This window comes from Rhipicephalus microplus, chromosome 1 (genome assembly GCF_043290135.1).
Source record: "Rhipicephalus microplus isolate Deutch F79 chromosome 1, USDA_Rmic, whole genome shotgun sequence".
NCBI classification, from domain to species: Eukaryota; Metazoa; Arthropoda; class Arachnida; order Ixodida; family Ixodidae; genus Rhipicephalus; species Rhipicephalus microplus.
This window is the reverse complement of record NC_134700.1, coordinates 200,926,952-201,068,115: the sequence shown is the minus strand read 5'-3', so window position 1 is coordinate 201,068,115 and position 141,164 is coordinate 200,926,952. Positions and strand designations below refer to the sequence as shown.

At 44.9% G+C, this 141,164-nt stretch overlaps 5 protein-coding genes across 8 annotated transcripts; 3 read left to right on the top strand and 2 right to left on the bottom strand.

The window, feature by feature from the left end:
• Window positions 1-75,571: 75,571 nt before the first annotated feature.
• Window positions 75,572-103,429, top strand: LOC119167248 (multiple C2 and transmembrane domain-containing protein 1). Of its 4 annotated transcripts, none has more exons than XM_075890383.1 (17): window positions 75,572-76,222; window positions 80,597-80,934; window positions 82,295-82,615; window positions 83,775-83,905; window positions 85,647-85,839; window positions 86,556-86,610; window positions 87,665-87,806; window positions 88,710-88,806; window positions 89,879-89,980; window positions 90,581-90,658; window positions 91,894-92,013; window positions 92,713-92,829; window positions 95,190-95,225; window positions 96,509-96,612; window positions 97,813-97,922; window positions 98,847-98,953; window positions 103,124-103,429. In XM_075890383.1, the coding sequence occupies exons 2-17, from the start codon at window positions 80,716-80,718 to the stop codon at window positions 103,226-103,228; spliced, it is 2,037 nt and encodes a 678-aa protein (XP_075746498.1). In that variant the 5' UTR covers window positions 75,572-76,222; window positions 80,597-80,715; the 3' UTR covers window positions 103,229-103,429. The 4 variants fall into 4 exon arrangements, with proteins under 4 accessions (XP_075746498.1, XP_075746506.1, XP_075746512.1 ...); XM_075890391.1 differs by lacking the exon at window positions 103,124-103,429 and adding an exon at window positions 100,147-100,347; XM_075890397.1 differs by lacking the exon at window positions 92,713-92,829.
• Window positions 103,430-106,446: 3,017 nt separating this feature from the next.
• On the bottom strand, window positions 106,447-111,294 carry RpL36 (ribosomal protein L36). Its single transcript, XM_037412590.2, has 4 exons — window positions 111,263-111,294; window positions 110,942-111,036; window positions 110,726-110,860; window positions 106,447-106,590 (listed from the first exon to the last, which is right to left on the bottom strand). The coding sequence occupies exons 2-4, from the start codon at window positions 111,032-111,034 to the stop codon at window positions 106,486-106,488; spliced, it is 333 nt and encodes a 110-aa protein (XP_037268487.1). The 5' UTR covers window positions 111,035-111,036; window positions 111,263-111,294; the 3' UTR covers window positions 106,447-106,485.
• Window positions 111,295-111,498: 204 nt separating this feature from the next.
• On the top strand, window positions 111,499-125,064 carry LOC119159743 (pentatricopeptide repeat-containing protein 2, mitochondrial). The gene is made up of 10 exons (XM_037412589.2): window positions 111,499-111,611; window positions 111,875-111,967; window positions 112,331-112,469; window positions 113,994-114,111; window positions 114,850-115,029; window positions 115,878-115,991; window positions 116,526-116,600; window positions 117,639-117,755; window positions 121,207-121,390; window positions 124,115-125,064. The coding sequence occupies exons 1-10, from the start codon at window positions 111,524-111,526 to the stop codon at window positions 124,225-124,227; spliced, it is 1,221 nt and encodes a 406-aa protein (XP_037268486.1). The 5' UTR covers window positions 111,499-111,523; the 3' UTR covers window positions 124,228-125,064.
• A 3,679-nt stretch (window positions 125,065-128,743) lies between these two features.
• On the bottom strand, window positions 128,744-131,659 carry LOC119159742 (peptidyl-prolyl cis-trans isomerase 6). Its single transcript, XM_037412588.2, has 5 exons — window positions 131,231-131,659; window positions 130,981-131,103; window positions 130,804-130,912; window positions 129,518-129,702; window positions 128,744-129,093 (listed from the first exon to the last, which is right to left on the bottom strand). Exons 1-5 carry the CDS (start codon window positions 131,450-131,452, stop codon window positions 128,959-128,961), a joined length of 774 nt encoding a protein of 257 aa, XP_037268485.2. The 5' UTR covers window positions 131,453-131,659; the 3' UTR covers window positions 128,744-128,958.
• Window positions 131,660-132,101: 442 nt separating this feature from the next.
• Window positions 132,102-136,773, top strand: LOC119159741 (uncharacterized). The gene is made up of 7 exons (XM_037412587.2): window positions 132,102-132,865; window positions 133,184-133,250; window positions 133,355-133,440; window positions 133,554-133,696; window positions 133,802-133,910; window positions 134,268-134,384; window positions 134,931-136,773. Exons 1-7 carry the CDS (start codon window positions 132,419-132,421, stop codon window positions 135,123-135,125), a joined length of 1,164 nt encoding a protein of 387 aa, XP_037268484.2. The 5' UTR covers window positions 132,102-132,418; the 3' UTR covers window positions 135,126-136,773.
• The last annotated feature ends 4,391 nt before the right edge of the window (window positions 136,774-141,164 follow it).

Sequence of the window (141,164 nt, the reverse complement as noted above, 5' to 3'; positions counted from 1 at the left end):
GGAACAAAAAAATCAACCGGATGTAACGCAATAGCTGGTAATCAAGTGACGTCATTTTGTGCGCACTAGCGCAAAATTTTATTTCGAATTACTTTTCATATGCCCCTGATCGCTAACGACTCGCGCTAAGGCGATAGCCGGCGAGTCATCCACGAGTGCGCTTCAAGTCAACGCCAACTGATCTAATGTGGACTCATTACTGACTAGTGATGTTTAAGTGTGCTACCATTCATATTGCCTTGAGTTTACAAAAAAACTTATTCTTGAAACTTTTATTCACCGTTCGTGGCCTGTTCCACCAATGAATTAAGGCAACCGACCACGTAGCAGCGTATACAAGTGATATCTGCAGCATGGCTTATTTGTTTCACACATACGCAGGTTCTTTAGCATGCACAATAGTTGTGATTTTCTGTTTTAACAGGAAGAAATGAGGCCTAGTCACGCCAAAATGTTGACATTTTGATTTTATTCAATGGTCACAATAACTTAAATTTATTACACTGCACAAAATGGTAATAAGGACAGAAACATCGGCGGACACTTCCTGCGTTATGTATTTCTTTTTTTTCGTTATCCTCCGATAAATTACCCGTACGTATGCGAATGAAGACATGCTAATTGTACCGTGATGGATAACTTGGCAATCCGCTAACCGATAACACTAATAGTAGACACTGCGTGCTCAAGAAGGAAACTGGGCTGCAGGATTATTGATGGACGAAAATCCAGCGAGCAGCGCATTCCGAACTATTGTCTTTGTTTCTTATCTAGAAGATGATGGGTCTCCAGGCATACGTTTGTTGCTACTGCATCCTTACACAGCACATCTTTTGCGCAGCTAGCGACGAAAGCACTTGGCATTAAATGTAATTCGCATCGTTCCGCTGCCCGTAGGACACTACACTGAAGACGTTCGGCTAGGATTAAACGCACCTAACAATTTCTCGCACAACAGAGTACGCAAGCAGGCGCAGAACACTAAAACACGTGGGGAGGTGTGTTTTCGCAGACGAATGTTACGAGCATGCCTTGTCATGTGTTCCCATGTAGTACAAGGGCTGCACTGAGTAATAATAGCATGGGCAGAGGGCTCTAGAAAAAAAAAGATTTTTCATAACATTAAAACAATCATAAATCCTTTGTTCATTACAACAATGTAATATTGTTGGGAAAAAGCAATCTCATCTGTGAAAAGCATTGATTGCTTCGACTTTGAATGAAACTTGGTTTTTCACTAGTAGTGTTCGTTCCCTCCACACATAGTCACGCTTCAATCACAGCTCCCATAACTCCCCATGCTGATGTCACGGGCGACGGATTCTGAACTGCTTTTTACCCGAGATAGAGTGTACTAGAAATGTTCCCGAGCCTTCGCAACTATTTAAATAGACCTTGATGGCGCGCTCAATAGTTAGTGGGGCCGCCGCAGAAACCCGCGGCTTGTCCACGCGTGCGCGGGCGATTGCACTGATAAAGCCGCACACTCCAACAAACAAAACAGATAAATAGTACTTAAGATTACGAGGCGCGAGTGACGTATTTTCTTTCCCCGTGTCATCTCTCTCTGCTTAACGCTTTAGACGGCACGAGAAAAAAGTAGAAGCAATAGCAGAGGGCGACAAACTTTAGTTGGCTCAGCTCGTTCTGGAAGGATTCTAAAAAAGTTACGGCGGTCTATTGGTGAGGAAATAATCTCTTTCAATGAAATAATTCCGTCGCTATTGAAAAAGTGTTGCAGGGCCCCTTTAAGGCGGAGGCCTCAGAGGCTTCATCAAATGCGAAAATTTACCATTGGTGGCGTCCACACGAGGGTTTCTAAAAATCATTACGTGATGACATTGCCACTCAGACGTGCAATATCAACGAAATTAATGACGTCATTATGCGACTTCGCGTGATGTAATCGCACGAAATCGTCGCTTCGTCTAGTGGGCCGGAGGCACTGCTAAACCAAGCCAGGCGCGAAAAGTCTGCAATGCCTCCGATCCTCAAGGCAGTGCAAAACCATGTTCACTGCAGAAAACACCTAACACGGGGGCGGGCGAGGATCCAATATATACAGTGACTCATATGGAGATGTCTTTCTCCTTCGACACATCTTACGCGAATATATAAGGTAGCCTTTTATTTTCATTCTTGTTTATTAAAGACGATAATTTTTATTGGTAACCATCGACGCAAACTTTTGGTCTGTCTGTCTGTCTGTCTGTCTGTCTGTCTGTCTGTCTGTCTGTCTGTCTGTCTGTCTGTCTGTCTGTCTGTCTGTCTGTCTGTTTGTCCACGGTAACGATCTCCCTAATGGTACCAAACGATTTTTCAAATGACCAACCCCAACCGCAGCGCCCACCAATATTGCTCAAGATTCAGCGTTCATACTCGTGTGATTGTCAATTAAAAAGCAATTATTGCGCTTATCTGAGGCACCATAACAACACTTCAATGTTTTGTATATGTGCCTTTTTACTAGAGAAGGCACGCACGAGTAATTCTGAGGACCGTAGCGTTTATCACGCTGCGTTGACAGTGCGACGCGAGGCTCAAAAAAGGCAAGTGTTTCCAACGCCTTGCTAAGACGACACGGAGGTGGCACCTGTCGGTCGCTTTGCGTTCTACTCTTTATCGCCTCCGGGACAGGCGCGCATCTTTCTCCGCGGGCTCGCACGCCTTCCTTCGTTTTCGAAGATAACTGCCAGATGGCGCTCGTGTCTAACGTGCCTCGATGCGCTCGTTCGTCTTCGCTGCACGGGTCGAGACTCCCTAACGCAGCGCTTCCAGAATACAACTCACCGATTTTATCATGCAGAACATCAAATAAACGTTTTATTAACTTTCTGCACACGCAAGACTATCGTCTTTCGTCGACATTTGCAGTGAAACATGCAGATACGGGGTCAATTTCTTAGGGGCGAAGCTCATCAAGGCGTGAGTCTGTCCATCCCTTTCATGTAGTAGTACGTAGGCACCGGTGGCACAACCCGCTCTAGAGGGTGTATGCGCCACAGGGGATCTGAGATGGCGGTACTTGGAGGGTTTCAGTAGATTAACGCACGGACGGACGGACAGACATACTAGCAGATGAACGGACAAATGAATAGACGCACAGACGTATTGACGGATGAATGCACGAACAGACAGACAGACAGACAGACAGACAGACAGACAGACAGACAGACAGACAGACAGACAGACAGACAGACAGACAGACAGACAGACAGACAGATGTATGCATGGACGGACTCACGAATAGACGCATGGACAGACGGACGGACGCATGGATGGGTGCACGGAGGGTCGCACTGACGCACGGAAGCAAGAATGAACGACGGACGGAAGCACGGACGGGTAGACTGACGCTTCACCCCACTCATCATCATTCACTCCGTGTATATGCTGTAATTTTTTTCTAGATTTTTTTTCTTTTTCTCTCTTTTTTTGGTGGGCCTCGGACCGGCTCGGGGCAAAATCTCTGGGCTTCGACTCGGACCGGGTATTGGGACTACGGTATTGTGTCAGGTCGCGGTTGGTTTTAGCCTCATTTTTATGGTATAAATGTATGTGTTACGCGCACCAAACTCTGCTATGAACAGCTCAGCCAGGTTTCGTCCGAGCGCGGTTTTCAACTTATGAAAGTGAAGTTACCACCCTCGCAGCAAGCCCGTTTTTATTTTCTTCAGGCCTGCTCGTGACTGCTCTATTTATAGGGGCGTAGACAGAATTTTTTAGGGGCGAAGCTCCTTATAGCGACACCCGTTCGTCCCCCGTAGTATGTAACAAGTATAAAATTTTGACCTCCAAGGTGGTGCCGGTGAGAGAGTTCTTCTGTGCGTTGTTGAACAATAAAAAGTAATGCTCAATGTGCATGCCAATGGCTGCTAATGAGGAATGAAAGACAGGAGCAATCGGCTTTTAGTTAACGCGCAGGCTGCGATCACCACTAGCAGCCATTGGCATGTACATTGAGCACTATCTGACAAGAAAGGGTTGCTACGTTATACTCGCTGGGTGTAACCTCCTTAGCTTTAGAAAGGTTTAGCGAGCGTTGAGCCGCAGTGCCATGAATACAATGAACTTGTATATACCATGAATAAACTCGAGGTGGTTAAAAATAGGAAGTAGATACGAAGCGCAAGCCGTAAGAAAGTAAAAGCCGAATTCTCCGCCTCTCATTTTCCATTAGCAGCCATTGGCATGTACATTGAGCACTATCTGACTGAAAAAGTTTGCTACGTCATACTCACTGGGCGTAACCTCCTTGGTTTTCGAAAGGTTTAGCGAGCGTTCGGCCGCAGTGCCATGAATACAGTGAGCTAGTATATACCATGAACTCGAGGTGGTTAAAGGTGGGAAGTGGACCCGAAGCGCAAGCCGTAAGAAAGTGTGCGTGTGCCACCTCTCGTTTAGTCCTTGGAATGTCCGCTGGATGGCGGTGCTTCTATATGAAGAATATATGATGAAAAGATGCGAGATGGTGGTACTTGGAGTGTTAAATAGATGGACGAACAGACTCAGACAGATGAATGGATGGACGCATGGACGGACGCAGGGGCGGCTGCATGGACGAACGCAGGGACGGACGCACAAACAGACGCATGCACGGACGGGCTGATGGACGCATGGACGGTCACACTGACGGACGCATGGACGGACGGAAGCAAGAACGAATGGACGGACGAATTCTTCGCCCCACTCTCCATCATTCACTCCGTGGATATGCTGCCATTTTTTTTCCAGGGGATTCAACCATACTTTAGGTATGTTTGTGCATGCGTTTATGTGTGGGCCTGTGCGTATACGCACGCAAAAGGAAAAAATTTCGAAGAAATTTCAACCCCCCCCCCCTCAACTCAATTATCTAAATATTTATTAGCATACTAGGGCTAATTAAATATAGCTGACACAAATGAAACGCACTGTGTGGATTGAGTACGAATCGTACCCCTGGGTGCAGCGACATGTGACACGAGAGGGGCACGTGCAGCCTATTTTGTGTGTGTGTATGTAGCGAGAGCTCCGGTGACGGTCGCAACAGTATTTCAATTTCCTGAAATAGTATAGTTCGACCGAACGAGACATGGCCCAAGGTATATTTTCTCGAGCAAATATTGTCCTTGAAAACACTTGGAAGTTGCGAATTCCGCGTCAAGCGACGTCCCCTTACCTCTACTCGCATGCAGTAAGTGGGTAAGCGTCGAGAATCTTACTCGCGCCACAATCCTCCAGCTGCGTCAAACTCTGAAAATACTTTAAAATCTGTGTGAATAAAAAAAAAAGCTCGCAACAAACTATCGCCCAATACTCACTGCTCTGATTCGCGTGCAGAAGGCCCCATAGAAGAGTTCGATCGATAATTTTTATTAGTCGCCAAACTCTATTGACAGAGAAAGAGAAACGCATGAACTGGACAGCTATATGCCTTTCGCAGACGTGCTCAAAGACGTCCGACTCCTGCCCCAGATAGGGCACCTGAAAAAACCGATCCCCCCCCCCTTACGAAAACTGCGTCGTAATTGGTGTGATGCGGGAATGCTTGGAGGGGAGGGGGAGGGAGGCCTTATAAGACCAGATGGCATTCACGCTTACTAACGCATGCAGTGACAAACTGTACACCGTGCCGCGGAATTCTGGCAAAGCCTATGTATTACCTGGGCGGGATATGAGAATAACGGTATCATATTACTTCTTTATCGTTTTTTTTCTCTTCATTTGTTGTTTCAAAAGCATCTGTAGTGCAGGCGGTTAGCGAGAATTTTTATTGATTTCAGCGTACTTACAAGTGTCGAGAATATCTACGGCATGTCACACGTTCTTCAATACTTAAAAACGAAAGCTTGCTTCTCATTCTCCAATACATTATGTTACACAATCGGGGACCACTTTTGTATCGATACACAACTAGCCGTAGCGCGAGAGACACGCCGTACGTTTGCGGTTTTCTTAACGTTTTCGCTCCGCGGCATTGTTGCAACCTCCTTCCCAACCCCCGCCTCGTTGCTTCCTTCACCTAACATGGCCCACCTTTCACCAAGCAAAGATGCCATCTGCAGTAGGTGGCCATGTCACATGATGACGTCATCATGATGACGTCGCAGAAAAAGAATAGCTGCCACGTCATTACGATGGCATAAGGCGACATCACCGCATGATGTCGTTAGTGGGCGTAAGCTATGGAGGTTCTGGCCGCACTTCATTCACTCCCTGCGTTTCACTCGAGGGGCCGCTCGACAAGAGTTGTGCGTGTCGCCTTAGTACGTACATTCTGACTTAACGCCCTGCACTTCTGTTTTGTTAGGCTTCTGTTCGGAGGAGAGTTATAGTGCAAATCCAGTAAAGTGTATTACTGGGTTTTCTTGTTCAAGCAACATTAAGCTTCAACAGAAAGCGTAATAAAAGCAAAACTAAAAAGAGGAGCGCTGCGTTCTCTGTCATCCCTGTTTTTAGATATATTAATCGAGGCTGCGGATCATTTTGCATTTCACAATACGTGCTACAAAGTGTTCTCTACAATTCCCATAAAAATGGCTATTACAGGCCGCTGCTGTGTAAACGCTCACTGCATCCGTAGCTAAGCTCCACTATTTCCGCCATGCGGCTGTTTAGTACCAAGAGTTATCAAATTCGTGGCAGCAAAGGATACACCAACAAAACCTCGATAGTTGCTGCTTAAGACGCCTTGCTCTTGATTGCATCTATAATGGCCATGGTTGGGCATGACTTGATTGATTGATTTGTGGGGATTAACGTCCCAAAACCACCATATGATTATGAGAGACGCCGTAGTGGAGGGCTCCGGAAATTTCGACCACCTGGGGTTCTTTAACGTGCACCCAAATCTGAGCACACGGGCCAACAACACTTCCGCCTCCATCGGAAATGCAGCCGCCGCAGCCGGGATTTGAACCCGCGACCTGCGGGTCAGCAGCCGAGTACCTTAGCCACTAGACCACCGCGGCGGGGCTGGGCATGACTTGAGGGAGGGCTGGGATGGGCATGAGTCTGCGGTAGTGACAGCCTGTGCAGTGCTCTAGCGAATACATATGTCGTGAGACATCTCGCCAAATTGAGCGGAGCTGCTATATAAACGTCGCGTTCGTGCGTCATTAAAAAGTAGAAGTACCGTTAGCATTCATTCATTCATTCATTCATTCATTCAATCAATCATTCATTCATCAACGTACCTTCTTGTTCACTTTCGACGCCACGCCGAGGGAGTGTCTTCTTGTCGGCAATGGACTCCACGGTGTCCAACAGAAAGAACAGCACTATTGCGAATTCCGTCATTGCCAAAGCGAACAGCAGTCCGTGACATCTGACCTGCACAACCAGGGAGCATGATGGCGGACGAGAAAGGTCCAGGAGAGCGTTTCGAGCAGGCATGTCCTTCGCGATTAAGCTTGGATTTCACATCGCGAAAAGAACGTCGTCACGAAACATGATGATGATGATGATGATGATGATGATGCAACACACCATGCCACGTACCCACAACAATCTAAAGGGCAATAATCATGCTGCTGTCATTTTCAAGTAAAGTTTTGAAATAATGTAATGATAACAAACTACTTGATCCACGCAAATGTGTACGATTGAGAGCGTAGTGACATTGAGCACTGAGAGAAGACGGATGCATAGTCGAGCTTTACAGAAAAAAAAATAGCTACAAGATTGCACAAATTGTGGCGAAGGTATCTGAAGAATACCAGAATAATAGGTTTAAAACTAAGAATAAAATTGTAGCCGCGTAACTGCGTACTTCACTGCAAATGTTGTCGAAAAATGGTAGTTTTCTTCTACATTAGTCCTGATCTCATCCGCGGCCATCCGTGATGCTGTTCTCGTACCATTTCCGTCCTGGCATGGTATATGCAATAGAGGCTCATTTTAACAGATCTCATTTTACCCTATTATCACTGCTGCCATGTGAACCTTTGCGACATGTCAGCGATTTTGTGGTCGCGTGTGGTACTGCAGAGCATGATACTTTGCCATGGAGGACCTTTGCAATGAATGAATGAATGAATGAATGTGTTTTATTGCGTGGAAGCATCAGTGGCTGTACGTACGTACTAGTGGTGCGCCAATGTAGACGTTGCCGAAGTAATATAGTCCGAAGAGGCATTTTTCGGACATTTTTTATGCATGAGTCGCATTTCCAGCGCAGCCAAGGAATCACTATGTTATTTAGAACTACGTATATATGTGTTTTCTAATAAGGGGAAACACCACTGGACACTTACGCATTGATGCAAACATTACGAAAGCGAATATGTAAATCACAGGTGCCATAATATATTCTTTATAGACACATTAGTTGTTACAGCTCAATGCGAAACATTTGCTTTTTATCGACAATGTTCAAAAGTACGAACTCAGCCACCAGTCATATCTGGCTAGACGTTTTACGCAGTGTTTGTAGACGCAGTGTGCTCACTGCGCATGACGAATAAATCTGAATTTTGTTTATCAAAAAAGCTTATGATCTCTTTTTTCCAATGACATCTGATGTTAATGCCTTGTTGGAAGCGTCATCTAATAGTAATGAAATTAGTGTGAGCAACAAAAGGCATTTTCATTGTACAAGCCTCCGATGTACTGCTAGTACGGCGAAACTGTTTAACATAACAAAGCGAAATAACAAAGTGCTATTCAAAAACTCCATGAAGAGGTATTGATTATTAAATAAGTAATAGTTTATTTACGCTCCAATGAAAAATGGGCAAAGTAATGAAAGTTTGCGTGTGAATATCTTTTTTTTTTCCTCTTCAAAGCAGAACCACAATATGTCTCCATTAAATTTTTATTTGTTTAGAGCAGGCTTGACTTCCTCCCAATTTTGTTCTTTTTGAGGAGAAAAGGAAACTGTGGAGCACTTTTGATCTCTTGTAGGAAGTTTTCAATATTATTGTTCTTAATAGAACGGTATCACTAAAAAGACCGTTATGAATCCTTCACTCTAAAAAAATATCGAGTAAAAAGGGTGTCTTTTTGTCCCACAACAATAATCGTCGTAAGGCTTGCGTGCGCTTCCTTTCTTGAAAACTCGGCGCTGGCCACTTTCCTATCGAGAATGCAATGTAACCCTGATAATGGGCATGTCGATCGTGACCGGAATGCACCGGGCCCGGGGCGATAGCACAAGGATGGAACGCAATATAGATGACGATTATTTTTGTGGGGCAAAAAGACACCCTTTTACTCGCTCTTTTTTTTTTTAGAGTGTTGGCTTAGATTTGACAACGTTAGATTTACTATCTCTAGGTGTACATACCTTAGGACACAACAACGGGAAAGTGTGCGAGGCCGTGCAAGGTTTTATTGTACAGTCGAAGAGATGTACTCAATAACCCCAATACCAAAAGGTTCTCAGTTAAGCAATGTAGGCTTTGGAAATTGTTCTTCGATATGAATCATTTATTGCTCATTCAGTAGGAACTAATTCATGTAAATATTTTCTCAAGGATAATTTACAAAAAAAAACAATATTTATGTTACTTTTTTGCCAATATTTAAATATATACATTCCTCTTTTTTTGTTTTTGTTAAGGTACCCGATTCTTGGCCGATCCCCCTGGTGGGTGTGAGCCACAGGTTTGGGATCTATATCTACATCTACATATTTAGTGGTTTTGTAGACTACATTACAATTAGTTTCCATGTGAAAGTTATTTGTGCTGCGAAAAAAAGTTCATCGCTGTACATGGTCACGCATTACCGATGAAGCAACAAAACTATACAAGCTGGTATTTGAACTACATAAAAAACCAGAAGGGCTCTTTCTAGGATTCTATGAGGAGAAAATTCGTTTGTCTTCATTAGGGGAACTAAAAGGCAGCAGTGAATTGAGGTAATATTTCTGCGGCCCCGTTCCATAGAAACTGGCTTTTTAGGGTCGAAGCTCCTTAAAGCGGCACCCATTGGTCCCTTGTCGAAGTGCGTAGCCAGTCTTACATTTTCACCTGCAAGCTGGTGCCGGAGGAAGATTTCTCCTGTGCGTTGTTAAACAATAAAAAAATCGCAGCATGCGCGTTAACTAAAAGCCCAATTCTCCTGTCTCTCATTCCCCATTAGCAGCCATTGGCATGTACATTGAGCACTATCTGACAAGAAAGGCTTGCTACGTTATACTCGCAGGGCGTAACCTCCCTGGTTTTAGAAAGGTTTAGCGAGCGTTGGGCCGCAGTGCCATGAATACAGTGAACTAGTATATACCATGAACTCGAGGTGGTTGGAAGTAGACACGAAGCGCAAGCCGTAAGAAAGTGTGCGTGTGCCTCTTGTCGTTTGGTCCTTGGAATGTCCGCTGGATGGCGGGGCACTTCTATATGCGGAATATATGATGAAAAGATGTGAGCAGGGGTTACTTGGAGTGTTGACTAGATGGACGAACGGACACACAGACAGATGCATGGACGGACGCACGGATGGCTGTACGGACGGATGGACGCATGAACGGACGCAGGGGCACATGCATGGACGAATGCAAGGACGGACGCACAAACAGACGCACGCGCGGACGGGCGGATGGACGCACGGACGGTCACACAGACGGACGCATGAACGGACGGAAGCAAGAAGAAATGGGTGGACGGATGCTTCGCCCCACTCTCCATCATTCACCCCATGGATATGCTGCCATTTTTTTTCTTTCAGACGCTGATTACCATTGACACAATAGTAGGTGAATACTGTGTCTTGAAACTACTTGTACTTACCAACTTGACAAGCCAGTGCTTCAAACAAAATACTTTCAATAGATCATAAATCTCACAGGGTTTTTTTTTTTTGATAGCGCTATATATGAAATAAATGCCCCAGCTTTGCCGCAAAGGCGAAGCAATAAACGCAATAGCAACAAATTGGAAGGTCGCGCGCAGAATGGCCAGCAGATCGACACGTACCCCGCATTTCTCACGCACAAAGGCCGCATGAAACGTACTCTCGGGTACAGATAAACGCGAATAATTGTCCCAGTTGTTACTTTGCTGTGTCCTAAAAGCCTGCTATTTTCGTAAACGTAGAGTGCGCAGCCATTGCAGTGACCTTTATGCGGCCGGTAACCAAAACAGAATCGTTCCGGTAAAAGCCGAATGCCAGCCAAGACGCATGATCCTCCCTAGCACGAGATAAGGACGCGCGAGGAGCGCCGATTTCCTGCTCTTTGCGGGGCAAAGGGCACGTGCGAGATTAGAGCGTGGCCGCTGCGTTGGGACGATGTTGCTACGTGCGCTCATTGCGCCATCTTGCTGGTAAGACTTACAAAACGATAGCCCCGCCCCTTCCCCCCGGGATGCCAGGCAGCAGCGGTAAGTGGTAGATATAGATAGTTTGCTGTTTGAACGGTCAAGGACGTGTTCCTGGGTGGCTTCGTGGTGAACGCCTCACACAAAATTCATAGCACCCAAGTTTGATTCCGCACGCTGGAGTCTTTTTCTGGATTTTTTTCTTTTTTTGCATTTTCATACCTATAGAAACGTATACATATAAGTGAGTGACGACGGCGCCGGCAGCGGCAAAATCCAGCCGAGAGTGTACATATAATTTTATCGCAATAAAGAGTAAAGTTTTTATTATTTAAAAATTTTAAAAATCCGTCCAGCGTGAGTGGAGTTACAAAGGTTTGCCACATGCTGCAATTGCATTCTCTCTTATCTCGTCCCGACGAAAGTGCTGGAAGCTAAGCAGGGAGGGGTGGCAGGGCAAAGAAACTACTACGCCTCGTGACCTTGAGTACTTTTTTTCTTCAAATGCGCGTTTTTTTTTTTTCTGTGTGATCGCGCGCGCGCGCGTGAACAAGTAGCGGCATTCCACGGCTATCTCGGTAACTTTATTTTTCGGTCACAGACGCACAGACTATTTTTCGCTCACAACCAACGGGGCCGACGCCGGCAGCGGGTTTTCTGCGACACGAGCTCTTTAACGCTATAGCGTTAAAAAAAACAGAACTTCATTCACCCTGAGCAAACACACAATTAAACTCTTTCCCGACAAAAAAAAAAGTCTAACGAGGTACTCGTCCTACACTATTGCTATACAATCGATAGATCCTAAAATTATATCAATACTGAGATACAAATACATTTTTCAAATGTATCTCGATAAAGAAAAAATTCGGCACATCCCACATATACCTTATAGAATTGATGAAAGGTGACTGTGCTGTAATTTATTTATTGAACGAAGCTTTAGGAAATAACGCTAAAGAGATGTACAAGTGTTGTGCGTACAGACATACATTAAACATCCCCATATGTTTTATATCACCAGTTGTTTACAGTTGCGTAACGATGCCAACAGCAACATGGGTATTGGCAACAGCAGAAGCAGTAAGCCGATATGAAGCGCTTGTGCTCACGAGGATGGTAGCCCTGGGCACTGCTGCATTAATGAACTTCAGTTGATGGCGCTTAACTGCAGTTGACATTAACCCGACATGACGGCTTTATTATAGGAGCACATATGTAATTTTCATGAAAATTTGGTACCCAGCATTGCTATCATACGTGCAATTTCGCTCACATAACGCCTGCATAGGGTCTTTTTGCAAAGCCGTTTCGAGACTTGGCGTGGCTCCGTGGTGGAGTTCTTGATTGCCACGCAGAATTCCTGCTGAGACCCTGATATTCATTCTCTGCATTCGTCGGGTCAACGCTGCCAATTTCAGGTTTTATTTAATCCTTTCACGTTAAAATCACCGATACCTATATTCGTTGTTCCTAAGTGGACAAAAAGTGGCAATCCCCTACGGCACATAACCGTATACCTGGGGCACATGCTCGCCCGCGAGCATGTGCCACACGTGTTTTGCGGAAAAGGTTAGACGAAGCATGCGGTGGGATCGTCACATCGTTCGTTTCATGGCCAGCCAGTCATAGTCGCCAAACCATCTTACCCTCTCATGCTAATTATGGTTTAGCTCAAGTTGAGGGGATGATCACGAGAGCACCTAGACAACGGCGGACGGACGGACGGACGGACGGACGGACGGACAGACAGACAGACAGACAGACAGACAGACAGACAGACAGACAGACAGACAGACAGACAGACAGACAGACAGACAGACAGACAGACAGACAGACAGACAGACAGACAGACAGATAGATAGATAGATAGATAGATAGATAGATAGATAGATAGATAGATAGATAGATAGATAGATAGATAGATAGATAGATAGATAGATAGATAGATAGATAGATAGATAGATAGATAGATAGATAGATAGATAGATAGATAGATAGATAGATAGATAGATAGATAGATAGATAGATAGATAGATAGATAGATATATAGATAGATAGATAGATAGATAGATAGATAGATAGATAGATAGATAGATAGATAGATAGATAGATAGATAGATAGATAGATAGATAGATAGATAGATAGATAGATAGATAGATAGATAGATAGATAGATAGATAGATAGATAGATAGATAGATAGATAGATAGATAGATAGATAGATAGATAGATAGATAGATAGATAGATAGATAGATAGCCCTGTTCGACAGCTTGCACGACCACCAGTGATAAAGCTGGAAAGTTCTATGCGGGATCTATAAAGAACGGCGCATACCAATAATGATTAGTTTATTGACGGCCAACGCTCCGTTCGCTGCCCTCTTTGTGTATCCCTTGTCTTCTGACTTGGCGTATCTCGGCCTATTTCGCCCAAAGAAAATGTTTCATCTGTTGGCGGCCTTTCCACCGTCATGATCATGTGATAATATTGTGTATTTACTACGCTGAAAATATGATAAAAAGAAAAATGAAAACATTCGAAAGAACGCGCGCAGAAAACTGATGTTTGATTCGGTAGTAACTAAAAAGGGGTCGTCAAAATTTTGGCGTGGGTCAGTGGGCAAGGCGAATTCTTTAGAGCACTTACATAAACGAAGCATCATCGGGGAATCGGTGTTGGTCAGCATATAAAGCTCGAGAGGTGGTGTAGTGTGGCACTGCGTAGAAAAAAAAAAAGAAGAAAACGTTCAGTAAAATGAAAAAACCATAAGAACGTGAAAAGATAGCTTAGAAGGAACGAATGAAGCGGTCGGTGATTAACGACGCTTCGAACTATCTTCGCAGCGATTCCTCAACATCGAAGATAGCCGTTCATCATTAGTCGTTCTCAGAACTGGATAAGAGCTCGAATCGAGTTTCCGGACCCAAGCACGAGAGGCCGCTCGCTTCGCGCGTTGCACCTGCTCTGCCTAGGTGCGGCACCCCTCTGTGGACCGAGGTTGGATCGTGACATATAGTCGGCCGTCACGATCCTGCAAAGTCGTTTTTCAAACGCCGCTTCTGCACTTTCCCGCTCCGCTGAGCTATATGTGATCGACGAGCGCGTACCCGAGATTCGCCCAGGTTTTCTTCGTTGCGTCAGCCCCGACCTGCCTATGTGTTTCTGGGACAGCAAGCCGCTGAAGCGAGAAGGAGAGGGTTTTTTTTTTTCGTCCGAGTGAAAGGGCAAATGAACAATGGAGCGTTAAGTCGAAGTTTAAAGGAAGTTCCAGGGAAGTCGTGAAACAGATGATGCGGGAAACAAAATCGACCTACCCCGGGGGCCCTGCGTAGTGTCAAGAGTGTCCTACGACGAAAGCTTTATTCGTGATAAGAAACTTCAGCCCGCCATGACGCTGCGTATAGCACTAGCGACGCTAAATAAATGTATGCCCAACAGAAATGACCACTTACGAACGCAACTCGCTGTGACGATGATGATGATGATGGCCTATATGGCTCAAACTCACCCCGAGGAATTGGCCAAAAAACGAATAATAAGAAGTAATCACATATGAATTTTTTTTATCTCGTGAATGAAATTGCTAGAAGAAAAATATTGTTACTAATTTAGAAATTCACGATCAAAACCGCCCTAATTCTATTAAAATTCTTCTATGGTGTGCATTCAACTCAGTTTTCTTTTTCTGTGATTGCCTAATTGCGGCGATTGGACAGCGAAATGTCGTTACTAAGACAGCTATAGCTGCCTCGACTGGAATAGGAACACCTCGAAGAGGCGTTGCTCACAATAAAGAGCACAGTGTGCATTGCCCATGGGTTCAGAGCGAGGGCAAGTTTAACGAGCGAATAAAATGGAGAAGCACACCTTTTTTACATCGGCAGAAAGCTCAACAGCAGATCAAAAGGAGGTCCAAGTAGTCTTTTGCATTCTTGGACAGAACAAAGCACCCTCGAAATGCGTGTTCTTTTACACACGTAAGCGCTGCTAAGACGAAGCTGACAAAACACACACGCAGCTTGCGCAATCACGTGCTTTGTTTTGTTTGTTGTTTTTTCACTAAAGTGAACACCGTAAAGACGAAGTGAATCATTCATATTGGACAACACATGCTCTTGAAACAAACCCCCAAGAAATGAAGCTAAGAAATTATTCTTGCAAAGCTATGTTAAAACCGACGTTGCCGCAAGTGCCAATAATAGTGAACAAGGTAGACGAATGGAAATTCCTGCTGTGCTTTGTGCACGAGAAAATTAGACCTACGTCACCAAATGATTTTCAAAACAGGCCGCGCGTCTTCTGTAGCTATTAGGTTGAGGATGGCTTCAACTGATTCAAAACTGGATCATTTGAAGTTTGGTATAAGGGGCCGTATCTAGTGGTGGTATAAGAAAACAATGTTAACTATGATACAATGACGAGAAAGTAAATCGAGTGTATGCAGTGTAAACTCTTCAGAGCTCGCATGCGTGTGGAACAAACGTGCAGATTTTCAAGGTCACATGACAGTTTTTGCATGCAAGAACAAGTCGAGACTGTAGGCGTTTTACTCCACTCCCACTCTGCCAGTAATGAAAAATCAATATATGTGCCCTGGACAGAGAATTGTAGTCTCTGAAAAGCAATCTGGGATGATAGAGCTTTTTTTTTTCATTCATTGTCGTGACGCATTTCATTTTGGGGACATTGTAGCAAGAACTATCATGGTAATACCCCATATGACCTGTTTATGTTGTTGTAACTGTATCCACTATGGAAAAGTCGTATGATTGATAGACACGCCGAGCCACCATGGTCGACGAGATCCGTCTTCCGAGAAGCAGCTGCTCAAGTGCGCAGTGCTGTGGAGACTTTTGACCCCGTTCCGAAGTGGCTTCCCTTATCGACGCTTGTGTGCGTTTGCCTGACTTCTGATCAAGCATGTTGTGCGTAGTTCACAATTACTGGTCATGATTTCATGCAATAAAGAAAAAAAAGACACTACACGCACTGAGTGGCAAGTGAATCATTATTCGTCGGCTTCAAACACATAAGCGCCAAGAAATGTTTTGCGCATCGGGAGGCGTCCAACTGTAGCCGCGCAATGTGCGCGGTGATCGATGAAACGGCTCGCACTGCGAGCAAGGCTGTTAAGCAGCATAGCGTGATAAACGATAGTATACAGCCAAATATACAAAATGTATAATACAACTTGCTCGTCACGAATAAATAAATGCGTTTTGCGATATCGCCTAAAAAGCATGATGTACAAGATCAAAAAACATGTCAGTAGGCAGCACTGTAGTTCTAAACAGGGTCTGGATTTCATTGCACTAACCGTAAAAATGTCACGTTTTCAATCAAAGAAGCTGCACTTGCTTCCCGGGTTCATCCTCGATCCCACCGTGCACTTGAAGGCGTTCGCGAATGCGGCAGAGTTGCGCACGGCTTTGTTGCAGTCTATCGCGAACGGATTCGGAAATCCTTCGGTGGCGCACGTGACGTAGCAAATGGTCATGAAGAAAACCACCGCTTCCGGGAGGTCTTTCCGGATCGACAGCGGAACGCTCTGGTTTTTCAAGGCGCCGACGAGCGAGGAAAGCGCAATCTCCAAAGCCGGCACTTCCGGAAATATGCTGGCGCTACCCTGGCTCCTCAGGCAGCTGTCCTTGAACCGGAACTCGCTTGTCGAGGCTTGCGAGAAGATGGAGTCGACTTGGTGTCCGTCCGGGTGCCACCGCAGGCCGATACTGTCTAGGGCCTTTACCATTTCCTTGGCAAACAGGAAGCCGAGGCCCCCGTAGAACATGGCGTCGGTTCCCATTGCATAATAGATGGGTCTGTCTATGATTCCGATCGGCAAATCCATGCTGTTAAGGATGTAGTCGTATATCAAGTGTGCTGGGAAGTAATTCGTCGGCAAGCTATCGGCGACGCGTGATTCTCCAGCCCTTTTTTGCTTGGATATGAGACGGCGGACGGTTACCCAGTACTCCCTAAATGTCTCGCTTCCGCGTGGGTACTCCTTGTAATACTCCTCCAGAACACCGTTGTCCGTGTACTCCGACGGGGGCCACACTCTAACTCGCAGCGACGACAGCTTGCGCGTTGCGAGAGCCTTGCTTTCGTCGTCCAGCCACTCGGAGTCGCTCACCATGCGAACGGCTGTCGAAACCAAAGTGCTGTATGCATCGTCGATCAACTGCTCATCGTGGCGAGTCAAGCGGGCAACGGTGGTCAGGCTGAGCAAGAGCAGCTTGTACGCCGCCTCGACGTGTAGTCCGCAGAAAATGGGACGGTACGGAGAAGCGCGTGATTTGCCGCCGTACGTGAACCATAGGAGGCCGCTGTCGAACACGGGCGCGTACATTTGGACGAAGAGCCACGCCAGATGCCTCCGCAGTTGGCGCTTATCGTACTTGCTCAGCAGTCCGTCGATTATTTCCAGTAGTTTCGTGTCGCTCACGGAAACGCGATCTTGGAAAGCGAGACTGGGACTTACTGACAAGTACTTCTGAAGCGCGCGCATCCAGTGTTCGCTGGGGACGTTAGCAGTGTAATTGCCGATGTCGCCGAGCGGGAAAGAGGCCGGGTTCTTCATTTTGGAGACGAAGCAACTGTAAAGCTGTTCCAGAATGTCCCCTTCCACTGCTTTCGTCTCCTCGATGAAGAACGTCTCTGCGGGATTCGTATGGTCCTCGCTAAGCGTGCCGTAGAAGCCCTGCAAGTACTTCGCATAGTCGCCGTCCAAGATGACGCGCCGGTGGTGGTTCCGCGCTATGGCTACGTAGTCACCGGGCTTGATCAGCAGGCGACCCCTGGACGAATCTGGCTGCGAGAGAACACGGACCGAGATCCAAAACGGCACCTGCCATTTGAGCGACACTTCCATCAGCTGGTCGAAGAAGGGCGGCGCTTGGTCATCTTCCGATCCTTCCGGCCAACTCAGGTTCAGGAATCTCAAGATGAAGTTCAAGCGCTTGACGTTGGCGCCGCCGTCCTCGAAGTATTGCTCGCACAGTTCGTACATTCGGTGAGCTTTCTCGCCCGCGGGGAGCATTGCGCTGCCGTCGCGCAGCACCGCGCTCAGGTCTTCGAGGTAGGAGAAGATGACGTCGTCCATCACCGACGTGACGTGCTCTCGGTAGTAGCGCCGCGGCGACCAGGCTGAGCAGACGTAGGCGCGGAAGTCGTCGCAAGGGTCCAGGCTCCGGTTCAAGTTGGCCGTCAGGATGTCCGCGTGCACGGTGCAGTCCTCGGTCGAGCACAGCGGGACGAGCTCTTCGGCCTTGTCACGTGCGACGAACGAGTATAGAATCGTCGCTACAGTGAACAGAATGGCCACGAACACAGCAAGGCCGATCGCGGCGGCTGCGATGTAACGTGCTTTAACGTTGGCTGGTTGCGAAGTCCGCTTCGGTGGCGACAGTAGCTGGAAAAGATATATATGTATTTCAATATCTAAGCCTATGCAAGCCGGTGATGAGGTAGAGCGTGCACGTGCACAATACCGTGTTAGTAAAAGCAAATTTTAAATCTACCTCTTTGGAACGAGTGTGAAATGAACACACGCTTAATTATTATCCAAGTGAAGACAGCTTTTTTGGGACTCCTGCAGCCAAATTCCATAACAGGGTACATCCGATTCGCGAGTGTATTCAATTACCGTGGTGTACACTCACGAACTTTCACGGGTGTTCGCTAAAGTTTGGTTATCTTCTATTATTATTGGCGAAACAAAATCTAGGATGTGCCTTCGTTCTAACAACATTCCACTCTTATAAATCAACTTTCCTTCAAAAAGAGAATATAATAAAAATAATTATTAGGAGTCCATGGTACAAAATCTAGCATAGCAAGTGCAAATAAGTCTTAGCAAGCTAACTTGGATTACGACTATCGCACTTCACCTAGCTAGATGAGCGTACACTATAGATACAATTTCAAGCCATGCAAAAGTATGTAACCACTACCACTGCTAACTTCACAGAATGTTTGTATACGCAATATATTTGAGGTCAGCCCGCTATTGTGTATCGGCGGTCACTTGCAGCAATATGTACAGCCTGCAGTTCATAAGACGTTGCTCACAATTTGCTTCGAACATAGGCCTAGACTACGCAAGCCTATGTTTAATGCTTCTGCTTAATGCTCTGCTTAAGCCTAATGCTTCTGTGGTAATCCTTTAGAGGGAGCATACGTAAAAAGGAACTTAAAGGGCAACCCCACTCTACAAGGGTACCAAGGAAAATCTAACCCGCAAAGTTCTTTTTCCAAAAACATGCTCCTGCTGCAATTTTGATCATTCCACCACATCCACTATACCAGAAATGCATTGTGCATTTTAGGAGCCCAAAATTGTTACTCGATACCTCCAGCAGACAGCATTTCAGTTGCTTTAAACATTAATTACCTTTTAAGGGCGAAACCTTTCTAGAAGTTTTCTCATGAAAGAACAAGCACTCACGATGTTCGTGAAGTCAAACGCAGCTTTCGTGTCGCGTTTGGCGTGTACCGGATGGTCCCTGAAACTATGGCGAGACGTCAAAACGCGACTGCTGTCCTCGGGGCCACTGCGCGTGGTATCCGGGGCTGACGAAGTGGCCGGAGAGGTGCCAGCGGGTGGCGACTCGGTGCGATTGTCCATGTTGATTTCGCCAGAGTCCATGCTCAGAAAGGACTTCGAGACGTTCGACTCTCGGCGTGCCGTAGACAGGGATCGCCGCGGCTCCGGATGTGTGGCCGTGGTGGCGCCACTGGCAACGCCGTGGATGTTCCGCGACGGCTCAGCTGTCCCAGATTTCCGTGTCAGCTCATAACCGGCATCTGTGGTTGCGATTCCGCGCCGCGGCACTGTCTCCGCCGTGTCCTCTTGTGACCGGGGCGTGTCAGCGGCGACGGCGAAAGTAACCAAGCGAGGCAACGCATGTCCCTCAGAATCGGAGACAAGCTTAACGACTTCATCGACTGGCGTCATGCTGGAAGGAACCTGTGACGACGCGACGTTGTCCTCCTCAGCGACCACGTTGACATCAGTCTTGAAGCCCGTCATCGAAGTCTGACCTGTTGCGGCCACCTCAGGGACGAGCTTAACTTCCGCCTTGGACACACTCCTCGAAGTCTGACCTGAAGTGGCCTCCTCTGGAACGCCCTTGGCTTCCACCTTCGAGGCCCTCATCGAGGTCTTATCTGACGACGAAACCGGCACGGAGCGCCTTCTCGAAGGCTGATGCCGTCGGAAGCTCGTCTTAGAGCCGGAGGGCGCCGTCGCTTGTCCTCGGACGTCGTCGCTGGCGTGCCGTTCGGCATTGCCGACCGCTGTGGTCTCTGATGGAATGCTGCCGACGCTTGAGCGGCGACTTTGGTGTCTCAATTTATGGCTTCCACGTCCGGGTGTGTCTAGGCCACTTCCAGTCTCAGAATGGGCGGTCGCCTCCCCGAGTTGGCCTGCAGACGTAAACGAGGGCGTTGTCCCGTCGACATCTCTCTTCGTCGAGCGAATCGGTGGCGCTTTGCTGGAGCCAGTGCTGGAACTCTCGCCCTTGGACATGTTGCTGACCGCAAACAAGAAAGAGGGCACGGTGAACGTGAGAGCAACGCGCGGAGACGTCCGTACCCAAGCAAGCACCGTTCTTCTTCTGGTCAGAAAGCACGCGCAGTCGCGAGCTGCGCATGCAGTTGTGATGATAACGATGATGATGTTAATACTCCATTGCTCGTACCACTTAGGGATAGTCCGGGTGAACAAAGTCGAGTGTAGCATGTCGGTCGGTGCGGTACCTCTTTTCTTCACCATCTTTCAGGGAGAAAAAATAAACAAAAAACATGGCTGGTCCCCCTATATAGGACTCGGTACAACACGAAAGTGAAACGTGTCTTTACAGTTGAGCGTTAATTTTGCATTGTTTCAGCAACAGTAACAAATTGCAAAGTCATGTTAGGAATGGCAAGCAACTCGAAACTTGCATCGCACACCTTAAGCCGAAGGCACCCACGAAATTAGAATGCACAGGAGGAGCGTGAACTAACAACTGCTACAGCTCGACGCTTAGATCGCGCTGTTCAAACAGAAAGAATTACTTGGGAGACGAGCGCGCAAGTATACACAGGAGAAGTGCGAATACATTTTACAATTCCTCCTACGTCGTGTGACAGCAGCAGCGCTCCTTTCGTAAACGCGGCCGTAGCAGTATGCGAAGTGACCTTCATCCTCCATCAAATTACGAGTCCGATAAGCGCGCGCAGGAGAGACCACGCTCCGTGGAGGCGGCACTCCATGGAGGCGATTACCTTTAGAGCGCGTCCAACGCGAGCCCGTCGTGACATTTCGTCGCTGGTAACAAAAACACGCTAAAATTACGAAACTCTGAGGACTGCGCAACGGTGTACGGTGTATACAAATGGCTTGCCGTTAGCATTCCAGGCACCGTACGTTTTGTGGAGGAGTGTTTAGCGCACGCACTGAGAATCGAGAGGTTGCTGGTTCGGTTCCATGTGACAGGTGTTTGCATTCTTTTTTCTTGTGATTTTTTAATGTATATTTTTGAACGTCCATTCCGTGACGAAAGTACGTCAGCGAAGCCGTAGTAGACCCCGGCATAAAACACTTTCGTGTTAAAATGAGACTGTACGAGACACAAGGCCAGAAAATAGCAATCTTTTTTTTATTTATGCATCCACTTATAAGAGGATGAGCTACGCCACAATCGGCCATACCAAAATGAGTTCGTCACTGAATAACAAAATATACCAGGGCTGCGCAGAACCCGCAGCCCAGTGATAGCGAAAGCTGTAAGAACTTTTAGAGCTTTTGGCAAGCTCTCTTTGGATAACTACCACAAGAATCACTTAAAAAAACAGCGCCAATAACGAGGGACAAGAGAAACAAGGAGACAGACTGCAAGGGAAATTTTTTGTTAGATACTGTCCAAGTATATATTGTGCGGTTCTGGCAAATAAATCTTGTTGTAAGTCAGTGCCGCTGTCTGTCTCCTTCTTTCGCTTGTCCCTCGTTATTGGCGCTGTTTTTTTAAGTGAATCATGTCGTACCAACTCGCCCAAGCAACCACGTTAGCTACCACAAGAACACTTGCATGGTGCTAACCATCATAATTTTGGTGAAATAGCGAATCACTCACAGCGCCATTACCCGTCATTCTGCAGAAAGAGAGGTAGTCATTACATATCTGCAAGCAATCATGTGCACTTTGCAGATGCTGTGGCTGATGACAATGAAAAATTATGAATGAGCTTTCCGTAACGGGTTGAAAGCATTCAACGACCTACTCGTTAAGTAATTCGCATGTCGCGCTTGATTGTTATTTTACTCTTGAACCCCAAAATATTACATAGGGAAAGGTTTATTTACAGTAAGACCGAGAGGTTGGCCTGAGCAATAGTATGTTCTAGCCTGCAACTCTACAGCGGAGGAGGGGAATGTGGGAAAAAGTGAGGAGGTGATTATATAGTCCCGTCAAGTCAGTAGACTGCTGTAGCTGGGCATCTGATTCAGTTGCATGTAGGAAGGTTATGACTGCTTTATCGACCACAGTTGCACGGTCGGCGTAAGACGAGGGCCGAATTAGGGTTACCAACTGTCCCGGATTTCGCGGGACTGTCCCGACTTTTTATACAGCCTCCTGAGTACCACATTGCCCAGCTATATGTCCCGGATTCATTCTGGACCTCCCTGTTAGAAAGTCTTTGTGATCCAACGGACGCCCGACAGCGCGAAGTTCACGCTAATCACACTCACGAAGCAATGTTGTGGTGGATACAAGAAGGCTGCGATGGGCTTTAATCACTTTAGCTGAACTGGCGCGTGATGTGCGCCAACCTTTACAAGTACATTCTCCGGCAAATAGCTAGTGCTTCGGGCAGCACGAAGTCAGCTGAAGTACCCCATTTAGAGCACGTGACAATAAATAGACATTGGATTTGTCTGGCATATATCCCGCAATGAATTAAACGGAATTCGCGGGCTTCTTATAATGGCGTGCGTAGCGCACTGTGAGTATGCTATATGTTAGGCAGCTACAAAAGGCGTGCGTATGTTGGGCAGCTTCAAAATATGTGCTCAAGTGTCTCCGGCATTTGACAGTGATCACAATTGGGACCGGTGTCACTCACAGCAGCCGATGAGATGTGCGTAACGACTTGTGAACGCCACTCCTAGACGAATTCGGTGAATCACACTTGCGATTTGTCGCTTTATTGGGGGCATGTGGAACCCAATTTTCTCTTCCTATTTATGCCCTTAGCGGTTTCATCGCTCCGGTTCGGCGAAGTGCTCGCTTGTGCGATTGCGCATGACGCAACTAAGCAGGGCGTTCGTGTCTTGTCGTGAAAACGCAATTCGCATTTCAGGGGCACTGCGCTTTTAGCTTCGTCTGCATCTTTATAGCCCATCCTGCCGCAGTGTCTTCATCTTCCAGGAATTCACTGGAAGATGAAGAGGTGGCATTTGCAGGAGCAACGTGAACAAGCTTTGAAATTTCCATAACTAAAATATAGTACTCATCTTGTCTGATGAAGCAATCAAGGGTTAGCACAGTGGGTTTGGCGTCACATAATGTCGAACACGCACGAGGTTGCTTATCGCCTCCCGGATAATAAGAAGCTCTGAGGTAATTCATGTCGTTTTGGGGTTTACATTGAACCGTCGAGCGATACCCCGTAATGTGATGACAACTGCTGTAGCAGAAATATGCAGCGCGGCAGATCCGTCGCTGTTCCGCCATATGTTTTCAAAAATGTGATGTATGGTCGGTTGTTTGACGCCAATTATTTAAACGATGGATTTCGTGGTAATCCCACGAATTATAAGGCTAAGGAGGTGGTTTAGGCAGGACCCACGGAGGTGTTGCAGGAACACGCGGAGGAAAAAAACCTTAATGGTACGACATTCCCACGGCATGACATAGCTTTGGAAAAAATCACAGCGTATCCACGGAGTGAATGATGATGAGCGGGGCGAAGCGTCCGTCAGCCCGTCCGTGCTTCTGTCCGTCCGTTCGTTCTTGCTTCCGTCCGTCCACGCGACCGTTCGTGCGTCAATCTATGCGTCCCTTCGTCTGTCCATGCGTCCGTTCGTGAGTCCGTCCATCCGCCAGTTCGTCTGTTCGTGCATCCATCTGTCCGTACGTCTGTCTGCTAGTCTGTCTGTCCATCCGTCCATGCATTCATCTAGTGAACTCTCCAAGTACCGCCATCTCCCATCTCGCAACCCCTGTGGCTACGTACATACATACATACATACATACATACATACATACATACATACATACATACATACATACATCCATCAATTCATACATACATACATACATACATACATACATACATACATACATACATACATACATACATACATACATACATACATACATACATACATACATACATACATACATACATACATACATACATACATACATACATACATACATACATACATACATACATACATACATACATACATACATACATACATACATACATACATACATACATACATACATACATACATACATACATACATACATACATACATACATACATACATACATACATACATACATACATACATACATACATACATACATACATACATACATACATACGGAGCAGCGACAGACCCACGCCGTAAGGAGCTTCGCTCCCAAAACTGCGGTGTGGGTGGGCGGCAAAGAGTGCTGATAACGGATGCTGCCTGAGCCAGGTGAACAAGCGAAGATGCGCTCGAAGTGACTCGCAGAGAATGCATACGCTGAGAAAAGCCCAGCTTCCGCAGTGGTTCCACTCGTTTGCGTTCAGCGTGGTAGGCCCCATCATTTTCGCAATTATTGAGCTTGGACGCTTTCTAGCGCGTTCACACAGCTTTGTTTTATGGAGAGAGAGAAGCACTTATTCATATCGGGGCTAGCTTAGTATTCTCATGCTTGAGAACAACACCAGCGTGCCGTATCGTATGTAACCTGCGAATGGAGTATTGCACCACTGATGTAACGATTTTGACGGGTCTCATCTTGCCCCTGCCGCAGTACGAAGAACGGGAACAGAGCTCTGCACTATTGATTTGAGTGCTTCGACGTGCCTCGACCACGATAGGTCTCTGTGCCCGAGGAACTTGTAGCGCGTTATAGTGGGTACCACTTTCTAATTAATGAATGTAGGGTATCTTGACATATGTTTCTGCGTGAACGCAATCACTGCGCATTCGTGAATTGAAAGAGTGAGCCCCCGACATCATAGACATACGAAACTGATTGTCACCATTCGATGTAGTCGAGTACGCGATTGCGGGCAAGAAGTTCTAGTTGCCCATATGCTTATGTCATCAGCGTACGCAGCGACCTTCACCGTTATTGGAAGCTCTACTGCTAGTTTGATCATTCAAACTGCTAGTTCGAATGTGCGGCATGTGAAATGAACACCGTGGTAAACCCAAGCCAAACGTGTGTCTAACCTCATTAAGAAGCACAAACATGTAACTAATAATTGTGAGAGGATTCATTGCATAGCTGCGTTGAAGCCACTGCTAAACACCGGGGCCACACGTTTCAGCTTTCGCTGGTTAACCATTTGTACGGAGTGCTTGGGTGGCGATTGTTTTCTATCTCTAGAACTGAAGAACGCAAGTACATCTTTATAGGGTCCCTTAGTTAACACACACTTATGTCACCATTATATGGAATTAGCTGTATTTCGCACTATGTGTCAGAACTTGGCTGTTTCATGTCGTCCTCATCCCTACTTTAGGCACTTGGCTTATACTGTTCCTCCCTCTTAAAAGTGCCTTGTAGTCGCTATCATTAATACGAAGTTATTTGTAATGATTTCTATGGTTCTTGTTATTTATACACACTGAACAGGCATGTTGGCTTTTGTACGGGGCGTCACTTCAAAGTAAACTTGCTTTGGTGATTGAAAACACAGCTGGCTGCTCGCCGGGATAAAAAAAAAAAGCTGAATGCAGCCTCGCACGCCTGAAGAAAGAGCAAAGCCCGGCAGCCTTCTTTGTTTCTTTTTTTATTTCCCTCTTTCTCTTTTTCCCTATTCTGTCTGTCTATCTCTTTGTTGTTTCTGTTTCTTTCTATTTATTTCTCCCTCTATTAAAGACTTTTGTTTCTTTCTATTTCTCTCTTTTTTCTTATTTTCCTTTCTCTGGTTTTATTTCTTTCTTTCATTCCTTCTTTCTTTTTTTCTTCTTGTACTCGTTGTCTCACCCATCCGACGTACTGCATTCCACGCTTGGCAAATAGACGCAGCGGAAGAACACGCGCCGGGCGCAAGTGTTCAAGGGGGTATACGCAGAAGATGGAGAGAAGGACGAACAAAGCGAAAACCGGCCGCAGAGTCTTTCACGCACCTCGAGGCCAAAGCTCGAAAGTAACTGTCGAAAACAAAGGTTAGAGAGTGAACTGTCAATGTTTTATAGCAACGATATTGGAAGCAGGAGGAAATAAGACCTAGAAATATTTGATTTCCAGAATTCACGCAAGATGCAGGAGATAGACCGACAGATAAACAGACATGTTGCTACACTACGCTAGGGAAGGGGTGAGGAATTAGACATTCTTATAGTTCGAGTCATCAGTTGATGTCCGCAGAAGTTGGTGCTGTATTTGAGCCGTGACTGGCTGTTCTCATTGACGCTTCCTGAACAGGCTGCGTTGCCGTCCTGCGGCGTTAGCTTACACTGCTACAGTCATGTGTAGAAACTTTTATTTTTTACCTAACCGGAAGACTGACATGGCAGTAGCCATAGTTATACAAATTACTGCCGGTTAGAGTAAACCGTGAACATAAGCTTCCGTTCGAATACAACGGCAATTCAGGATAGGAATACCTGCCACTCAACGAGAATCTAGACAGACCACAGGAGGTAGACTAGAGACCTCTACTGAACATATTTCGAAATCTAGGGCACATCAATTATATCTGACCCATAGAGTTTCGGACGCTAGCTGTAGCCTCTGCAAACGGGAATAAATCGACTCAGAACACGTCTTCTATAGATGTACACATACAGGCTGTGTTCCAATTCTTAGACAGCACGTAGACAGTCTACGAAGACTGCTTAGAAGACAGCACCGAGCCCATGCTGTTCGAGAATGGAAACACGTCTGCACGGCGATGGATGGATGTATCCGGCTGTGCCCTTTAAATCGGGTGGCGGCTCACGCCACCTAGCCATAAAGTTAAGTACAATGACTGTGTGTTAAAGGATTGAATTTCAATCGCGCCTCGATTGTAGCCACCAATCAGTTAGCCTCCTCCTGGTTATTTCTACTCGTTTAAAGTCTATTTTGCCTTCACTGTCTCTAAACCCAAGGCTTTGAAAAATTCGGCGCCATTATTTTCGACTATAGGGCGGAGCCCTTTACAGAACATTATGAAATGTTCAGCCATTTCTTCGTCATCTCCACACACACTACATACCGTGTCTGTGTTTTCGTATTTTGCTCGGTACGTCTTGGTCCGCAATACTCCCGTTCTAGCCTCGAAGAGCAGAAAACTACCCCGTGAATTATCGTAGATCTTTTCCCCTGCAATTTCCTGCTTAAAATTTCGGTAGGTCTCCAGTGATGATTTCGTAAGAATTCCCATTTTCCGCATGTCTCTCTCTGTTTCCTTCACTTTCTTCTTAACCCATGTTTCCTTTTGGCTTGGTATTCTGCTGTTGTCTAATTAATACTTGCTTGACAGTTTTCAAGTTTGCTTCCTCCATTTAGTATCAACATTTTTCATGTACAAGTAGCTGAAAACTTTCTTAGCCCAACGCTCCTCTCCCATTTTTCTCAATGGCTCCTCAAACTCTATTTTGCTGCTAGCTTCCCTCCACTCAAACGATGTCCATTCCATGTCACACTGTACGCCCTGATTTGGGCTATTCCTGTGTGCTCCCAAAGCAAGTTTACCTATGCCACGTTGTTTATTTTCCAATCTTGCTTGAAAAACAGATCTGTTTCAAGCACAGTACCGCATGGCCGAGCGTTAAACCCGGGACCATGACGTCTTTCCAAATCCCTCTCACAACGTCATACCTATGGTAGTTCCACAGTGCCCTATGTTTCATTAAAGCTGCATTCCTGGTGCCCTTAGTCATTACGTATCTTTCGTGCTCCCTTAGATACCCAGCCCTGTTATTTATCCATATGCCCTAATATTTGCATTTATCCCCAGTTTCTAGCGCGACTTCCTGTATCTTATGCTCACTGCCTTTGTTATCATTGAAAATCATGATTGCCGATTTTTCCCTTTTACGCGACAATGCGCCACCTCGCGTCGAGAAGAAAGCCAAAATGAACAAACGTAACATTTTCTGGCTTATTTTATGTTAAAATCTAAAAACATTAAACGTTACACACATTGAGCGTCTGGCGAAGCGTCAACTTGTGTGCAGACGACCATTCCGGCGAGATTCGATCTATCTAAGCGATTTACTGAGTCGCCATCTTGTTTAGACAGCAAAGTAGCCTGCATCGTATTTCTCTACAATGCAGTCTTCTCGGTGCTGTCTATTTTGCCGGCTACGTGAAAATTGGAATGGGACTTAAGATGGCCGCCGTCCATTTAGCTGTCTATTTAGCCGTCCACGGTGAGTATCGGAACACACCCACAGAGAAGCACTTTGACCATTAAAATTCGGACCTCCTTGAGACTCGATGGTGCATCGCTACGACCAGCTCCGAACTTCAAGAGCAATTTTGGGCCATCCAGTAGCCTCGTGAAATAAAGGTAAGGCTGGGCGCCACCACGAGCATCCGACTGTTCTCGGTCAGGCCGACATCCTGCAGGTTTTCAATAGTCTTATTCCTCCCCCTCCACACCACCACACAGATTTTCTTTTGTGAAAATTGTTAGTATGCTTATCAAAGTGATTTCGAGACTGCTGCATACATTGTGTTGAAATCATATCTGATATCCACCATTCAGTGGCATGCGGTCTTTTTTGGCGCATCGAAAGAGCAAGAAAAATTAAACATTCATAACAATGCAGCCCCCCCCCCCCCCCGGAAACAAATCTACTACTAATATACAGTGAAAACCCCGCAAATATGGGCACGTCAGTCTACGAAGAGCTTCTACCAGAAAGAGGAACTTTCGCGAACTGAGATGCCAACTTGTGCAGCTGTCCAATTATAGGTCCCGCTCGGGTTCCAAGGATTCCAGGACGAATAACGAAGACGCCGCGCCAGGGGATTGAGAGAAGCCCAATAACCGAGATAGTGTATGCGTGATACGAAAAGAAAAGAGTCCAACAATATAAGCGACGGTGGACGACAAATTATAAAGGGCAGTAGGCGTCTTCGTTGACAAAGACGCATCGACTCCAAGCATGAAGTGAATTGATGGACGCGCCAGGGAGCGGATGGAATGAAATAAACTTGCTAACATTTCCTCGCGGGGTTTTTTCTGCCAGGCAGCCCCAAACCTAACTTTCCGCAAACAGCAAACCATCGTAAAAGTTTTTTTTTTTTTTTTTGACAAGGTGAAAGTTATTTTTGGCCAAGTTCTGAAACCCTCTGCCGAGGGGCCTGCCAAGCATCGTGCGCAGCTGCGTCTAATCTTGCCTCTGGACAGAAACTGAGACAGCAAGAGAAAAGTGGGAGAAAAAGAGATCCGCTGTGTGGTCACTGCATGTGAGTTCGAAGCAATGAATATTGTGCTACTACGATTTCTCTGCGCCCTTGCTGCAGTGAACTACATACGTTGCTTAAAAAAAAGCACGCCACGCTAAAGTGGCAACTATAGGCACCGGGTAAAATAGCGTACGCCGCGCAGTTGCCACCGGTAATTGACAGCAGCGAGCGGTTAACGGTACAAGATATTGTAAGTCTTATTTATTTATTTATTTATTTATTTATTTATTTATTTATTTATTTATTTATCATTTTTTAGTTCATAGAAAACACGAAGACAGAGAAAATAGGGAGGCAACACGCTGACAGCTGCCACCTATAGGGGCACAACACCTGTCCGAAAAGCACATGCACGCTGCGACAGAAGCTATCGAGCGAGTCTCGTAAAGCGAAGTATGCATGTAAAGAATATGATTATGCTGAAAAATTGCTTATTGCACGCCCTGTGTTCCATCCTTGCAGGCAGGTTTTAAGCTTTTCCTCCAATTCTCTCTCTCTCTCTCTCTCTCTCTCTCTCTATCTATCTATCTTTTTTTTTGTAGAGATAAGTCGTGCATTCGGTGGGCGAAGGCCCATTATACGGCAGCCTAAAGAGTAGCGGACTTCGACGGCGCCTTCGATGCAACACAACCGCGCCGTCATCTGCTGTGGTTTACACCTACTGCTGGGGCCTCCCAAGAACAAAAATGGGCACCACCCTCCGTGTCACTCGTTGAATCCTAACAGAGCGCTAACGCTGGCTGAGAAAGAGGAGACAGGAGGAATAAGCGTTTAATAATGGTATTTCAATGCAAGACCTGTTTCTACTTTAGGTGGGAAAGAGAAAGAGACAGAAATAACGGTTACTTCCATGCTTCAAATATTATGGTTGAGGGGGCTTTGGCCTCAGCCTTCATTACCGTACCCCAGCTATATCGCAGCCTGTTCTGAACCAGCACGCACACACACCATTAATGAAAGACATACTTTTCAAGCGTGTGTATGTGCGTGCGTGCGTGTGCGTGTGTGTATGTGTGTGTGTGAGTGTGTACGTATGTATGTATGTGTGTGTGTGTGTGTGCGTGCGTGCGTGCGTGTGTGTGTGAGTGAGTGTGTATGTATGTATGTATGTGTGTATGTGTGTGTGTGTGTGCGTGCGTGCGTGTGTGTGTGTGTGAGTGAGTGTGTATGTATGTATGTGTGTGTGTGTGTGTGTGTGTGTGTGTGTGTGTGTGTGTGTGTGTGTGTGTGTGTGTGTGTGTGTGTGTGTGTGTGTGTGTGTGTGTGTGTGTGTGTGTGTGTTTGCGCGCTGAACGATAATTATTCTTCAGGAGGCAGTGATCACCCAAGCAGTGCGATCAACGTGTATCCCCGTTTCACACCACACATCACACACAGGAACACTTGCGCACAAAGGCAATAAACATTTTTCTTTAGCTCTGCAGTTAAGAAGAAGTCACTTAAATATTGCAGTCAGGCAACGGATACAGCTTCCACTACGCTGCATGGAATTGAAGAGTCCTACGAAATCTGGTTGAATCATAACGTGGCCAGTCCACAAGACGGTTGCCTCTATATCATTTCTTCTTTGTTTTTAATTCAATAGGTATCCTTCTTCCCCAGCAGCTAGTCGGATATAGCGAAGTGAACTTACTGAAAAAAAATGAAAAGCGACGAAATAACTAAAGAACAAGAGTAATAAATGATCGCCACAAAACTTGGAACGCAAAACATTTTGCGTCGTGATCCCCTTCCGCTTAACGTTCCTGGATCCCGAATGCGTTGTGAGATAGCGCGGATGGTCTCACGAATGGAATGTGTCAGACTGGAGCCGACAAACAGTTTTCTTCTGTACGCACAGCCTATGGAATGCCGGACGAGCCGTGCGGTCATGTGAGTGTTTTTTTTTTTCCTTCTTTGCAATCCTTCCCGTTCTGTAAAATTGCACTGGCACGAATCCTTCACTTCGCCTCACTCGATAGGCGAAATGAAAGACTTTCTGTAAATCGCAGAATGCGTAACTATACAATGCCACCACGTCATCACTTGGCAAAGTGCTTCCCGGTCTGTATTTTTTTTTTCACCTTCTCTGCATAGAGCGGATAACTAAAGGAGCTGGATTAGAAAATGAAAGTCGTAGCTATTTTTCGTGTGTGTGAGCCAAAACTCATCTTTTGCGGGAAAGTACGTTCTGGCGAACGATTTCACCACATGCGTGTCCTCGAGCAGGAAACTAAGCACGGTCTGATTCAAGGAATATCACGATTGAAATCGCGGTATATTCGAACAAACACTCGTCGTGAATCCGAATCACGCAATAATGAATGCGCAGAGTGAATATAGCGCCCATGGTGAAATTTGATTTCACGCCTTTCACGGAACGAAACTGAAGTTAAGACGTTGCAACAGTGGCTCCGTTGCAGATAACAAAAACTTTGCGAGCACAACAGCCTGATGTTGCAACTCTATTCTAAAGAAGGAAAAGAAAAATACTTATTCCTGCTTTGTTTGTTTTGTTTCTCTGTTTTGTTTGTTCTGTTTGTTTGTTTGTTTCGATACGCACTTGTTCGACTTTCCGGGCGTCGTAACTCTACAGCCTGCGAAGCTGCAACACTAAGCCAGAACTTAAAGCTGATTCCGGCGTCACACTCACGCGTTCGACCGACTGTTCTTTTCGATCGGCTCGTACGCTAGTCTTTCAACGCCTCAACGCAAACATGCGGAAAAGCGTAAGACGGTGGGTACTAATAGAAAAAAAAAGGTCGAATGACGCCTCTGTGAGGCTTGAGGGGCTTCGATGCGTTTTAGTAAAAGTGCTCATCATTACATCTCATATTCACATCATTGCACCAAAAAACTGTGTAAGAAAACGCGCGCGCATTCGGACCACAAGCACGGTAAGCACATCCCTCTTCGAGAAAGTATACAAAGTCGTGCATGCAGGGCATCTTCGAAACATTTCTTTAGTTTTGCAGATATTAAACGCAATATTTGAGTGGTAGGAAACTCTTGGAACCGGTGCGCATACAAATTTGATGTTAACCTAAAACGTGCGCGTAAAAACAATGTCTCTGGGTTGCGGGAATTAATGCGCGTGCCGAGAAGAAATAACAAAACAGCGAAGGCAACAAAAAGAAAGAAAGAAAACGCTCTCCGCAGCTGCGGAATGCTTGCTGATGCGTTTGTTCGGCGAACACGTCCAGCGCTCCCGATAGGCCGCTTGATTGATGAAGTCCAGTCGAGCTGGAATAATTTGTAGAAACGCGAAAGAAGAAAATTGAAAAAAAAGACAGAAAAATTAACGGCATCTTACCAAAGGGAAGCCTGACGGGAGTCACGCGCTATGTCAAGCTATGTTCAACCCTGATGGGATGCGAAGCAGCAGTGTTGCGCACGGACGCGATCCATGTTTTCGACTGGCGCCTCGTCGGTGTCGCGCCTCGACCGTGCAGCCAACCAGCTCTGCCGAAAGATTGATTGATATCTGGTGTTTAACGTCCCAAAACCACCATATGATTATGAGAGACGCAGTAGTGGAGGGATCCAGAAACTTTGACCACTCGGAGTTCTTTAACGTGCACCCAAATTTGAACACACGGGTCTACAAAATTTCCGCCTCCATCGGAAATGCAGCCGCCGCAGCAGGGATTCAATCCCGTGACCTGCGGGTCAGCAGCCGAGTACCTTAGCCACTAGACCACCGCGGCGGGGCGCCCTGCCAAAGGAACCCGTATTATCCTTCCACCAGTACTGCATTATTTCGCCTTTGTCAGTCATATCGCGCACGCTGTACACGCCATTTCTTTCTTTACATGCAGTCCCGAGCAGATAGACGAGTGCGTCACGTAAGTCTATAGATTACAACAGTGTTTAGGTCCAATAGGGTCTAGGTTGTGTACAGTGTCGTTCTTTTTGAAAAGGAACGCGCGCACGCGTGGCCTCTGCTCTGCGGCGGCTGCCTACAGCACCATCAAGCGACAAGTGAAGGAAGCACGTTCTCTTTTGGCGTCATTTATGGCCAAGTACGATAACGAGTCATGGCCGGTAGACAAGTGCTGCTAGATTATGTTCCCGCGGCTAGCGATATCGGACGATTACTGCAGCTTGTGCCGTGGTCGCGCACAACGTTTGATATGTTGGCAGTGGACTACGCACTGCATGCGTGAGCAGAAATGGAGTGCAATCTAGCAGCGCTTGTCTATCGGCCATAACTCGTTATTTATTTATTTTTGGCAGCATATTGTTACGTAAAAATGACACGAGGCGTGTCTATTCAGAATCTATATTCACACTGATGCGTATAGCTTCGACTAAGATGGAGGACAGCACGCACAACCTACAGACCACTTCCTCGTTGATGACCGCTAATATGTCAGCTACGTAGCATTATCCCCCCCCCCTCCCGGCGGTAAAAGCGCCGTCTCGGTGTATATTAATTACGGTCTTCAGTAGGCAGGTGGTAACATTTTAGCCTGCTGACGTGCACAACATCACTGGATGTGGTTGCAGGCATGCTTGTGGTCTCAGATGCAGGAATGATCTCATAGGTGACGTCGGTTACCTGGCCGATGATACGCTAAGCACACATGTAGCGAGACAACAGCTTCTCTGATAAGCCAACTCGACGAACTGGGCACCCCAGGAGAACTAGAGTACCGGGTGAGAAGCGAACGTCAGCATGCCGGCTGTCGTAGATGGCTTTCTGGGTGGCTTGCGAAGCCGAAAGTCAAGATCGGGCGATCTGACGTGCGTGGTCGAGCAACAGCGTCGCGTGCATATTCGGTTGACGCAGTTGTAGTGGTTGAAAGTAGGGTGTTGTTACGAGGGCGAGGCGCCAACACGGTCCCGAAGGCGCCACTGCTCCGAACTCCACCGACGCGGTCACCAGCCGTTTGGTAGCGTGTGTTACTCAGCTTGCGACTGCTTCTGCGCAGAGCTGATAGACGAGCGGACGAGACGACGGTGAGTCAAGGCAAGGTTTAAATACAGCAAAGAAATAGAGGCGTTACAAATTCGGCACTGGGGCCGACAGCTTAGAGACTCAAAGAGCCGAAATCTCTTCTCTGACACATAGGTCTACTGCTGGCGACGCCCCGCAGGGCTTTTTTTTTTATATAGGCTCCGGGTGGATCTTTTGAGTAACCAAATGTCCAACCAGGAGCGCCGCAGGCCGTGATGTCTGCATCCTCCAATGGGGCCCGGCGCTGCGCGTGGTTGCACCAAGGACGAGGGATGTTGCCACGCATTGCGTAAGACTCGCCAGACTCGAAGGCGCCGATTGCTGCGCGTGGTTGCAGCCAAGGACGAGTGACGTTCCCACGCATTGCGTAAGACTCGCCAGACTGGAAGGCGCCGATTGCTTCAACGGGCTCGCGGGCTGAGGGAGCTCGCGGTGCGTTGTGTGACAGACCAGTGCCGCCGCTTGATGACGTCGTTGAGTTGATCGCTTCAGGCGGGCTCGATTGCTGGCATTGACAGATTGCCTTTTGCAGAGGCATTGACGTTCGGCATGGACTCGCAGGCGTAACAGTGTCGAGTGGTAACGTCTGATCACGGCCATAGGGCAAAAAGAAGTGTGAATAACCAGTGATGTCGTGGCGCGAAGAATTGTACGCGAAGGTCACGTGAGGTGGCGCCAGGTCCCACTCATGGTGATCGGAGGACACATACATCGCGAGCATGTCCATGAGGCTGCGATTTAGGTGTTCGGTAAAACCATTTGTTTGGGGATGGTAGGAAGTGGTCAGCTTGTACTGCGTCGAGGAAGAGCGCAGAAGATCGTCTATTACACGGGACAAAAATGCGCGGCCGCGATCCGTGAGTAATTGGCGAGGAGCGCCATGGTGTAGGATGACATCGTGAAGCAAAAAGTCCGCAACGTCAGTGTCGGTGCTGTTGGGGAGCGCTCGAGTGATGGCATACCTAGTCACGTAGCCTATAGCAACGGCGACCCACTTGTTGCCCGGTTTCGACTCAGAAAAAGAACCAAGAAGATCTATACCAACACGGGAGAAGGCTTTGGTTGGGATGGAGATCGGTTGAAGAAGTCCAGCCGGTGGCGCAGTAGGTCGCTTCCTACGTAGGCATCCAGCGCAGGAATACACGTAACAGCGAACAGACCTGGCGAGACCGCGCCAAAAGAAGCGGCGACGCACGCGGTCGTACGTCCTAGATACACCCAAATGAGTTGGTTCACTGACGCCCCTTCATCCGTCGCCGCTACGTCGCCAATCCCACTCTCCACCGCCTCGGCGCTTTTCCTCGCCGAGCTTCTCTGGACGATCGCAACAGGAAAACTAGGTATAGAAGTGAAGCTGCAATACCAATGACGGCCGGAAATCCTCTATCTGACGCTTCCCACGCACCGCAGCCTGCTTGAAGTACAAGTCCACCATGTTCCTGTCACCGCCCTCATTGACACAGGTGCGCACTTGTCTATTATGAGCGCTTCTCTACGCTGCCGCTTGCAAAAGATTATGACGCCGTCTACGACGCAGGCAATACGTGTTGTCGATGCCGGTACTGTACCAGTAATCGGAATGTGCACTGCTCGTGTCAGCATTGCCGGTCGTCACGCCATGGTCCTTTTTGCCATGCTAGCCTGTTGCCCTCATGACTTCATACTTGGCCTTGATTTCCTTTCGACACACTCGGCCTTAATTGACTGTTCGTCTGGTACCCAGCACCTCCACCACAAAGATGTTACGTAAAAATGACATGGGGCGTGTTTATTCAGAATCTATATTCACACAGATGCGTATAGCATCAACTAAGATGGAGGACAGCACGCACAACCCACCGACCACTTCCTCGTTGTTGTCTTCTGACCGATGATGTGTCAGCTACGTAGCATTATGACGCTGAAAGCGAAACTGTTTTCTTTTGCTGTCGGTAGATGGTGCAGGAGGCAGCCACCGCAGCGCGGAGGCCACGCGTTCGCATGTCGCCTTTCATAAAGGACGACAGTGTACATTGTCTTGGACCTGAACCGGCAAGGACTCAACTCTATCCTATGCCCAAAAGCTGGGGTTTCAGCGCCGCACCAGGCCAGCCACAAACTGCGCAAAAAAAGAAGAAAGAAATGGCAGCATATCCACGGAGTGAATGATGGAGAGTGGGGCGAAGCATTCGTCCGTCCATTCGTTCTTGCTTCCGTCCATCCATGCGTCCGTCTGTGTGACCGTCCATGCGTCCATCCGCCCGTCCGTGCGTGCCTCTGTTCGTGCGCCCGTCCCTGCGTTCGTCCATGCATCCGCCCCTGCGTCTGTTCATGCGTCCATCCATGCATCTGTCTGTGCGTCCGTTCGTCCATCCAGTACCACCATCTCACACCTTTTCATCATATATTCCCCATATAGAAGCACCGCCATCCAGCGGACATTCCAAGGACTAAACGAGAGGTGGCACATGCACACTTTCTTACGGCTTCCACTTCGGGTCTACTTCCCAACTTTAAACACCTTGAGTTCATGGTATATACTAGTTCGCTGTATTCATGGCACTGCGGCCCAACGCTCGCTAAACTTTTCTAAAACCAAGGAGGTTACGCCCAGCGAGTATTACGTAGCGACCTTTTCCTGTCAGATAGTGCTCAATGTACATGCCAATGGCTGCTAATGGGAAATGAGAGACAGGAGAATTCGGCTTTTACTTTCTTACGGCTTGCACTTCGTATCTACTTCCCACCTTTAATCACCTCGAGTTCATTCATGGTATATACTAGTTCATTGTATTCATGGCACTGCGGCTCAACGCTCGCTAAACCTTTCTAAAACTAAGGAGGTTACACCGTCACCCCCGGAAAATCTTTTCAGGCCTGCGCCCAGCAATTTGACGTCATTTCCGGCCGGCCGACTCTCGGGGAAGCCGCAGCGGCAGCGAGCGCAGCGCGGGCGGCGGTGGTGACGGTTCGGCGGCGTGGTGTTGACGGTGTTTCACGTTTGTTGCTTTCCGTTGTTGTTTTGCGGCAATTTCGTTTCCGTGCGTGATGCTGGAGTGATGCGACAATGCCGAATAAGTGTTGTGTACCCGGATGCACCGGCAACTACAAAACAGGAAAGAAGATACAAGTGTTTTCCTTCCCTAAAGACGCCGACGCTCTCAAACAATGGCTACGCGCCATTCCTAGGAAGGACTTCGTGCCGACTTCGTGCACTAAGGTAAGAATTTGAGATGCTCCTGTTCTTAGCTTGTCGTTGCTTGTTCGGGTAGAAATCACCTATAATGGGAAATACTTGAGCGTGTGGCCGCCGGGCCTCGCGAAGCGCTGACGCCAGCAGCGTTCGCAGCAAGGATGGTCAGCTGCGCTTTGTTCACTAACAGTGCCGTGGTGTCGTCCATTCTTGCAAGCTCTCGGTGGAAGCGCTTCGTGGAGTGCGGTGACATCACGCTCCCGTGTTTCTTTTCATGTTGCTTGTACCGCTTAGCGCAGCGCTTTTATTTAGATGCTTGCGAAACGTAGGTAGACTTTGTTTTAGCTACACGGACTGTAAACGCGGTCATGCAAACGGGAGCGCATTTTTTTCTTTTGAGAAGTGGCGTCTCAGACGTTCTTGAAACGTTTTTGCAGGTGTGCGCGAATCATTTCGACGCTTCATGCATTGAGAAGACGACATCGTAGACGGATCCAAGGACAGGGAGAGTTATTGAAGTTGCACTCCCAGTACCACGGTTGCGTCCTGGATCTGTCCCAACGGTATTTTCCGGCTGTCCGTCCTACCTATCAGTACGAGACCAGAGCACGAGAGAAACCCCTGACGCCAAGAGGAGCCGACAAGAAGCCTCCCAACTCGCCCGTGCTGTAGAAAAGTCGCTGGCGTCAAAAACGAGACCGGTTTTCGTCCCTCGAAGAACTAAGGGCTCGCCTGCAAGGGGTGTCAGTGTCTCCAAAGTGGACTGTGATTCATAAAGAAGAGTGCTCCATGTTTTTGAACATTATCGACTATCGTGAACCTTGTTTGAATGCGTCATTGACCGTGTTTGCAAACCTTGAAGTCTTTGCCTGCTATCAAGGTTCACCAATCAAGAACCTTGGTAGCGCTGTTGTACCAGACTCAGTTCAAAAAGTAAGTTCCTTGTTGGAAATTTTGAACAACCTGTCGATGCTGTCTGAGGAGCGCTGCACTTATTGCCACCTGGCTCAAGCAATACATTCCCTTGTTTGAGCCTTGTTTCCAGTTTTGTATCTCTTTACAAGTTGTTAGCTTTTAAAGGTGCTGTACTTTTTTCTTTTTTTTTAACTCGAACTGCCTCGGTGCCCACTGTAGCAGTTGTACAGTCCGTTTTGGTACCTAAGCTTTGGTACCTAAGGGTGGGCTCGGCGGCTGTGCCACGGGACAGTTGCCTAAGCTGCTACTTTTCAATATGCAGGTCGTCGCCATCGCAGTGATCTGCGCAGCTCTGCCCGCTACCATACTGGCCATCCCGCACGCACCCTCAACCTGTGTGGAACCATGCATTGGCCGTATATCGGTTGCTTTCTCATATGATAAGCTAACCGCCCCTGACACGGATTTCGTCACCATTGCCACCTGGGATACGCCTACGTCAGCAACATCAATCGCCTCTTCGGCTATAAAGGAGCGACACCCTCGCGCGCCCAACTGTGGGCTCGGCGGCTGTGCCACGGGACAGTTGCCTAAGCTGCTACTTTTCAATATGCAGGTTAGTCGACCTTTGAGTCTTTACGCTAAGAAATCGAGCGACTTGTTTCTGGTACTGCTGCCGAGCCCCCAGTGTTTGTTATCCATTATTGTAGAGTGTATTGATGTCTTGTGTGCCTTGCTATTGCTGTCAGGCGACATTGAAACTAACCCCGGCCCGGAATCTAACGCTATACTAACCGAATTGCAAAAACTGTCAGCAGGGCAATCACAGCTAATAATCGAACTGAAGGGTTTAAAAACCGAACTCGCCGAAAATAGCAGCATAATAGGTGAACTTAGCAGAAGAATCAATATCGTTGAGAGCCACTGTCAACGCATCGAATCCCTGCAACAACAGGTCAAAACCATCACGTCTGCTACTGCCGAGACAACCCAGGCAATCTCAGACATAGAAGCACGAATTGATGACGCCGAAAATCGAGCCCGCCGCAACAATCTAATCTTTTTCGGTATTCCCGACCCTGGCGCATCGGAATCTGCCTCTCAGATAGAAGAAAAAATCATTCGCCTTTGCTCAGATCAGTTGGGCTTAACTGTGAATCCCGACGAGATTGAGCGTGCGCATCGTCTCGGCCGCCACAATACTAGCCGTAACCGCCCCATAATTGCGAAATTTGCTCGCTTTAAAACCAAAGAAAAAATCCTGTCTAATGGACCCAAGCTCAAAGGCAGTAACTGCAGAATTGGTCAGGACTACTCCCGCGCAGTACAAAATGCCCGGAAACACCTTCTTGCTTTTGCAAAGGCGAAAGCTGTCGCCTTTTCTCTACGTTATAAAACCCTGTACATAGGATCCGCGAAGTATATGTACGATGACGCAGCGAAGCGTGTTAAAGAAATCAGATAGCAATTGCCACATCATCGACAGCCATCACAGCGCTCGATAACAATACGCCCAAGCACTGCTATTTCAGCAATTTTTACTAACATACGGAGTTTTCTTCCTAAACGCGACGTCGTATGTAATATTGCCCTATCGTCTGGGTGTAATTTGTTAATACTTACCGAAACATGGCTTACTGCCGACGTATCCGACGCAGAGGTTATGGATGACCTACCGGGCTTTCATGTTTTCCGCAAAGATCGTCAGAACTCCAGAGGTGGTGGTGTGCTCATTGCCGTCAGTGATACCTTGCCTTGCACCATTGTTCATACACCCAGTGATCTTGAAATTCTATGGCTACTTTTCCGTTCCTCTCCTCATACTATCTTACTTGGTGTATGCTACCGCCCGCCGCGAACAGATACGGACTTCATTGAAAAGCTTAGCTGCGTCTTGAACACACTCACGACAAAATACATTAACGCTCAGATACTGTTCTTTGGGGATTTTAACTTCCCTCACATAAATTGGAATAGTAATCCGCCTTCATCACTGAGTAAAGCCGATAATGATTTCCTCGATCTCTGTTTTAACTTCAATTTAAGTCAGCTTGTGTTACAACCAACACGCGTTGCGCATGGCTCAGCCAACGTTTTAGATCTTATACTAACCAATAGTCCAAATAGCCTATCTTCGATGTCTTACCTCCGCGAAATTAGCGACCATAAAATAATCCACGCAGTCTTTAGCTTTACCTTGCTGAAACGAGAATCGTGGAGAAAAACAATACGCTTATACGGCAAAGGCAACTACGATGCCATAAACAACGAACTTATCGCTTTTTACTCGACTTTTTGCACCGATTTTCACAGCCGCACACTTCATGCAAACTGGTCGATCTTCCAACAAAAGTTTACTGAGCTCGCCACCAACCACATTTCAGTTACTTCAGTACAAGCTAACCGCAATAAACCTTGGTTCAATAGGAAATTAAAATCTCTAGAAAATAAGAAAAAACGACTTTACCGATTCGCAAGGCAACAAAATTGTACCACGGCCTGGGAAAAATATTACGTAGCTGAGAAAGTTTACTTATCAGCTATACGTCATGACAAGCACTCCTTCTTTTATGGCACCTTACCCTGTGTACTCAAGAGCAACCCCCAAAAGTTCTGGCAAATTTTAAACCCCAAGCCACCTACTGCTGTTGTCATTACCGACCATAACGACATTGCGATTCCTGAGCAAGAATGTGCTGATGTATTTAACCTTGCTTTTTCATCTGTATTTACCACTGAACCTGATGCTCCTCTACCAGTGCCCCCACCCCCTGTCCAAGGTGTCATGCCAGCAATCCAATTCAGCGAACAAGGAATAATAGCCATAATTGAAAATCTTAAACTTTCATCAACTTGAGGGGCAGATAATATCAATACAAAACTGTTAAAAACACCAAGAACATCTGCGCAGCCTATTTCAGAATTATTTTCGAGCAGTCCTTATCATCCGGTAGCATCCCCCTCTCCTGGAAGGAAGGGCAGGTCGTTCCAATCTTCAAATCAGGCAACAAAAGCTCTCCTCTCAACTATCGACCGATTTCCCTGACTAGTGTACCTTGCAAGATAATGGAGCACGTCATCTACACGCAAATCATGCAGTTTCTTGACAGGCACAACTTTTTTCACGCATCTCAACATGGATTCCGGAAGGGCCTCTCATGCGAAACGCAACTTGCCATGTTCATCCACGACTTGCACATCAACCTCGATACTAACAAACAGGTAGATGCCATTTTTCTTGATTACGCAAAAGCTTTTGATAAGTTACCCCACCAACGGCTGTTACTTAAGCTCTCTCAGTTGAATCTACATCCCGATATTTTCCATTGGATTAAGGAATTTCTTGCTAGCCGATCACAGTCAGTACATATCAATAATTCCATTTCCGCCCCCCTCCCTGTAACATCTGGCGTTCCACAGGGCAGCGTCTTAGGCCCTCTGCTGTTTCTTATTTATATAAATGACCTCCCTCTACATGTTTCCTCTCAAATCCGAATGTTCGCAGATGATTGTGTCATCTACCGTACAATCACTAACAATGCTGACCACGCTGTTCTGCAAGAAGATCTCAACAATATTCAGGATTGGTGCAACGAATGGCTGATGACCCTCAACCCCAACAAATGCAAGGTAGTATGTTTCACTCGCCGTCTTCAGCCATTATACACACCTTACACTATTGCTAACACTTCATTAGAAACAGTGGATACATTCAAGTACCTTGGTGTCACACTCTCACATGACTTAAACTGGTCGCCTCATATAGCATGCATTACCGCCTCGGCCAACCAAACCCTGGGATTTCTAAAACGCCACCTGCGTCATGCACCACGCCACGTAAAACTTCTAGCATATAAGTCACTCGTACTCCCGAAACTAGAATACGCTTCTCCCATATGGTCACCTCATCAAGCATGTCTTATCAATACCCTAGAAGCCATTCAGAATCGCGCAGTAAGGTTTATTCAATCGTCATATTCCTATAACATCAGCATTTCATTACTAAAAACACAGTCTGGTTTAAACACGCTATCATACCGGCGCCGCATTGATTCATTAATCCTTTTTCACAAGTTTTTCTACAGCTCGCTTCATCATGCCCCATATATTTTGGCCCCGCCACCGCGCACATCGCTGCGCACAGGGCACCACTTGCAAGTTTCTCGTCCACGCAGCCGCACTACAACATTTTCTGCATCTTTCTTTTGTCGATCATCAGTTGACTGGAACGGCCTGCCCCGCCATATCGTCGAAACCACCTGCTCATCATCATTTTCGGTAAAACTAAAATCTGCTGTTTTTCAATAAATGTATGTAGCCACTATTTTGTAAAAAAATGTGTGTTAACCCCACCCCTTATGTAATACCTCCAGTGCGGGGTCTTTAAGGAAAATAAAGTGAAGTGAAGTGAAGCTGTGTACACTTTCCTTGTGCACTCTTAGACTTAGATTTTTGTTTGATTTTTTCCCTAGGACATGCACCTACCTGTGGCAGTACAATTACTTTTCTTTCTGTCATTTATCATGCTGTGGACCACAATTTAGTCACCAGTGTTCTTTTGTATTGTATTTTTTGGCAAGTGTTTGAACCTGATACCTTGTGTTGCTACTGCTACTATGATAAACGAATGGTATGTTTTCCTCTAACCTACAATTTAAATGAAAGTGCGCTTTTTCTGTTCCAAAGCTCGGGGATGTTTTTGCTGTTACAATCTGTTTTGTTTTCTGAGTTTTATGTGGCAAGATATTGTGTTTTGTACTTTTGGCATATTTTCAGCATTAAGGGCAACATCTTGTGTTGCCTGTCGTCTGCCTGGACCGAGAACAATGTGCACTGTGATATTTGTACAGACGGCGTCTGGCTGTGATAAATAAATACGCATTATTCCATTCACGATATTCATTATTTCTTGATACCTTGATAAGTTCCCCCGCAACGGTGGCTCAGTGGCTAAGGCGTAGCGCTGCTGAGCACTAGGGCGCAGTTTCGATACCCGGCTGCGGCGGCCGCATTTCTGATGGAGGCGAAAAGCAAAAACGCCCGTGTGTACGAGATTTCGGCACACAATAAAGATTCCCAGGTAGTAAAACTTGATCCTGAGCTCTCCCCTACGGCGCGCTTCATCGCCTGCGTTGCGTCGGCGCGTTAAACCATACAATCAATGGATACCTTGATAAATCGTGCGGACATGGTGTCAAGGAACCTCGCCCGAGTCGGTAGGCGTGAAGGGCGCTCGCGGCTGGCGCAGCCACCCAGCGAAGGGCGGCCGGCCGGCCGGCGCGATGTGACGTCGTCGACGTCACGTCACGTGACGCGCAGGCCTGAAAAGCTTCCGGGGGTGACGGTTACAACCAGCGAGTATAACGTAGCAACCCTTTCTTGTCAGATAGTGCTCAATGTACATGCCAATGGCTGCTAATGTGGATCGCAGCGTGCGCTTTAACTAAATGCCGAATGCTCCTGTCCCTCATTCCCCATTAATAGCCATTGGCATGCACATTGAGCACTATTTTTTATTGTTCAACAACGCACAGAAGAAATCTCTCCCCGGCACCACTCTGGAAGTCAAAATGTTATACGTGCTACACACTACAACGCTTACGAGGGACAAACGGGTGCTTCTACAAAAAGCTTCGCCCCTAAAAAGCTACCGCATCTTTTTGGCGCTGAACTGCTTCGGCTGAACGCTATCTCTACCCCGTTTCCCACGCAACGTATTCTTCATCACCTACGTACTGTTTTATTATTTACGATATGTTTGCTGTCCGGGCAAGCATGAACTTAACTCGCACGAGGTCAGGAAATAGTCTAATTAACCCAATCTCGAGTCCGGCAAACCAACAGCCTAATAAACCAACGTGCGGGGCAGGTAAACACGTGCGACTCGTGAGGCTATATAAACGTTCGTGATGCTGTTAAGCTATAGGTGGAAGTTGTTTTCTTGCATATTAATAAACCTTCCGAACCACTGTAACCTCCTCTCGTTGTAGCCGATGTGCAGAGTTTCGCTAATTACAACCAGCCTAACGAGACCTAATGTGATGTGTAAACATAAACGTACCATTGCTTCAGGATCTGATTACGTGGAACTTAACGCTTTTTCTTGTTGTCTTCTCCGTCTCTTTTCGCGTTAACTTCGCGCTATGGGAGACTTGAGAACAAAGTAATCAAACTACAGAATACTAAAGCAATGTTTTTACGAACCAATCATATCACCCTCGTCTGGTTTCGGATTGGTGCCTCGTGAATTCATTGCATCAGGTTTTTTTTTATGTGAAGCATTTCTTAACAAACTTCGGTGATTTAGGACGTTATCTATCTAGCCGCTTACATTTGGGTGCTCTCGTTGTCACCCCCTTAACTTTGCGTGAACCAAAATTAACATGGGAGGGTAAGATGTTGTGACGAAAATGACGCACTGGTCAGGACATGAATAATGTCAGAATCCCGTCATGTCCCACGGGCGGGTATGTGCCACTGGTATGCGGTTATGTGCCACCGGTAATTCACACTTCGTATCTACCCAGCAACGACAAGAACACACATGGTCAATTTTAACGCGCGAGCGTTAAGAAATACCCGCCATCGGTAGCGTCTACCCGACGAATGCAAAGAGTAAATGTCAGGGTCTCAGCTGGAATCTAACCCAGGCATTCTGCGTGGCGATGAAGCGTTTTACCACAGAGCTACGCCAGGAATCGTAACTACTTTTCGAATAGACGCTAATCTTCGTGAAACATCAATAGTGGTTGCAGTGCTGCATACTCAATTCTATAAACTTTACATATGTATACTCCTTTGATACAGCCGTCACGTCGAGTTAGCGTCAATTGGGGTTAGGTACCATGCGCTGAAGTTGATTTATGTAGCAGTGTCCAGGGCCAGCATCCTCGCGAGCATCAGTGCTTCCTATCAGCTTCTGGTGTTGCTTGCTAATACGCATGTTCCAGTTGGCATCGTTGTGCAAGTGCAAACAACTGGTTATGTAAACATCTGCAAGTTTTCAACATATATCTATGCGTCCAACATTTGTACAGATATTCAGCTTCATTTCATAACGTGTCACTCAATAAAAAAAAGTGCAACACCGGCACCTTCCTCCGCATGTTTCGCATAACGTCGATTTCCAGGTACGTGGGATCTGCCGTCTCTTTATTTTTTCATCCTCGGATACTTGTGCTTCGCTAAACTTTGACTTACCTTATGACTCATCCCAGCTGATTGTAGCTAAGGCCACAGAAAAAATCAAATTTTTCAGAAAGGAAATCTGCTAACTGAACAAAAATTCATCCTGACGCACGTATCGAACCCAAGACCAGCGCCTGCCCGGGACTGTCGCTCTACCAGTTGTCCCACTCATGACCCTCCCACATACCTACAGGTTTCCGCAAAACTCATTTAAAAATTATATTCTGCTCGCCATCCTATACCCATAAAGAAGCTTGATCATTTATTTTATTTGGCGCGGTACCCTTCTCTACAACTGCATTTCGTTTCCACAACAACTACCCACGCGTCCATCTCCTCGCGTCATTCTGAAAAAAAAAAAGAAAGACTATTGCTCGTTCTCTGCGATAAGATGCCACCATGCGCTATGTTAGGGAGAGGTTTGGTTGGATGCCTATTGTTTTTCTTCATCAGGAGCAGATAACAACTACGTGTGTAAAATAATCGGTTACGACTTACGAATAAAGACATACAGCTAGTAGTCCCAATACAGACCATGGCGGTGGTGCTGGTGCTGGTGGTTGGTGGTGGGAATGTTTTGCGTGCGTCGGCACAGACGTTGTGGTTGTTCTTGGACCTAAAAATTAATTTATTGATAATTGGCATTTCCTTTCAGCTCAGTCGACGATTAAAATGCCTTGAGTTGGGTAACGCGATTACATTAAACAGAGCAACTCTGAAAGCACACTGCCATCCTGTTCTGCACGCGGTACACGTTCACTAAGGGACGCTTTAATTGTTACGAAGAATGCGAGTTGCCTGGTCATATACGACAGTGATTTACGAGAGCTGTTTGTTAATTAAATATAGATGTTTCTGGTGCGACACTAAATCGACTGAATGTAGGAAATGGAGAGAACGTTAAGGACTCGTTTTTCTTTGTTAAGCTACACATTAATAAGGACAGTAATTATTTCTCATTACTAAAGCCACTAGCGGCAGTGACTATCACTAATACTAAGATGCAGTCTCGAATATATGAAGCAGTCATCTGAAAAAGCGAATATCGGAGAGACGGAAAGGCGTTACACTGGAGGTCAAATGCCCCACCGCGGTGGTCTAGTGGCAAAGGTACTCGGCTGCCGACCCGCAGGTCACGGGATCGAATCCCGGCGGTGACGGCTGCATTTCCGATGGAGGCGGAAATGTTGTAGGCCCGTGTGCTCAGATTTGGGTACACGTTAAAGAACCCCAGGTGGTCGAAATTTCCGGAGCCCTCCACTACGGCGTCTCTCATAATCATATGGTGGTTTTGGGACGTTTAATCCAACATATCAATCATTGGAGGTCAAATATTATAAGCCCAAGATAGTATGTACTGGGCATACTATCTTGAAGGTATCGCACTTCGTGCTTGTCATGCCTTGCAATTCTATAAGCAGCGGCGGCTCCTGCATACTTACTCACAATGTACGCTTCTGATGCTAATAAAGAAACATTGATTGATTGATTAATTGATTGATTAATTGATTGATTGATTGATTGATTGATTGATTGATTGATTGATTGATTGATTGATTGATTGATTGATTGATTGATTGATTGATTGATCACCTTGGCGTCGATCACATGCGGTATTCAGACTACACTGTACATTCGCTCTTCGAAGGGCAGGATGTTAGCTATAATTCATATGAATTCGCGAGAAAGGAAGGTAGGCATGCAGGCGCGGCCACCAGGTAAGATATCAGTGCTGCATTAATCTCTTCTCTTGAGTGCCTCTCTGCACGCCTACGTCTATTTATTGTGATTTCGTTGTTGATTCCTTCATATAGGCCCCCAACAAGAATGTAAAGGTGTCAAGTTCTTCATTTCCATACGTGCAACCTTGAAACCTATGCAAAACAAGTCATTTCCCCCATTTATTAGCTTTGCATGGGATATCGTGTCACGTATATTCACGGGCAGGCTGGCAAACATACTTTGTCTGCTTTTACCGCGCAACAACCCACGGCTAACCTGGCACCTCCAGCAATCCGTGGTGCTTCCCGGGGGTGCCCCTTATATGCAGGAACCGACCTCTATGAGACCGTGTTACACCAAAATGAGTGAATGAAGGAGACTTATAACAAAAAAAAAAGCGACTTTTGGCCGCTGTAGGGAATGAGGTGAGAAAATGGCATAAAGGATGAAGAGCAGCTTCGTGTCACGCCTTCGCATGGGTCAGGTAACCACTACTCGAAACAGGCCACTCCGACTACCGTAAATCGCGAGAACTTTTGCAGAGAGAGCGAGAGAGCATTAATCGACTTGGGACAAGCAGGCATCGCGTATATCTCGACGATCTGCTGTGGGACCCCCGTCAGTGTATAAGTGTGCGCCGTTCGTATCGCACTTCGTGCTTGTCATGCCTTGCAATTCTATAAGAAGCGGCGGCTCCGGACGGCCCGAGTTTGCTCTAGGCAAACACCTGAATATACGAGCGACGGGAGGAAGTGCACTGTAAAGCGGGGAATCGTTGCTACTGCTACCTGCAAAGCATAGACGAGCACTCACCATCACCAGTGCCACCGCAGCTAAAAGGAGCCGACAACGTCGGGACGGTATAGTAATGCCACTGCGCGAAATATATTGCCTCAACAGCACCACGTTAATTTCGTGCATGAGTGCACCGAGGTGTTTAGATAGGCGGCACGTCAGTCGCAGCATGGGGTTCATACTAATGGCACCGACAAGTTTCGTCGGGGCACACGAGTGGGATTGTATGAAACGGCGCACCAGACCGGATTCTTTGGTGCACACGTGTAAGAACTGCATATATTGGGTGCACTAAAAGAAACGTTTTGGCTCATTCGCGACGCCGTTACTGCGTAGTTAATTCGGCAGTATCGGCTCAATTTGTGCTCCAAGGGTGACATTTATGCAGATAATTAAGAAAATTATTTAAGAAAATTGTTTTATCCTTGCAAGCAGCAAAAGAGCCGCGCAATTAGACATGGATCCACAGTCCATATCATACATGAATATATACAGCATGATTCCATCCACGTTCCACTTCTAACACCAAGTCCAGTGCAGTCTGTTGACCTATCTGATTTCGTTACAGCATGCACTTCTGATTGATATGTAATTTATATGCGGGGCTTGACGTCCCGAAACAACCATTTGATTATGATAGACGCCGTAGTGGAGGGCTCCGGCAATTTCGACCACCTGGGGTTCATTAACGTGCACCCAAGTCTGAGCACACGGGCCTACAACATTTCCTCCTCCATCGGAAATGCATCTGCCGCAGCCGGGATTCGACCCCGCGACCTGCGGGTCAGCAGCCGAGTACCTTAGCCAATAGACCACCGCGGCGGAACAACATTTACTTCTGTTGACACAAAGGGAGGAAAAAAACTTCCCTAACCTATTCAGTCTCGAGAATGAAATTCCAGGTAAATTTATTTTAAACTTCCTCATTCTGCTTTTCAGCTTACAAGAAAACGGGAAAAAATTCTTTCGAATGACTATTGAAGAAAATAAACTGGCAAAATGCAGTTATGTTTTCTCATTAGTTCTTAACATAATTAAACACATTTAATTACGGTAGGCAGCTGTAACCAACAGGTTACAACACGAATTATACATGAAAATTGATTGCAACATTATTGGCGACCCTTCAGTAGTGCTGTCACGCATACCGGTTTAAAAATAGACCGCAGAAAAAATCTGCGAGAACGAAAAGGGTGAAGTTCGATTGGAAAGTGTCATTTTAAATTCTACTGCCGCACGCATTGTGACCGATCCCCCGTGGAGGGTTTTGCCATTCTTTCGGGCAGCATCATCATCAACAAAAGCCGCCGTGTGTCACAGATGCCAAAGATGAGAGCGTTATCTGTTGATCTTAAGTAAAGTAATGCTTTCCATGCGAAAAATTCAAGTCGAAGGTAAAAAATAACTTCTAACCTAGCTGCGCTTTCTCGAAACATACTACAGCAAACGGTTTCACTGGGATGAGAATGATGTATCAATTCTTGCGCCAGTTTTTCGTGTCATTAGCAATGCAAACCCGAATCTCGAAATCTTTTTTCACGATATATATCCAAATCATGCAAAAAAATTGTCTTCACAGTTATTAAATGGCCTTGTGCAACAGCACGTAGAAGAGATAAATATAATAAGTGTCATAGCTACAGATGCCTCACAATCTGGAGATAAATCTGGCACTAGAATTTTCCCTGAGACCTTCAACTCGTCCTTCTCATCAGGACTTCCCAAATTCTTGTCAGTATTTTTGGCAGAATTTTTGGCGGTGATTATGGCATTAAGAAACCTCAGCCTGCCTGCCTAAAGTGTGGCCATAGTTACCGATTTGTTATCTTTGTGTTCGGCGCTCGCTTTTCATAGTTATTCGTATTCATTACGCACATTTCATTCTTTGGTACCAACTCATATAACTTGAATATGGTTGATCTGGGCTCTGGAACACGAGAGGATAAAAATGAATGAAATGGCGGCCACTCTGGCGAAAGCCGCTCTCAGTGGTTCGGTGCTTTCAATTATTCCCACAAGAGCACTCATAATACGCGACAGATTTCGAAGGCATGCCATGATTCAAGACTGTTAAAACATTAATTACTCACCTAAACGAATATCGACACCTCTTATTTCCTTGGCGTGGGAAGTTCCGGTCAAGACGCCAAGAAGTTATTTTCACGAAATTATGCTGTATAGTTCCAAAGCTAAATTACTACCTCCTTCCCTTCTTTGCTCATTGTGTATGAAACAAGCATGAAACCATTGAGCATCATTTTTCATCGTGCAGGCGCTTAATTTACTGAAGAAAAACATTCTTAGAGCGGCTTTAATTCGAATTAGATTGGATTGTTGTTATTTCTAATATTGTTTCCTAGGGAACTTCCTCATTAGGTCGTTGTCACCAGGATGTCTGTCCTGCTGTAGAAAGATTCTTGATCGAATCGAGTTGGTTTTATTGCGAATTCCTCAATTAGTGAAACTTACTTTCTTCTAACAATTTCATAATTGGTTAGATTTACAAGTAATATGCAATTTTCCGGGGTGGGTGCGAGCCATGCATTCAGGTCATCATCATCATCATCATCATCATCATCATCATCATCATCATCATCATCATCATCATCATCATCATCATCATCATCATCATCATCATCATCATCATCAACAACAACAACATCATCATCATCATCATCATCATCATCATCTTTCGTGCGATGCAATGTGCAACACAAATCAAGCACCTCAAACAGGCGCTTCGTTTCGGTGTTCCTGCTCGCCGCTTCCGATATACTTCACACACGTTCACATTATGCCTTTTTCTCGTGGACAAGCGTCTGCGAGCGGACTCTCTGCTGTCCACTAGCCGACCGTATACGAAAAAGAGCACCTTCGCAGGGGTTCGTGTAAACACCAGATGCAGACGCTGTAATTAAAGTCATCTGCACGCCACCGTCGCCGCTTCAGCAAGCAATTTCCCGCGTGGCGTCCTAAATTTTCGTCAAGCCTCGCAGCACTCTGCCGTTTATCCTCGTTTGTCTGTTGCCCGGCGACAGCGTGACTTCGTGACGTGCTAATTTAAGCGGACGACGCCATCGTACTTCGTTAGGGTGCTCCTTTCTTCTCTTTTCGCCCTCAGATCCTAGCTCGCTCCGACAGAGAGGCATCCCTTGGGTCTCCCTCTGGTTCCGAGACTAAACAGTGGCGACATCTCGCCCCGCTCGTGACTCAGGGGGCTACGCCAGTCCAGACATGGCACCTTCGCGAGCCGAAATGTGCCGCCAGCCGTCGCGGTCCATGGGAATTGGAACTTGGTTGACGCGTGTACGCATTGAACGTTCGGGTGACGTTCCGAACGTACGTCGTCAGGTGTGGCAACGTCAGCTATGTCGGAAGCTCTCCCCTTTGAATGTCGGTGTTTTTCCTCAAGCACTTCCTTCCATCTATTTATTTCGCTTTTTTTGTTGTTTTTACGGACAAGCTTGTTTGTTTCTCGATAATGTCAAGGCCGTAGCTTCACCTTGGGACACTCGGCGCCGCCTCACGCCATGTTATAGCCTGTGCAATTCATTAGTCAGCGGCCATCTCATGCAAAGTTCGCGTGCCTTCTGAACATGGGCGTCGGCGTGATTTCGTGTTGTCTTGAAAGCGAGGCGGCTGGGGGCGAGGGGGGTGCAAATTAGTGCTGAATCGCTGCAAGGGAGACGGGTGCGGTGGGACATTGATGTAGCTTGGGCGAAAGTCGAGTGCCTCTTTTATACCCCCCTGCCAGCGCCCATGCATATCACGCCCTCTGGCACAATGAGTACTCCACATCCACCTCCTTGTCTACGAGCGCGCTGGCTATAGCACTCCCAGGTGTTAAGCGTACAGAAATACCGAACAATATGGGCGAGGAAGTGCCTTCCGCTGCATCTCAGTTGCATGGTGGAACATCGCACGCGTAATTCGAAGGTTTCGGGCTCAGATCCCACTAGTGATGAAGGTGTTTTTATGGACTTTAATTTATTTCACTTTACTTACATTTACTACTAACATCCTCCATACTTTTTGGGCATCATTATCTGTTAGTTCTCATTGCATCGAGCAGCAGCTGTACTGTCGACTATAAGATGCCGTTTTGTCTACTACTCCAGTTGCTGAGGATGCTGGCTTCCGCGCCCTGCCAAGTAGCTCAAGTTGGCGGCTTTCACGCACCCTCGAAGGGCTCTTCCAACTGGAATGGCACGGCGATGTACGCTTCATGGTACTTCACGTGACGGGAGCAGGTTGTTCAGGGTGGACCGCCAACGCTTCCGCAGCCTTCTGCTTTGGCTTCAGATCATGCGTGGCCGTGCCATGCATATGAAAGCACAGCCACTGCCTGTTGTCCTTCCGATGATCTCCGGACTCTCATTACCATTGTCTTCACACAGCTTCAAGTTTATAACCAGCCGTCATCACCCACGCGACTTTAGTGGACATGTTTGGGCAGCAGATATGCAGTCGACTAAGAACCGTTTTTTTTTTCTTATTTATTCTAGGTTGGTAAATTTCATTCGTCGCACTTTCAAACGTCAAGTAACCTGTGTCTTCTGCTCGTACCATGCCCAAGTGTCCTTTATTTGTGTATTTGTGAATGTCTTCATTTGTGTAATTGCCTATCATCTTGGGCCAACACATATTTCACGCACTTCGAACGTTTGCAGAGACTTCAGAATCAAGCAGTTAGATAAATGACTTTCAGCCCGTTTTACTTCTCCTGCAGCTCGTTGTTTCCTCAGCTTAACATACTCCCATTGAGACAATTATTTTGTCATAGAATGTCCATTGTCGCCTTCAGACTCATCACGCATGACATTTTTATTGCATGCTTTGATCATCGTCACTTAACTAATGGTAACATCACCCGGTTTTCCCAGTGCTATAATCTTCTTTTGCCGGCCGTAAGGACAAACTACGGCAAGTTCTCAACCTTATTTACTAGCATAGCCATTTGGAATTCATTGCCTTTCGAATTGAAATCATCGCATAACATCCATATTTTCACTTCGCGCCGTAAGAAATATTACGTTCAGGAATTAATCAACTCATCCGATTTGTATAATTAACTGTTAATAGCTCTCCACAGTTCTGTGCTATTTTACTACTTCAATTTACCTTTGTATAATTGATAACACTGATAATGAAACGTGTTGCATTTGTCACGTAGAGTTCATTAATATTGTTTTTTGTCTTCACTTGCCTTTGACAATTTCCTTGTTATTTTTCAATAGTGAGTATTACCATTATGTTGTGTATTGATCGTATTTTTATTGTTAATCAAGATTATTCATTATTACTCACAAGTCCGTATACTATTGCTGTATTTTTTGTAATTACCCCATCCATGTAGCCATAGGAGGTCCCCCTGTCAGTTTCCCTGAAACTTTGGGACCTCCTGCTGTAATAACGCTAACCATGTAACTCAACTGAACTATTTAATAAGCTTGACTTGACTTGTTTTCATGTTGTGAAACTATTGCTCTTGAGTGGTGACGTCGAATCCAATCTAGGTCCCAGTAATTCTCACAGTCTTCCCGACGAACTTGCTAAAGTCGTTAAGGCAATTAATGCGCACATTGATGCACTCCACAATGAATTCAAAAAAAGGTTCTTAATGAGATTAAGTCTAGCCAGGTGATTTTGGGGCAAACTGTCGTGGATATTAACTCAAGATTGGCTGCTGTAAAAGCTCGCGTGAATTCCTTCGACAAGAGACCTGCAGCAAACCATAAGCAATGCAATTCTCAGGGTTAACGCTTAATTACGTTCATGCTTAGATGCTTTTGAGAATAGCATGAAGCGTGGCAACTTGGGTAATTTGGTAGCACATAACTGAATATACAAACAGCGCAACTTAAAAGTAGTTACAGTGTAACTATAGGGAAGCGAAGAAACAAGGATACAAAAGAGCGCTGACTTCCAACAATGAATTAATAGCGGAGTGGTGTACATATATAGGCGAAAAAAGAGATTGGGCATGCGTAGAAGGGTGCAGTTTACAATTACTGTGAAACAATGTCAGCGAAACTCTTGTCTCTTGTTGATTAAACAAAAAAATTGATCATATTTAAGCTATGTATTTGTTCAATCAACAAAATACAAGAGTTTTGCTGGTATTGTTTCGCAGTGGTTGTAAATTGCACACTTCTACGCATGCCCGATCTCTTCTTTTTTTGCCTATATATGTACACCACTCCGCTTATGAATCATTGTTGGAAGTCAGCGCTTTTTTCTATCCTTGTTTCTTCGCTTCCCTAGTTACACTGTAACTATTTATTTATTTATTTATTTATTTATTTATTTATTTATTTATTTATTTATTTACAATACTACTAGCTCTTGCGGGCTGTAGCAGGGGTGGGAGGTGAACAGGTGAACAATACACAAACAATGTTAGGCAAAAAACAAGTCCAGCCGTCAATGAAAATCCTGTGAGGATCTACATCCTGTAAGTACCTCGGGAGGAAGCGCATTCCAGTCGACAATAGATCGCACCAGAAACGAAAAATTAAATACATCCACCCGCGGTACATAAACTTGGACAGAAAATGAGTGATTGGTACGAGCCGACACTCGTCCTGGGGGGCGCAGGTATACACTGGGATCCAGCTTGTAGTTCTTATGATACAGGTCATAAATAAATTTTAAGCGAGCTATTTTTCTAAGTGTAGCTAACGATTGAAGGTCAGCCCTAGCAAGCAAAAGTGATACAGACTGTGTTTTCATGTAATTTGAATAAATAAACCTCGCGGCCAATCTTTGTACTCGTTCAAGTTTGTTAATTTCAGTTTTAGTATGCGGATCCCAGATGATAGCTGCGTACTCTAGCGTTGGTCTAACAATAGTCTTATACGCCAACAATTTAACAGAGGGCGTTGCATTACGGAGTTTCCTTCTCAGAAAACCCAGCTTTCGCTTCGCCAGTCCTGTAATGTTGTCAATATGCTTGTCCCACTTTAAACTGCTGGATATAGTAACACTCAAGTATTTAAACTCATTAGAACTCTTAATTTCTCTATTGTTTATTGTGTATTTATAGTTAAGGGGAGATTTTTTATTTGAAATTGTCATGCAAACAGTTTTATCAAAATTAATTTTCATGTCCCATTTTTCACACCAGTTGTCAATACATCGAAGAGCATCATTGAGGAGCATTTGATCAGAAACACTTTTCACATGACAAAACAAGAGACAATCATCTGCATATAACCTTACATCAACAAAAGGAGGCACAACCGTTGCAATATCATTCACATAAATTAAAAAGAGTAGAGGTCCCAACACGGAGCCTTGTGGCACACCTGAGGATACGCGTAAAAGAGAAGAACGTGCGCCACTTATTTCAACAAACTGCAGCCTATTGCGCAAGTACGCTTCAACCCTTCTTACAATTGCGGGATCAATACCAAGTATTAACATTTTTTGAATAATTTTCTGGTGACATACTCTATCAAAGGCCTTAGAGAAATCAATTGTTATGACATCGACTTGTTCTTTTGAGTTTATCGCTGTAGCGAAAGCATGAACAGATTCAAAAAGCTGAGTGACGGTTGAAAGGCCTTTTCTAAAACCGTGTTGCTTATTATAAAACAGATTATTGTTTTCCATATATTGAAATATATATTTTGAAATTATATGTTCTATTACTTTGCACGCCGTGCATGTGATAGAAATTTGACGGTAATTACAAACATTAAGGCGGTCACCAGCTTTGAAAATGGGCGCAACTCTTGCTAATAACCAATCAATCGGAACAGCGGCAGTACACAAAGATAAATTAAAAATTTTAACTAAGAAACTAGAAACCCAATCAGAGTAGCGCCTCAAAAATTTGTTGGTAATCATATCCGGACCAGGTGATTTTTTATGATCCAATTCAAGCAGTAATGCCATTACGCCCTCTTTAGATACGGTAAGAAGATTGGAACTAGTATCATCGAACGTACAGCCTTTTTTTGAATGATCAATACTTGGAGAAAAAACAGTACTGAAGTAATGATTGAGTGCTTCGGCAATCTGAATCGGTTCGCTATAGGAGGTCCCGTCTATACAAAGCCCAGTTATTTCAGACTGCGAACTAGACAGGTACCGCCAAAATTTCTGGGGAGAGTCGGATATGTATTCAGTCAATATATTAGTTAGAAAATTACTTTTAGATTGCTTGACTTCTCTTCGTACCTGAGCACTAATGTGAGCAATAACAGGCGAGTTTCTTGGTATTTTCTGACGGGCGCGACATAGTCGTCGTTTTAGGTGAATGATGCTTCTGGTAATTCATGGGTTAGCTTTTGCAGTTCTCTTTTCTCTTTGGGGAACAAAACGTGACAAACAGTCGTTTACTACCTTCTTAAAGTATTCCCAGAGGTCATTTACATCATCTGTAGGCGGGATAGCGTCAAAAGCCATTTCTAAGTAATCAAGAATTGAGGTATCATCTGCAGCCTGAAAATTGTACACCTTTACTCTGGTTATTTTTTCTAATTTTTTATTTGGTTTAAGAGTTGCTGCAACCACCTTATGATCCGAGATTCCATCCTCGATACGTATTTTATAATCAAACACTTCCTGTGACAAAAATAGTAAGTCCAACAATGTTTCGGTTTGTCCTTGAACTCGAGTGGGCTTGTCAACTACCTGAACCAAATCGTACTTGATCATGACGTCAAGCAGATTTTCTGCAAGAGGCCTGTTAAGCGGCCCAGCAACTCGTGCATTCCAGTCAACACCTGGTAAATTAAAATCGCCTGTGATTATTACTCTGCTTCGTTTGTTTGTCATTGTTAGCAAGTAGTCATCCAATTTCTCAAAAATATCAACTGAAGTTCCGGGGGGGCCTATAGAGAACCCCTATAAGTAACGTGATATCTCCCATAAATAATTTGCACCACACGTTCTCACAGTCTTTAATGGGCGACAATAATTTGTACCGAAGAGTTTTCTTAATCAGTAAAGCAACGCCTCCGCCTCGGGTTAGTCTGTCATTACGCAGTACATGAAATGAAATGGGAAAAACATCCGTATCTGCAACATCCTCTGTTAGCCAAGTTTCTGTTACAGCCACGAGGTCAGGGTCATAAATTAGTGTCAACGATTCTAGTTCTTCTGTTTTGTTCAAAACGCTTCGTGCATTCACGTTTATCAGCTTTATGTCGCACTGCTTCTTTTGTCAAACCGGGCTGCGTGCTTCGCTTTGAGCGTTCTTAACTTTCACGCGTGTATTGTAACGGGAATCCCACGTATAAGCAGCGTCGTCGATGTAGAGCTTATCTCGAACAAGCCTCACCTTCGCACCATTGCGCCTATCATCAAGAGCAGAGCGCCAAAGGGACTTCCTTTTTTTCTAATGTTTCTTTTGAGTAGTCGTCAGAGACTCCGATATTAGTACCTCTCAATTTTTTTGCAGCTCCTAAATATGGCCATCTTTTCATTGTAGTCATAAAATCTTACAATTACTGGTCTGTCCTGTTTGCTTTTCTTCTGACCAATGCGGTGAATTCTTTCTACTGAGGACACTGTAACACCAAGGCACGTTGAGAATATGTTTTTTAATACTTTCTCTTCAATGTCCTGTCGTGTTTCAAGTTGCGCTGTTCGTATATTCAGCTTTGAGGATGGGTCATGACGAGAAAGCATTTTTCGGAATGCCTGACACTGAAGCCGAAACCTGGTCACCGCCCAAGGAAAAGGTTCGCGATATTTTAGCAACTCTAGGTCTCCAGCTACCGGCTGATGGCTTTTCACGTGAGCACAAATTTTGTTCGCGCGCAAATAAGAAATGCCATCCTGTGATTGCAAAGCTCTCTAGTTTTAGGATGAAGGAAAACATTAGGGAAAACAAGGCGAAATTAAAAGGTGCCGATGTCAGCTTAAGTGAGCATTGTTGCAAAGAAACAATAGGAACACGCGGAAAAAATTGTACGAGTACGAAAAGTTAACCGGTCAACAGTTTGCAGTTCATTACAGCAAATTATTTAAATAATGAACAAAAATTCATCGTTTACTGCAGTCAGACTGACAGCGTTTGTGAACTCACCCGTGAATGTGATTTACTGTCACCTTCAGGTTCCAATATTCCTAGCAGATGTCTACCCTCTTCCTAGCAAGCCTAGCCTACGAAACGTGCCACAAAACTTGAACCAGGTTCAATCTTGTTTACAAACATTAGAAGTGTACTAAATAAACGTGATGAGTTATCCTCTTTAGCTGATGACTGTTCTGCAGACATAGTAGTGCTAACAGAAACTTGGTTATCGAGTAAAATTTGCAATTCTGAAGTTTTACATTGCAAGACCGTCTATAATTTTTACAGATCTGATCGAATAACAAGGACAGGTAGCGACGTTTTTATCGCGTATCAGATAATTTTTCCTCTCATATTATTCCTACATGTTCACCACTTGAACTCGTATGCGCATGCATTCACTTTGTGTATTAGGAAGTGATTTTGTGTGCTTGCTACCGTCCGCCAAACTGCTCTTCCAACTTTTGCGATAACTGCCACGACTGTTTGCAGGCTATTTCTGTCAAATTTCCAAATTCCCAAATTCGCACATATTTGTCATGGGTGACTTTAATTTCTCCGAACTTACTTGGATCTACGTCTGTCTGTCTGTCTGTCTGTCTGTCTGTCTGTCTGTCTGTTCGTGCGTTCATCCGTCCGTCCGTCCGTCAGCTAGTCTGTCTGTCCGTCCGTCCATGCGTCCATCAAGTGAACACTCCAAGTATCGCCATCTCCCATCTCGCATCCCCTGTGGCACATACCCGCTCTAGAGCGGTTAAGACCACCGGTGGCTACATGCATACATACATACAAGGAATGGACAGACCCACGCCTTAAGGACCCTAAAAATGGCAGCATATCCACGGAGTGAATGATGGAGAGTGGGGCGAAGCATTCGTCCGTCCATGCGTCCGTCTGTGTGACCGTCCATGCGTCTGTTCGTGCGCCCGTCCCTGCGTTCGTTCATGCATCCGCCCCTGCGTCCGTTCATGCGTCCATCCATGCATCTGTCTGTGTGTCCGTTTGTCCATCTATTCAACACTCCAAGTACCACCATCACGCATCATTTCATCATATATTCCCCATATAGAAGCACCACCATCCAGCGGACATTCCAAGGACTAAACGATAGGTGGCACACGCACACTTTCTTACGGCTTGCGCTTCGGGTCTACTTCCCACCTTTAACCACCTCGAGTTCATGGTATATGCTAGTTCACTGTATTCTTGGCACTGCGGCCCAACGCTCGCTAAACCTTCCTAAAACCAAGGAAGTTACGCCCAGCGAGTATAACGTAGCAACCTTTTCCTGTCAGATAGTGCTCAATGTACATGCCAAAGGCTGCTAATGGGAAATGAGAGACAGGAGAATTCGGCTTTTACTTTCTTACGGCTTGCGCTTCGTATCTACTTCCCACCTTTAACCACCTCGAGTTCATTAATGGTATATACTAGTTCATTGTATTCATGGCACTGCGGCTCAACGCTCGCTAAACCTTTCTAAAACTAAGGAGTTTACACCCAGCGAGTATAACGTAGCAACCCTTTCTTGCCCGATAGTGCTCAATGTACATGCCAATGGCTGCTAATGGGGATCGCAGCGTGCGCGTTGACTAAAAGCCGAATGCTCCTGTCTCTCATTCCCCATTAGCAGCCATTGGCATGTACATTGAGCACTATTTTTTTATTGTTAAACAACGCACAGAAGAAATCTCTCACCGGCATCACCTTGGAGGTGAAATGTTATACCTATATCGGGCATGTGCCACTTGTGGTTACGTACTACGAGGGACGCCCAAGCCACGCCATAACAAGCTTCGCCCCTAAAAAATTGACGGCAGATCCACGAGGTGAATTATGATGAGATTGGGTGAAGCTCCTGGAAGTAATACCGTGAAATTTTCTTCCGTTAGTTCACCCGATAAAATAAAATCGTTGCTTTAGAAAACACCTGGCGTCTTTCCTTAAGCAACTGGCGTCTTCTTTTTGTTTTGCTTTAGAAACATCTGGCGTCTTTTCGTTTTGCTTTTAGAAAGAATCTGGCGTCTTTCGTTGGTTTATTTCATCAATCTAAGGCGTTTTGAACAAAAAAATTTATTGTTTAATCACGCACAGAGAAAATCTCACCAGGCACTACCTTGGAGGTAAACAATGGCTGCTACTGGGAATGAGAGACAGCAGAAGTCGGCTTTTAACACTTCTACTTCTAGTAACGTTTCCTACTGGAACATGCCAAGGGCTGCTAATGGGGAATAAGAGGCAGGAGCATTCGACTTTTAGTTAACGTGCACGCCGCGATTTTTTTATTGTTCAACAAAGCACAGCAGAAATCTCCCACCGGCACCACCTTGCAGGTCAAAATGTAACACTTGTTACACACTACGACTATGACTACGAGGAATGAACGACTGCCGCTTTAAGAAGCTTCGCGGGGAGACGCGTAAGGCGCCCGGCAGGAGCAGTCGCTCATCGCGTCGACTCCGTGTTTTCTGGATGTTTTGCGGCGGAAATCACCATATCCAGCGTATTTGTCGTTACGAATCGACGCCACAAGTCATCGCAACCATCCTGACGAAAAATCAGGTGGGAGGACTTGCATTTGACCATTTTATGTCCGTTTTTGTGTTCGCTGCGCCGGAAGAAGAGCCACCTGCATAGCGTTCGCCGTAGACAACGCCGTCACCGCTGCGACGCAGCTAGCGTCGCGAGGAACCACGAAGAACGTGGCACCGTTTTTTCTTCGCGGTGTGCCGACGAGACGCCGGGTGAAGACTTCGAGGGCTCGGCGCCCTACAGGTACGAGGTTCCGTTATCAAAGATTTGGCTAGTACGCGACCACTACGGTGGTTGGTAGCCATCGCCACGAGCCTTATGCTCGTCCAAGTGCGTTAAACCACATGAGTGATACTGCAGGACACAATGAAAAGCCTGGGGGCTTACAGGTGCGTCCAAGCATCATAAAGCCGGCACGTTTGCAAATTCACAACCGCGAAATGGCTCAAGCGAGCACAGCAGCATTGGAAGACGATGAAGCTGAGAGCAAGAAGCCTCGCTTAGAAGAGAATCCTCTCGACGATAAAACGCCAACTTATCACCTAAGTGATGAAGAAGACATGGGCGAAGATGAACCATTTACGTTGGTTACTTATAAAAAGAAACGAGCAGAGGGTATCCCAGTCGTCTTTCGTCCAACAGCTGAAGGTGCTAGCTTCTGGAAAGTGAACCCCAATCGAGTGTCAGCTGAAGTAGTTTCCGCTGACATGGGCGAAGATGAACCATTTACGTTGGTTACTTATAAAAAGAAACGAGCAGAGGGTATCCCAGTCGTCTTTCGTCCAACAGCTGAAGGTGCTAGCTTCTGGAAAGTGAACCCCAATCGAGTGTCAGCTGAAGTAGTTTCCGCTGCTAAAGAAAAAGTGCAGTCATTCAGAACGACCAGAGATGGAAGCTTTAGTGTCAGCGTTGCTTCCTTAAGTTCAGCTAAGCGACTTCTGATGCTTTCAAATGTAGGTGGCCTGGAAGTTAAGCCTTTCATCCCAGAGTCATACACTCGGAACGTTGGGAAAGTAAAACATGTTCCTCTGCAGTATTCAGACGAACAACTCCTAGAGTACTTGAGAGATGCAGGGGTTATATCGGCGCGACGGCAAATAAAATACTACCGCCAGGAAGATGGAGGAGTAACGACGCGTCCACTTCACTCAGTGATCCTGACTTTTCGAGATGACCGCCCGATTCCAGGAAGAATCTACTTAGGATTCACCAGTCACCCAGTGGAAGAATATCTTGGTCCAGCACTTCGGTGCTATAACTGCCAGCGATTCGGACACATGTCGAAAAGTTGCCGTAACACACGCCGGTGTAAGATCTGCTCAGAAGAACACCATCATAAGGAGTGCAAGTCTGTTCTTCAGCCTAAGTGTGCAAACTGTGCAGGTAATCACGCTGCCTCATATTCAGGCTGCCCGCAAAGTAAAGCTGCTACAAAAATGCGTCAGCATGAGCTCATCCATGGAAGAAAACCGCGCCCCAATGAACCATCTCCAAACCTTGAGATTGTTCATCCTGTACGTGATCCACCTCAGCGGCCACCGCAACAACAGCCGACAAGCACGCCAAGAGAACCGCCAAGAGAGACGCCAAGAGCACACTCGAGAGACCACTCACGAGAAGTACCTTCAAGTAACCCAACCTACGCGTCAAAGCTACGAACGCCCACGGGTCCTCTGCCGGAAAGTAGCAAAACCGACAGTGCCAGTGTTCGCCCCAAAACGCCACGTCATTCTCAACAGGCCTCAGAAAATCAACCATTCAATGGAGACCGTGCCTCTGCATCAGTCATGCAATTGATTCTGCCAATGCTTTTCGCAGCACTTAAGGCAATCCTGTCTGCTTTACCGGAAGCAAACAACCTGCCAGAAGTAAAAGCCCTGCTGCCTCTGGAAGCACTACTGTGTCAACAGTCCGGGTCAAACCTGCGACAAGTATCATATGAATAAGCGCTACAAAGATGTCTCCATATACCAGTGGAATGCCAATGGTCTTCGAAGGAAGTGTGCTGACTTCCGTAAACTCCTTCTGCAGTATAACTTTCCAATACTTTGCATCCAAGAGGCAAGAATGAATGATGATTTCCGCCTCTCCAACTACGTGATATATAAGTCATCTCGTCGAAGTGGTCCTAGCAGAGTACATTTGTGCGTCAGAAAGGACCTACCTTCTCATCAAGTTAACTCAAGTGATTCGGACTTCCCGGAATTCGTCGCTTGCAAAGTATCCTTTGGTGAGCAGTGCTTTACAGTGATCAATTTTTACCTACAACCTTCAAGCCGCATTTCGGTGGAAGAGCTAACAAATATCTTCAACATTTCTAATTCATATACGTTTATATGCGGAGACTTTAATGCGCACAACATAATCTGGGGTAGTGATCGATGTGATGCACGTGGGAACATTGTTGAGTGTGCCGCAGACAAATGCAATTTGACAATTTTAAATGACGGCTCCCCAACTTTTCTCCGAGGGCATAATTACTCTAGTTGCATCGATGTAACCTTGTGTTCCCAAGATCTAGTGAATGGTGTGGTATGGACGACGGATGTAGAAACACGTGGAAGTGACCATTTTCCCATTTTAATAAGTCACCCCTACTTGCGAAAAGACGACACCAGACGCTACAGCAAATTGACGAACTGGAAAGCTTTTCGGCACCACATAACAAACCAAAATAGTGAACTCACGACAGTTGAAAGGTTTACTGAATTTCTGCAAGATAATGCGAATAAATGTACAAAGAAAGTCCCGATTCCAAAAGACTATGCTGCAGTCGATGGAGAGTATGAACATCTAAGAGCCATCAGACGACGTTCAGAAAGGGCATATCGACGCAGCAGAAGTTTAGAAGCATACAAAAATGCACAGAAAATCCACAGTGCAATGCGCAGACGGCTAGAAAATTTAGGTAAACGACGCTGGCGTGATTTCTGTGGCACGCTCTCTCCCCACACACCTGTTCCAAGAATTTGGCTTGTAATTCGAGCACTTAGTGGCCCTGTATCACAGAGCTTCCCATTTCGTGCTCTTGCTGTAGCTTTGGACAAACCGGAAGCTGTGGTAGCAGATGAATTTTGTCAACTTATCAGTAGGCCCGCCGCATCACAATGTGCCTTATTTGATAATTCTGTTGCATTAGCCAGCCAGAAAATTAATGCTTGCTTTTGGGCCAAGCATCCTCAGCTAGACCCTGTATTTACGTTAAGGGAGCTGCATTGTGCTATAGCATCATGTCGTCAAAAATCGGCCTCTGGACCGGACGGCATTACGTACAATATGCTAAAGAACCTTGGGCCCACAGGCACAACTATTCTCTTAGATATTTACAATAATCTATGGACGCAAGAAATTGTACCCGAGTCTTGGAAGTCTGCTCGCATCATTCCGATCTTAAAACCGGCTAAGACACCCTTGAACCTTGAATCCTTCCGTCCAATCAGTCTGACAAGCTGTTTATGTAAGGTAATGGAAAAAATGGTTGATGCGCGACTTCAATGGTGGTGCAACAGAACTGGTGTATTCTCCAACTACTTGACAGGATTTAGGAAACAGAGATGCACAATGGATGCAATACTGGACCTAGTAACGTATGTGGAGCATGAACGCGCCTGTGGTAGTTTGACGGTCGCAGTGTTCTTGGACATCAAAAGGGCATTTGACACAGTCAGTCACACTCATGTTCTGCTGAGTATGTTGGAACACGGACTGTCCGGCAGGTCTTTGCGGTGGGTATCCAAATTTTTATCAGGTCGTAAAATATTCATTCAGACAAGCGAAGGAAAAAGTGCAGAACACGACGTCAGACAGGGAGTGCCACAAGGAAGCGTACTCAGCCCTTTTCTTTTCAACTGTGTTATGGCTGATTTAGCTAAAAGACTGCCTTCCAGGTTGAAATACTCCTTATATGCAGATGATGTGTGCATTTGGGCATCTGGCACGGACATACGGTTAATTCAGATTGCATTGCAAGACGGAATAAATATTGTCAACAACTTTTTAAAAGAAAGAGGAATGATTCTATCGCACGCAAAGACAGCTGTATTGCCCTTCACCCGTAAGAAGTTAAAGAACTTCAATCTCAATTTAGAAGAAGAACCACTAATGATTGTGACACAGCATCGATTTCTCGGAGTAATACTTGATAGGCAGCTATCATGGGCACCTCACATAAAGAAACTCGAAAACGAGGTGAATACACTAGTGAATATACTCCGCAGAATTGCTGGCACATCATGGGGCGGATCTGTATCATCCATGCTCGCTGTTCACAATGCTTTAATACGACAAAAAGTTGCATATTCTGCAGCAGTGTTACACGGCCTTTCCCGCACTTCAGAGGAGCGACTTCAAAGACTATTAGCTAGGGGACTGCGCGTCTGCATAGGTGTTCCACGAGCGACTTCCAGCAGCCTTGTCATAGCAGAGACTCGACAACCACCCTTTCCAGTCATGAGAACAATTGAAACATGCCGCCATTTTTTTCGCTTACAGACGCAACACAGGGACCACCCATTGGCGCTGGAGATTTTACTAAGAGATAAAAGCAATGCTCATAACGAAGTCCAGAGTAATGTACATATATTACCCAGCCATGAATTTTGGAACTCTGAAATGGACTATCCTCCATGGGTGCTTGTTATACCAAGCATTGAATTCTCAGTGGATGGCATTATTAGAAAGAAAGACATGTTCATCCAAGCTGCTCAACAACTAGCGCTTTATCAGATACACATGCGGTATCCAGGGTACATACATATTTACACAGATGGCTCAAGTACTACAACGTCTTCAACATCGGCATTTATCATACCACAGCTCAATATTCAGGAATCGTTTAAATTATGCCGCACGACGTCATCTACAACATCTGAGCTCTTCGCTATTCTGTATGCTCTAAAGTTTATAAACTCGGTAGCAGACGCTAGAAAATGGGTACTTTTCAGTGACTCACAGGCCGCATTAAGATCACTCTCCAGTACAAACAGGACAGTAATAAGTGATAGTATGACATACGAAACGCTGATGGAGCTCACTAAAGCAAAGAAGGCGCAACATGAGATCGAATTCCAGTGGATACCTGGCCACTGCAACATTCCTGGAAACACAGCTGCCGATGAAGCAGCACGACAAGCACATCGTAAAGACGTTACTGTTTCTTTACCGATTTCAAAAAATGAATTGCGTAGTATTATAAAGAATACAACTTTCAGAATGAGCAAAACTGCTTGGTTTGACCAAAGTACAAAGAGCTGCGATTTTTATCACATCGATCCATTTATTGAATTCAAAATTTTGCTGGCATTAGATAGAAGGATGGAAACTCTAATTCACCGATTGAGGCTAGGCACCGCATACACAAAACATTTTTTGCACAGAATCGGCAGAGCTGAAACTCCCGAATGCGATTGTGGATTTATAGATGAAGACGTATGTCACCTTCTCATAGACTGTCCACATCATGACACGCCAAGACGCCGTCTTAAAAGCGAACTGTTCGCATTGGACCACAGACCATTTAGCATGAAAAAACTTCTGGGCCCGTGACCAACTGTAGTTTTACAGTCCCACGCTTTAAGAGCATTAACACGTTTTTTACAAGACAGCGGGATCGCTGACAAGTATTAACAAAGAACAAGCTTTCATCTGTAACACATGTACTTATTATATACAGTATCATGTGACACCTATCACGTGTGTGTTGTGAAATAAATGACGTGTCGACTATTATGTACATACGAGCGAATGCATCTTTATAAGGACCAGACGTGTGCTTTGTTATTTTGTTGTTGTGTTTTGTGTTTGTTGTTTGTGTTTTGTTGTTTCCAGAGACTTCTTACAATGACTTTCAAACATTTACTTACCATTGTGATATGTACGTATAAGTGTGTCTTTACATATCTGTGCCTGAGTTTTCTATTTTCCATGCACTGCTTTGTATGTTTTTGCTTCAAGATACGTGTTCAAGTTTCAATTAACGGCTAAGGAGTAGCCGGCGCCATAATGGTGCGCCAACATCTCCTTATATATCATATCAATAAAAAAAAGAATCTTCGCCTTTAAAACGACTGCTCTAGCTGCGCAACCATCCACTGGCCGCCTGTAGGCACCAGTGGTATAGGCACTGGACTGCACATGAGTGCGCATGTGCCACTCTTCTATCCCGACCGTTGCACTGGATAGTAAATCAGCGTCCAACCATCATTGAAGTCAACGCTCCTCTTTCATTCAAAAGCTAAGAATAATAAAGACGAAATAACAATTAGGCATTAACAAGTCATGCCCAATCACGCAACATTCACGCGATGCCCCCACTACTCTGCGACGCATTCACTCCAGTTCCTCTCGTGGGAAGATGCGGGCGGCATTTCGTTTCTTCATTTCCTCTCTTAATGTTACTGCCCTCCCCCCAGCACTGAGAAAGCTCAACTGAATATGTGCAATAAGATTAAGATAATAATACCTCCTGACGCCGTAGAAAGAAAGAAAGAAAGAAAGAAAGAAAGAAAGAAAGAAAGAAAGAAAGAAAGAAAGAAAGAAAGAAAGAAAGAAAGAAAGAAAGAAAGAAAGAAAGAAAGAAACGAAGAAAGAAAGAGAACGAAATGAAGACTGTTGGAGCTGGACAAGTTGGCGTTATTCATTGTAGACACCTTACTTCATACACGTACAGGACCAAGGCTGCTTCTAAGCATACCCCACCAAACCAGGGTTGTCAGGTCTAAAGAGCAAAAAAATAGCCAGAAAATCAAAAAAGGTAGCCAAAATGCGGCCAACTTGAGCCACGGACACTATATAAAAGTAGCCAAAAGTCGCCACACATGTGTGAAAATCAGTTTCGCACTTCTATTTAAATGAATTATTGCGATAGTCTCTCGGGGAAAATGAAAACCAGTAGTGCTTGAACCATTCAAAATCACTATTCCTGAGATACAAGCGCAACGTGCATGTTGACATTCGCAGTCATTTCTTACATGAAGGCGCAGTGTACGTGCGTGCTGTTTAAGAATTACTTCCACTCAACGCGCCTTGCTAGACTTTTTTTTTTAATGACTAGAAGCAGTAGCAATAAAACTGAGTCCACCGCATGATGGGTGCGATCGCGATCTCAAATATGGAACCAAAGCATAAACTGAAGTCACTTTCGCAAACATTTCTTTCGTGATGATGAACCCAGAGTCGCAGTCCGTACTAAACCTTGGTCGGACATCCTAGAACAACTGTTCGTAGAATTTGTGTGGCATTCTAAAGGGAGCTCTTGGTAATCCAAGACGCACAGGCTATGTCAGCAACAGCGGCGCGCCACTAACAACTGTTGTTTGTCAGCGCTCGCATTACTGCGTTTGCCTCGTGTGTCCTGGCTTTTCCCGCAGGTCGCGGGTTCAAATCCCGGCTGCAGTGCCTGCATTTCCGATGGAGGCGGAAACGTTGTAAGCCCGTGTGCTGAGATTTGGGTGCACGTTAAAGAACCCCAGGTGGCTGAAATTTCCGGAGCCCTCCACTACGGCGTCTCTCAGAATGATACGGTGGTTTTGGGACGTTAAACCCGACATATAAATCAAATTAATCCTGGCTTTTAAGTGCTCACTTGACACGACGGCTATCCAATTTCATATGTAAAAACTGCGGAGCGCCTTCCCAGGGTGCGTAGCACTTTCGATTGCCCCGACGCGGTGGTCTAGTGGCTAAGGTACTCGGCTGCTGACCCGCAGGTCGTGGGTTCGTATCTCGGCTGCGGCGGCTGCATTTCTGATGGAGGCGGAAATGTTGTAGGCCCATGTGCTCAGATTTGGGTGCACGTTAAAGAACCCCAGGTGGTCGAAATTTCCGGAGCCCTCTACTACGGCGTCTCTCATAATCACAAGGTGGTTTTGGGACGTTAAACGCCACATATCAATCAATCATTAGCGCTTTCGATTGCTGTACATTTACAATCGTGCTTTAAAGCCACATTCGGCAACGGGTGATCTGAAAAAGGAAGCCCCCAGCAAGAGTTCTCGGTTACTCCTAACCAAGTATCCGCAAGCATTTGTTTTGTGTGTACGAAGCCCATTTGACTGGCTGGTTACGAACGTGTGGTTTATTTTATATTATGGTATGATCGGGCACTGACTGCTTAGCACACTGTGCCATCATGTTCATTAATCTGCCAAAATGGAATTTTCGGAACAGGAAGCCAGCTTTGACTGTCCTGTTTTGGCACCATGCAGTCTACCGCCAGCAGCTGCGACGTCACCAGGTATTGATAATTTTGTTCCAACCGAGGCGACAAGAAAGTATCCAAATAGAATCCAACTAGCCAAGACAACCTTTCTGCCGCCCGCCGACTTAAAGAAAGTAGCCGAATTGGCGGAATGTGGCTAAACCAGGCAGCCCTACATCAAACCACTGTCTTGTGCCACTGGCCATCATGAATATGCCCTGCTGCCGGCAAAATTGCGTCCTCAACACACCGGCTTCTCCTCGGTCGATCTAGAGCACATATACGCTTCTCTTTTGTCGGCATACTAGACGACGACATACGAAGTGTTCAAAGCTCCCATATTTCCGACACTGACAATAGGATCAGGTCTTTCATCCTTTTTTTATATAAGTTGCATGCATAGGTGCACTTGAAAGAGCCCTCGAGTCCTCGTATAGTATTTATCGCCAAGGTTCACCAAGGGAGCGCCAGACTCTACAGCTGCCTAATGCATAAATTAAACTTTATTTCTTGAACTATGCAGTGGTGGCGTGGGCACACGTGAAAGAAGGAAAAAGCATACACGCGTAATTAGCATCAGCGACGTGCGGGATATTAGACGTAATGAGAATCTGACTCCGGGAAACTCGGTGCGATCGGGTACGGAGCATTTTCGTCCAAAGCACACCACAGATGCAGTAGGATACTGGTAATATTCTTACGACATGCCACGGATTACTACAATGACGAACATGCTTTTTTTTTCGTACGTTAACATGTCTCCTATTTGTGAGCCAATAATGAGTCGGAAATGGGCCACGCACGCAGACTGTAGTAGCAAGGTAGCCCCTTCGTCCTGATCAGTAGACAAACGTTATTCAAGCAAAGCCTACGCAGAAACGCGCCTCATTATTACACCGTGTTCTAGTTCATGTTGGTACATTAAGGCAGACTAACATAATTACACATAATTCATTGCCCGGCGGAGGAAAGAGGAAGGGCATCAGGCAAAATATTCAAATTCAACTAACGTAATAAAGCAGCAATCGTACTCCGCACACGCTGCAGCAAAGAATTTTTGCAGTGTAACGCAAAGGGCAGAACCAGAAGAGCCCTGCCGGTGCCACGGGCTCATGCAAATCACGTCATGCGGATCGGTGTTGTCACGCGAGACGGCGCCTCCGATTCGTTGTTATTACGATAGCAATTATATGGACACTCTCGGCTGGATTTCGCCGCCGGCGTAGGCGTCGATGTCATGCACCGTATATGTATACATATCTATATACATGAAAACGCAATAAAGAAAACAAATCCCGGAAAAAGGACTCTGACGAGGGACCTCAGCGTCGTGAATGCGAGGCATTAACCACTGAGCCACCGAGAGGTACTTCCTTCAACGTTCCAAACGGCATGCTATTCATATCTACCACTTACCGCTGTTGGCGGGCATCTCGGGGGGGGGGGGGGGGGGGACTATCGTGCTTTTAGCATTATCAGCAGGATGACGCAGTGAGCGTGCGGCTACTTTGGCCCGCGTATATAGAGAATAAGGGGGTGGACGCTCGGTCGCGCGCCTTTTCTTTGCAGTGGGGAGCATCGCGCGTCTCGGCCCGTCTTCGAGTTTCGTCGGAACGATTCTGTTGTAGTTACCGGGCGCACAAAGTTAACTGCAATCGTTGCACAGCCTCCGTTTCCGAAAAGGGTGCGCTTTTCAGACACAGCGAAGTAACAACTGAGACGCTTATTCGCGTTCATCTGTACCTGTGAGTGCGTTTCATGCGTTCTTTGTGCGTTATAAACGCGGGGCACGTTTCGATCTGCTTGCCATTCCGCGCGTGACCTTCCAATGTGTTGCTATTGCGTTCATTGCTCCGCCTTTGCGGCAAAGCTGTGACTTTTTTGATACGCCGCTCCTCTGGTGACTGCGGACTTCTTGAGGCGATCTTTGACATTGCACGCAAATCGGAATTGTTCCCGCGAAGCTGATAAAGTCCTAAACTCGGAAAACACACCACTCATAAGACACATCGCCACGCATTGTCACAAATAACCATTTCTAAAAGCTTAATAAACGCAATTTGGGATTGCAGCCGACATTTTTTAGAGATGTTTTTTTTTCTACCAACAGTTTATTGAGAAGCGAGAGGCTAAGAGAGAGAGAAATAAACGTTTATTTAGAAACGATGCTCCGAGCGAGGCCCGGTGTCACCCTAAGGTGGGAGGGTTCCCTAGTCCAGGAACCCTCTGGCTTCGACTGCCCTCTTGGCCCTGGCAACTAGTTGTCGCTGGTCTTCCAGGTCTTCGAGGACGAGCTTGGCCTCCCACGTTTTTAGGGGCGAAGCTCCTTATAGCGGCACCCGTTCGTCCCCCGTAGTGTGTAACAAGTATAACATTTTGACCTCCAAGGTGGTGTCGGTGAGAGACTTCTGTGCGTTGTTGAACAATAAAAAATAGTGCTCAATGTACATGTCAATGGCTGCTAATGGGAAATGAGAGACAGGAGCATTCGGCTTTTAGTTAACGCGCAGGCTGCGATCACCATTAGTAGCCATTGGCATGTACATTGAGCACTATCTGACAAGAAAGGGTTGCTACGTTATACTCGCTGGGTGTAACCTCCTTAGCTTTAGAAAGGTTTAGCGAGCGTTGAGCCGCAGTGCCATGAATACAATGAACTTGTATATACCATGAACTCGAGGTGGTTAATGGTGGGAAGTGGACCCGAAGCGCAAGCCGTAAGAAAGTGTGCGCGTGCCACCTCTCGTTTAGTCCTTGGAATGTCCGCTGGATGGCGGGGCTTCCATATGGGGAACATATGATGAAAAGATGCGAGATGGTGGTACTTGGAGTGTTGAATAGATGGACGAACGGACACATAGACAGATGCATGGATGGACGCATGAACGGACGCAGGGGCGGCTGCATGGACGAACGCAGGGACGGACGCACGAACAGACGCACGCACGAACGGGCTGATGGACGCATGGACGGCCACACTGACGGACGCATGGACGGACGGAAGCAAGAACGAATGGACGGACGATTCGCCCCACTCTCCATCATTCACTCCGTGGATATGCTGCCATTTTTTATTAGGTGGTCGTCGTGAAAAAAAAAAAAATAGAGTACACAGACGACACTTGCCTACTTTCCGGGAAAGTCCGAGTGAGACCCTGGGAAAAAAACTTTTCATTCACTGCATTCGTATATCTGCCATTACTCGAGCGCGTTGCCAACTTCCGAAGAGCCTGTTCCGAGTAGATAAGACCGGTACGGCCGTAGTGCTTAGCGAATCCGAGCGTGCTAACAGTATGCCAACAGCGGCGCAGTTAGAATAGTTAGTGTATATAAGCTCGGAGGCACTAACCAGCTCTAAGTGTTCGTGGTGCCGCGTGCTGCTAACGAGAAGTCTCAAGAGAACGCGGCAACGCGCTTGACTCAAAGCTCCGACGAAGAGCCAAGTGTTTCCATCGCTAACGTTTTCTGCGGAATCGAGCAATTATACGCTTGAAAAGTCATCTGTCAACTAGTCTAACGACCTGACGTATAAGGCGCTGACATGACACATTGTGGAAAATGGGTTTTAGCGTTCAGATGCCACGCGCCTTAGGTCTTGAATATTTTATAGCTTCAGTTTCAGACATCATGCGAGATTTTTCTAAGCCGTGCATGGTCACCCAGCATTAACTACTTCTTTTTTTTTTCTCCCAGTGCGTAAATCACTTGCTTTTCATCGATATCCACTGTACGTGCGATCTAATTTTTTTTTTTCATACACATATGTAGGAATAAATTAAAGTATACACGGTCATTTGCGACTCTGTGACGTAATAGGCAAAAACGTTTTGGAGTAATAAAATGCGACATTTGTTCGCGCAAGGAAAATACCACTAGGTCGTAATTAGGCGGGTGATGATGATGGAATTACCATCATCATCAGGCCTCTCCCATGTTGCGCCAATCAACCCGGTTCTTTGGTTTCTGCTGCCATATTAAAGCTACATTAGCATTATTGATATCGCATGTTGCACATAGAATCATTCTGAATATCGAGGCTGCTTTTTTTAAAAAATAGATAAGGCAAATAGCAAATTTCAGGACGAATCTCAATAAGAATTTGATACATCTCCAAAACGGCATTGCATGATTTCACTGAATTGTTCAATCGGAACGGTCAACTTCCACTTAGCCCTTGCAACGTGCCTCCAATAGAAATTCTTTGAACTGGCATAATCGTTGCAATAGGTTGAGGAACAGCAATACATAAAAGAACATTGACATTTGTCACGCAAGTATTATCTATTGAAATCACGCACTATAATTAAGTCACGCACCAATAAAGCAAGTTTGGGATATCAAGTTCAGGTTTGTCTATCGCATTATAAATAAAACTATAATCAGCTGAGTAAACTCGTATGGTAATACAAATAAAATAGCTTCGTAATAATAATTTTGAGGTTTAACATCCGAAAACAACAATAGGATTATAATAGACACCGTAGTAAAGGGCTGCAGAAATTTAGATCATATGGTGTGTTTTTTTCTTTAACGTGTACCTAAATCTCAGTACACGAAGCTCACGCACGTCCGCCTTCATCGAAAGTGCAACCGCCGCGGCCGGTGTACCAATAAAATGACTTCGGAAGTGTTTCAACACTGCTGGCAGTTAACATAGCATCGTGAGAACGCTGAGTGCACGTTAGAGTGACTAGGAAAGTGAATAGAAAAATAGAAATAGAATCACACAACCATGCACGGAGAATTCCGGTTGAAATCTATAGAGTGATCGCGAAACTAAGAGCAGTCGTTTCTGTAGCGCAGCTATAGTGGCTGTACTGTGCAGCTGGTGCCCGCACGATTCGCGATAGCTGGCGTATTGAGCGTGACAAGCCGTCAACAGGGAGACGGGATGCTTGCGTCGTTTTACACACCAGACTCATTTATTATATTGTATATAATCTGATTCGCCAAACAAGCCTTGTTGATGGGATTAATCTGAAATATTTCACGCAGATTTTTTTTCATACCTGAAAAAAGATCTCAGAAGGTAGGTTACGTTAGAGCCGGCTAAGGGTTCAACTTGAATTGAGAATGACGCATCCAGCGATGGAAAGGTAAATGGCAGGTGTAACCTTAACAAACAGGAAGAGAACAGAGTGAGTCAGGGAAGAAACGGGAATTAAGAATATCATGGTAACCACTAGTCATTAAATGTAACTGACTGGATACCAAGAGAAGGCAAACATGTGAGAGTGAGACAGGAAACTACGTGGCCAGATGGAATTTGAGAGTTTCCAGATATAGCCTTAACGAGGCAGCAGAAACCACGGAACCGGGTTGATTGGCGCAACATGGAAGAGGCGTTTGCGCTGTAGAGGGCGTAGTTAAGCTGATGATGATGATGATAGTAATCCCATCATCATCATCATCATCAGCCTAACTACGACCTAGTTATGAGTTATATGAGAAAACACTACTAGGTTATGGTGGCTAGCCATCATAACTAGGTCGTAGTTAGGCTGATGATGATGATGATGATGATGATGATGATGATGATGATGATGATGATGATGATGATGATGATGATGATGATGATGATGATGATGATAGTAATCCCATCATCATCATCAGCCTAACTACGACCTAGTTATGATGGCTAGCCACCATAACCTAGTAGTGTTTTCTTCGCGTGAGCAAATGTCACAGCATTATATTACTTCAAACACATCTTTACCAATTATGTCACAGAGTAGCAAAAATCCTTCATATGCGTATGAAAACAAAAAATATGGGAAGGTCGGCTATGTTACAGTCGGCCACCCCGTCATCACGATGACAGTATTGATGGCAGACAACAAGGCCTCGTCGGCCTCGCAAGGCCGACGCAGGCGGCATCTGCCAGTAAAAACCGACTGCTCCCGCTACAGAACCGTTCACCGGTCACCCCGTATATGTAGGCACTGGATCGCACACCAGCGTCCCACCACTCGTTGAAGGCAACGCTTCTCCTTCATTCAATAAATAAGAATATATAAAGACGAAAGAACAATTACGCATTCCCAAACCATACCTAATTACGTCTTTTTGCTCGAGTTCCCCTCGTGGGAAGATGCGGGCGGCTTCTTTTTTTAATAGCTCCTTTTCACAACCACCACCCCGAAAATAACTTCCTCTTTGGCAGTAGTGGTTGGCAGCAGTGGTTGGCAGCAGTGGTTGGCAGCAGTGGACTTTGGCAGCAGTGGTTGCGGCTAGAGGACGGCGCTCTAATTCCCTGCTTCTGCGCGATACAGGTTGGTGACAGCCAGCTCGTTTCAAGGACGATCACCTATCCGCCGGTCGATAACGTTCATTCAGCTGCCTGCTGATCGCAACTGCACGGTCACTACACGTGTCTGGGAAACCTGCGTCATCTGCGCTTGGTTACCCTCACCACCGACGGAAAAGACGTCACTGGACAGCTTGGCCTGCCACCCATAGGCGCCTTGGACCCTACATAAGGATTCCCTCTAGTCCTGGCTCGTCACTTTGGCAGCAGTGGTTGCGGCTAGAGGACGGCGCTCTAATTCCCTGCTTCTGCGCGATACAGGTTGGTGACAGCCAGCTCGTTTCAAGGACGATCACCTATCCGCCGGTCGATAACGTTCATTCAGCTGCCTGCTGATCGCAACTGCACGGTCACTACACGTGTCTGGGAAACCTGCGTCATCTGCGCTTGGTTACCCTCACCACCGACGGAAAAGACGTCACTGGACAGCTTGGCCTGCCACCCATAGGCGCCTTGGACCCTACATAAGGATTCCCTCTAGTCCTGGCTCGTCACTTTGGCAGCAGTGGTTGCGGCTAGAGGACGGCGCTCTAATTCCCTGCTTCTGCGCGATACAGGTTGGTTCCTTACTTATTGTTTTGTCTTGGAACTCCTTGCCGCTCCCACTGCTGCCAGCAGTTTTTGTAGTTTTTAGCGTTGTCTTTATTATACTCTTTTTTAGTGTTTTCTACTATTGCTGATGATTATTAGTGTTCTAAGCATTGCATCATGCCAACCACGGCCGAGCTTTCGAGGCAAATTGAGCTACTTCGTGCTGACCTTGCAGAAATGAAGAATAGCTTGCAAGTGCATAGCCAACTCTACGAGTCCGTTAAGAGCAGAAATGAAGAATTGTCCAAAGAAAACAAAGAACTCAGGGACGAGAGTAAACAACTATGTAATCGTCTGGCTGCCTTGGAGCAATACTCACGCTTAAACAATGTTGAGATAAAGGGTATCCCTGACACGAAAGGTGAAAACTGCCTTGCTATAATGCAGGCAATTGGTGAGAAAGTTGGGTGCCCCGTTGAGCCGACAGACATCGATGTCGTCCACCGTGTCCCGGCGAAAAATGGATCGAACATTATAGCGAGATTTTGCTCCAGGACAAAGAAAGCAGACTTTGCTTCCAAAGCACGGAAAGCACGAATCACGACGGGTGTCATTGGCTTTCGTAAAGAGACGGAAAAACCGGTGTTTGTTAACGATCACCTAACCCCAGAAAACAAGAGATTGTTTGCTCAGGCTTTGGAACTAAAAAAGGCGAAAAATTGGAAGCATCTATGGACAGATTCCTGCGTAATAAAGGCCAGAAAAAGTGATGACAGCCGCGTCTTTCGTATACGTGAAGCAGGCCATCTATCTGTCTTTCAGTAGATGGCTGCCTCTAAGATATCTGGAACAACCATGGATTCCTCTGTTTTGTCTTATCAGCAAACTAAAACATTTCTCAAGAATAAACCCCCAGCTTTATCATTGATTCATTTCAATGTCCGCAGCCTCAGAAAGCATCATAATGACCTCATACACTTCCTGACAGCAATCAATCACACGTTTTCAGTCATATGCCTCTCTGAGACATGGTTAACAAATAACGATGGTAATCTATATGGCATGTCGAACTATACCTCTGAGTACTGCAACCGCGATTCAGCCCGTGGTGGTGGTTCTGCGGTCTTTATTGATTCGTCATTGTCATATAGGCGTCGTCACGATCTTTCTTTTACTAACCTAAACTGTGAATCGGTCTGGCTTGAATTTGACCAAACGGTTTTTTCACTGAACGGCAGAAACACCATCATTGCATCAATCTACCGCTCTCCGTCTTCATCTATTGTTCATTTTTGCTCGCAACTTGAATCCCTTCTAAACCTTCTCGTTTTTGAAAACAAAAACGTCATCATATGCGGCGACATTAACATTAACATACTTGACCTTTACAGTCATTCATGCTCGGATTATGTTCGCGTTTTTCAAAGTTTTGGCTTCTCATCGTTAATCACAGCTCCTACTAGGTGCGATCCATCAGGCACGAATACACTGATTGACCACATTTTGTCCAGTTTGACAACGAGCGCCTCTGCGGCTGTAATAGACTATCAGTTTAGTGACCATTATCCTGTTTTTCTCAGAATAGAATCCGCTCTCTTGCCCCGTGCCACAAATCATAAACAAGTCATGAAAGCGGTGTTTAACACAGAAACATTTGTTTCCTTGATTAACCAACTAGACTGGACTGATGTCACACAAAACGAATCTGCTGAGCAAGCCTACGACTCATTTTCTGCTCTAATAGCAAACTGCATAACACAGAGCACATCGCATGTCCCTATTTCTTGGCGGTTTAAAGAGCGAAGAAACCCATGGATCACCAACGGATTATTGCACTCAATTTCAAAAAAAGATAAAATGCATAAGAAGCTTAAGGACCAACCATTTAACACAGTGCTACAAATTCGCTATAAAAAATATTCGAATACGCTTGGTGCAATTTTGAAACGTGCTAAACGTGACTATCTTCAAACGCGCATATTGCTTAATGGAACTGATACTAAACGAAACTGGCAGCTAATTAAAAAGTTTCTGAACAAAACCGATTCCCATGCACGGTTAACGAAAATAAGTACTGCATCCTGCACATTCACTGAGCCAATTGACATTGCCAATGCTTTTAACGACCATTTTGCCAACACTGAAAACAATCAACACCGGCCATCACTTTCCCACTTATCGCGCTGTCCGCAATCTTTTTACTTATATCCTACTTCTAGCGCTGAAGTTCGCTCTGTCATATCATCGTTAAAAACAACCGGGGCGGGTTTAGACTCCATTCACCCTTCACGAGTTAAGCTGATAATCGACTATGTTTCACCTGTTCTTGCTAACATCATCAACAAAATGTTCAAGGATGGCACATTTCCAACCTCCCTAAAAAACGGCAAGATAACTCCCGTCTTCAAGAAAGGTGACCGTGAATGCATTAACAATTACCGTCCTATTTGCATTCTTCCTTTTTTTAGTAAAGTAATCGAAAAGATTTTGTACAAACGCCTCATGTCATATTTCAAAAAATTCGACTTGCTCTCTCCCCATCAGTTTGGTTTCCGTCCAGGTTTCTCAACCGAACTGGCGCTCATTAGTTTCACGGACAAAATCAAACTAGCCATTGATGACGGTTCACTATTTGGTGCAGTCTTTGTTGATCTTACTAAAGCTTTTGACACTATTAATCATTCCATTCTTTTTCACAAGCTCGCATCTTACGGCATTACAGGACCAGCCTTGAGCCTTATTAAGAATTACCTAAAAAACAGGTCGCAAGTTGTACAAATCGACGGTAGTGTTTCCTCTCCCAAGGTTACTAATACAGGAGTGCCTCAAGGATCTATTCTAGGCCCGCTGCTTTTTCTACTCTTCATCAACGATTTGCCCCTAACACTTCGCCATACTGACTGCTTGTTATATGCGGACGATACAACCATATATTCATCTCATAAAAGCATCGCCGTACTGTTACAAAATCTAAATGTTGACTTAAAAAATGTAAGTGATTGGTGCAGTCGTAACTGCCTGCACATTAACCCCACTAAAACTACATTTGTAATATTTCATTCTCCATTATCAAAAGTGCCACCCGTGGTGCTCACGATGGGGGACAATGAAATACCCGTTACTAACAGCGCCAGGTTTCTGGGTGTGACATTAGATGAGCACCTAAAATATAATATTCATGTTCATTCACTAATGCATAAAGTTTCTTTTGGCATACACGTAATCATTAAATCACGTAATTATTTCGAAAGGCCCATTATTCGTTCACTTTATCACTCTTTCATTCATAGCCATCTGTCTTACTGTGTATCATCTTGGGCTAATACTTACTTTTGTCACCTCGATTCCCTTCAACGCCTGCAAAACCAAGCTATACGACTAATGACCTTCAGTAATGTTTTTACCCCCTCTAAACCGCTATACCAAAATCTAAATATTTTGCCACTCTCAGAACTACTTAAACAAAAACTATCTCTATTTATTTTTCGGCTAAAGAGATGTGGCACCTCCATTCCGGCTTACTCAAATGAATTTTTTGTCAACACTAACATTACGAGGTTCTCTTCAAACGACAATCTACTTCTTCCCGCCGCTCGAACAAATTACGCGAAACTAACAGCCCTTTTTTCAGGCATATCCATTTGGAATTCGTTACCATACGAAATTAAATCAGCATCCTCTGTACATACATTTCAAAGCCTTCACAAAAAATACTGTCTCGGCAAATTATGTGGGCAGGCACACTAACTCAGGGATCTGCCATTTTTTTTTTTTTTTTTTTTCGCGCATGCTTGATTTGCTACCATTACCGCTGAATATTTTGCTATCATTTGCTGAATATTTTGCTATCATTTGCTGAATATTTGCTATTATTACCGATATGAATTAATCTTGCTTTTGTTTTGTAGCCGTAATTATTATAGCGTTTGGTATTCACTATTTTATATGCTGCTATTGTGTTAAAACTTACTATGTTCACTTTGTTTTGATGAATTCATGACGCCTGTGTCATGAAGATTTCCCTTATAACTGTGTTTTTATTTTCCAGCGTATATTACAGTCATAGACTTAAATACCATGCCAGTTTTTTTGTTGCTTTTTGTCTTTTTTTTTTTTTGTTCATTTCTTGCTTTTACTCTTCTTATGTAGCTCCTTTAGCTTTCCTGTAAATTTTATACATGTATTTTTTTTTTTTTTGCTATCAGAGCACGCTTTTTTCATGCTGCCCACGTTATTCAACTTACACATGTTCTAGTATTAGGAGGTCCCCCCGTCAGTTCCTGAAACTATGGGACCTCCGAATGTATTACTTACTACTAAAGATGTTACATTGTATCCAAAGAAGCTGAATAAATTGATTGAATAAATAAATTGAAATTGATCTTCCTCCTCTACCACAGTGGGGTCAATGTCAGCCGCAGCATCATCGACATCCGGAAAGCGCGAGCCTCGCGAAGGTCAGCGAAGAACAGGGACGGGTCACCTCCGTCGCTGAGCGAAACGCGCTGCAGGTTTCTCGATGTCGGCCGACAAGAAGGAGAACATCCGGGCCTGGTTGGAGGCGGTTCGAAAGCCGCCGTGGATGCGCGAGACCCCAGCCGTGCCCCCCGTGCCTCCCGTACCGCCGGTGCCGCCGCTGTTGCGTCCCTTCCCGCCATTCAACGCCAACGATGACCATCGCGGCCAGCCGTCGCTTCCGCCGAACGCGGCAGCGGGATACCAGCTACCAGACAGGCACGTTCACTTGACGTTGTGGCAGCAAAGTGGTGTTCCGCTTCGGTAGTGCCGGGGTTCACATGCGTCCTCCAAAATAAGGGAGGGGGGCGGGGCTGAAAGCTTTACTATGTGTTCTGCCCTCCTTTTTTTTCTTTTTTTTTACTTTTTATGACTTATTCGAAAGAAAACGAGCGTGGTAAATGAAGCCATGGCGTACTACTTGCGGTGGCTTTTATTGAGGCATTTTGGTGGTATAAGTGAGAAGTAGCGTACTTATTCGAACGTTTCATCCAGATTATTGCTGCCGAAATCCCACCTTCACACCGCAATCTAATACCGAAATACAACTTTTTTTTTCCTGAACGCAACGATAACTCACCCCTCGCAGTGAAATCGAGTAGGTACGGTGCTTACAATGTAAAACCACGGGAGTCTCGCCAGGCATTATTGTTAAGAACGTGCATGCTCATAATCCAGCACATTAAACATGTGACAGGACAGTTTCGACTGAATAAAAATGTGGTATTGAATTTGTATTCCCTCACGTAATTCGGAGACCCCACCACCCCTTCGCATCTCACGCTTATGAGTTGATGTGCTCGATCGGCTGCTAACCACAAAGTCTTGATTCCCGGTCGGGGCGATCGATTTCGATGGGTATGAAACGCTAAAGTCCGTGTACTGTACCCCTTCAGGACAAGGGCGAAGCCAGTGGGGATGGGTGCTGGGGGTTCAACCCCCTCCCCATGTTTTCAGTTTTGGTTGCGTATATATAGACACACAAATAAAAACGCACGCGCATACATACATAAGGTATGGCTGAAGTTCAACCCCTTCCCCAGAAAAAAAAATTTTCGGCTACGCTCCTGCGCCAGGAGGCCGAAATTTCCGGAGGGCTCCACTTTGGCGTGGCTCGAAATCACATCGCAGCCTTGGCCCACAAAATCTAGGTCTTATAATGTACCGGCCGAGTGGCCAATCTGTAGCGCAGCTAAGCACGCGGGTGTGGGTTCGATTCCGCGGCAAATTATTACGACATAATCAGGGTATGTAATTTAAGCCGTCGTTCCAACCAGGGGCCTTGTTTTTGCCAGGACAGCAGTTACTTTCCCTGGAAGTGTTTATATCTGTAGGCACGTATAGCCCTCTCCTCCGCCTTCAACGGGCATATATATGTATATATATATATATATATATATATATATATATATATATATATATATATATATATCGAGACAGATCACTCGAAACTGCGCTCTCAGCGTTTTGTGAGATGCTGAGCATGAACAAGAGACAGAGAGTGAAATTCAGACAAGGAATTATTGCTAATCACAGCAACAAATAAATTATCATTCGTACCATGCTTTTGTCCATGCAGGCAGGGTGACGCCGTCTCCGTTGAAGGGGAGCCCACAAAGCCAGCCATCCCGCCGACGCCAGCGAAGTGGCCACTTCGTCCAGCGCTCAAGAGCGCACAGGCGTACAAGAAGGAGGCTGCAGACGCCAGCAAGCGAACGCAGCAGCAGCCGCAGCCGGGAAAGGCGCCGAAGGTCGGCGTAGTGCCGAAAGCGTACGCCGCCCGTGAGGACACCGTGGTCAGATTCCTCTTGCTCAAAGCCCTGGATCTGGATCCCGTGGATGACAGGGAATCCTGCTCTCCTTACGTCGTCTTCAAGCTGGGCAACGAGAAGTACGTTAGTAAGGTGAGCCCTATGTTCAGTACCGTACAATCTAAATTGAGCACTCGAAGGAGAACCTTTCATATTGCTGGCCCCTGAATGGCAAGTGGATGCGGTAAAATTGTTCATGCCTGACCTCCGCGATTAGCTCCGGCAAGGCCTCGTGTCGGAGACATTTGTGGAAGCTACGGTTCGTGCCCGGCAGTAGTCTATCAAAATGAGTCTAAACAATCAACCGCCAGCTGTCTTACGCAAATATAATGTTTTTGCAAGACAGCAATATCGAAACATGGCGGTCACGGAAGCGTACCATTCAGAGGACGCGCACAAGAGCGTAGGCAGAAAATTGTTTTCGATGTGGGAGGAGGTGGGTACCTTCTTGATCTGAAGGCCAGTCAAATGTTGTCGAGTGTCATTTTGTGCTGTTTGTGTCAGGGCAAACAAAAATAATTTTGGAGGGCTGGAGGGGGTGGGGGGAACACGGGCCTGGTGCGCCACCCTCTGGCTACGTCACTGGACCCGTATTAGTCGCGTGAGTAGCATATGGTGGTTTTTTAATGCACAGGGTCCATCGTTGTGATTAAGATTGACCGTGCGGTTAACTGTGACGTGTGAGAAAAATATGACGGAGGGTCGCGGCTATGTCGACTCAAACACTTTAAGGAACTGGCAGCCAGCCAAAGTGTGTAGTTAGATTCAAGTGGAATTTCCCGTGTGCTGTTGATTAAGGAAGAAGTGGATGTTTTGAAGGTAAAAACATAAGTACTCATGCGGTGAGTTAATTAGTAAGTAAGCTAAAAAAGGTACACACGGTTTAAGTGCATTCATAAACGTTTATTTTCGTGCATCTTCGGATGTCGCATTTGTTTTCGTGCACAGGCGTTTGTGCTTACAGTGCCTCACTCAAGCGCTTTGATTGATGTGTGGCGTTTAACGCCCCAAAACCACCATATATGATTATGAGAGACGCCGTAGTGGAGGGCTCCGGAAATTTCGACCACCTGGGATTCTTCAACGCGCACCCAAATCTGAGCACACTGTCTTATACAACACTTCCGCCTCCATCGAAAATGCACATTCAACATTCTTCTACCGGTGTATCTTTCGCAGGAGGCAAACGTAAACGTTTTGGTCTGAGCGGCGTGCGGGGACAAGTGTCGTTACAGTGCGCTTGCCCTTGCAGGTTATGGAAGACACCAACGATCCGGTGTGGAACGAGCCATTCGACATTTTCGTGCCGGTGGGCAACAGTCTCCTTCTGCAGGTTATGATCATGGACAAGGACCCCACGGCAACTTCCGACTTCATCGGCAGGTATCGCTAAATTATGATTCTTTTATTACAGTGTTGATCCATTTTTATGCAACTTGCAGAGTTTACGGATTTTTTGTAAACCGATTACAAGTATTCAGGTGTTTTCTTTTTCTGTGATAATTAGTTTCCAAGATATCACAAATAGCTCCGTCTTTGTTTAAGGCCTATTTAGCTAACTAACCTCAGCATACAAAGCAATGTAAAACCCACAGAATCCATTAGACGTTCGTAGTGCTCCGTAAAGTACAAATTATTGCTTTAGATCGTTTCTGAGCAAAGTGTGAGCTGTCGAACTGGATTCATAAAATATCCTCACTAATATTTGAAACAAAAGCTCTAATTTAGAAATTTTCTCGTGCAAGCATTATAGAAAAATTTACCTTACGACACATCGAATCCGTCTACCTCGGAAACAAAAATGTTAATCGTAATTGTAACCTAGGTAGAACAAAAAAATTTTGGCTCCTTCATCACACAAAGGACATGAAAAATCGTTCACTGTGCACTCTCGGTTAAAAAGCATTGTTACGGGAATTTTCCGAGGCAATTCGGCAAGAAGTTTCCGAGAGACGAAGCCAAAGAAACAAGTGGCGCTGAGAACGATGAAGACGTAAAATAACAATAGATACAAAGAAGCTTTTCACATTCTATTTTTCAATTTCTGGAGGCAAAATACAACGGCAAATGCATGCGTTATAAGCAGGAGAGGCGAGCACGATAGACTAAGATTTAGTACCCCGATTTGCTCCTATATAGAGTCAAGCTCGTTCATGTATATTCACTGATTATAGCTTGCCTCAGGCTGAACGCGCATAGCTAATTCGTTCGCCTTGGAAACCTAGAGTGGTCAAGAATAGGTAATGAACCTTAAAAAAGAAAAAATAAGTTGATTTTGAATAAGAGTATCAAGGGAGATCCGTCATTATATTAAGCAGCTGCATCACTAATAAGTATTTCTCGGGGTAAAAGGAGGCGTCTCCATTATATATAAAAATAAGCACAGTACTGGGAACAAGAGCGATATAGCCACCACTTTATTAGCAAGTGTCATTCGAAAACGGGGCTCAGGTGTGTGAGGGGAGCAAATTTGCGTGTTAACTTCGGTTACCACGCTCGCTTTAAGCGTTGCCTTAGCAAAACGCGGGTGCTAATGCCGCGAAGAAACATAAGTATGGATCACACATGTATGTATGTATGTATGTATGTATGTATGTATGTATGTATGTATGTATGTATGTATGTATATGTATGTATATGAACATGCGTTGGCACTTCTGCACGTATGTAACTGCTTTTTTGCGGCGCCACTCATGAAGGAGTATTCTGAATAAAAAGGCTGTTAGGTATGGGTTAATTTCTGGTTAACTACCTTGTTTTATCAATATCGCTCTATTGTGTCAAACATTAAAAATTTATGAAGCTGTCCCGAAGAGTTTGGAACGCACTCAGTGGTATTGTTTAACCTAAGTGACCTCACCTTACGAGAGCAATAACGTCAATATTAAATAAAGATCCCGACAGTCTTTATTATGTGCATGCCACAGTTGAGTGCATTGTAGCTATAGTGTATGTACCGAAATCGGCGACTTTTTACTCCCTTGCACACATTTCGAAGCACTCGCCCATAATTTCTGGTCGTTATTATTCGAAGTTGGCGCAAGTACGTGCCTTACAGGAGGCGTGCTGGGCGTCGTTTTCATTACGGTGTGGCTCACCCTTGGAGCTCGCTTTGGTCTCGCAGGTTCAACATAAACCTTGCCGACTACCAGTACGGCTCCATGTACGAAGTGAAGCAGGATTTGGACGACAACGCCGGCACCATCAAGTTCCGCATGGCCCTGGATAGGGTGGGTGCCAAGGACTTCGCCGAGGTCTGCGACATCCCCACACGAGCGACGCTGGCGCTCATTCGGGAGCGCATCTCGGACACCTACGTAAGTACAGTCCGCCCTCTTCGTCTTATATATATATATATATATATACGTCTGACTTGAACACTGTTTTCGTGCATAGCCGCTATACGACGACAAAAACAAAACTCCCAATGAACGTGTAACAGGCCTACATAAAGATATCATTAGCACAGGTACTCATTGCGCGGAGCGAAATGGACTAAGGTCAAAGGGAATAGGACAGGTGTGTCCTGTTTTAGCCTTTCGTGTCTTGCGCTCAGTCGTACCAACTAGCCCCAAGTCGAAGCTTCGGTGAAGAAGAGGTAGTAGAAGATGCAGGGTTGAGGCGCCGAAAGTTGCCATGGCCTCGACGAAGACATGTGTCTTGTGGAAAAGTTCACTTGAGCGACGTTGCTCGTTGCTCTCGCGTATTGCCCGTATGACATACGAGCCAATGCGGTTAGACTACAATGATAGTGCCTATAACCATAGGCGGGCGTAGTGTTCCTCATTCGGGCGAAGCTTTACTACAGGGCCCTGACCCTCGTGAGCCCTTGCGATAATACACAGTGCGAAGACCAGAAGGGAAAGGAGTGGAACCCTCCCTCTTGCGCCCCTTGTGCGCACGCTACCTTGGCTTAAGGCATCGCGGCATCCCTGTCACCCAATAATGTACGCTAATAACGCTTCATGCAGACTACAGTAAAAAAAATCATGTAGTATAAAACCTTGCCGCATATTCTTTCTATCGTTTGCAGGAACGGTGGAGCGTCGGAGGCGAGGTACACGACATCGGCGAAGTAATCGTCTTAGGTACGCAATACGTCCCATGCGCTCTAACAAGGTCGCTATAAGTGTGGGACGTCCTCTGCTCTTCGAGTGACGACGTGCACGCCAGAAAATAAGTACGAGGGTATAGGCACGCGATGTGTATAGCCACTCCTAAGACGACTTGTTCAATGCAAGACAGCATGAGAGGACTCGCGAAAGAGGGCTACGGTAATAATGCTACGTTTCGAAAGTCCCATTCATTTAGCCACTTCGATATGTCATGTGCGTGTGTGCTGAATTTTACTGATTCAGTTTTACTTAGAAAGAGCCAACACGCGAGGTGTTCTATTCGCTTCCATCCTGTCCAAACAGGCCCGGTTCGTTGAGCTACAATTAGTCCACCTACTCTAATAAAACAGGCGACTCCACATTTGCGCATTCTGACCATGTCCTGTCGGCCGACACCAATAGCAAAAAATGTAAGTGTTGCTAAATTCATTAAGGTGAGGGGGAAATTACATGAAATTGATGCCAAGGTCCTCCAGCACAGTGCAATCCCAACGCTTCATTCAACCCAGTCGCTTATCCAGGGGCTCGCTCAATAAGCTCAGACTACCCTCTCTCGCCAATTTTGTTTCTCCCCTAAGATACAGAGCACGAAATGACGCTCGATCATTTTCACCTACCCCGAACCCATGTCAATCAAGGACGTGCCCCATCCCGAAGCCAATTTCTGCCAATGCGTCACAGGTTGAACTCCTTCAAAAAAGTTACAGCATTTTTTTCCTCGCTAACGTATATGCTCGTCTATGCACGCACATTACGCTTTGCCTAACGATTAAGCCTTAATCAGCGAATATATGTTTGTACTTTAAGTGGACAAGGCCTTTTTTTTTAATTTAGAATTCAATGAAACAATGAAAGAGATAATGGTTAATACAGGAAAGGCGGTATTCTCGTTCTTGCGGTGTTCTCACGTCATATGTCCCATGCAATTTACGACCCCTAAGACTCACAGTTCGATCTTGTTCCACTTAAGTTCATTCCGCCGCCGAGTGTTACGGTACTCGTTCACTCACTGCTTCGGTCGTTTTAGCACACCGTGCCAGCACCATTGCGCCGCCAGGCAGCGAAAGCAACCTGAATGCAATCTGCGTGGTCGAGCTGTCACCGAAGATGCTGTGGAACAAGGGCGACCCCAAGACCATCAACCCCACGTGGAGCACCATGTACCGCTTGTAAGATAAACGCTTGTCACACGCTCATTGTCTTAAAGATTTAGCATGCCACTGCCATTGCCGTTATATATATATAACATTGATAAAAGTTTTTGACAACACTCCATCACATACACCGAAACACAGACAACAGAGGAAGGCGAGACACGTGCTGCAGTGTCCATGATGTGACTGGCCTGTCAGCTATTTCTTAAAGAAAGCTATACAGTCGTCTAGAAGCATGGCATGTCGCTTGTGTACTAAGCATTAAAGGACATATTCTCGAAGGTTTAATTTTGTTGTTTTTTGTGTATGATTGATTGGTTGATATGTGGGGTTTAACGTCCCAAAACCACCATATGATTTGTGAAAGACGCCGTAGTTGAGGGCTCCGGAAATTTCGACCACCTGGGGTTCTTTAACGTGCACCCAAATCTGAGCACACGGGCATACAACATTTCCGGCTCCATCGGAAATGCAGCCGCCGCAGCCGGGATTTGATCCCGCGACCTGCGGGTCAGTAGCCGAGTACCTCAGCCACTAGGCCATCGCGGCGGGGCTGTTTTTTGTCTTTCTCAGGGTTTCTTGTTGGCTTGCCATCATCTACATTACTATCTTCGCTATTCGTGATATACAGCATGCAGTCCCTTCTTTTGCGAGCCGCTGTCTCGCGGTCAAATGGCGTTGTGGGTGTGGGCTCTTGTTTACACGCAAAAGTGAGGTTCAGGAGCGATTCCGGAGTACCATATCTTGTCAGCGGTAATGTAGCGACCGATGCAATTGTAGAATCTCGTCACATGACGAGCTACAAGTCGAGTGTAACTATGTCACGCTCGCGAACGCCAAGGTGGCCCTCTCATTGCCGCCATGATGCACCGGGTGATGTTGCCCATAATCCCAACGTTCGCCATTCGGCGCTTGCAGGAAGGTGACGGACATCCACGCCGTGCTTCAAGTGACCGTGCTCACGGACGTCAAAAAGCAGGAGTTCCTTGGCACTGTGGCCTTCCCATTGATATCGGTGAGGTGGTGCCACACGTCTACAACGTCGAAAGAACAAAATAGGTCGCGCAAATTTACAAAGAGGGCAAATAATTAAGAGAGAAATATTACGCGAAGTGTAACGCTGAGGTCGTTGTCTTGCCTTTTTTTATAGCTGGCGCCGACTTTCTGAGCACAAAAACATACGGGACGGATGTTCGCGGCCGGTCGAGGCAACCTTGGAAGAGGGTTGTGCAAGTAAAATCCGGAGATAGCTCGGGACATTGAGAAGATATTCACCCTGTAGGCATGAACCTTATGAGATGCCCTTGAGTTGAACGGTGATTAGAGCGTTAAAAAATGCTTCGCCCTGGCGGGCGTTGAACACATTGATCAAAAGGTGTGGTCGCGCGTGCGTTATCTTGACAGATATTAGCAGGAGGATCATACCCTAGCATGTGCAGTGCTTTTGCCGCGTATTTTGGGCTTAGACAGCAAGAAGGTTGCTTCGCTCGGGCGCAATACCTTTCTTTGCGCCGGTGTTTTGTTACAGTCACTTCAGGTGTCATTGAGCGGCTTGGTCACTTCAATAATAAGTTACAGCAGGCTAGTAGGTTAATTGTTGTTAAACTATAGTTCACTTCGTATGACATTACAGCGTGTTGCTGTCACATTGATCACTTCCTCCTTTCGCGGAAACTACGCCTTTTTTTTCTGCTAAGCATTTTTTTCGTAACAGACATTACTTCTATCATGAGTTCCATGCATTTTTACGTGATCAATGCACCACTTCTTTTGCAATTATGAGTATCATTTTCTCATTATTTTTATGAGTGTTGTTAGTACTTTCGCCACTTAGTTCTATTTGTTGCATGCTTTGCCAGCAGGTTATTATTGTATATAAATATACTCTTTTTGCACTCATGTATCGATACATCACAGAACAAAAGAAGACAAAAGTAAGCGATCGGTTTATTCTGTCTGTTTTCATGATGCTCTCTTACTCAATGCACCCATGGGGCCAGTGAGGTACAGTTAAATAAATAAATAAATAAATAAATAAGCTCTATAAAGCCTTCCAGTACAAAAGCTGGGCTTCCACCTCTTTCCAGGTGGACTCGGGAAAGAAGCAATGGTACGCGCTCAAGGACCAGAACCTCGACAATACCACGGGAGGATTCATCCTGCTCGAAATAGACCTCATATACAATCCGGTAAGTGGGGGCCCACCTTCGAACCGTGGCTTAAGTCACATTGTCTGGTTTCACTGGAACCATGAATATCGTGTGTATACAGCACAAAAAAATAATCCGTGGATGTATTCGGAAGTTTTCATTCTTAAAAAAACGGCAATGTGATGTCCTGGATCTAAAACAAGCGGCGAAAGTTTCGTTGTGTGGTGCGTATTATATAGTCTTGCAACCTTGAGCGGCCGCCAGCTGCAGCTACCGCGCTTATTACCTGAACTATGCGAACAGCAGTGCACAGTTATGCATTACTATTGTTGAAGCGACATTTATGGATTTCTTTTACAATGTACTCGGAGACCTATGTTGTCCACAGCAATGCCGGTGATAATTTTTAGCCGCACTTGAAATGCCTTAAGAAAGCTGCTGTACTTTCTCGCTTATTACCAGCATTATCTAACGTTAACTGGCAATTTCTAATGTCGGTTAGCATTGCCAATACTTTATTTAAGAATTTATAATTTTAGCTCCGCTGTTGCAATGACACCATGTATTTTTCTTTTCATCTTTCACTCTCGATCGTCCAATAAAGATGTCGTCCATGATTGTCCCGTCTCGTTTCCACAGATGAAAGCTCTGATATGCTGCTTCAAGGACAAAGGTCCCGGTCCACCGGCGCTCAACGAAACGGAGTTGACGAGGGCTGTAGGTATTCCGTTCACTGAGGTCAACACTGTGTGTGTGGTTACTCTAGATATTAAGGTAAGCTTCGTTGCTATAAATGGGAGAAATGAGACGGACTTCCTTAATTGACACTGAATAGGTCTCGCCCGACTAAACGCATACCGTCATAATGTAGATGAGCGTGAGATTTGGAGGCACATAGCATGGCGATAAAAACAATAAAACTAAATTATGTGAACACCACAGCACGGGGCAGGCTAATGCATCTCAGGCAGAGGAGTTTCCGAGCATGGTTAATGTTTTCCCACACTAATTGCCCAAGACGTGTATAAAAGCAGAATTAGTCTGTGGGCCAGGAACGCGCCTCGGTCAGCTCGATAGGTAAGCCTTTTTACAAATATCCAGTGTTGGCGCTAAGGCTCTTCTTTCTGGAATAAATAACCTGCGAACGCAAATCAACTGTGTGTGTATACCCGCATACGCGTAACCTGACCATTATGCACAATGTTAATCGCGGCGTCGAGATAAAGCTAATACTTCGCGTAGACGAATAGGAGTGCGGGAGGAGGTATATCAGTGAAAGGGCGACGAAGGTTTAAAGCCTGGGGTCATTGATAATAACGGTCTTTTTTTTTTTTACAGTTCAGTGATGCGCTTGGAAACCGCTACTCAGATGCATTCGAGACCCCGTCACGTTCTGAAGTTGATTTCAACACCAAAACTGGCAAACCATTCGCGTAATAAAAAGGCAAGGTAGCGGCGTCCACGAATAAAAAATAAGCTCGTTTATACAATCGTGTTTACAACCTTACGTTGTAGAAACTCAGGAGAAGGCAGTTGCTATACGCTTTCACCAGGAGCGTACCTAGAGTTCCTCTCGGAGGGGGGAGAGGGGTAACCAGACATTAGGCAAGTTTGTGCGTGCATTCTTATTATAACCCATAACTGATATGTGGTCGAATTTGAACATATACATTACTCGGCAGCGCAGCACTGGTTTGCGTTCTCGAGCGTGCTGTCTCGTTTGCTTCCCAATAATGATCTTTTATATAAATGCGTTAATATATGCGCATTCAAAATTGAAAAAATGAGGGGAAAGAGGTTGTACACCCCACCCCTCACCCTTGCTAAAACAGTATCCATCTAACCGTCTCACGTGCTTCTGTACGCAGAGCTCTACCTCTGTTTCGTAGTAAAGTCGAGCAACGATTGTCCATTAAGGGGTGAACACGAGTGTTGGCGAAACACGCACGCAGGCCCTGACCCGGAACATGGCACGCCTGAAGGCTCTCTACGAAAACTACAAACGGATAACTGATTTTTTCATCGGCTGCTTCAACTGGGTGTCCATCCCGCGCTCCATCATCTCCCTCGTGGTAAGAGGCCTCGTAAAGAACTACAGCCTCTAAGAGGCGTAGCAGGTATTCTTTGAACGCCTTAGGAGGGTTGAGGAGCCTAAAAGTGGCAAAGAAGCTGCAGGTAGGCAATTACTGTTAAAGCACGCTTAGAGGTGTGTGTGAAGAGGTACCACGAAAGAGATATAGAGGCATGCATGAAGACAAGGGCATATGCTCGTCATTCGCATCGCAATGCACTGCCGTGTGAAGATGTGCATAGGAAGTATATGGCGATGAGTTTGCAGTGTGCTTCCAGAATGGACGGCCTTTTGTCATTGGAACAATGCTTACACACTGTCGCGTGAATGCGGATCACGTTCATACCCTTGTAGCGGTTAGCAGAGCAATGAATGGGTAGTTGGTGGCCCACGTTGAAATGAGCTTAGTGTGACAGTAGACGACGAACAGAAAACAGGTGTACGTGCTATACGTGGCGCGAGTGGACGTGTTGTCTCACGTGCCACGTTTGTGTCTGTCACACGAAACGCATTCCAACATGAATTCTGCACGTTTCGAAAAATTTTCAAAATGTGGCTTTCGTATCAAAATCGCTATACGGAGCGACTTCGTGCCTCTTTGAGTATGGGTAAGAATAGATGCGTGCACTCAAATTGGCGCAATTAACGAAATGTCATTTCACATATCGTAACATGCGCTCTTTCTGTGCGCTCGGCGCAGCTGCTCTCGTGGCTGACCCTGAAGGGCGAGCCGTACATGGTGCCCCTGATCGGTGCCCTGCTCTTCTTCGCCGAAATGATCGCTGCCCTTGTCATCCCTGTCGAAGAGGACAGAGAGGTACGCAACGACGCCGTTATTCGGCGCCCGAATCCAGCTGTAGCCGTTTATGAGCCAACACATATCCGGTACAGGAGTCAAAAATACGGTGTTACTTAGGGTTGATAACGTGCTCCACGATGATTGGACAACAGACGAAAGGAGCAGATGGATTAGGACTCTTCTCGTATATCGTCCAAACGACGTGAAGAAGCGCTCACACTTGGGCCATACGCTTTCGCATTGATCGTCTTAAGAGGGGCTGTATGTGTGTGTGGGGGGGATGACCCCAGCGTTCTTTCCCCCACCCGTCAGTCTAATCTGATAGAAAACGAACCCCACAACAGACAGAAGAAATAGAAATGAATCGATGACGCACTGCTCACAGAAGCTTTGCCATATGTACCCCGCTTTTCGGGGCAAAAACGGGAAGTAAACACTTTCTTGAAAGCAACATCAGTTGTTCTTCTTCAGTATCGTCAAAAAAAAAACACAAAGAAGACGTGTAGCCATAACCTTGCTCATTAAAAATGACACGAAAAGCTTTAGTAAAAAGGCTTTAGTAAAAGATACAGGGTAGAATAGTCGCTCTCCTTAGGATGATTAGGAGGTGCGGACGCCCCCCTCCCCCGCCTTCCTGCCCCGCCCCCCATGCACGCTTGTGTTTACAAGTACTAATGCACTCGAACATGATCTAGCGGCTCGACACGATTAAACACACGCTTCTTCTGATTCTTCTTCCACTGCAGTCACTACCTTTTCCTTCATACTTTTCTCTTTTCCTTAATTCCCTATTCCCCACGAGTTTTTTTGGTTCCCCACGAGTGTTTTGGTTGAGGTGTCCAATGTAGAGACAGTTATCGAGCACTGTTACTCCATTTTCCTCCTTCTCCTCTTCCTTTCCCCTATACTAAAGATCACTAACAAGTACTTAACCCTTCCATTTTGCTCAAGTTTTGGCTCTAGAGGCTGGAAGAGTAGGCCTCCCCGATTAGCGGGAGTGAGAGAGAGGATGAAGAGGAAAGGGTATGCTGCGTCGCGCCAGCACCAGGAAGTAAAAAAAAAACGTGAAACGACGGTGCCTATTAACTTGAACTGCTCCGTCTCTCCTTTCAGGTATTCCTTAGTCTCACCTCATATTCTTATACATGAAATACAGTATACTCACGGATGGAAACGCACCTGTTCTATAGTCTAACTACTCCTACATGAGCAACTGCTCGCGATCAGCGACTTAAGTCACATATAATCTTGCCATTAAAAGTAACGTTGGCCTTTATGTTTACGCTAAATAACCCCGGATGATCGAAATCTGTGGAGTCCTCTGCTACAGCGTCACTCATAATCAGGTCGCGGTTTTGAGACGTTAAATCCAAAAAATTAATAATGAGTCAAAATTACCCCGATCTGGCACAAACAGCAGACGCTGGAAACGAAAGTTAGTGCTGCCCTAAACTTTCGCGCTTCGATTCGTGAGTACTGTCCGCTGCGACATTTCTTATAGTTGTTGGGACTAAACGAGATGCAGTTGATAAAAATTGTCTGCGCATCACGAGCAGGGCTACACGCTTTCTCAAATATGCCACCTCCACATCATAATAATCACAATCGCGACACTTGACGTAAAGATGTTACTACTGTGTGCGTTTAATTTTTGGATATCTTGTCGTTGCTTACCTCGCTTGTACAATGTTTGTATTTTCCACTCCTGTAATAACCCTCATCGAGGGTCGACAGTATTTTGTAAATAAAATTAAAAAATAAATAAAATGAATAATCATTATAATCACCATTAACTACCGTCACCACAGCGAGTGATTAGATTACGTGTATGCGGGTTCGAAACGTTTTCAGCATTTTCCGCGGAAACATCAATTGGCGTAATGGGTTGCCAGGGGCTCGGCGATTCGAGTGAAACCTTGCACATAAATATGTGCATCGTCACGCCGACCAACGGCCGTGCAGCGTCACAATATGAAGTTTGAAACACCCTAGATATTTTGCAAAAAGAAGAAAAAACTCAGTATCATACATAACTTTACTTTTCTTATTTTTGAAGCTCTAAATGCAAGCGATGTATTGAGAGAAAAATGACAATGTGCGGCTTGCATGGCTGCGTGTTTGTAGGTTCATCGTGATCGTTTTGAGATAGACCAAAATCAAGGTCTGATTGCAGCCTGCACGGCGCGAAAAAAAAAAAGCAACGAAGAAACGTAGGCACGTTTTAAGGAAAGACGCCTTACCAGGGCTCATTTCAAAGCCATGTTTATCCAGCATAAGCATGTCAAAAGAATACAAGAATGAATGCTCTGCATTTATATGTTACAGCACACTCTCATATACCAGGCTAAAGTTTTTTTTTTCCTTTCCTTTGCTTTCAGTTGTTTCGAGAAGGCCAGCAGAGTGATGATGACAGCGTGAGTTGGCTTTTTTTTTTTTTTTTTCACAACAGGTAACATACCGAATGACCGCACCTGATGACGTGATTAATTTTACCTTACCAAGTTTTCGTTGCATATTGGTGTGTGAACCATAGGGCGTGTACTTCGATTCCAAATACAGTTGAGCATTGTAGTAACAAACATTGATATAGCGAATTAACGAATACAGCGAACTAAATACGGGCCTTACTTGCTCACGCTTCAATTCAGCTACATTTATTCTTCCTATATAAAGAAAAACCGAAAACGCGGAAGCAGTTTAGCGTATATTTTATTTGTGAGAGAATGTTGCTCAGGACGATGTAAACGTTTTACTAAGCGCTATATATAGGCAGCGGAGACATGAGCGCAAAGTCGGTCTATTACTGCCGGGACCGCGACCACGTGCACGAGTTATCAGTGAGTCACGTTTAAAACAAAAAAAAACGCATTCATTAATCTTAGTCTCTGCTACCGCGGGCCTCGCTCCTGCCCCTCTGTTTAGATTTCGTGCGCATTTCGTGAGCCGCTACGTGAAACGTCCTCATATATCATACGTAACAGAAGATATAAACTATATATCCGTCACCCCTGGGTATGAAAAGTTGGATAATGGTAATGGAGGTTACTTTATACGGGCACTGTTGTTTGTTTGATTTCGCTGTCGTGCTTTTTTTTTCTTAGTTGCAATAACGTTCATTTTCACCGAGGAGATTGTGTTTCTAATGACGGTGAAAACACTGTAGGGAACACCGCTATGGTTTAGCGGTAGTTCTCGTTATAGCGCAAAGTTGAAAAAAAAAAATGAAGACAAATGGATCTGTGGCGCATTTGCCTGTGGGTGCCGCAAGCATATATAATGCACCAATTCACATGAACTTTTCTTTTTATTTGGGCTTTGAAAGCGAGTTTGCGACTTTAATGTTTAATATTATTCATTACAATTTTCTGCTTTAATTGCTATACGACTCGCCCTGATTACGCACGCGCATCGCGGGAGACATGCACGACCTCCGAGACTATACGGACATTTTTCAGGGATGCCTTATCAAAGGTCACGACCTTGCCAGCGGCGCTGCTCCTCCTTTCAGGAGCGAACATGCAGACGCCTCTGGAGATTATCGCCATTATAGGTTCCTTCTATAATCCGGATGGTTGAACTTTGGCTTGTGTAGAGCCGAACGTGTTCCTAGCTTGATGTTCGCAAATGTGGGAATAAAGGAAAACAGCTGGAAGTACATTTTTTGCCCTTTTATTTTTTTCTTCAATATATAACGCAGTCTCGGCAGTCCCTCAAGGGCAAGCTGGCCCGTCTCCAGGAGATCGCAGCCACCATGCAGAACACCATGGGCACGGTGGCCTCGTACGGCGAGCGACTGATCAAGTCGGTGACTCTCTGCACATAGCCATCACTGCTGCTGCATTGCATGCGCAACATTTCTCGCCTAATATTGGACTGCAGCGCGCATGATGCCAGAACTTTGTGAAGCAAATGCAGAAGCTCCACTTAGTTAGCGAGCAGGAACTCGTTTCTCGCTAATACAGGCTTCGTTTTTGCCATTGGAAAATTAATGTTCTTACTGATGACAAGTGCTCCTCCAATATACTTATTCAGGCCCTTCTCTGAACCTTGTTTTGAAATGGGAGGGGGAGGGAGGGTTTATAGGACGGCAATGTAACATATACATGAAGGTACTCTGCAAATAATTTTGGGGTGCCCTCGCTTAGAGAGTTCATGGACGTGTGCATTAAGATTAAGCATTTTTTTTCTTTTTTGCGTAATTTGCGTGTCCGTGAACAGAAACTGCCAAAGTACCATGCGCTTGAACAGACGAGGACAAAAGAGGGAAATGCAACGCATAACGCTCGTTTTGTGATGCCTTCTTTGATCCTCGTCCGCTAAAACACATTAACCTTGCACATCGCCACTACATTTCACACCAACAAGGCCGAACCTCAGCACTCGTGTAAAAATAATGCAGCATACACAGAGCGGAACATGTGGGGTTTAACGTTCCAAAACCAGCATGAATACGAGAGACGCCGTATCGAAGGGCTCCAGAAATTTCGACCTACTGGGTTCTTTAACGTGCACACAAATCTGAGCACACAAGCCTTCAGCATTTTCGCCTCCATCAAAAATGCAGTCGTCGCAGCCGGGACTCGATCCCACTACCTGCGGTTCAGCAGCCGAGTGTCTTAGCCACTAGACCACCACGGCAGGGCTACAGAGCGGAACATAGGTGCGTGCAGTAGCGCGCCTTCTCTCCACGGGAAAAGGGCGCGACGACGCGTCGGCAGAGCCACGCGCTGCAACGCATGTATGGCCTTAAAGGCCTGGCCACAAGATACGTGTACGTGTGGTCAGGCCTTTAAAATTTTGCCTGAAGAAGAATGGACGAGAAGGATGCGTATAAAAGACACTCGGTCACTCGAATATAGGCATGAGTGTATGAGCGAGACTTGAGATGACGATGTTGTACGCTAACTGTGACCTTTATGACGTTGCAGTGCAATATATACATTTTTCATCTTCGTTAGCACACTAACAGTAGCATATGAATTGCGTCTTTTATTCCCTCAGCACAATCACGTTCGCCGATCCGTTCGTCTCGAGAATATTCCTTGCCATGCTTGTGGGTGCAGGCGTCGCGGCCTACATTGTTCCAGCACGATACTGGGCCCTCATGTTCGGTGAGTTCTGCACACGTCAATAGGTGTTCCCAGAAGTGCGTCCGAAAACCCTCAAAAGCGAGGAAGCTGGAATATTTGAGCTTTGCTTTCGCAATTGTTTTTTTTTTATTTTGTTTCCGTAGCAACACATGACTAGGAACATCAACTATGGCGCTAATTAAATAGCTTACACAAATAACTTTCTTAACATTTTGAGACCAGTGTTTCGGTGATCTGAAGAGCCCATTGACGCTAACAATGCTCCAAAAACTGCCTCTGATAATTATCGCGAGGTAATTACATTAGAAAAAATCCACCGGTGAAACTGATATACCGAAGTGCAGATGAGCGCAGCTAGCACTACCACCGCAATCGTGTCATTGTTCCGAACAACGATTACAGTGGTGCTCATCTCCATTGGTTATACGCGCCATGCGTGCTGTAATCACAAGCACAACCCGCACACACACTTAATGGCTCTCCGTTGAAAGAAAATTATGGCAATAGAGCCCTTCCACGCGGGCGAAATTAACGATGTTTCATTGCGAAGCTAAAGTATTTTCGTCCGCTCATTTGAACTTACCGCCAGTCTTCGCTAAGAAGTTAATTTAATTTTTCCAATTACTTCCAAAAACGAACCAGTGTTGCCACCGCAGAAAATGAAGTGGCAAGGCAGCGAGTGTTATCGCATTCCTTTCATTTCAAACTAACTGACAATTATCAGTTATTGTCAGTTATTTCGCATCAATATTGTGCCTAACAGAAAAAACGAGCCCATAATTAAATTTAAAATTTTCTTCCCTTATTTCGAAGATTTTTCTGACACAATTTTGGAAACACTCGTCAGTTTTCAAGATCGTGATTCACGAGACAATTGACGTTTTAACACGGCCGAGTGTTCTACAGGGCACTTATAACCAATTGCCTTGTTTCGTGACGGCGCAGTGCTCCGGAAATATTCAAGGGGTTTCATCATCAGGTTCGGCGGCATCAAGGAAAGCGGCTACGACCTGCTCCACCTGTTCAACAGGACGCCCGATAACGTTGAGAAGGTATGTGTCGACTAGTGCTTCACAACACAAGCGTCGTTCATCTTCGCCAAACAGTGCAAAAAAAAAAAAAAAAACGAGGAGACATAAAGAAACACACAGGAAAAAGCACAGAAGTACCAACAAATGAAACTAACGAAAGCATTCCCCGAACGCCTATGACCATTTGTGTAAATACTGTTCTTTTGTTACCTCCTTATAACTGTATCATGACAGTTGTTTCTTTTTTGTCTTTCAACTAAAAGCATGTTGTAAAAGCCATTTTGCAACCTTGTTTTCTGTTATTGCTTTGTATTTTTGCTCACCCTGCTTAGACTTTTTGTCCGCAGTATTTTATAAATAAACAAATACGTTTCTACACATGCCAGGAAGGGAAGAGGGATTGAAAAGGCGCACAATGCGTGTCTGCTGGAAAAAGGGTTTGCACCCGCTCAGTGGCGTAACTAGATAGGACGGCGCCCAGGGCAAATATATTTCCGCGCCCCTCATTATGCCCGTGATAATGTTTGTTATTATTATTATTATTAATAATAATAATAATAATAATAATAATATTATTATTATTATTATTAATAATAATAATATTATTATTAATAATAATTATTACTACAGCTCCTATTAATAATAATATTATTATTATTAATAATAATAATATTATTATTAATAATAATTATTACTACAGCCCCCCCCCCCCCCCCATTAAAAGCGCTAATGTAGGCTTCCGCGATTGCCTACTGGCGCGCGGCGGGCCATTTCGGAGGCCAAGGGCCACCAGTTCTGATTTCGATGAGCTACGCCCGCGTTTTTGTATAGTATTTTTCTTTTTTTATTCAAACTTCCGGAAGTCCCTTACCCGTCATTGTTCTCTTCCAGTCCACACTGCAAAAATCTTGACGGCACGGGCGCTTCCCAGGCCCAAGTTTCTCGTACCTAAGCTTTCGCGCTATTTGTGCATCCCAAGGAATGCAGGGTGAGTACAAAACAAAGCAACCAGCTAGACACCGCGCCCTCGGGTCTGGTATGGGGGTTAAACTGGTCGGAGTGTTCTGCCGTTTCGCTCCGTTCGCTGTTCCATTGATGGAGGTCATCCTTGTGCGGCCGCATTCTTTCAGGGAAGTTCTTGGTTTCTCCAACGTACGAAGCGGGGCAGTCGGCACATGCTGTCGGGTACACTACGCTCTGCGCTTTTTTCGCAGGTGCGTGTTCTTTGGGCCAAAGGATGAACCTGCCCATGGCGGTGGATGGCATGTGGGAAACGTTGACCCCCGCCCTTCTATTGCTTTGCTGGCGCCCGCGATGCAGGGAATCAACAAACGTCGCCGTCGTGTCACGCTTTCTCCGTCTTTCCTCCAGAGAACTCTGCGAATAAACGCCTTTGTTTAGCCTTTGGTGCCGAGGTCACGGATTATATTCGCCCTTCCTTCCGCCGCTGCGTGGACGATTAGTCGTTGGACGATCGGCTATTTCGTTGGAGTTTTCTGTTCTTACTCAAAAAAGGTGCATTCGAACTTTTTTATTTTATTTTGTTTACGTACGTGGTTGGTTTCAGGGAAGCTTTCAGTAAGTGGTTTGGGAGGCTGGTGGGGTTCGCTGAAACTCATCTAACCCAGTGCTGCGGAGCACAAAACAAAGCTTAGCCGAGGGTCATGGGAAGGCACGGAGGTAGCGCAGCAAAATGAAAATAGAGGATCCTTTTCCCGATGCAAAAGCCATTGCGGCAACCCTTTCCTTCACCACCATCCCCACTTCCAGTCGTACATTACAACCTCGCCCCTCCCCCCTTCCAGGCGGTTTTACGGAAAAAAACATTGACAACCTTTCCAGGGGGCGCCAACCCGAGGACTCGGCTTGGCGCCCCCTCCCTAGTGGCGCCCGGGGCACTTGTACCCCCTTGCCCCCCCCTAGTTACGCCACTGCACCCGCTCCTTGCGCAAGGTGCAAACTCCAGCAGACACGCATTGTTCGCAGCTATCGAGATTCCCGAGCTCGAGAAATCCACGAGGCCAAGAAAATACATATACATAAAGTGGGATCAGCATGTGTCAGTGCACCTTCGATAGCATTAACAGACAAGGAGATTAGCTGCCTGCGCCATAAAATAGATGCGATGTGGGCACCTGCGCCTTTTCAATCTTACTCATGCTTGCACAAATAAACGCATTAGTTCGTAGTTCAGCGCTCTTTTCTGTGTGTTTCTGTCTCCTTGTTTGGTTTTTGCGTTGTTTTGCGATGATGAAGCCGCACCAACAAGCTCAAACCCACACTTTTTACAGGCACCATACTCACTTGATAAAACGATGGCTCGGTCTAGTTGGTGATTTAGCATTGACACATTTGCACAGCACGAAACGAAAGGTGAGAGGGCGCAGCACGCAGCACCTACGTGTGTCGTGTTCTCGTTCATTTTTCACGGAGCAGGTGTGCCGATCTTTTATACTGGGCGTAGGCGAATATTGAAACGCATTCGAATATTCGACTAAATATTACGATATTCCAATTCGCTACGGTAGGAATCGAAAATTCCTGATATTTCGAAGTGCTTGAAACGAGAGGACATGATGTAGGAATGGAAAGAAACATCGCGGCATGCTGCTTTCATCGTGATGTATTCTTGGTGATGATAAAAAGACGCTATGATGGCTCTTATACCATGGATGACCCTAGGGGCTTATAGGGGTGAAATGGTCTAGGGCAGTTCATCGCTCCGGCGTAGCCAGCACAGCATATGGACAGACAAGACAGGCGGACGGACGGACACTTCACCCTACTACTCATCATTCACTCCGTGGATATGCTGCGATTTTTTTTTTCATTGTCATCTAAAGCCGCTTGAAAATAAATGCGAAATGTATATGGCCACTTTTCGGGTTTCTCTCCATCCCCGTTGTATACTCGACCGCATGCAACACCCTTAAAAGGTGGCTTCATTGCATTGTACATCGCTGGGCCGTGAAACCACTTCTTCGGCGAAAATACATACTGTCGCAAATTACATTCTGCTTGCACCCACATCATCAGTCTCTTAATTTTTCAAGCTTGAAAGCATACTATGCGGGCTTTCAAGGGCTTATTACGGCAAATTCTAAAACGTAAGTTGCTTTACCGATTAAAACTTGCACCCTGCTCCTGATACCGTCAATTCATTGTTATCACCGCTTACCGTCAAACCACGCAAGTGACGCACAGGTACACTTCAAAATAAAAAATAATGTGCAAGTTAATTGGGTTATGATAAAAACATCCATCTCAGTTTGTATTATCTGATTTATACTATTTGAATAATTCAGTTCGAAATTATTCGACCAAATAGCCATTCGCTTCGAACCCTAAATTGCATATTTACTATTCACCCATCCCTAATTTTACCACATTGCACTCGATTGGCTACGACAGTCTGAGCTCTCCCACCTCACTCTGGTGTAGTTTCGCAATAGGCTGTAATTATTAGCACGATTTATCGCAATATTCACCTATTCCGTTAGAAGAAGCAATATTTGTTTCTGTGGTTATAAAAGTCGCATTGTAGTGCAGCATGCATGATCCCTCAAGGTTGTTGGGCCGCCACTTCAGCTTCATTGGTAAAATTGCATATCTTCAAATGAGGGAGACTGGTTGAGAGTGTGCTACACAGAGAACACTTCTCCTTCAATGTTTCTGACATTTCTGTGAAGATGTCCTTTTTAGACTTTACCTAGAAAAACAAAAACTTCATGACGCCCGGTAACTCCACCTACGAGAAATCTGTTCACGCCTCTTCTATTTCCGGCTTCACCTGAAATCGAAACTATAGTTTTGAAAATCCAACCCATCTCAACTTGCCCAATCACTTATCGAGTTATCAAGCACTGATATAGTTTCAAGTTTATAACTGCATTCTGAACAAAAGGTGGCAAAGCCAGCAACTTATCAGCAATACTTTGTACTAATTACTGCCTAAAATTCTCATTTGTCGTACTGGCTCGTTTTTAAGTTCATGCCAAAGACAGCCCGCTTCATTCGTCACCATTCCAAGTGCTTTTGCATTTAAACGCGCTGTTCGATTCCATCAAGTTCTGTTGGAATTCGTTCGAATGATGTAGTGCTAACCAGGCTTGAGCAAATCTGCCATTCATATTTGTGCGTGTTGTGCACTAAAATAACTGCACACTTGACTTTTACTCGTTGCTCTCGCAGTCACGGTACAGCACGCCTCTGCCCGACACGGACACGGTTCCGAAAGGCACATTCGCCGTGAAGTCCTCACTCTCACTGAAATCCCTGAGGCGCCTGTTTTCGTGACCCGTGGAAGCACACACAACTGCGAGTCGCCAACAAGCTGGTTGGACGGATTACGTCATTGTATCATAGGAGGTCATCGGCAATTCTGGACGTTCCACCTCTCTGTGTGGTCAAACTGTGCCCTCGCAAGTTGGCCTGGTTATTAAGTGCTTCTACTTGCATCCGCCTTTCATTTTTAGCGATTAAAGAGACGACGCTTTATCGGGGTGCATGCAGAATTTTTAATTCGAAGGGGAGGGGAACACGGGCCCAGCGTACCCTCAATATGCCACTGCCTTTTACCGCGTATGGTGCTACCTGACCACTGAGGTCCTACACAGCAGCGACCTTATACAGAAGTGCTACCTGTCGCCGTAGATAAGGCACGCATTAACTTCTACCATGGATATGTACCCATGCGCACGAACACTACTTGCAGTCAAATGAAACCGAAGTGTTCCCAACACGGAGAAAGGAAAGGTAAGGAGAGGCCCTGCCGTCACTCGTTGTGAAGCCGCGATGAAGCCGGAAGTCGGCCATATTGACTGGGCAAATTCCCCTCTCTTGTTTACATATGAATGCGAAGCAGAAGGCGCGACTCCCTCTCTGTCTCAAAAAGCACGTGGCCTAGCGCGCCGCGTGCTATCCGAAACCAACGGAACGGATTTCGACACGCTGTCTTGCCGCGATACGGTTGACGAAATCTCTGCCTATGTACTCTTGCATTGCCGGCGTTTACGATAAACACGGCAAGTTGCACGTTAAGCTTTTTTTTTTATTTGATGCGTTCTTTGTGAAAATAAAGATGATATTTCGGACATTGCCGCGCGACGAACCAGGCACCAAAATTTGTACAGCTTCTTTCAGATCACTTTTTCCCCCTTTTGCGCTTGTCTTCAGGCATTATGAGATTTTCGGTCAGGCTGTGGGCTAGACACAACGATAAAAAAAAAAAGAAAAAATGTCTTCCCTGCAATAAACCCGGAGGTCCGTAATTATGCCAGTAACGTCGGCGTCGTTGGAGCTTGTGTGCGTGGCAGCCCGTTGAGTTTGCGCCAGCCCCTTTGTTTTCACCCCTCTTTTGTCCGACGCACACTGGTTCCTACGGATATCCCAAAGGCCACGATTTCATTAGGACGAAAGCAGCGAAGACCATCCGAAAGTGCGTGGGAACACGTCTCCAGTGTGATTCACGCGCACTAGTAGCTACGGAGAACGGAGACCAGGATCGCGTTAGGGCGAAAGGTGGGAAAGTTAGCCGAAGGAATGCGTGAGAAAAGGTCAACATCACTTGGTCAACATCGTTCGAAACGGCTTTGTCAGCTTCTGAAAGCACAAGCACGCGCATCTGGTGAGGTGCACCTAGTTACCTTGTGCAGGTGCGTGTAGACATTTTAACGAGTTTTGCTACAATGCAGGCTATTGCGAAGAGGGAGCATCTTAAGCGAAGCAGAACAGAAACTTTAAAGCGCAGAAGCATGTGGTAACTGTACTGGAACATGAAAAGCAAGATTAGATTAGTCTTAATAAGGGCCTGTGGACCGCAAATGTATTGTCCGTTGTCATAAGAAGCAACAACGCATAACTGTCACTAACCTGCAAGGCGTTCATTGAACGAATTCTTGAGCACAGTTGTTATCTTCTATGATGGCTTTTCACCATAATTTTGACGGAAGCTGCAAATTCGGAGTACATATACGCGCGCTCGTTCCGTGGTTTCTAGTTCAGACACCTGGTTACAACCACCACCGGAAAAAAACCGCGTAGCTAACAATGCGGCACAAAGAATGGATGCTGTCGAACACCAGCAGTACGCCACGGTTAGGTGCGAGGCCGATGAAAACGCGCACACCACCGCTGCTTACCTTTCCTTTCTCTGTGGTTCCCAACATGCTCCAACGCATCAACTGCACTCAGGAGTAAGCATAATAGTAACCATTATAGCTGCCAGCACACCGTTTTGGACAATGTCATAATTTGTCTCGTTAGACTAGCGTTTGTCGTGCCTCATATGCACACCATCATTTCGAAACCAATTTCATGCACTTGAGCAACAGCTCATGTTGGCTAACCATACAGTAGTGAAGCATCACCTAGTGTTCCATAAACGAGTTCGTTTATCGCGATGATACAGTCAGCTTACTCCAAACGGCAATCAGAAGATGAATGTCGCCTTAAGGTTCAGTTTCCAGGTCGGCAGAGGTGACCACGCAGTGTAGCAGATGCATTTGTATTATGCGAGTTCAGCCAGGCATGCCAGCAAGCAACAATTTGCTTTGACTGCACACATTGCATATATTCTGTAAATTGTAGATTTCAGAGTATATTTAGATGTGCATACGAGACCAACGTAAGCTAAAACATCAATCTGAAAAATAACAAGCAGCATTGAACAACAATATATGCTTAAGAGTTCGCAACAACTGTGTTGTAGAGAATGGCACAACACTGATGCTACTTCTAGCAAATACAATGCTGATGACACAGCATTAGTTTTATGAACCTTTTGTGCACTCGTGCTGCATGAAAGCCACACTACACTGAAAGCAAACAAAAAAATTTAGCAGTGTTCATTCAATATGTGAAGCATCTGCAACTGTGAAAAGATTATTTCTGCAACCCATGCAGACCACACAGAAGTGACAACTAGCAAAACACAAAGAGCAGCTGGTCAAAATAAGGTGACCAGCAGCACTGGTGTTTGAACCCAGTGCCTTTCCGAGCCCAGCCAAAATCACATCAGTGCTTGTGCTATGTCCACCTCGCAACATCACACGAGTGATAAAATGTTACAAAACAATGCCTATTTTGTAGTCATTGCGCCATTCACGTGAGCACGCAGCAAGGCCATGAAGGTGCACATGGCGTAGCATTGCAACGCCTCGTCGAACAAAAAAAGGGTGCGCTTATGCAAGTGCTTGCAGGCAGAAAGAATGCGCAGATGTCTTAGATAATGCGGCAGCTCAATGCTGGAGGCTAGTCAACAAGGTCAAATGATGGGGAACACTATGCGGAAACACATGATCCCAAAGCTGCCCATCTCTGTGTAGTATTTTAGTATGTTATCGCACTTACTTGCTGTGCCATTCTGGTGATATTTTTTTTGCTATCACACCAAACAACTTCTCTGCACACGCCCTTATGTACCTGCCAGTGCATTTTTTTGAGATTACACCCGCAAAATCTGTCCAGATTGCAGCAGATGTGACAGGTCCACGTAGAACAAAACAAATTGCACATTCTCTTTACAAGCTTTATTACATGGCATGATAAAGTGTTCACTTGTGCTCAGTTTTTTCCTTGTGAGCCTGTGCCTTCCTCTGGGCCAAGAGGACGTTGCTCAGTTCATCACGCTTCCTCTTGCCACGCAGGTGGGTGCCCAACTGCAAAGAAGGCAATATAACAATAAGTTAATGCAGCTGCAAATAGCAGGCCATGAGAGACATACAACGCACTTAAGAATCTGTATACACATTGCATCACTCCGCATCCCCTGCAGATTAAAAATAAATTTTGTTTACTTTTTCCTACATACTGCTATTCATCCTAATTGCAATATTAATGTTATAATTATTTGGGTTTAATGTCTTAAAACTATACGATTATGAGGGACACCGTAGTAAAGAACTTCGGAAAGTTTGACAACCTGGAGTTCCGTAATGTGCACCTAAACTCAAGTGCATGGGCCTCAAGCATTTTCACCTACATGAAAAATGAAGCCACAGATTTGACATCTTTGGGTCAGCAGTCCAGCCCCATAACAAACATGGCAGGTATAAGTGAATGTTTGCGTTGGTCTTGCACTACAGTGAAAGCACTATGTTCACTGCCATTTTTAATACCAAGGTCTCTTAGGAGAACGTCTCTAGTGAAAGACAGCATTGGAGCTTTTCCATTTATGAAGATGCCTTGACCTGAACGTCTTTGGGGAAGGGCCAGTAAACAACCCCGATGTGTAAAAATTGTAAGAGAAATATGTGCACTTCTGCTTTGTGCTTGAATACGTGCTATTTAAGGAAGTTACACAAAGGTTAGAAGAACATAGGCATCAGCCAGTTTCAAATTTTCGCATGGTCGGGCCATCCTCCCACACAGTGAGGGCAAGGTGTAGCCCGTCGTGACTGGTTTAGACAAATCTGCGCCGTTGCATCATTGCGCGTGAAAGAATTGGTAAGGCGTAGGAAAGGAGCGCACGAATTGTTTTTCAAAATGGACATTCTGGGGTGCGCAAAGCGCTACAATATTAGGCAAACGTGATCGCCATGGTCTCCCCTACAATTTGCCAAGCTTCTTTGGAGGGTGTATAAAAAGAAAAAAAAGGTTGGAGCCTGTTGAATGGCCCTTTAATGACTACTCTAGTCTCCATGGAGCTTACCAGAGCACATAGATCTTACCATATTTTTTCGGATATTCGTGAATACATCGAACAATTCTTCAATGCATAAAGTACGCCCGGAAACCACTGCTTCGGGCGACAATTACACACCAACCCCATTTCCACCTGTACACCCTGACGCAGCCTTCTCTAGTATGCCATTAAACTATTCCAGAAAGTTAGTCTTGATAGTTACTTTTTCGTATAACGGACATATACAGGTAACTAAAACATGCCAAGTGACATCCCAAGGATTTCAGAAAGTTATCTTTGAGGACTATTTCCAGATTAGCTAATGTAAAGTCTGAGCCTGTAAACAGGCTCAGTGACTAAAACATGCCAAGTGACATCCCAAGCATTTCAGAAAGTTATCTTTGAGGACCATTTCCAGATCAGCTAATGTAAAGTCTGAGCCTGTAAACAGGCTCAGTCTTTTTGGTATTACACCCCATAAACAAGCTCGCCGACTTGTACAGTAGACCACGGTGATCACATTTTCTGAATGTTACAACACTGCACACGGCACAGACTCAATTTCGAAGAACAATCCCGCGCCTGTTTCCTTCGCTCCACTAATCCTCCTTGCATGTGCACAGTGACGAAAGCTTGCCCACGAGCAATTTTACGTACCACTGAGCTCGCCAAATGGTCCTTTGCCCCAAAAAACAGTGCCTTGGCCATGCGGTGACGTAGTGACGGCCGCATAGTCTACATTTTAATTTTCCTGTGCTGCCTTCTGTCATTTTGTACAGCCAGAAACTACCAGGAGAAGCGGCAGTGCCACAACAAAAGCCTCCGAGATAAAGAGGTGTCTCACTACTTTACTGTTAGGGGAGGGATGCTCCTCGAACTGCGTTTTCTCGCTGTGCCACTTATGGCACGTGCTCATGCCTGGTATGCCCTGCTCGCTCGTTGGCTACGTGCTCGAGATGTATCACAGGCGTCATGTCATACTGCTGAAGTGGGCAGAGTCACGGCGACAAGCTACACCTTTCCCCTCCCCAAGGCAGAGACAGGTGGCGAGGTCGCACAACAATTTGACAACTGTTGAACCAGATGTTCTAACCCCTGTACGATCCTTATTATAGCACGCATCCACAAACTTTTTGTGGCAGTATGTTCTCATAGTAAAATTGTGCATATTCTCTTCATAGCTATTTTTGGACCTCAGAGTTGTTACTGACCTTTTAAAGGAACAGAAAACTAACTTTTAGCCATGAAAATTCATAGTTAAACTGAAAATTTTGGAAATTAAATCAATAGATTTAACATTCATTTCAGACAGACACATGACGAAAATAACAAATTTAATCGCTTATCGGAAACTGCCACATTTAGCAGCCACATCGTGAACTAAATAGAGGGATACAATTTAAGAAGTCTGGAGAAATCCCGCCCAGATGACTGAAAGCGACAGCTGATCACTTCCGTATGTAACGAAATAGTTTCGCACCGTGCACTCGGCGGTACTCTCCAACGGCGGCGTCACCGGCCATCCGATTCATTATAGAGTGTGCATCCATTGATATAGCCTTGTGTCCGCCTTTGAAGAAGGAAACGCTGCTTACTTTTAAAGGGACCCTCTAACACTATTGAAGCACCTATCGTTTATCTGCGATTTGCGTAGACCGATAGCTAAAGATAATTTTAGCACAAGTCTAAGCACTGATATAAAATTATTTAGTATTTTAACCCCGCAATAAAGTCACTACATCGCTGCCGACCGCATTAACACGTAGTGGCACTTGCCAGAACTTTGCGGGCGGAAATGACACCAGAAGGTTGCTGCCGCATCAATGCCGCCGTATCGTAGGATAAATGTAACGTTAGAAGCGATCCTGGTGTAGGATGAAAACTGCGGTTAGTAATCCGTTTCATTTTTTTTTCTGTGCTTTTTCATCGAACCCTGAACAGACGCAGCCACAACAAAAAAAGATCACTGGGAATACAAAGGACAGAGGCACTGGCTGCCATTACGCCACTGGATTTTTTGCAGCAGTGTCTCTCAACCCGCTCACCTCGCAGTACAGTTCACAGAACCACCACATACAGCACCAACAGTGAAAAATGCTCCCAGCTGGTGCAAAGTATCAGAGTTTTGGGGAAGGGGGAGCGGAGGACAGAACATGTGCATGTGGAAGGCACCTCGGCAGTTGTGGCATAACAACTCACACTTGCGTACAACCGTCGGTGAGCACTGTTAGGGTGAACACGGCTCTGCGGAGTGCTAGGGCAGCCGGCATGGCTGCGCATCGAATCGAAGTAGTGCAGGCGCACACGAGCGCGCCGCTTTTGCTGTACTACAGACAAGGGAAACCGGCGCTTTGCTACTATGAAATGACGCGCTTAAGCGATGTAGCTGACGACGTAAAGCAGCTCCTGTGTGCGCATGAGTCGATATGCTTGATACAGGCCAGTGTCTGCACACTGGCACTGTGCCGAGCGCGGCTACACACTCACATGTTCATTCTAAAGTTGCTCACCGTTGTACACAGCCACAATAGGTTTACATACCTCTGTGTTATATAAATCTGTGAAAAGTACTTTTATGGACAGCAATTGTACTCTCAGCAGGAGGCAGCATAATATGTAATCTGTGAAGCACAGGATGATCCAATGCTGTTTTCCCAATAGAACTTCGCTTGACAGTTTTGTTTCTAAGCTCCTGGTACAGTGTTACTAGCTTGTAGGAGATTTGTGTATTTGTGTTCTACCTTTGTGTCAGTAGCTCCACAACAGCTACATAATGCTATATCACACAGCTAAACTTATTGCAAATGTTGCATTGGAAAGCAAGCAATTATGTTCACGACAAGCATTAACCACCTCCATTTAAAAGGCAGCCAGGAGTCAAAACTGACCAAATGCACCACGGCATAATGCCACAGCCATTTTGACTACATGGTGTATAGCCGCAGGTCGACGGCTTCCCACACCTACACAGGCATTAACAGTCTACAGAGCAAGCCCATCCAAAGAAAAACCTGAGGCTTATGTTTCATCACATCCTTTGTTAAATACCGATGCTGCATTTATGCTAGAAAAGAAAAACCGCAAAGCAACGCACTACGAACAAGAGCAATGCAGCAATGCAAACATCCAGCATGTCTCCTACACTCGCAGCGGATAGTGACAGTGCTTACCCTTTTCTTGATGAACTTGAGGGCACGCTTATCCTTAGACACCTTCAGCAACTCCATGGCTCTCCGCTCGAAAGGTGCAAATCCACAGACCTCCCGTACGAGATCGCGAACGAACTTTGTGTGCTTTGACAGAGCCTAGTCAAATGGGAAGGGGGCACTTAGTGCAACATGTCCGAAAGAAGAGACCCGGCACTAGGCAAAAACGGTAATACTCACTCCCTTTCGCCGCGATGGCCTCGGCTTGGATTCATTTTTCGTGACCCTGTGGCCCTTCTCGAGGCCTACGGCCAATTTATAGTGTAATCCCATCGCTGAAAAGAAAGGCACGAATGAAAAATCTCAGCAACATGCAACGACGGCTGGTAAACACAAGTTCGAATACACCAACACAGTAAGCGATAGCCCCCATCACTGAAATTGTACGTTGCTACACAGATAAAGAGTTCAAAGAAACTACATTTTATATTCTTTGTAACGATGTCAATTAAATAAGCGCGATCGTTACAGATTTTATTCGGTACCACAATACACACTCACCTGATCTGTATGATGAAAATCGCCGAAAAGGCTTCTGGGATCGTCTGTAATGCTGATTCAATCGGCAGCAGCCGCAGTCAACTTATAAAAAGACATCTTTTAGATTATTTTATAATTTATTAAAAACATAAGTACTTTTACAAAAATTGTAAAATTACTATTTTGTGTAGGTGTAGAAGGGTATTGAGTATTTAAAAAACTATTCTTTCCTACGTGAAAGTCGCAGAATCGTGCTCAATATCGGCGGCTTAACAGTTAAAAATGGCGGCTGCTTTTGCGAGACATGTGTCTGCTAGCGCGATACTAAATTCAATTTCAAAGTCATGTATCCTATCTTTCAAAGCTCAAAGTAAGAATTTTGCTCAGCCTTGTGGATAGTTCACCGCGCAGTAGGTAGTAACTGCACGCCTTTTATGCCGATCGCGTTTTTGTACTTTTTCTCTCATAGGAGTCACTCCAAACTCTTGATTTCGTCTGCCGGTACCTGCTAAAGATGCGACAAAACGACACTTGTGTTTTGAAAATCGATATATTTCGGTGACCCGGTTGCTGAGGGTTGTGTATGTTCCGTATAATGGTGTCAACGATTGTTTCTTTTCTGCTTGTTTGCAGACGTGCGACATTTGTACGGCTCGGCAGTGCTGGGTTTGGACAAGTACTTGGAACAGCGGGAGAAAATGAAGCATCAGTTTGGCGATGCTAAAGGTAAAGTGTAATTGGGCCTGTTTCTGGGACACGAGGCTTCTCGTGAACTCAATTTTTCTCCTCCTCCATGGACGCAATAATGTCATTTTATTTAGGCGACCGCTGGCTTAATTACTTTATCTGATCCGGTCGCTATCTTGCCTGCTTACGAATGTGAACTTCCATTCATCGAAAAGAGTACAAGACTAGGTGAAAGGAACATGCTATGCCGAGGTGGTTTAACGCAATCGTGCTTAAACTATCCTGTTATCCCTTTCCTGACGGATCGACATTTGCATTGTTGTCCAATCTAATTATTTAGCGGCCTAATGTACCTACCTCGTGAAGACAACAGTGTTATTCACTTTAGCTTTCATGTTTCAGAGAAGTTTTTCCAGCGAATAAGCCAGTACTTCAATACCGACACTCCTGGGATGGTGTTTACGGAAGATCTCAAGCATGTCGCCTACTTATGCGAAGACAAGGACTCTGACATTGAATTGGTAGTCAAGATGATGAAAAGGTGAGACGAAGGTGCCTTCCCTGGAGCAAGCTTCACGCATGTTAATTCGTCAAGACTTTGTCAGTGTGATGTTGCAAACCTCAGCAATCAGGCCCTGTGCTTAATATCAGTGCACTACTGTCAGCCATTTTTTTTTTTTTTTCATTGCCAGATTATATAGTTTACTGCTAAATGATATAGACTAGTATTACAACTCATTGCAGTTTCATCAAACTACCAATAAAATCTCTGATTTAACAAAATATATTTTCAATGCAGCACACAGAATATAGAACGATGACAGCTTTTCGTCTTTAACGTCACTCACCTGGCTGGCTACGATAATGCAGGATAAGTGTAATAATCTCCAAGGGTGCTCCTTCGGGAGCAAGTGGGGCAACCAGGAATTTTTTTAGATGCTATGCCCTTGATCGTAATGTGGGCGCTGGATATAGTCAGAAGATTTAGCAACCCACCCGATAAACCACAGAAACTTGAAAGAAGCAGATTGACTGCATACCATTCCCAGTTACAACTTTTTCTACTTGTCCTTTTCTGCATAAGCACAGCATAATTATTCATTTGTTGTAGGGCTACTTCACATTGAAGGATTTTACTGTTATCATTGTATTCTTGTTCATATTCTTGATACAGAGAGCATGTGCTGATGCATATATACGTAACATTGCCGTTTTGATAAGCGTTGAAATTTATCGTGCCTTTGCTTTTGTTTCACATGTCATTTGATCTTGAAGGTACCTCAAATGGGCAATTATAAGCCAAGATATCTCTGATTTTTGTCTTGTGATTGAGTGTAACAACAGCTGTTGATTCACTTCATTTTTGCTAAAGCAGCTGCGAGCATTCGTACCTGAAACCTACATTGTAATTACTGGACAACCAGAAATTAGATGGTATAACCTTGCACATAAAGGGCACGTACACAAGAAGAGACTATATAACACACAGGGGGCTTTATGCACAGCGTTATACCCTCTAATGACAAACCAACAGGCCCATATGGCAACCTTGCAGAACTTAGAGCATTCGCATTTTCGAAATGTGCAAAGGAGTGTCCAGATGACTGAAACACTAGCACACTGTAAACGCAGAAATGTATTGTGGCCTGAAAAGAGGTCTGTCATTTTTGGTGTATGTGTCTCACCTGAAGAATCATCATTTTGCTCTAAGATATATTAGTCTGAAATATTAGTGTCATTTTGCCAACTGGAACAGCATATAATGGGCAGTAAGCATTATTGGCCTGTGATCTCATAATGTGCCACACAGAACTAGTACCAGATCAAGAAAGGTCATTTTCCACATAGGTGTTGTCACATCCTAGGGAAACGGCGCTGTCAGTATTTTAAGGAAGAGGTTACAATCTTGTATGCATAATGCATATCTATAAATATAACATAGCAGCAAGAAATTTCCAGAGAATGGACATTCAAGCCTCTCCCTTTTCACTCCTATCATGCCATTGTACACCGTTGTACGGAGTCTTTGTTTCTTACTGAGACTTCATTCTTTTTCACCCCTTAGGTTCAACCAGCAGAATAAGGAACTGCGTTTTGGGACATTTGTCTTTGGACCTGTGGTTCTCCGTCTGTTTTACCACTTGAAAAAACCAGATGCAGTTTTACAACTGTTCAAAGACCAGGTTAGTGCACAATTGTTCATTCAGTGTACATTTCGGCTCGTTAAGGTCACTCATGAATTTTACAACTGTTACACAAGTATCATAGTTGATACCCGGATAAAACTGAATAACATTAGATACCAGTGAGGCCCAGATGCAAAAACGCCCATCTACGTAGACTTAGGTGCATGAAGAGTACCTTCAAGGGCCAATTGGTACATGATAATGAGAGGGAGACAGCGCAAAAACGGGACGAAGAAAGAATGACCACACAGAACAAGTGATGATGAGCAAATGCGTGTGATTTTATTACACCGGAAAATATATAGCTTAAAAATTAAACAAGGCTATAGCCATCATGTGTGCTTAAAGATGAAATTCAAGATGAATCTGCCTCAAGAAGGAGTGTCCCAAGTTAATAGCTCAAAACCATAACCTCTTTTTCGAGGATGGCGAGTAAAGGCTCATTGACGCACATGTTCCCTTTCTTCTTGATATGGAAGGCTTCATTGAGTTCGCACTCAATCATGTGACAATATCGTGCCAGAACCTTGCATGCTAAAGGTGCATGCTGAAGAATTCTGAGTGATCAAAAGTATTTAGGTCAGTGTGCTTCATAGTTATATTGTGATTTTAGCACAACGTGGCTTTCCTAGCTGCACAAGTATATGCTGAAAGAACAAAGAAAAAGCTTTTGCCTTTGTTTGCGAGGAATCGATGTTGCCAGTGTCCTTGTTTGATTCCTCTCTCTGTCCACAGGAGCTGGATGGCTTCTTCGACCAGTTCTCATCTTACCAGATCGCCATGGACCTCCTGTTTAAAGAGCAACGCTATCAGGATGTTGTGGACATCTTCAATAGCATGCAACAGAAGCAGCTGTATGGAACCAAGTACCCACGCGAATGTGTCGTCCTTGCCTTAGGAGCCTGCTACAAGTTGGTGAGTGCCAACATCTTTTTAAATCTATGGCAGGACATTCCCGGAACTTATTACAAAAGGCATTAGGGAGAAAAATTGTTTCAGCTCTGTCTCAACTAGTAAATCAATTTCACACAACACCGAAAAATCAACTCTTTTTTTTGTGAAATATTTGATAATTAAGAAAAGGTGCTAGCTAATATTTAACTCAGGAATATCGACATATTAAACTACAAAAGACAGAGAATGAATTAAGAAAGGTTCAAGTACTACCAAAAGAGCCAAGGTAAAAAAAGATGCATATTTATAAATATTCAGTATCGCATCGATGCAGTGGCATTGAAGTTAAAGTTCATGATTGCAAAAACATAAATTTGCTCTGCGATTTCTTGTCTTATAATCAGTGTTTCACTTTTATATTCATTACCTTAGAATTCTTGTAGCATATTTAATGAACTAACTGAACTTTGTTGCTTTATCAGTACACAACTGTCATTATTCAGGAAATTAAATGCGGCATTAATAGTTACCTGACTAGGTGCCCAGCAGTGCAAAATGCACTCAACACAATGGCATCTCTTTTCATGCTCTCGCAGCCATATTAATATTGTTATTTTTTTCAAGCGGGTTTGATCTTTCCCATGATTTTCGTAAATGACTCATGGATTCCAGTACTTGTCCACTTACCCATGTTGGTGCTTACTGTAAAATAATAATGTGCAAAGATAGGCTGCTGAAAAATTGACATGCCACCTCTGTCACGCACTGAAAGACCTATTGCCATAATAACATGCAACAAGAAGACAAAAACTCGCGCACCATATAATGACCGCTTGTGCAAAAGTATCAGTGGTTCCTCTTTCCGACAGAACACCCGTGAGTCGTACGAGTATGCGCTCAAGCTTATTCATGACGCCCGGTCTGTAGGAGCTCTGGTGCTACGCAAGGGTCTGGCCTTTGCTGCTATGCTGGCTGTCAACCATGTGAGTTGTATTATATTCACATCCTGAGCTTCGCATTACAAGAGTTTTACAATTCGACGTCACTGCAATCGTCAATTGCAAAGGCAAGAGAAAGCATTAGTCTAAGCATTCGCATACATGCACAGTACTTAAACTCTCCTTCCCATAATACCAGAATAGGACTGCATGAGTGTAGTGCTTGTGAAGACTTCGTTTGAAGACATCTCTGTTCTACAATAGTGTATTAATCTTTCATTGTCTTGTGACAGCGTGTCCTCGCAACAGTTCACACCACAGTTTTCAAGAAGATGCAGTGTGTTCCTTGCTTCATTATATCGAGTAATTTAAAAGATGAACGCAAATGCAAACTCGGAAATAGTGTACATGCATACCTCAGGTTGTCATCAATGAAAGTAGTGGCTGTCACAACTTTTCCCCTGTGCAAATTGCCAAAAATAATTTAATTGACAGTTGCACATACAGTGTAACTGTTGATTCAATTATGGTTGAACATGTCTGAAAATGCAATGCTTGGCTTGCTTTGTATGTCTGCAGAATGAACCTAAGGTTGCCATGGAGCTGCTGGCTCTGACAGCACAACTCTCTTACATCACAGTCCGTAACATTCGAGTAAGTCCCTCGTTGCTATTTTCGTGTCCACTTACTCTCTCGATGTTCCTCGTCTCACCACCTAACCTTCTGCTGATCTTCTCGACAGTGATTCTCACCTCTTGGTGCCCATTCTGTCACTCATTACTACCATTTTTATGTCGTATGCATTATGTGTCATGCCCATCCTCTCTCTCCCCCACCCTACACACACAAATTTTTTTGTTAAGGTTAACTAAGATTAGGCCACTCGTGCTGGCTCTCCAATCCTTTGTACTGTTTTCCAATCTTCTACGTTGCTGCTATAATTTTTTGTACCATTGCCTGCTTTGTGTTCTTAAATCCTTGAGCTTTTTTGTTATCCTCTCAATTTCTGCCCTCTGTGTCACTGCAGTGATTGTACAGAAATCCATCGGGTAAGGGGAGCTCATTTTCCACAGCTTGCTGGTAGAAGCACACCCTATGTTCTTATAATGTCCTATTCAGTGTTCTGCTCACCAAAGCAATGTCTTTGGTGAGCAAGAAAGATAAATGAGGTGGGCCGCGGCTGTGAAGAGAGCCACAGCCACAGGTAGCTTTTAGGTATCGAACGTTGAAGCCAGTGTGTGCGAAGACCATTTTATCACAGGTTCGTGTGTATTTTAAACTTCTGCTGTTTGTTTTTACACTGCCTCGTATTTTCTGCCACACCCTCTCTGGTGATCAGCCTGATTTGAGTGTCAAGCGGACCCTGCTAAGGTTCACATCTTCCCCAACCCAGATCTATGTAGTGCCCTATAACACAGAACTGGCTGCTACGATATTCCTCGAAGTCAAAGTTTGACTGTGGGACATTTAACTCAGTCAGTCATTCATTGTGTCCACCCACTCCTCTTTTTCTCTTTCATCTCCCCCTCCCCTCCCCCTGCTGAATGGCAGGTCAAGTCGGGGCACACTGGTCTATACTGACTACTTCTTGTTAATAAGCTAAAATCATCAGCTTTTCTTAATATTGCTGCTAGCCCTTTGTACTGGCCTGATAATGAAGCCCTCTTTTGACGTTTCCTTCTGCGCTCACAGATGATGGCTCTAGCAGACCTAGACAGAGTGGACGACGTCTTTCTTACTTTACGGTCTATCATCCACCAAGATGTGCCTGTTCAGTCACGGATGGAGCAGCAAGTTTGCCAACAAACGGTAGGTCACAACTGTCATTGAATGCACCATGTGACGATGCTAGGGAGGTAAGGGAGAATATTTGAGTGTTTCAAATATTCAAACAAATATTTCACTATTCGAATTCGCATAGGCACAAATTTAAAATATTAGAAATTTAAAAGTAGAGTACTCTCAATAATCTTTTAAGTAGAACGACTTCTTTGAACATTATTGGTCTCGTAAATTAATTTCGTGGCCCTGTTCACCTCTCAGTAAACAAAAATCGTGTTAAATGGAGCATATTTTTCTTGGTCCTTTCAGGTTCAGTTTAATAATAGTCTACTGTATTCAAAATGAACAAATAGTAGACGCTTTCTTTACCCCATGTCACCCCCCTGAAAAAGTGGTTTCAGTGCAGCGTGAGGCTTCCATGCCGTGAAGCAATTTATCTGGGGGAAATCCATGCTGCCCAGAAGCTGCACTTCAAGGTTGAGAGTGCATATTGCCTGCACTTCGATTATTACTTTTTTTTTTTTGAAGTTCAAAAGCATCTGTATGGTTTTATATGCACTAAGCATAACGAATTTTAAAACGTAACATAGTTTACCTCTCATAACTTGCGCCTTACTGCTATTCAAATCTTGCTATTATATTCAAAGTTGTTTCCACTTTGCTTTGAACCAAAAGAGTGACATTTGCTCAAGCCTTGGTTGAATTCTTAAAAATACTGGGCCAGTAAGTTGGGTCACGCCCAAAATGCTCCTTTTTCTCTATATACATGTGATTTCAACTATATTAGACCAAATCATCGTTCACTTTGAATGAAGGAAAGAAACAATGATTTTAAAGGCTAGTTTTTTTTTTGTTAGACACAATCTTATGAGAACTAACCAACTACACTGCCAAGGAAAGTGTAGGAGCTGTTAATAATAATAAATTAATGCAAATCTAAAGGAATAAAAGTGGATGAAAAGATAACTCGCTACCGGCAGGATCTGAACATGCGACCTTCAAATAATGCATCGAGTGTTCTACCACTGAGCTACGGTGGCAGTCATCCCTCCATCCTCTATAGGGTATATATGTGCACCTAAACGTTGGAGCGTGTGTCAGCACCACCAATTCCTACCAAGGCAAGTGTGAAACACTTTTTAAAAACGATAGTTTTTCTCGGGGACCTTCAAAGAAAAAATTTTGGTCTGTCTGTCTGTCTGTACATTTGTCTGTTTGTCCGCCTTAACGATACCTCAAACGGCATCAAGCGGCCAACCCTATCCACAGCGCCCACCAATATTGCTCAAGGTTTAGCATTTATAGTTGTGCCATTGTCAATTAAAAAAGCAAATATTGCGAATATCTGAGGCGCCATAACATGTCTATGTTTTGTATGTCTGCCTTTATACTAGAAGAAGCACACACAAATAACTCTAAGGACTGTAGCGTTTAACGGGCTGCGCTGACAGTGCAACGCGGTGCTCAAGAAGGTGGTTCCAATGCTTTGCTACGACGGCATGGTGGTGGCACCTGCCCGTCGCTTTGCATTCTACACCTTATCACCTCCGTGACTGGCGCGCATCTTTCTCCGCGGTCGCGCACTCCTTTGTTTTCGAAGATAACTGCCAGATGGCGCTCGTGCCTAACGTGCCTAGATACGCTTGTTCGCCTCCGTTACATGCTCGAGGCACTCTAACGCAGCGCCTTCAGAATACCATTCACTGATTTGCTTGCGCAGAGCATCAAATGAACGTTTTGTTCACTCTCTCCAGACGCAAGACTATCGTCTTTCGACGACATTTACAGTGCAACATGTAGATTCAGGCCAATTTTTTTTTGCCTGTTTGACGTCACATAGCACGTGATATTATTACTGGCTGCCAGCTGACCAGTAATCGAACGCGTACTACCGCAAAGCATGAAGTCTACCAGAGCAATACCCTCGATATGAAGGAAAGAATTTACTTAAAACCTCAAGTTTACTGTGCGCACATCTCTAAAAAAATATTCAAACTTGTGTGCACATCACGTCATTCTCGTGGCCCCTTTCTGTAAGTTAAGTTTAGTTCCTTTGCTTGAAGTGTAAAGTGCATGATGTGCCGCAGCAGTTTGAAGTGCAAGGTGTCTGCTAGGGCATCACATAATATGCCCGTGCAGGCAGATATATTTCACCCTGCATAAGCAATCCAAATAAGGCAGAGAAGTTCAGGCATAAATAGAAGCTTGAAGTTGAACGCAGGGTGTCCTTGGAGTCCATGCTTCCACAAGCGATTCTGTCTTCTTCAGGGCTGCAACTTGCTTTGCCCAAGACCACTTGTCGAAATGATGGCTCCAGTGAAACCTTGTGTTTCATGAATTCTTTATCTCTACACAGGCAATAACACTTCTGTGCTAGGCCTAGTAGTCAACCAGTTTCGCTTGAAACAGACTCTTTTTTTAAGGAAATCTAAAATGAAAGCAATGATATACATGAACAGGGTGTTTTAGCCATAATGGCGTGAGCAATAACTATTCTGCATGAATGAGACAAAGTACACGTTGTTCAGAGTATTCCAAGTGCATTTGCCCTGGTGGCTGAGTAACAATACCATTGCACTGTGTGGGGGTGCCATCACCCCCTTTAAAAACGTTTGCACACTGTGGTGCACACGTGTCTCGTGGATAGGCCACGTTTAGGTTTAACAGCTGCTGAGCGGTAGGCGGCGCACTACTCGCGTGTATTTACCACCATCATCATTATTATGGTTAGTGCGGTAGCACCAGTTGTTCGCACAGAGAAGATTCGGGACTCTCTTTGGCATTCGGCGACTGGCGTGGATGGTCGTCTCCCGACAGGGATCAGAGTAGTAATGCAGGAACCGCAGGCAGCGTCCCGTGGGCCCCTCGCGGCGAGTCGAACATCGGCGGCAACGCCTTTGCATTACCTCGTACTTGTTATGTTGATTGAGTGTATTGAAATATTTTATAATGTTGTTTTAAGGTGTCGCTATGCACTAGTGAAGTATTTGATTTGGCGGCTATACCGTCATTTGTAAAACTAGTTGAATAAATGTACACGATGTTTGGTTTGGTTTGGCCGCGTCTGCCATGTTCGTATGTTCCGAGAGCGACTCTCATCGCGAGGTCCCACAACTGCTAAGCACGAGCTCAATGCTTAGGCCTGGCAACTGCATTTCAATTTGGGTGACATGCAAAAAAATGCTCGTGGAGTTACAGCTGATCACTGCAACTTCTAGACAGCTGCTCTTCTTACTTCTTGTTTTGCTATGGTTAAGTGAGAAGCTCCAGCAATATGGATGCTCACACCCCATTTTTCCGACTGCTACTCCTACTCGGTAATGAGTCTTTCACGGCTTTTTGCGCACCCACCTGCCCACTTTGGCTGCTCCGTCATCATTATAAACGTGCCTTCATGGCATGCGTGGTACATGGTGCTTTTTTTTTTTTTTTGTCGCGCATTACTAGAGGCGTATCAGGGAGCTGAATTCCATTTCAGGTGGACAAAGTCGACGAGTGCTTGCTTCGGTTAGGTGACAAGGAAAAGACACACATCTTTGAGCAGATGAAGCGGGCGCTACGCGAAAACAACCACCTTTGTCCGCAGTCACTTGACGACCTCCTCTGCCAGCCATTGCTCACGCGGCCAACGCCAAAGGACCGGGATGTGGATCGCACTGCAGGTATGCTGTGAGATCACACAATGTTCTAAGAGATAGCTTGAGCGATTACGTTCGTTAGTGTATATATCGAAAAAGTGCCCACAAGATTCGTCCGCCACTTGTCTTCGTCTCTTGCTCTACTTGATCATCAACAAACTAAAAAATGGCTATTTGACGTTCATTTTGGTGGTTGAGAGTAACTTGTCATTCGAAATTACCAGGTAAGATGCACTAGTGGTCTGAAAGTGAAAAGTAATAAGAAAGCGGTGAAATAACCTACTGCTATCATTGCTTCTAGGGTGCTTTGGAAGCAATGCCGACAATCAGTTTTTTAATTGCATTTTTGTATATTTCTTTCTTTGTGGTTTGCTGCGGCAGTTGCATTTTAATCGAGGCAAAATGCTCACGACCAACACGTGGTACGATGTCAGTGCATGTTAACACAATATGGTCAAAATTTTCATAGCCCTTCACTAGGCATGCCTCATAATCATATTGGGTTTCTGGCGTGCAAAACCCCAGATACTGTCGGTGTCTTGAACTCGGGTGAGGTCTTGTAGTCAGCTCACCATTAACAGTTAGGTGCAGCCCTGCCATTTTTTTTTTGCTTTAATGTCACTACCAAACGTTAGCAAGTAAAAGAGTTAAAGGTTAGCTATCAATAAAGGATGATAGAGTGTTCCTTCAAAACTTTTCTTTCGTTAATAATGCACTCATTGAGTTAGCAAATGTTAGTTATTGAAATAAAAAGTAATTCAATGTGCTTCAAAATTTTTTTGTGCTGAAACCCCAAACGAACTTGCCTACGTGACATCACAGATTTTTTTCTTCTTTATCCTTTTTTTGTTGTGGTTTTTGAAGGCGAATTTAGGTTATTGTAGACCAGTAAAATCTTTTGAAGCTTGCAGACTTACCTCTACACACATTTTCTAATATGACATGCGGAAATGAACTCCTCTTTCAAGCTAACATCACCGTCAAATGAAAATTTTACATCTCGTTTTTTTTTTTTTTTTTCTGTTACGATGAGTCACTTACCACCATCATATCACATCTGGGAACCTCGTTTGGTTCAGCAGGCTACAGTTGATTATTTGGAGACATTTTTACAGCACCCGCCGCAGTTTCGGTATTGTAGTTTTGTGAGAGGTGGGATCCAGCGTGGATTTCTCATAAACACAGCTGGCCATGTGAGCACACAAAACGGTGATGCAGTTGCCACTTATGCAGCATCACACACACGTTCCCCACATTGACAACTGCAGGAGAGAGCACGCAAAGAGCATGGCAACGTACGCAAACTTTTCATGCATACAGTTGTTTACACTTAAGCCAAGTTGATGTCGTGAAGTGCTCCATTAAGCGAGCAGTGCTGTGTTAAGATGGTTTTAAGTATGTTTACACACTACATTAATTTCGTAGATGTGCGTGTGTCCACATGAATCTACCACACCTTGGCTCCCAAAATTTGTCTGAGCATCGCCGGCTCGAAATACAGAAAGCGAGACACCCACCTACAGTAAAGCCTCATTAATTTGAACTATGTTATTTCAAAGTCCCGCCTAATTTGAAGGATTTCTGCAATCCCGTATTTCACAATAGTTTGAGTGGATAATTCTAAGCAGTAGTCGGCACTAGTCCAGTTAATTAAAAAAAAAATCACATCATATCCACAGATTGAATGACGATGAGTGGGGCAAAGCGTCCTTCCATTCGCCTGTGGATATGCTGTACTGGCTTCGTTGGAGAAATGGACTGCCCTGAACCATAAGGTGCTTCGCCCCTAAAATTTGGGTGCCGTGCACTGATTCCCGCTTCCGATTTTGCCGCAAATCCGCGAGAACGGCGACCCTTAAGAGCCACAATGCAATGCAGAGGTACCATACTAATGAGTGACTTTTGGTGCAACACAGCCATGCTTCTGCCAGCAAAAAAAAAAAAATATATGGCAGTCTCGTGGTCGACATAAATGTGCGCCAGTGAGGAGCAGGTGACATGCTGCCCGCGTGTCACCACTGTGTTGCAGGGAAGCACGTATTTTCCGCAGGCGCACATTTTAACTGATCACGACTTTTTTTTTCTCTCTCTCTCTTTCGCTGGCAGCAGCGGTTTCTGGTGTTCACTAGCGTTTGTGGCAAAAGTTTCAATAATTCAAGGTTCCTTGTATCCCACTTTTTGTATGTTCAATTAATTCAAAAACCCACTTAATTCCAAGGTTCTTCGCAATCCCAATGACTACAAATTAACGAGGTTTTACCGTATACTATTGAAACATACTATTGGCAAGATGGGATGCAATGTAGCCCTAACTTTGCGAATAAAAAGCTGATTAGTCTTGAGCAGACGTTGTCCAAATCGTTTACGTCAGGACATGCTCATGCATTAAACTCAAGATGGCGTCGCTATCGGTTTCATTTTCACATCTTTGCTGGCTTACCAGGTTCCAAATTAATTTTCCTCTAGTGTCTCCCTTATGCTAGAATAGATGCTGTCCTATGCCCTGTTAGATGGTATACTGGTGCACAGTTGACCCACGAAAGCTTCAGAGTGTGGAAAGGAGAATTTATTTTCAGTCTCGGCACACAGGAAAGGTTGAAGCTGTAACGACCACCATAACCACAATACGCCTCTCAAGATCTACCTTGAACGCTGAAGTTATGAAAGAATGGTTTTCTGAATGCCCATTTTGTCTCAATGTACTTCCGTGTAGTCTAGCAGTTGTGAACCTGTTGTTTTTAACTGCAGGTTCCGGAGTAGGAGGGACATACACATCTGGATATCGTGCGCCAATAAGGGGAGCTTCGGGTGTCCGCTATCCAGTTCGACATCGGCAAGGACTGGGAGATGTCGACGAGTAGTCATCACTAAATCTATGCTAGAAAGGTTCAACTTCGTTCTCCCCCCCCCCCCCCCCCCCCAAGAGACTTCTTTCCAGTTGGTCTCTGTGCGTACTCAGTACAGAGAAATGGCCAATTTTTATAGATTCTGCATTGCTTCAATCGTGATGTTCGCAATCCATCAGTGTCGTTCCCTCTTGAATACAGGAAATACACATGTACAGCTTGCTTGTGCATCAATCTGGCAGCGTGAACAGACAATAATTAAACATTATCTATAAACGAGTGTTTGTAGTTGATTGCTTCTGTATAGCTGGCACAATGCACTATCACCATGCATGGAGACAATGCAGAGGCATATTCTCTAGCACAGCTTTGTGGCTAGATCGTACCTTCTCAAGCAGCTTATTAACAGGCAAAATTGTTAAATTGCAGAAGTTCATCAGCTGCTACTCTTTGGAATTTTTACGGCTTAGAAAATTGTATAAAGCAATTCTAAGGACATTTTTATACGAGGCCTTGTGGATGTAGATGCATAACATCCCAATTTTCCAATTCAGAAAATCTTCAATTAGAGAAACTGCAATATTTATTTATACCCTTAGTTTTGCTCTTTAGCATCAAAGCTGCCATGAACTTCATGAATGTTCGAGCTAGGGAGAGATGTAATAAGACAGGACAAGAATCAGTGCTTTCATCGCGAAGCCCTAGTATGAGTAGTTGTGCCGTCAAGACCACTTGAGCCATGCATTGACACGGCCATGCCGTCCTTCTTGTACGTAGCAATCGTGTACACAGAATGTAAAAAGCTTGGGCACAGATCGTCAAAGTGGAAAAAATAAAGTGGTTACTCAGATAGCTCTCTTTGTGTCCTTTACTAGAACCACCTGCACAAAAGACTGCTAACTGAGCTTGTTTGTTTGGTATACCTTTGAAAGACCCCATGAAATTGGTCAGCAGCTAAGTGATTACTTAGTTGTAGAGAAAGTGCTTTATTTGCACCCCTCAGAGAATAGGAGTCAAAGGGAGAGATGACGCCTCCCCTTTACATTGTTACCAAAAGCATCACCTAACTTTTCTTCTTGTATTTCTCCCAACGAACGTAGGGTGCTGTTTAGCTATAGCGGCTGCATCAGAAGTCATGTTATGCCAGCCTGTGTACTGCCTGCCTTGAAATAGACGAGCACATAGAGAAGGCATCAAGCTCTCATTAAGTACTGTTTGCCTGCTGCAAAGGTTAAGTTAGTATTAAACTTCTATAAAATCCGCAAAGGTACTATTGCTTATCATGTTTAAAATCCTTCATATTTATGTGGCAGGAGCATGTTTTGAAGGGGGAGGTAATCCAATTTTCCCTTTATGCATTTTCATACCTTTGCATATCGTTTTCAGTCAATATTCTGTCCACTGCAGGACGAAGGCCTCTCCCAACAATCTCCAATTCATCCCATCTTGTTGATTGATATGTGGGGTTTCACGTCCCAAAACCACCGTATGATTATGAGAGACGCTGTAGTGAAGGGCTCCAGAAATTTTAACCACCTGGGGTTCTTTAACGTGCACCGAAATCTGAGCACACGGGCCTACAACATTTCCACCTTCATTGGAAATGCAGCCGCCGCAGCCGGGATTCGATCCCGCGACCTGCGGGTCAGCAGCCGAGTACCTTAGCCACTAGACCACCGCGGCGGGGCTCCCATCTTGTAAGCCTTGTGCGAATATTTGAACCAATGATACAGTATTCGAATTTCCTTTGAATCAAATTTAAATTATTAAAAGTATTGAAGCATTCGAAATGAGCAAATCAATGTATATTAATGCACTTATAACCTTCCCCGTAAAAGCGATTTCATGCAGTGGAGGGGTGTTAAGTCATGAAAACACCTAAATGTATATATCAGTCTACATGTAATCTTGTAATGTGGTTTCACTGCGGTAAAGGGATGCTAAGCCGTTGAAACACATATCCAGGAAATATTCGCACTGCCACGAAGCCACGCTTAAAAATTAAATGAAGATATCACTCCCACAACGATTCATTTTTGAAGTTTAAAAGCTTGCTATATCGACTTATATGCTCCGTGTATAGAAAGTTTTAAAACGCAACATTTTTTAAAGGCTATCACTAGCATTCTATCGAAAGTCAGATCCTGCTACTACTCAACATTGTTTCAATTTGCTTTGAAGCTAAAAGATGGCATTTGCATGGTCAGACGTGGTCAGACCAGCCAAGGATGTCGAGCGCAAGAGTCATCAACGGGCCCGCCGCTCTGCTTAATCTATGCCCCACCAACGATCCGCCACATGCGGCAACTATCCCAAACTCTTTTTGCGACTAAGAGAGGAACTCGTTCTCCTTACACTCAGGCGAAGTGCGTGCAGCAGCCAATCATAGAGCAGCGGCAGAGTAACACCATCTAGGAAACGAGACCAAAAATGCTCATCCATTCTTTTTTTTCTCGTCTCTTCTCTCAGTTACGCGTGATGCGTCACACGTGACAAGGTTAGACTAAGAGGAGCTTCGCCCCTATAAAATATTGTGCAGGTTAGTTCGGTTACAAGTATGCCCACCTTTTTTTATGATATGCAATATATATATATATATACTATTCAAATTCTATTCTAAATTATTCTACCAAAATCTCTATTAGCTTCGAATCTGAAATTCACTATTTACACAAGCCTACATCTTTTACAAACCAATTTTACTTCATAATAGCAACCTTCTTAATTCCATCACTTCATCAAAAACTTTCTACTTTTCTGTAACGGTGCTGAAAAGAGTCTAAGCAGATTCGCAATTATGGCTACATGTCATAAAGAACGTCCTTAATTGTAAACATCGTGATCAGGAAAAATCTTGCAGACACAACATCAATGAAAAAGAAACCAATAGAGGCTAAGTTGAAGTACACACGATTTGCGGCATACATACCCACCTCATCATAGATTGTAAGCCCTTACATGAAGCTCGGTGACAGCAACTGATGTTTTAAATTGTGGTGACTCTGCTGTTGCCGATTTCACCCACTTCTAGGGCAAAGTAAATTTATTGATTGATATGTGGGGTTTAACGTCCCAAAACCACTATATGATTATGAAAGACGCCCAAAGTAAATTTATTCAAAGCAACAACCCTCCCCAACTTTACTTCACCATCAGAGGACTTGCACCATGAGGTTTGGAGAATGAAACGAAAAATGAAGTTTGGGCCCAAAACTTCATTTTTTTAGAACGACCTCCAACTTCACCAAGTGAATGGACGACAAGGAAAAGCTGGCAGGTTATAGGACTCTTTGCAAAAAAATACCACACAAAAGTTACAGAAATTTAACATCACTTGCGCTGCTGCGGTTATCCATGCCGCTGGTAAACACAACACTATTTCAACTTCCACATTAACCAGTCCTGTTATTCTAAGTGGGACGCCACACAACCACGACACTGCATATCAATACAGAGCAATAACACTTCATGCATGAACTGAGATGTAACAACAGCTTTTTCTATACTTGTCAGTCTCAGGCCCAGCCTCCCAGTAATTAGTCACTTAAAAGGCATAAAGCAATTCAAGGGACCCTGATAAAGTTTTGATTATTTTGCAGAAACACATTGGGCCGGTAAACCAAGTTTCAAGGGCCGTTTTCAGACCGATTTCAGCTCTCTGCCTAAACTGTTAATTTATTACGCTTTAAAGCTGCGAATCTCTGCAGATAGCTGCTACTCAGCCAAACTCGTTTTCAACTGCCCATTTAGAGAATGCAATGCTCTGGTAAAGTGATCTCATTGGCTGTGGAATGCGCGGAAGTAAGAAGGGTTGGTAGGGTGGCGGCACCTGTCGGAGCAGCTAACAACCACTCCGCTATCGCGCGTAACCTGTCGGCGTGCTATCTCCGAGGTCTAAACAGGGCAAAGCTCAAATCGTCAGGTGCACTCATGAAAGCTCTGCGATTGCCAGAATGTCTCAAGAGTTCAGGGATAGGAGGAAAGTATGATACAATTGTCTGTAGCAGACTTTGTGCACAGTCTGCGATAAAATTTGTGGTGCAAATTGTCCTATGATGCTCTAGCCTAAACACCAATAAACTTCGAAAAACAGTCTCAAGGCCCCTTTAATAAATGAAAAAAAAAACATCACAAAAAAAATAAATAAAACTGATGTGTTCATAGAGCATGTCTCAACTTTCATTCGACAGAATGAAATAAAGGCACAGCAAATGTTTTCTAATGCAATTAACAACTTCCTGGCTGGGCATCATGGTAACCAACAGTTTACTTGAAACACAGCGTCAACCAAATGTTCAAAGGTGAGCCATGGCTGTGTTTACAGCATGAACTCCCCACCACCACGTGATGGGGAGTCATACTACTCCTACAGCTTAGTCTTGTACAGAGCATAAATATCACTCCCGGTGCAATTGTACAGCACGGCATTGCTCCCATCGTCGCAGCTAGATTGCCTCTAAGTGCTTGTCGACAAATGTGAAAACAGAGGCCCACACTCGCACAGCCACTTGCACAGAAATAAACAGACTCGTAAACAAGGTAACAAATTTATTTACACTGTGTTTTAAGGAAAAAAAGCCCAAAAACGCCTGAGCACAGTTTTCACCTAACAAGCCTGCATATGTGGAATGATCCAGAAATGAAGATTGCCAATTCTTAAAGTACCCTTTGGCAGTGAAAAGAAAAGAATGCAGTAAATGAGTATGGGATGATCGAGCACTCCCTCCCTTGCAGTCTTTCTTTCACCTAGTCCGTTGCGTCGGCACGAGCGGTGGGGAAAGGAACCTCCACGGTTAGCACGCCAGAGTCTACGATAACAACGTCTTTCGTCGGTCTGTCCCTGCTATCCGTGGAAAGCTTCTCCACCTTGCGCACAACATCCTGTTGACAGAGCAAAGTAAGAGAACACGCAATAGTCATTCAAGGGTTGCTTCAGCACTGCACGAAAAAACAAAAAAGAAGAGTAACACCTGACAGGGCAGTGCAACAACCTAACACAAAAAAGCCGAGTACTGAGCAAAGATCATCCTTCGTAATAGAAATCACCTGCTACATGTGCACTCATACTATTGCTTCTAAATATGCCAATGAGCAAACAAAATTTATTAGATGCACACTTGAAGCCTTGTTTCTTAGATGCACGACTGTTTAAGAAAAAATAACCTGGTGTTATCATAGAAAAAGTATGCTTCAATTGTGTGCACTGTTAAAAAAAATGGGACAACAAAAGGAGCTATAAACTTAAGGAAAACTGTCACTCACACAACCAAGGCAATCGTCAGTTGCTACGTGCTCTCAAACTCACCATTCCAGCAAGAACTTTGCCGAACACCACGTGCTTGCCATCCAACCAAGTGGTCTTTTTGCACGTGATAAAGAATTGTGACCCATTAGTGTCCTTTCCAGCATTGGCCATTGAGAGCCAGCCAGCACCATAATGCTTGAGCTTGAAGTTCTCGTCCTCAAATCGCTCTCCATAGATGCTCCGTCCTATAGATAACGCAAGAATGACAGTTTTAGTTTGCTTGCATAATATGCCCACTCTCCAATGCAAATATGCGTAATGCACTTTTTATATAACAATAAGTGGCACACAAAATTCACGACCACTGTGTGCCGATATTGGGCACCAAAATTTTAGATACAGAAACATTACTTATTCCTTTAGCAGCTAAACTGAACCGATGTGCTGAATAAATACTTGCTCTCACAATTCTTCTCTTCATCCTACTTTTGCAGATGATTGTTCATAGTAAGTACACTGTAAATTACAGTAAAGTACTGATTAAATCTCTATAAGTACACAATTACTGTTGAAGCCATTGCATATGCAATGAATACCAATATTAGGAAAGTGCAAGCAGTAGTTCTGGGGAAAAAAATGTTCCACTGTTTTCACAACTTGTGCACCATCTCTAGAGTATGCGGTTGGTCCTATGTAAGCCAGATGGGCCACTGCTTCAGTGAGCACATGCGTGAACATTGCAATCTGCGACCAACTGGCACAGGACGGCACTTGCCCTTGCATTGCAAGAGGTGCGGATGCAGACAAGTTGTTGGCAGTGTTTCATTTGTGGGGAGGGAATGTAATTGAGTAGAAAGGGAAATATGTGAAGCTTTTCACATCTTGAAGTTGGGTGCTGAATTATGTATCAGTGAACCTTCGGTGCATATCACTGATTAAGAATTTCAATATCTGATGGAACTACCATTTCACCATGTAGTGCATGTGTTGAGGTTCAATTAATGATAAAAAAAATGTGCGGGAGCGGGTGTGAAGCATGTTAGATTTTACGTTAGCATGATTACTGCTCTTGGTTCTTTATGCATGGCTGCTGGTGTTCCGAGGAGTACAGTCCCTTTAATAAACTTTAGTTGTCTGTGTGTCTTCTCGTGCTCATTTTTACAAAGTGCTGGAACCCTTCAACTAGACATCATGCACAAACTGGCCCAGTAAACCGCACAGCTAAACCAATATCATAGCTTATTTAAAGAAAAATGCTGCGCTTTGTAGCTGCATGCTAAACATGAGCAGTATCTCACAAAAAAGGCACGAAAAGCACCCACTGCAAGACCAGCAACTCATCTCACCTCCAGTGCCATCTCCTTTTGTAAAGTCACCACCTTGGATCATGAAGTCAGCGATGACACGATGGAACTTGCTGCCTTTGTAGCCAACAAGGCTACCATCCTTGGATTTCTGCAAGCAAGAATGAAAACACGTGTCGAGGAATGTCCACTACAAACGGGAAAGCCTTCGCAGCTCACCTCGGTCTGGTGCTTTTGGCACAGTTCCTTGAAGTTCTTCACAGTTTTCGGCACAGTCTTGCCGAACAGACCGATCTCTATCCGACCGGCGGGTTCGCCTCCGATCTCGATGTCAAAGTACACCTAAAAATTAAACGCGGCGTGCATTAGAGTTATCGGCGAACAAAACCTTGGCGCTACGGCAGGAGTGTAATGTCGTGCATGAAGTGTGCGCTTACACGTCGGCAGCGTGCTCAGGCATGACGCTTACCTTGTCGGTAACTTTGGGACCTTTGACTTTCTCTTCGGCCGACCACACCACCGTGATGAGGGCCAGGAGGCCCAACGTTCCGATGATGAGCTTCATCTTGAGGCACCTAGAAGCGTTTGTTACGGCGAAACGAGCAAGCAGCCTCTTTTGCCAGGAGTAGCCCTTGTGACACTCGGGGTTGCTGACGAAGACGGCGACTGACCTGCTGGCAACTTCTTTCATACGACTAATCGCGGAGTACCGATGCCGCGCGTGAAAACACAAAACGAAAGAAACTACAGGAAGCGGCCTTCCGTGGAGCTTTTTGATTGGCTGATCGAAAGTTGGTGTGTGTGCGTGCGTGCGTGCAGCCGCGAAACTACTACTGAAAAACTCGCTTGTGGCAAAGTGACGAGCAGCTGTGAAAGCTGCAGGAACAACGCTCCGTTGTCGCGAAAGCCTGCATGCGCTACTTAGAAGAAAGAAAATACATTAGAAACGCACGTTGAAGGGGCGTGGCGGGAGCTTCGAAACTTCAATACTTGACCACCTGGCTTGAGTAAGTGGCAAGTAATTCGCGTGTTTTTGAGAGCACGGGAAATGGTACAGCGCTCTCTGGCATATGTTTTTCTCCACTCATTTTGGAATGAAACCTGTTGCGTTTTTAAAAAGTTCGAAGTATGACACGACACTACAGGGCGAGTTTGCCGGATCTTTCGTTCTCCTTGCCCTTGTCTTCATCGTTCTGTCACTCAGATTGTTAAAAACAATGAAGAGTTAATTACAGTGCTAGTATTATTAAAACATGATTAATTAGCTTGGTGTTGAAAGAACCCTGTTTTGTGTAACTGCCAGTCACGTGCAAATTCATCACAATTTCCACTTGCGAGTTCGTTTTGCTGCTAAATGAACATCGACACCAAGCGCTCGCCCCGCCCTCTGGGAAGGCGTCTTCGAACTTTTGCCGCAAGCCGTCCGCGCGCTTGTTTATGTTTCGATCATATAGGTTTTTGGCAAACGTCAAAGTAAGTTATTCGAAGTTACAGTATGGTGAGCGGTAAACTGAAACCAAAGAGGCTGTCAAGGGTGGTAAATGAGACATGAAAGTGAAAACTGACGCGACGCAAACCCGTGCGAGCTGATTGACAAATCTCCGATACAAGCAAGGGATCGCTTTTCTTTCATTCAATTCTGGCAGCTTTCGAAAGAATGCGACTAACTGCCCGAAACATGTTACCAGTAGTGTATGCACTACTTACGGTATTCACGATCACCAATGTCGCTCACGCCGAAAATTTGCCGACTCACCGTAGTTCATCGATTAATGGATTGTGCGAGGTGACCGATCTGGAGTTCGACGTCGGTAGCCATAGCTTGAGTGTTCACGGCGCTGTTGCAAGCACAAACACATGTACAGAGCTGAAGCCCGCGTGGAGAATAGCGGACGGAACTCCCGAAGCAAAAATGGACGCCCTCTTATGCGATCAAGTTTTCGAAATTGGTTACTTCTTGAAGTTCCAAGCGCACCAGCCACCAGGAATGTTCCTTCGAGACGTGGTGATACCGCTTTTCACAGCGCTGGACATGCACGCATCATCGAAAGCCGCAGACGATCAAGGGGTGGTGCTGCCGGCAATTGAACATGCAGACAGAGGGGTACGTATGGTTCTGTCAAGCGTCATTTTGCGATAGACAAACATTGCCTCGGACACTTGTTGACCAATGAAAAAAAAAGAATGAATGGTGATTACTTTGCAGTCCACTGGGAAATTGTCTGCTAATAAGACCCCAGAATAATATGTGCTTCAACGTATTATCGGCACACGATGTAGTGTTGCTTGTAGTCTTCCGGAAACTCTGAACAAGTAGCAAGCTTGTTTGTTCTTCTTTCTCCAAGTTGATCTGTGGGCGAAACGCGGGAACAATGACCCCGCAAGGCCGTGTTTACTTAACACAAAACTTTCCTTTTTCTAGGTGATTGATTGGGACACAAACTTTTTTCTCGAATCCTCCCTCATTAAAAACCAGCTGATACAGGCAAGTTCTACTCACCTATAGAAAAAAAAAAATAGCTTTAGCATTCCAATATTGGTCAGTACTACCTTGAGCTAACTTTTTTTTTTTTTTCACCTCAATTGCAGGCAGTAGCAAGAGGATGCAATGTGTTGCCTCTTGACAAGCGTCTCTCGGCTGTTAACAAGACACTGTGCTTTCGTAAAGCCTACTTTGGGGTAAGCTTTCAAAGCTGATGCTACAGCATGATCAATAACCTGCACTTCCTAGACTACTATACACAAGCTTTTGTGAGATTTCCTTGAAGAGGTGAGTATGGGGCATTTCGCAGGTGCCAGAGCTTGGTGACCAAGAAGCGGCCAATGCATTGTTGGGATTTGTAGAGCGAATCAAGGAAACACTGGCCATACACATGCTAAGGCCAGATCCCAAGCGTCAGCCAAGAATTGGACTGGCTCTACCGCTTTTGCACTTGTACGTAGAGACGGTTCCCTTGATATTATTGTGCAATCGATTACATTCAGTAGGTAACATCTCTTGTTCTTTCTTATTTTTTTTTTTTTTCATTTTTGACAACAGTACAACAAATCATGTGCTACCAGACTACAGACGTACAATTGCCAAGAAGATCTCCAGTTTCGCAAAAGCCGTGGAAATTGACTACAGTCGCTTGTCACTAAAAGAACAGGTGTGCATTTTGTTTCTAATTACCTGGCATGTACATATCCTGGAGAACGCCCTACTTTGTTAGTGCTTCATTAGAAAGTGCCTCAAGAAGTTAGTTATGCTTCCACATTGCCAAAACTGGAAATATAAGAGAAAACCAAGTCACTAGGGTTTGTACACTGAGTGTCGCCACTGTTCGACAGTTGCACAACAATACTATGCAATTATATAATCATTGGAGTAAATAAAACACCATAATTGCAAGTTTTAAGTCATTACCAATATCTTTCTTGAAGTGGTCAATGGGCATACGGGTTTTTTATGACGCATATATTTCACATTATTAGTGCAGCAGTGTTGTAATTACAAAATCATGCAGGTGATGCAGACACAAGACCTGGACGTGGTACTTGTAGCCGGCGGCGACATGGTTTCACTGTCCAGTGCCCTTTACCTACCACCATGGGGAGTGGTCGTCATGTTTAACAAAGAAATGGTAAGTTCAGCAAGTTAACACAAACAGTATCACTGTGCTTGTGTCCCAACTGTTATGAATGCCATGCTATTGCCTTCATAGACACATGCATAAATTGGCTGTTTTATTATGCTTAAAGTTGAAGGTGCAGCAAGGGTTCACACGATGTCAATATTGGGCGAAATTTTAATAAAAATTGATAGTGTCTTAGAATGCAGGGTGCTGGTTTCTTTCATGTCGTAAATTGTTCCACATTGTAAATTCAGTTCTTGGTCCCTGCATGCCAGCCAACAAGATACAGACACTTCTGATTTTATGTCGATCAGTATGAAAATGTCACTCTACTTGCTCAAGATGAAGTTGCCATGGAATCTGCGGAACACTAGATGCTTTCCCTAGCATACAGCAACATGCTACTCATAGTACTATTCATATACTTACGCTTGTTCTCAGTTATGATAAAATTCAATAAAAAGTGTAACAAGAAACAGCTCTACTGATTACTTAAATTTGAAGTATAGTAACTATAGTCATGCTCATGCTCTTATTTGAATTATTTCTCCTCAGAGCGGCAAGAAGAAGGAAGACCCCCTTGAGCATCTTTTGGAATCCCGGGGCGTGCTTCTGACAGCGAGTGCGTCTATGGATGCTGGCAGAAGCCTCAATGACGTCCCAGTGTTTGGCGACAACACAATCTCGGATATCGAACACATCTTGCGCAAAGCAGTAGCCATTGTTCAGCATAACCTGCAGAAACTCTGACATTAGACACTGAATTTCTTGTCCTGTGCCTATGTAGGCTACAGTAAGTGCTCATGGCAAGTTCGGTGTCTGGATAAATTGCGGGAGGAGAGCCAGCACTTTAATATTTTACCCTGTTGGTGTTAGTTCAAAGCTGAAGAAAGCATTGGGAAAATCGATGTCGAAGAGCCGACTTGCAGAACCAAAACTCACAATTTGTGCGTTACATTAGCAATGCTCTACCATTGGTCTACATAATCTCTTCCCACATTCATGTATTTAAGTATGCATTGAAAATCCGACTTAGGGTTGCTGGTTTTCCAGTTTATTATAGGCATGCAACAAGGACCTTAGAGTTCAGCAATATTTCGTACTTCTCACGGCCTGTTGTTTCTGTGCAATAACGTGTTTGGACTTCTTAGCTAGCTACAACTGTTCTAGCTGTCATAGCTTGAACTATTCAGCTAGTTCCGGTGTAATAATATGTTTTTTTTTTCTAGTTTTGAAGTAAGTTTATGTTCACGATGGCACTGTCATTAATTTTATATGTGTTTCCAGACTATTACCCAGTGCAAGTATCAATCTAGAGAGACCCACATATGATGCTCCCTGCAAGGAACTTTTACTTGCTTTGTCACCACTAGCGTTGCCTTATTTTTTGTGAATCAGGGAAGTGGCTCGTGTTCGGCTGCTGCAACCAGTTCTTGAAACAAATTTTCAGTGTCGTTTCAGTGTAGCGCTTGAACTAAACCGTGGCATTTAGCATGGCACGGTGCTCGGCAGGTTATCAGCGGTGCTGTAGTTCACAGCTCTGCAACAGTTCTGACCACCCAGGGTACTTCGTATATGCCGCAATATTTAATCAGCATATCACTCTCCTTTTGGTGCACAAATTGATGCCACATTTCATCCACGAATCTGACTCAGTTTGTGAATTACGCAGACCCCTCAACCTCAGTTTGCCTTTCCTTAAAACAATAAACGAGTAGAAATGATTGTGGTAGTGTTGGCAGCAGGAAAAGAGAGTATCCACTTGCAATAGAACTCATTGTTACCTGCATAATTTGAACTTTAAGACATCTACATCTATGTGTTCACACATGTGCATTACTCCTAAAACAAATTGTGTTGTGTCTAGAAGACAGAAAAATGTGAACACTAGGTAAAAGTGATTATGCCATTTTTTTTTCTTGTGATCTGTTCTATATAACGAGCATACACTGATGTAACCTCATCCTCCAAATGCCCATTAGAGTGATTTTAACTCTGAGCTGGAGGGCTTGCATCTTCTGCCTTAAGATACGGGTTTCTGTTTTATTCTACACTATCGCTTGCTGTGTATACACCGATCAAGTTAGTTGTTTTTCATCTAAATGTCATGTGTGTTGGTGAGTGCATATGTATACATCCACCTAGTTAACTGCTTTTATCTAAGTGTCAAGTGTGTTGGTGAGCGCATTTAGCACTTCTCTTATTTTTACAGTCCTCAGGCAGTGTCTACACGAGCAGCATATCTCAGGGATTTTTTACACCCATGACTTTGTGCTCAGAACAGAGAGATACGCATTGCGACTAAGGAACATCTTTACACTTCCTTGGGCACAGTCCACGATTCATTGGGACCAATCTTTATACTTGGAGCAATAAATGAAACTCGTATGCTTGTAAATGTCCCATCTCTTTTTCTCTATGTGTGTGTAGTCAGCAATGGGTGTTTGTGTGACAGAGGACTTGTGTACAAGCTGAATTTACTCAAAGCCTTTGCACATTTCTTTTAGGGGAGGTGAGACTCAGACACTTTGTTTATAAATATTCACCCTAGAGCAATGACACTTGAGCTCTTTGCAGAAATTTTCATGCTGATTTCAAGTATATAACTAGTTTTCTTTGAAGTTGCATGCTTTCATCTCTGCAGTATGACAAAGTGAAAACCTTAAGCCTTCTGCCCCCCCCCCCCTCTTTTGATCACTAAACTACCACAATTTTTCATCTTTCATACTTCATAATGTTTCAAATAAAATGTAGAATGCAAATACCTAATTAGGAAGTGCATACAAATTATGTAATAGAGGTTAAAAAGTCTATTATTGTCCTACCATAGTAAAGGTTGACATAGAGCTTTTTATAATATAATAAAATATTAAAATTTAATGTAGATGAGTGCATTTGTCGTACTTTGGAAAAGGTTTGGGCAATATTTCATGCAGATCCGAGCACCAGAAGTACTTGAAAAAGGTGGAGCACATCGAAAAAAATGACAAAATCTGTGTTTTGAAAAAAAAAAAAAACAACTAGTTTTAATGTTAAACTCATATTTTTATTAATAAAATTTGGCATTAAATGCGATAAAATTTGCACGCCAAAAAGAATGATCCTTCATTTAGTATATCCACTGCCACTAAAATGCGCCATTACCATAAGTTGGTCCCTCACGGCTCTTTCGAGTCGACTCCTCACAGACAGGGCCATTAAATGGCCGATGACAATCATGCCGATGCCATTGTGGCCATGTTTGTGCCACATACCGTCGTACATTACGGCAATGTCATCCCCTCTAACTTCCCCCACTGTGAGCTCCCTCGACTTCACATGATTGGCACAGATGGCATCCATTGCTGCATCACGGACTGTCTCGCTGATGGCTGTGAATGACTTTGATGCACGGGCTTTTGAAAACCAAGAATCACCGCAAGTCAGACCAAGTGCTCAATGCTCATTCCTACAGAGTGCGCCGCCACAACGTTTTCATGTTGACAGAGTAGCTATTGCTCTAGCTACGGCTTTCTTCATCCATAATGGAGACAAACACACGAGAAAAGCGTCATTCAGATGCGCTGCTCGACGAGAGACAGACCCTCCAAATAGACTTCACAGCACATACAGACATGCAGCGGCCAATGGTGGTCCCTGATCCATACCACATGATTTAAAAGCCAGTCGTGGCACTCGAAAAACGCGGCAAAAGTGTGCTACTCTTCATTATTTCTTGCGCTGCAACAGCGCGGGAGACCGTCGTTATTTGAAGAGTGAAGCTCGGCTCTTTGACTCGTATGATCGACAATGGCGAGCGGCAGCACATTATCAGTGGCAAGGTGCTCGAAGACTGCAAACTTTCGGCCTTTTAACAGGCACCTTGTGCTCTTTAGACACAATTTTAAAGCATTTACAGTTTAGTCTCGACATTTCTTTTTTTTTTTTTTTTCGGAACAGCAGAGGTACTAATTTTATCAAAACAGGTGAAAACAAAAAATCAGTATGTTTTTAGAAAATTTACGTTTTTCGACCAGCATCACCCCTAATTTCACAGCTTCAGCCCATAATGAGTTTTGTGGCCTAAGTAAGGACTGGTTAAATTAAAAGCACCACATATTAGCAGAACGAAAATTCTCATTTTTGTGAAACCCATTTCTACAGACTGTTGTGGCCACATGTATGTACTACAATGAACAAGCAAACACCTCACTTGTATGTACAGCTGTTGGTTACGAAGGAATTTAACACGTAAGAACATGAGGCTGAAAAGACTATCTGTGTCATGACTTGCATTCTTTCTGGCCAATTTCTTTTACTATGAATTATCGTATTTACTCACATAATAAAGCCACCCTCCACATTCATCCTTGAAAAAAAGGAAAAATTTTTTTGATGTGTCTGATCATTTTTTTTTCGGTATGAGAGCCAGTGTCGTTAATGATCGAAACAACGTCAAGTCAAGCCATTATATGACAAAATAACAACGCAATGAAAGCAAAAGATAGTTATGCAATCACGCTAAACAGTTGCGAGTAGCATGAGCACGGACGACGTCAATTAAAGTTTGAAAGTCGCGATGGTTGGATGGATGGATTTATATGGCTGTACCCTTTAGATCGGGCAGCGGCTAACGCCACCTAGCCGTAATACTTAGTGAACCAAAAACTAGACTTATCTTTTTTTTATTTTCCTTTAAATAGTGAAGTTGAGGACTGGTACTTTGCAGTAAAGGGTTTAATTTTCACTCGTGCCTCAATTTTAGTAACCAATCAGTTAACCTCTTTCTAGTTAATTCTACCCACTTAAAGTCTATTTTGCCCTTCCTGTCCCTAAACACCAGTGCTTTGAAAAACTCTGCGCCATCATCCTGAAATATAGGATGAAGCCCTTTACAGAACATTATAAAGTGTTCGGCAGTTTCCTCCTCTCCACACACACTGCATAGCGCGTCTACTCCTTCGTATTTGGCCCGATATGTCTTTGTTCGCAATACTCCCGTTCTGGCCTTAATAAGTAGAGCGAGTATTATCATAGATCCTTTCCTTTGCAATTTCCTGCTTAAAAGTTCAATAGATCTCTAGTGCGGATTTCTTCATCATGCCAATTCTCCACATATTGGTCTCCATTTCCTTCACCTCCTTCTTGACCGATGGTTCTTTTTGGTTTGGCCCCCTGCTCTTTTCAAAGTATTTACCCATCAATTTTCTGGTTCGCTTCCTCCATTTTGTATCAACATTCCTCATGTACAAGTAGCTGAAAACCTTCCTAGCCCAATGCTCCTCCCCCATTTCTCTCAATCGCTTCTCAAATTTTATTTTGCTGTTAGCTTCCCTGCCTTTGAATAATGTCCATCCCATATCACCTTGTACTCCCTGATTTGGTGTATTCCTGTGAGCTCCAAAAGCAAGCCTACCTATTCCTCGTTGCTTAATTTCTAATGTTGCTTGAACCTCTGATCTGATGCACAAGACCGCATTGCCGAAAGTCGGACCAGAAATCATGACACCTTTCTAAGTTCTCACCACATCATACCTATTGTAATTCCACAGTGCCCTATTTTTCATCACGGCTGCATTCCTGTTTCCTTTAGTTGTTACGTATATTTCATGTTCTCTTAGATACTCGGTTTCATTGCTTATCTATAAGCCCAGATATTTGTATTTATTCATTATCTCTAGCGTGACCTCCTGTATCGTAAGCTCACTACCTTTATTATCATTAAAAATCATTACTGCTGATTTTTCCTACTGAACCTCATATCTAACTTATCTCCCTCATTATCGCAGATGTCCATTAATCTCTGCAAATCTTTCTTGTCAGCCATTAGCACTATATCATCTGCGTACATCAATGCTGGTAGTGCCTGTTCAATGAGTTTTCCTTGTTTGACGAAAGAGGTTGAAGCCAAGTCCACTCCCCTCTAATTTCGCCTCTAATCCTTGCAGGTACATCATGAATAATAAGAGTGACAGAGGACACCCCTGCCTAAGCCCCCATTTTATCTCTGTGGGCTCGGACTTACCGTACAGTGCGGAATATCGATCGAGGTTTTTTCCAAAAAATGTCAATAAAAAGTCCCGCCTCGACCTATATACCGGCCCTTGGCATAAACCAAGTGATCGTCTGGCAACGGGGAGTGTCACATGCTTTTTGGGCATCAGCATCGACATCGCCTCTTTGGGACGACGCGTTCTCTGCCGACGCCATTTCTTTTTTTCTTGTTCATTTAGTGTTCGTAGCAAAAGTCAACGTTACTCTGCGACTAGTCATGAATACCGGGACGCGGCGACAGTTCACCGCCGCATTTAAAAGAAAAGTTATTGAATTCGTGGAGGCGAATGGCAACATGGTGGCGCAGCGGCAGTTTGGAGTGTCCGAGAAAAGCGTCATGTATTGGCGCAACCAAAAATCTAAACTGTCGGTGTGTAACGTGAGGAAGATGTCGTTTCGCTGTGGCCGAGCTGTGCACCCAGAACTCGAGGACAAAGTGGCGGATTTCGTCCGCGAGTACCGTGCAAGATCCCTGTTAGTGAATGCGAAGCTCATTCGATCAAAAGTCGTCAAGCTCGCCCGTGAAGCCGGTCTGTCAAAGAAAGACTTCAAGGGATCCATTTATTGGGCCCATCGCTTCATGCGACACAAGGGATTTGCCCTTCGATGGCGCACGTCGATATGCGAGAAGCTGCCGGAGATGTACGAGGACAAATTGATAGAGTTCCAACTCTACGTGAACAGCCTCCAGCGGCAGCATGGCTACATGCTCGGCCAGATCGGCAACGCCGACGAAACGCCGATGTGGTTCGACAT

What these genes read in the sequence shown, in the direction of transcription:
- LOC119159742 (XM_037412588.2), bottom strand. Translation starts at nt 131,452, where the DNA reads ATGAAAGAAGTTGCCAGCAGGTCAGTCGCCGTCTTCGTCAGCAACCCC. An exon ending in GTCCCAAAGTTACCGACAAG is followed by an intron (nt 131,104 to 131,230) that starts GTAAGCGTCATG and finishes TTTAATTTTTAG; the next exon opens with GTGTACTTTGACATCGAGAT. An exon ending in GCAAAGTTCTTGCTGGAATG is followed by an intron (nt 129,094 to 129,517) that starts GTGAGTTTGAGA and finishes CTCTGTCAACAG; the next exon opens with GATGTTGTGCGCAAGGTGGA.
- RpL36 (XM_037412590.2), bottom strand. Translation starts at nt 111,034, where the DNA reads ATGGGATTACACTATAAATTGGCCGTAGGCCTCGAGAAGGGCCACAGG. An exon ending in GGCCATCGCGGCGAAAGGGA is followed by an intron (nt 110,861 to 110,941) that starts GTGAGTATTACC and finishes CCATTTGACTAG; the next exon opens with GCTCTGTCAAAGCACACAAA. An exon ending in TCAAGTTCATCAAGAAAAGG is followed by an intron (nt 106,591 to 110,725) that starts GTAAGCACTGTC and finishes CCTTCTTTGCAG; the next exon opens with TTGGGCACCCACCTGCGTGG.
- LOC119159743 (XM_037412589.2), top strand. Translation starts at nt 111,524, where the DNA reads ATGGCGGCTGCTTTTGCGAGACATGTGTCTGCTAGCGCGATACTAAAT. An exon ending in TAGGAGCCTGCTACAAGTTG is followed by an intron (nt 115,030 to 115,877) that starts GTGAGTGCCAAC and finishes TCTTTCCGACAG; the next exon opens with AACACCCGTGAGTCGTACGA. An exon ending in CTATGCTGGCTGTCAACCAT is followed by an intron (nt 115,992 to 116,525) that starts GTGAGTTGTATT and finishes GTATGTCTGCAG; the next exon opens with AATGAACCTAAGGTTGCCAT.
- LOC119159741 (XM_037412587.2), top strand. Translation starts at nt 132,419, where the DNA reads ATGCGACTAACTGCCCGAAACATGTTACCAGTAGTGTATGCACTACTT. An exon ending in AAACCAGCTGATACAGGCAA is followed by an intron (nt 133,251 to 133,354) that starts GTTCTACTCACC and finishes AATTGCAGGCAG; the next exon opens with TAGCAAGAGGATGCAATGTG. An exon ending in GCTCTACCGCTTTTGCACTT is followed by an intron (nt 133,697 to 133,801) that starts GTACGTAGAGAC and finishes TTTTGACAACAG; the next exon opens with TACAACAAATCATGTGCTAC.
- LOC119167248 (XM_075890383.1), top strand. Translation starts at nt 80,716, where the DNA reads ATGTCGGCCGACAAGAAGGAGAACATCCGGGCCTGGTTGGAGGCGGTT. An exon ending in AGCGCATCTCGGACACCTAC is followed by an intron (nt 85,840 to 86,555) that starts GTAAGTACAGTC and finishes TATCGTTTGCAG; the next exon opens with GAACGGTGGAGCGTCGGAGG. An exon ending in CTGTCGAAGAGGACAGAGAG is followed by an intron (nt 92,830 to 95,189) that starts GTACGCAACGAC and finishes CTTTGCTTTCAG; the next exon opens with TTGTTTCGAGAAGGCCAGCA.